This window comes from Lipophrys pholis (genome assembly GCF_963383615.2).
Source record: "Lipophrys pholis genome assembly, chromosome: 16".
Lineage (NCBI taxonomy): Eukaryota > Metazoa > Chordata > Actinopteri > Blenniiformes > Blenniidae > Lipophrys > Lipophrys pholis.
Genome location: NC_137634.1, coordinates 1,851,691 through 1,978,295, shown reverse-complemented (window position 1 = coordinate 1,978,295; position 126,605 = coordinate 1,851,691). Strand labels below are relative to the sequence as shown.

Sequence of the window (126,605 nt, the reverse complement as noted above, 5' to 3'; positions counted from 1 at the left end):
CTTTTTAGCGATACAGGCAAATCCAGAGATTTTCCCTTCATGACATCATACAGGGAAATATCTCCTCCCCCTGGTAGAGGAAACTCACCTTGACCCTTCTACAGGTAGATGAGCTCTGTCCTCTAACGCTCCGGTAAAAGAGAGGTGGAGCAGAAATGATCATTCGCGGCTTTTAATTTCTCTCACATCAACCATCAAGGCACGAAGAGAGAAACGCAGTACAGTGTTGATCAACACGGACGCTGAAAAGGCAAACTGTGTTAATTGGGAATTTCTCTTTCATGTTTCACAAAGATTTGATTTTAATAAAAAAAAAAAATTAAATTCAATGTGTACTACTGGTGGGATTTTAAGAAAAGGGGGCAGATTTTTTTTGTTTTGTTTGTTTTATGTTATCACAATATCTCAGATATATATAATACAATATATCAGAGTGGAGCTCTGAACATCTGCACCAGATGTCATTTATGATGAGTTTATTTCCATGGTAGAAACATACAATTGTATTACAATTATATATATATATATATATATTTCAGATGTTTGGCTTGTAGAGGAATTCAATTCAACTTTATTTATAAGGCACCAAATACAACACAGTCCTTTCTAGGTGCTTTTAACAGAGAAAAGAGAAAAACCCAACAAATCCAAAGGAAGTGTTGAGTCACAACTTGGTTCTCTGGTCGTGGCGATATATTACATTTGCATTACTGTTGTCAATCGATTTAAAAAAAATTAACTAATTAATTGCACAATTTTCTGTAATTAATTGTAATTGATTCCTTTGTTTTTCTACTGAAGACTGAAACTTGTAATGAATATTTATTGAGGGAAAACCACAGAATTAATGTCGACTCAACACACACAGTCTATATTTAAATGACTATTTACAAAGACTATTTTTTATAACGTCCTTTTAGCTTTGCATGAAACCGTTTCGCTCCAAGATCAGCAAAATAATAAAAACGTAAATTAATTAATTAATAAACATCTAACATAAGTCTGGGTTTTGTTGGAGTGCAGGTCCACCGCTAGGAGGATTTTAATATTTCTAGAAACAAAGTTGAAACTTATTACATGAACTAACTGGCAATAATATACTGGAATACACACACACACACACACACACACACACACACACACACACACAGTATACAGGAGAGCTGGGGAAAGAGAGAAAGAGGATAAATTAATATTTGACCAGTCTTTCCTCCAGGTTTAGCAGTTTGGTGGCTCCTGGTCAGCCAACATGGCAACCTGCTGTTTTGCTGAATTCAGCTTTTCAAAGTAAAACTAATGACTTTCACTTTCTCAATCAGCCGTCAGGAAACTTTTTAAAGTGAAAATTTCTGCCTTAATATAATTCCACTCAGTACTAAGCTGCTCTGTAAACAAAATTGTGGTAATTACGTTATTTCTTTTTTTTTTTTTAAAGAATTAAACGTTTCACATCAATTAATTAAATTAACGAGTTATTTTCGACAGCACCAGTTTGCATCTATAAAAACAAAAACGGTTTCTGTCTGAAGCTGCTGGCGAACTGCATTTTATACCATCAACACGCCAAGAGTTTTTACAAACGGATATAAATAAAATGTACATGTGTCATATTCCAGAAATCCTGCAACTAAATTTCACAAACAAACAAACAAAACAACAAATACCCCCATGTATTAGAGACACGTTAGTATGTAATGAGGCCTATTTGGCACTAGGGGGCAGAGTTTATCCACCAGAGAAATACTCGACAAGGTTAATGCGTTTAAGCTCTTTTTTTAAAGAGTCTGTGTCAAAAATGAATCCTGAGTCACGTGATGAGCAAGATTATAATTTCTCCCATAAGGTAAACGGAGGCAGTGAAGATAGATAGATAGATAGATAGATAGATAGATAGATAGATAGATAGATAGATAGATAGATAGATAGATAGATAGATAGATAGATAGATAGACATATTGATCTGTGGAGTAAGAGAAGCTCCACCCCGTCCCAACTTTTTGAGAAGCATCAATATCATGAGATACAGTACAGGATAACATTTATCATAATATGTTAAAAAGACTGTTTCACTTTATTCTTTCTTTCTTTTTATCTCCATTTCACAACCTGTAGGAGTGGTGACTGGCCAATAGAGGGCGATAGGGCGCCAGGTGTGTGTGTGTGTGTGTGTGTGTGTGTGTGTGTGTCCTCTTAACTCTCCTATAACTATGTGGAGATTTCTCAAAGCGATGACGAGAACAGTGTATTTTTTATTTTGTTTTTGTGAACGACTTTATGATCCGACCCGACAGAGAAGAGTTAAATGTCTGCCGGCGAACCGAGACGTTCTTTCATAACAGTGACTCACTGCTGAAGCTCCAGAACAAAACGCAAAGAGAAAAAAAAAAAAAAGTCTAAATTTGACATCTGAGCTTCACACGAGGAAAATCTGCAGCTGAGTGAAAACTTTTAATAGGGTTAGTTGGACCCCCCCCCCCCCCCCCCCCCCCCCCGCCCGTCCTGGAGGGACTGGAGACCCCCCCAGGATTGGACCTCCTCCATCCCGTCAGTGTGTCAGCTCGTCATGTCCTGCTGTGATATTTTCCAAATAGGAAACGTCCTTCTGTCAAGTAGGATTTTCTCCCGTCTGGTTTCTCGTCACGTCGTTCCTCCTGCGAGCTGCAGGGGGCGACGGAGAGTCCAGGTCTCAGTGTCTGTGGAGTTCAGAGAGGAATCACATCGATCAGGGGACTGTTGGTCCTCGACTTCACGTCCTCCAGTTTCCTTCAAGTCCTACATCCCTGCTCTGTGCAGACCTGATTTACCGGCTCCCTTGACGGTGGGTCTGGGTCTGGGTCTGGGTCAGGATCAGGGTCTGAGTCTGAGTCTGGGTCTGGGTCTGGGTCTGGGTCTGGGTCAGGATCAGTGTCTGGGTCTGGGTCTGGGTCTGGGTCTGGGTCTGGGTCAGGGTCAGGGTCTGAGTCTGGGTCAGGATCAGTGTCTGGGTCTGGGTCTGAGTCTGAGTCAGGATCAGTGTCTGGGTCTGGGTCTGGGTCAGGGTCTGGGTCTGGGTCTGGGTCAGGGTCAGGGTCAGGGTCTGGGTCTGGGTCTGGGTCTGGGTCAGGATCAGTGTCTGGGTCTGGGTCTGGGTCTGGGTCAGGATCTGGGTCTGGGTCTTCAGGGTAACGGAGAGTTTTGAGGAGTGTCACAAAGCGTGCAGCTCTGACGGGCGGCGAGAAGAAACGAGATGTTTGATGGTTCCTGTTCTGGTCCCAGAGGGACTGGACTTGTTTTAAATGTGAACTCGTTTGACAAACTGAGTTTCTAAAGTTGGTTTATTAACAGAACCGCTTGATTCTTCAGGTCAGGATCACCGGTCCTGACCGGAGCAGGTCAACTTTCAGTTTTCTGCTGTTCTTGTTGTTTCGACTCCTCGTGGGATTTTTATTAAGAAGTTGCTCATGTATAAAAATATATCAGGACATACCATCACGGGCCACTAGATGTCACTGTATGACATCAGAATGCTGCTACAGTCGAAACAGAAAAACCTCCGTTACGACTGCGTTTGAATATTTACTCATGGACGTAGTTTCCTTCACCAACAGAAGTTGGGTTGAGAAGGTTGTTTTCATGCGTGTATTTATATATTTATTGGTTTGTTTGTATGTATTTTACCAACTTTTTGCAAAAACTACTCACCTGTATTGCATGAAATCTTCAGGGATGATTTGTTATCATCCAAGGACCGATCAGTTAGATTTTGGGGACGTTAGTGTTTCTGGGTAAATCCCCCCCCAAAAACTAACAAAAACAAAAAGTCCCATATAAAGCAGAGAGGCACCTCGTGGAGGAGATCAGCCGCCGTTGCCATGGAGACGTGGCTTTCGCAAAATCTACTCACCTGAGTTGCAAGAAATTTTCAGGAATGTTTCGTCTTAATCCAAGGATGGTTCCATTAAATATTGAGAGCGACTGGGTCAAAGGTCAAAGGTCACGGTCATCATAACGCGGTCAGTTTTAATCCAGTTGATGTCAATTCAACACCAAAATGTTCAGGTTCGATCCTCTGATGTGTCACATGGCGCAGTGACGTCATCACCCCGGGTTAGCGGGTGGGGGTCAGAGGTCAAGGGGAGGAGTCACATGGTCAAACAGTGAAAACATGAATGATGGAAGCAGTGGTGGATCGAATAACCTTGTAATACTTTGGTTTCCATGGTGACAGATGGTTGGTGAAGCTCTGCCCTCTACCGAGTGTAGGTCTAGTTATGTCACAGTCTGGAAGGATAAATGCATCTATATGTTTTGTTTCCTTCTTCAAGACTACTTTTTTGGGAGATACCACTTAGTCTGGAATATATATGACATATATATATATATATATATATATATACACACAGACTTTACAGGTAGGGTGAATTCTTTAGACCTCATCAGCATCTTTTCCTTCTTTTGTTTCAGGAGTCACTTCTACCTGCCGCTTATCTTATTTTATCACTAAACTTAAAGTACGAAACGGTTCATTTCTAAGTGGGCGGAGCTTATTGACCTCCCGCGAGTCGCCAGGAGTTTCCTGGGCAGGCGGAGCCCGATGACGGAGGATGTTCACACCAGCACCTCGACCCTCAGCTCTGCTTCATCTCCACCACCTCCAGAGGAAGGCGGAGCGGCTTTAATGAGTCTGTGGTCCAGTCAGCAGCCGAGCAGCAGCGTTTGAAAAAATGTCCTGCACTTAATAATAATTGAAGATGAAGTCCCGCCCCCTGCTTTCAGCCCTGAAATTAAAAAAAAAACAAGCTGCTTTTTCATGCCAAGCCTGGCAATCCCTTCTTAAATTGATTCCACCGCGAATTAAATAAAAGTGTCCAGGACTCTGCTGCAGACGACAATATATCACCCTGCTGGGCTCTTTACCCAGGAAGCGGCTGCCAGTTGGCTCAGGCACCACAGAAGAAGAAGAAGAAGAAAGCAGTTTGCAGGCTGCAGAGTGGAAATAACTTCACTCACTAATAGATTACGGCTTTGGATGGAGGAGGGTCGGCGGGGGCGAGCCACGGAACGTCGTACTCGGCAGGATTTCGGCTGGTCGGGACAGGAAGTGGGCGGAGAACAGGAAGCACACACACACACACACACACACACACACCTCCAGCGATATTAGAAGTGAGTTTTATTAATCACAAATAGAGTGGTTCTAAAATGAAGAACAGAAACCAGCCCAGCAGCCCCACATGGACACTGTGGGCCTTCGGTTCAGACTCTCGGACACGACGGCGCGAACTCGCTGGAAACCAGCGCTCAGTCTGACCTAAATAAACCGCCACGGTAATCTCGACCACGCCACAGCTTACTCCAAGAGATACCGATACCTGATCCCTCTTTCGATACCAAAGGAAGGACGAAGAATCGCTGTGTCAGCGTTGGTTGAACTGACTCTTCACATCGACTCGTTACAAGTCAGCTCCCACACCGACAGGAAGTGCCACACCGACAGGAAGTGCCACACCGACAGGAAGTGTCACACCGACAGGAAGTGTCACACCGACAGGAAGTGCCACACCAACAGGAAGTGTCACACCGACAGGAAGTGTCCTGATGTCCAGTTGCTACTTCCTGTTCAGACACAAACTCGTCGCTGCTTCTGACTTTGTCTCAAATCAAAAGGACTGAATCACCACGACGACACAGGAAGTGTCTTCTTCTCCCGTCAGGTAACTAAAATCCTTCATGCTACTTTAAGTATTTCTAATCGATTGCTCATCGTCGTTACTCTGGTATGATCAATGCTACTAAATACTGATGGGAGATTAAAAAAAAAAGAAAAAAAAGAAGTCTTCTGAGTATCGAAAGAGCCTCACAGCATCCAGGCTCTTGGTTGGGCGGCAGCCTGCAGACAGAGTTCAGGGCTAAATGTCGCCTGCGTGCAGCTGATCCACATGAATTCCTGCGTGAGAAGGACGCTTGGCGTGAGCTCCGCCCTCTGCTGCAGCGCGGAGTCGAACCGATAGCTCAGACATTGTGATCATTCCTGAGAGCAGACCAGTTGGAAAGCAGAGCTCACACACACTTCCCCCTCTGGGCGGCCATCTTTTTTTTTTTTTTTTCCATTGATTTTGTTTTTATTTTGGCCTGATAGTGTCTTTACCAAAAATAATTCCCACTATATAGAGGCACTAATACTGTTTCATCTCTACTTCAACATGTCTACACCTTCAAAACTATGAAACAAACAAACAAACAAACAAAAACAAATCTATTTACACATTTGCAGATATGTAAAGACGGGAAGCAGAAATTTGCTGAGTCATCATTCCTCTCAAACGCCGCGCTCGTGGTGGAATGAACGGAAAGCCCGAAGCCCCCGGCGGCGTTGCGGAGATACGACGGTGGAGGAACGGGACGACTCTGAAGGCACTTAAGAGGAATGAGCTTTGTACAGGTGAGGAGGAGATTCACGCCACCTGCAGCCGCTGCCGCGTCGCCAAACGGCGGCGGCCAGAGCAGCGCCGGCGCGCAAACGACAGGCAGATCGTCTCGACCACGACCGACTGGCAGGAAGATCTTTCAGAACGGACGCGACGCGTCCGTGTTTCTGTCGCAACTCATTCAAACATGGAGGCCGTCAGGACTCAGAGTGACGATGCTGGAGCCAAACGACGAGGAGCGCGACGCAGAATCTGCTTTGATATGCGACCGGATGCTTGGACTCATGTGAAATACAACGTTTGTGTGCAACACCAGCATGACGGGAAGAATGTACCGTAATTTTCCAGACTATTAGGCACCTGAATATAAACCGCACCCTCCAAATATAAAAAGAAAAAAAAGAAAGGTCGGGTTTACGTGATGCACCTGAACGCATCACCAACATACATTAACATATAAAAATCCATACGTCATGATTTTCTTTTTAAAGCCGCAGGGTTCAAATTGTGTGAAAAAAGTAGCGGCTTATAGTCTGGAAAATACGGGAAAACTTTTGAAACGTTGAAAAAAATTTTTTAATTGTCGACAAAATGTGAAAATGAGCTGAGAATAATGCAAAATAATCTACAATTCAAATGAAGAGAGTAAAAACGGAAATGTTGGGAATGTGTCCAAATTCCAAACGTTGGAATTCTAAAGTCAAAATGTCGAGAATTCTGTTGAAATATTGAACCTTTTTTTTGTTGTTTTTTACCCCAAATGTAGTAAATTATTTCAAAACGTTGACGTGGAAACGTCAAAATTAAATAATTATGTGGAAAACTTAAGGAATAAGTGAAGAACAGCAGCAGTAAAATAGATTTTTCTCCTCGTGGCTCCAGCAGAAACTCTGAGTGACGGGATGTTTGCTCGGTTCAGTCTGACACATGGACAGAGTTTCATTTCGCCTAGAAAAGGATTTTCCTCCACACGTTTCACCATTTAGCATCATCTTGAGAGAGAAAGAGAGAAAAAAAACAAACTATTTACACTTTAGTTTCCCTCCAGACCCGACGCGTCGCCGCACGCGGCCAAATTCATGTCACATAATCCACCGACGTCGCCACAACCTGGACTTTTAAAGATGTTTATAGTTTGAGATTAAGGAACGACGCGGTGGAGACGAAATGTCGAGGACAAAAGTTCAGTTACTGAAAGTTTGGAGTAAAGTGAACTCATAATCTTAAATTTTAAAATGTGACTCTGCTGACTTTCTTAAAATAAACTGGAATAAAAAAACCATGAATGTTTGGAAATAAATGTTCCAACTTCATTGAATTGCTTCAGTTGTTTAAATCTAAATGAGAAAGTTCTTCTAACTAAATCTGATTCATGAACTTAAATTCAACAAACTTAATTATCTTTTTACCAAAAGAAGCAATTTTACTTAAGTTGGTCCGACTATTTCCAACTTCTTTCAAAGCAGGTAGAAAAACGTGAAAGAGTTTTAATTTAGAAAATAAAAAAGTGATGGAAAAAAAACCCTGAATGTATTTCTGTTTAAATTTGTTTAAAACCCGCTGGTTTAAATACACAAAAAAAAATAATAATAATTGGACCAACTTATTTAAATTGTTTAAATCTAAATGAATCAAGTTCTTCCACATTAAGTTCAGGACTTCAGATTAAGTTGGAAGAACTTGATTCATGTACATTTTACCAAGTGAAGCAGTTCAGTTAAGTTGCTCCATCGATTCTCTTCTCCGGTTGTGGAAGGACGAGACGTAGTTCTTTGCTCCAGCCGGTGGGCGTCCCGGGGGGGGGGGGGGTCTGGAGGGTGACGCCCCCCCCACACACCCCGTTTCATTATTCACCCGACTCCCCAAACTCCCGACGGTAAAGTTCAATATGTACAAGATGAAGAGCGAAGCAGAGAAGGACACTTAAAAAGAATAAAACGCAGCACTGATCGTGTTTCACAGCATTTGACTGGCACTCTGTTCAAAAGCCTGGAACTAAGACTATCTACACACACCAACATGGACGTCCCTCAGGATGTCCAACGGAAGACGACCGTCCATCTCGATATGCTTCCTTCTTTTTTTTTGTTTGTTTTGTTTTCTATTCGCCTGATCGCAGAGGTGGTCAAATGCTTCCAGCAAAGTGGTTAAAAGTGTTACACAATTTTATCCACAACCAAATAATAATAATAATAATAATAATTAAAATAATAACAAAAAAAAAGAAAAAAAAAAAAAAAACACATGTTAGTATTTTACAAATATTTAAAAAAGTAAACCTTTATCTATAGGCAATTTTTTAAAATATATTCCATCAAAAATAGTCTGACAAATTTCAACAGTAGAAAAGAAAAAGTAGAAACAACAGAAGGTCTGAAGCGAGGTGTGGACAGTGGGGGGAGGGGGGGGGGGGGGGGGGGGAGGGGGGTGACAGGAGGAGGCCGACGCCCCCGCCGGCGTTTCAAACCATGCGACGGCGCTACGACGACCAGCGGAGGTCGACGCCGCTCCTCGTCCCGCCAGCGCCGCTCGGCTTTGGCAAAACTTTTGAGTGTCGGATGTTGGTGGTGCTGAGAGCCCAGAGCTCCGCGTGGAGGGGGCGGAGCCAGCCGTGGGGGGGCGGGGTTTCACACAGCACGGCGGCAGCCTCAGATCACAAAGGAAGACTTGTGTCGGAAATCCCCCTGCACGCACACACACACACACACACACACACACACACACACACACACACACACACACACACACACACACACACACACACACACACACACACACACACACACACACACACAGAGATAAAGTTTACATCAGTATGATATATTTGATAGTTTTCCCTTCCAACAGCTGTTTAGAATATCAATAAAATACCAATGTGCATGAAACCATATAGTATTAAATACTGCAACATATCATTGTTATATAAAATAGCATCATATATCATTTAATTATCCTACAGTACTGTTTCATACTTTACTAGAGTGGTGTATTGGTTGGTACACTGTTTCTCACTATATAGTAAATAAATTTACTAAAACATAACATGTATTTTATCTTCTCATACTTCATATCAGATTAAATCGTCCATCATTTTATAAGAACAAACCATAATGTGTTATCATATAGTTTAATGACTGTGTTCTACAATAATCATATTATACTCTATAATAACATGTCGCATCATATAATAACAGATGGTATTTTATCATATCATACAGTATTTTGTAGTATCACGTCATATTGTACCATAATCATGTGTCATTTGAGATTGTATCATATCATGCAGTATCTTTTTGTGGTATATTGTATAATTTCTACTGCAGTGGAACATTCTGTATCATATTGTACATTAAAGTATAATATCAGGTAGTCGTAAATAAATAAATAAAAATAAATCTATATTACTGTGTTGTGGTGTTACTGCGTGTTACTGCATGTTACTGCATCCTGGCCTTGCGGTCCAGCAGGTTCCGGTCTACTCACCTCGTCCTCTGTTCTCACGTAGTCCACACCGTCTCCCTTGGCTGGGACTTTGTAGCTGCAGGACAGAGAGGACAGTGAGGACAGTGTGGACAGGTAGGACAGTGATGACATGGAGGACAGGGACCACAGTGAGGACAGATAGGACAGTGAGGACAGGGACCACAGTGAGGACAGATAGGACAGGGAGGACAGTGGTGACATGGAGGACAGTGAGGACAGTGGTGACATGGAGGACAGTGACCACAGTGAGGACAGATATGACAGGGAGGGAGCAGCAGAGCAGAGACAACCTGGAGGAAGCATGGAGTCTTACTTGTTCCCCGTCTGCTTCTGGCTGGAGAAGTATCCCTGCTTGTAGGCGCAGCAGATCCCCACCGTGATGCAGAGCAGCACCGCCGCCACCACCAGGACGCCCAGAGCGATGCCCACCACGTCCAGGTCGTCTGTGGAGACACGGGAAGCCGTCAACACCCCGACGACACACTCCACCAGCAGGTGGCGCCGTCTGCCGCTTCACTCACAGACTTCCATCTGCTGCGGTGCACACTCGGCGTGTCCCGCGTCGTTCTTCGCTCGGCAGAAGTATTCCCCTGCGTCTTCTTTTCTCACCGCGATGAACTTCTGCAGAGACAGAGAGACAGAGAGAGACAGAGAGAGAGACAGACAGAGAGAGAGAGAGACACAGAGACACAGAGAGAGACAGCGAGAGAGAGACACAGAGAGACAGAGAGAGACAGAACCAGAGAGACAGACAGAGAGAGAGACAGAGAGTGAGAGGGAGAGAGACAAAGACAGAGACAGAGAGAGAGAGACACAGAGAGACAGAACCAGAGAGACAGAGAGACATAGAGAGAGACAGCGAGAGAGAGACACAGAGAGACAGAGAGAGAGAGAGAGACAGAGAGAGAGAGGGAGAGAGACAAAGACAGAGACACAGAGAGAGAGACACAAGAGAGAGACAGAGAGAGGGACACAGAGAGAGAGACAGAGAGAACCAGGGCTCAGTGAACGCTGCTGAAACTTCTAGATAAGAACACAAAGTGAATACTACTACTGAGTATTCACTCAGATCGTCTCACAACGTTTGGATGAGAATCTTTCTAATATATAAACTGAGGACGTCTTCATCGATCTGGAGGAGAAGCGGCTCCAGTTCTTCAGTCACACATGAACTCCTGCCAAAGTACGAGAGGAGGTCGAGCGACGTTCCTGCCAGAAGCTCCACTGCTGAGCGAGAGAACCAAGACAGCAGAACACGAGTTCCACCGCCGAACCACAACGAGTCAACGGACGAATCCTCAACCACTCGTTTGGTTCAGCATCATTGATTTGAAGGATTTCAAAGTATATTTGACACAAAAACATGCTTCTTTATTAAGGTCGACCACATGGTGTATTTTAGTGTCTCTGATTTGGCAAACAGAGGATTTGTGGATGAGGAGTGAATGAGGAGTGAGTGAGGAGTGAATGAGGAGTGAGTGAGGAGTGGATGAGGAGTGAATGAGGAGTGAGTGAGGAGTGGATGAGGAGTGGATGAGGAGTGAGTGAGGAGTGGATGAGGAGTGAATGAGGAGTGAGTGAGGAGTGGATGAGGAGTGAATGAGGAGTGGATGAGGAGTGAATGAGGAGTGAATGAGGAGTGAGTGAGGAGTGAATGAGGAGTGAGTGAGGAGTGAATGAGGAGTGAATGAGGAGTGAATGAGGAGTGAGTGAGGAGTGAATGAGGAGTGAATGAGGAGTGAGTGAGGAGTGAATGAGGAGTGAATGAGGAGTGAATGAGGAGTGGATGAGGAGTGAATGAGGAGTGAGTGAGGAGTGGATGAGGAGTGGATGAGGAGTGAATGAGGAGTGAGTGAGGAGTGGATGAGGAGTGAATGAGGAGTGGATGAGGAGTGAATGAGGAGTGAGTGAGGAGTGAATGAGGAGTGAATGAGGAGTGAGTGAGGAGTGAATGAGGAGTGAATGAGGAGTGAATGAGGAGTGAATGAGGAGTGGATGAGGAAGTTCAAACTGTCTCGACCAGAGGTCTCCAACCCGGTCCTGCAGGGCTCCTGTCCTGCATGTTTTAGTTCCTCCCTGCTTCAGCAGACCTGAATCTAATGATGATGTCATCACCAAGGTAGTGAAAAGGCCCAATAACGAGCCCCTCATTGCGATGAGGTGTGTTGGAACTGGGAGGAGCTAAACCTGCAGGACAGGGACCCTGGAGGACAGGGACCCTGGAGGACCAGGGTTGGACACCCCTGGTCTGGAGGCTGTTGGGGTGATAAAGAGAGAAACTGGCGGCGACAAGATGACGTCAGACTGTGTGAATGTGAGGCGATGATGATGATGATGATGATGAAGAGAGGTCCAGCTGAGTATTATTGGAGGAATGTGCAGACCCCCCCCCCCCAAATGTGGTTGCGTGCAGACTGACCAGCGTCCCCGTCTCGGCGCTGAGCGTGTAGGAGGAGTTGTAGAACTTGGGGCTGGTCTTGGGGTCGTCGGGGATCTCCTCCCGGTTCTTGAACCACTGGTACTGCGACTTGGGGAAGCCCTCCTCCTCCACGCAGCTCAGCTCCGCCGACTTCCCGAAAGGCACCGACTTCGGGACGCTGCATTTCGGCACCACCGGTTTCACTGCGGCGACAGAAAACACGACAGTCACACCGAGTCATGGTGCTCTGAAAAGAAGCATGGCGGTGACAAACCAGAGCCCCCCCCCCCCCCCCCCCCCCCAACCCGCGGTGATTGACGGCCGCCGGCTCCCGGGCCTGACAGCACAGGACCCAAAGTGAGTCTGAGGCTGGAGCCAGAAATCTCCGGCTTTCTTTAGCCCTGCGAGCCGGGGCAGATGCAGTTTCAGAGGTTTCCTCTTATAGCCGCTACACGCCTCTGCAGCTGGGCAGGTCCGCTCACAACACATCCTCACATGTACGCCAACGGGCTGGAGCGACCTACAACACGGTCTCATCTTACAGCGGCCAACGTGTGAATCACCACCACAGGACAAATCGCCTTTGAGGGCAGAATAATGGCTGGTGAGCCTCAAACACAGGAATGAACCAGCAAAGGCAGAAAAAACTAACTTCTTCGCTGGAGGTTCACTTCTCAGATTCACGTTTAAATTAATGAAACCTTCTACAAGACACTGGATGGGATCGGTTTGAGTTCCTTCTTTAGTTCCTCCAAATATCTTCAAACATCTACAGCCAAAGAAAAACACCTTTCATCACTATATATGTTGGCTCAATTATTTCATGGCAAATAAAACTCATTGAAGTTAATATTTCAGTGTTTTTCACACAAATTCCTCCTTTTGCTTTTAAGTTTGAGTGAAAAATGAAGTGAAAGGAAGAAAAGCTGCTTCCTGTCGTTGGTCTGCAGCCTGTTGGTCACTCAGGATGTCCAGCAAATCTCAAACACTTGAAGAATTCATCTCAGCTCCATGTTTCAGTTGATCCCAGAGTCGTCGTCTCTGCTTCACTATATTGTTTTTATACGTCTGTAAGCCTGTTTGGTTTCTATGTGTGGGACGACGGAGGGAAATTATTCAAAGAAAGCTGGTGAAAATTCAAGAAATAGTTTTTTAACATTATTATGCATGGTCATGTCCAAATAAATAAATTAGGAAATAAATAAACAAATAAAAATAATTAAATAAAATTAAATAAAACTGAATAAAATAAAACTGAATAAAATAAAACTGAATAAAACAAAATAAAACAAAACAAAACAAAACAAAATAAAGTAAAATAAAATAAAATAAAATAAAATAAAATAAACGACAAAAAGAAGAAACAGCAGCGTATAATTATTCCATCCATCTGTCTTCGACACCCCTTCATCCTGTTCAGGGTCGCGGGGCGCTGGAGCTGATCCCAGTGTACTACAGGTGAGGACAGGATACACCTGGACAGGTCGCCAGTCCGTCACAGGACAAACACACACACTCACATTCACACCCAGAGGCACAATGAGGATCACCAATTAACCTCACGTGGATGTTTTTTGACTGTGGGAGGAAACCAGAGTACCTGGAGGAAACACACACACACACACACACACACACACACACACACACACACACACACACACACACACACACACACACACACACACACACTGGGAGAACATGCAGACTCCACACAAAGGCGCCGGCGTGTATTTATATCTTACTGTATAATAAACTATACGGAGTCTGTCGTCAGTAATAGTAAAGAAATGCTGGTCATGCTAACTGACCAGGTGGTAATCATCTGACCAATCTGTGTCTTACCTCTAACGACCAGATCAATCACGATCTCGTCGAATGACTTCTGGTCGTCGGCAGCGGTGACCTCGCAGCGGTACTTGGCCGTGTCGGACCTCGTGGCGTTGGTTATCAGTAACGTTGCGGGTTCTCTGATGGTTGCTCGGTTCTCCAGGTCGCCTGCGAGGAGAACATGTGATCAGCACGACCTCGAGGACGTGCCTTGTGTGTGTGTGTGTGTGTGTGTGTGTGTGTGTGTGTGTGTGTGTGTGTGTGTGTGTGTGTGTGTGTGTGTGTGTGTGTGTTGCTGGGGTTGGTCCTACCTGAGATCTTCTTGTCAAAGTACACGTAACTCGGGCCCTCGCTCGTTATTTTCTTCCATTCGATCCTGGGGTTGGTCGTGGAAATGGACTCGATCAAACACGATAACTCGATCCCTGCGGGGAGGAAGAGGAAGGCAGCAAATTAATTCAAGCCTGATGACAGTTTGGGTATTTTTTTGTGTGTGTGGGGATTTATTCATGAGCACTTACTGTCAAACTCATCCGTCCACGGTGAGTCATTGCTTGTTCTCAGCACCACGGCGAACACGCCGAAGTAGCCTGCAAAAAAACAACAAACAAAAAAAACCAGCATAAGACTCTGCGGAGCACAAATTATTCCCGATGATCTCACGCTATATGTACAGTACCAGCTGACATCCAGCCACGCCGGGATTGTTTTAACATTCTCCTTGGGCATGTCTGCAATGCCTCCGCTCTCCTTAGATTTCACAAACACAATTCAGACAAACAGGAAATCCAGTTCCACGAGGCGGCGACGCCCCCAACACGCAGACGCTGTTCGGCCTCGTTCTGTTACCGTCCGTCTTCCATTTCTAGTTGGTTAAATGATTGTGTGTGTGTGGGAGTATGTGTGTGTGTGTGGGTGTATGTGTGTGTGGGTGTGTGTGGGAGTATGTGGGATCAGGGTGGGGGAGTTGTTTCTATGCACAGTAGATAATTGTGCAGGGAGGCATGTGCCCTTTTCAGGGCAAGCTCACCATGGCAGTAGTTCAACTGCCTGCCGAGCCCTCTCTCTCCCTCTCTCTCTCTCCCTCCCTCTCTGGCTCTCCCTCTCTCCCTCTCTCTCTCTCTCTCTCTCTCTCTGTCTCTCTCTCTCTCTCTCTCTGGGCCTGATGCTCCCGCCCATGTGGGACTAATGGTGCAAAAGCACCCCAGAACGATCTGAGGGGTAGGGCCTTGGGTGGCGGCGCTGTTGAATCATTGTGACAGCCTGTGGTCGACAAACAAACCCGTGCAAAGTCACTTCCACTTGAATGTTAACGAAGGAGCACGCTCATCAACACTCGCAGAGACATGGAAACAGTCATGGATGCAGCGGTCACACACAATCTATTTTCATGAAATGTATTCTTACACATCGGCAGGATTGTGCTTTCACATGCTGGAATATTCAGTTTACTCGATTTAGACAACGTAGTGTAATGATTTGGCCAGGAGTGCCATTGTGTAGGAGAGGATTATACCATCAGTGTAATCTGAAGCATGATCAAATGTTTCCAGCAGAATTAGAAGGTGAAGGGTTGTTGGCTTAAGATGCCTGGATCAAACTACTGGACGGTATCTGTGTGTCTTTATATCGGGGGCAGCTGTTATCTTTGGGTTCAATCCCACATCTCAACCCGACCAAATGTCCAAATGTCCTTGAGCAAGACACTGAACCTCAAACTGTTTCCCACAGATGCTGATCGCCTCGCATGTGAAGTGCTTCAAGAGTGAAGAAGCAGTAAAAACACAAGTGACATATTTGAGATTAATTTATCACTCATTGCAAATCTGAATTGAGGCCTCAGTAAATATATTTGATCATGTCGCAGAGTCTCTGTTCAGGTTCTTTTCTACTGGTACCAGTACCTTTGGTCTCTAATGGTCCCGCTGAACATGAGATCAACGGTCTTCTTGCCAGGTGAGGCAGATCATGAGGGAACATTCCTATCTGACTCTGGACAGTATGGATCTTGAGGCTACGGCCGAAATATATTTTTCAACAGTTCCAGACGGCCTGGTTTATGAGTTATGACCCAACTGACCGTCTTTAACTAATCAATGGAGGCCCTAATAATGGAATGACCGATTCCCTGGTGTCACTAATTGAGGAACTTTTCTGTCAGTTGATCAACTCAGTGGATATTTACATTTTGGACCGATCCATTTATTGACCATAAAGACATGTTGTTCCCACAATCTCAGGATGACCAACAATATTTAGTTGTTTTGTTCGATGTTGAAGCCCCCTCCCATCCGCCCCCTGCACGTTGCACACAGTCGGTACAGTCCGACACTAATCGTCCGTGGAAGGGGCTTGGGGGCCTCTCTTTCAAACAAAGCAACGCAATCCGGGATAAGCCGACCTCTGCCAACTGTCTTGGTGTCCAGCAGAGGGTAGGGGTCACCTGCTAAAGCAGACGAGGTGAGCTGATTAGCCCACGGTCTCTCTGGAGATCATAACAAGACGACAGCTTGTTTTTAGCCGGCGCTGACAGAGACAACATAGCAGGGACGTCAGGAGAAGGTCACACCCTCGTCTGACAATGACCGCCGGTCACTTTGTTAACCGGAAAGCCTGAGCTCGCTCTTCATATGGCCATTCTAGCACCTGCAGGAGGTTCAATTATTACAGAGACAAACAGTTTTTTTTATGACGTCAGTAATTGTGCTAGAGGGCTGACACTCTGCAGCTGGTAGCAGAGGACGCACCAATAAGGGACGGGGAGTCACTCAAACTCAGGAATGTAAAATAACTACAATACTGAGTAGATTGTGGAGATGTGCACTACGTTTACGCTAAACAGTTAAATGTCGGCCGCCGGTGTTTTCTTCAAGTGTTAAAGTCTTCAGGACGTTTGTGTATCGAGACAAAATGCTCGGGTCTGGAGGGCTGCACGGAGCAAAGCGCTTCTTTATTCCCCAGCATTTAAAATTCAATATTGTTGCTGAAGGCTTCGTTTAAAAGATGTATGTTAGTCTGCACAACATGTCTGGTACAACGTGGGAAATGCTGGTCAGCTATAATAAATTCACATTTAATTCTAATTATGTTCCAGTTAAAAGGAACATCTCCAGTAGAAACACAGTTTAACCCAGAGAATCCTGCTGTTTCCACCGGCGCCGGCTCTGCCGGGCTGCACCAGCTTCAGGTGTGATAAGCCCGATAAGTCTGACTGCAAATCCTCTCTGGGAGTGAGTGTTGGCTTTTAACTTATCCACTTTGGAATATTCACCTTGCCGTCTTTCGTCAGCTCCTCTTGAGCCGAGAAGCTTCAGTCCGATAACCAGAAGACGCTCCTTCCTCCAGCTGACCTTCAAATGGAGCTGAGCTTTCGTCTACATTCGACTGCTGAAGGACTCCGCTATCTGTTGGTTCAGACTTTTTCTTTATTTTAAGGGGAAGCTGCAGTTAAAGCAGCAGCGAGCCGAGCATGAATTTTTAAATAAATAAAATGCTGAATATTTGATTCAGCTCTGCATGCATGTTGAGATTAATCTTATTTGGTGGTGTGCCAAAGCAGCGAACACAACAAAGTTGTGTCCCAGGTGGGACGGAGTTATCTCCAAACACAAAACTTCTTCACAACATAAAAAAAAAGAGGTTTATTTCGAAGTGGGAACTTCAAGACAGAGACGAGGAAAGAGGATGAGGAACGTGACCGTCAGATCCAGCGGAACACCGTCACCTGTTTAGCTTTTCCTTTGCAGAGGCGGAGATCCAGGGAGTGTTTGAATCTGGCAGCATTAAAAAGCCACGGAGAAAGAAATCTCACGTTTCAACCTCCGTGGTTACCGAGCGCCGCTCACGCAGCCGCTTCCCTCTCATACCACAACAAGTCGTGATGTTGTGACTGAGAGTTGAGCTTTCGCGGGCACCGGGAACGACGACTGGGTTTACTCAAAGCCGCAGGTACCTTCAATGGCCTCTTAATTCACGTGCGTACTATGTCTGCTGTTCCTGACAAAAAGCCCGTCGGCGTGAGGCTTGTCGGCGCTAACTGCAGGCTTTGAGTTTCAGATGCACTCCGTGCACCGTGCAACTTAATACCCAATCTAACGGGGCGAGTATGCCGAGAGTCCAAAATATCAGCCGGGGGGGGGGGGGGGGGTGGAAACATCACCCAGAGCCGACGATAAATTACTCCAGGTGACTAACTCAGTCCAATAAAATGCAGCAGTCAGTTTCATGTTGGTGCTGACGGAGCTAATGGATCCCCCCCCCCCCCTCCGCTCCTCCCTAATTCGGACAGTATTAGTGCAGATTAGGTGACTAAGTGAGCTTGACGTAGAGACAAAAAGCTTCAGCGGTCCGCTGCGGAAAAAAACGCTGTCCAGGAAAACATGTTAAACCTTCTCAACTCAAAACCAGCGGCCTCTCATCTCCGCCTCGGCGCGACCGACTCAGCAGTCAGGATTTCTAGCATCTTTCTCTGGTACTTTACTAACACGATCACTGCTTTTTTTACTGCTTGACAATGGTTTCACACGTCTAAGGCGTCTAAACGTGCTTTTAGGACCACACATCGAAAAAAATAGAACTTTTTCTGTATTCCTCACAGATCAGCCATAACATTACAACCACCCCCCCACGTGAAACAATCTGCTGTGTTTTCTGACTTGAGCTGCACGATACGGCTTCAACGTGAAATGTGCAGGTATGTTGTGGAGCGAACGTGACAAACATTATTTAGGCTCTTCCTGCACCAAATGTCAACCAGACGCCATGTTTGTTCGAGGCTCTGCAGCGTGCGGGTGCATGGAAACGTAATCTATCGCAGGTCAGTCAGTGTTTAGCGAGATGTACTCTACGGGTTAGTATCACGATAAGTTATAGTTAAAATCAATCAAGTGTAAATAGATGATGCAGCCTCGATCTCGAGCTTTGACCGTTCTTCTGTCTTTTCAGATCGGACGCCGCCGACCAGCCGTCAGAGCGTGAGCTGCTTTTTATAGATCCTGAGCGCCACAGACTGAGAAACCCCACAAGAGCTGCAGCTCAAACAACACTTTTAACTTTATCTGTGGGTGAGCTCAGCTTTTCTAGAGATAGGAGGAGGAGAAAGGTGACTGACTTCCTGTGCAGCAGCATCAGCGTGTGTGGAAGTCGCCGCCTCATGTCACAAGTAATAAAATCAATCAAGTGTGAAATAAGTAAATTTTTGCACGTGTTAATAACTGGTATCTTCCAAGGGAAGGAAGTGGCACCGATGTTTTAGACCCGGCTCCGCCTCTCCGTCCGTTCAGCACAGGTTGCATCTTTCCCGCGGAGAATCAGGAAGTGCTGAGTGTGTGTTCTGAGAGCGGCGTTCCCCATCGCTCCTCCAGTGTGTCTGACACATCCTTCCCTCATCACAGCAAAAACTCCTCCCGTCTGGTCCTGCTCTCCTCGGATGGCTCCGGTGTGTGTGTGTGTGTGTGTGTGTGTGTGTGTGTGTGTGTGTGTGTGTGTGTGTGTGTGTGTGTGTGTGTGTGTGTGTGTGTGTGTGTGTGTGTGTGTGTGTGTGTGTCAGAGGGCTGTGATGTGCATGATTAGCTCTTAAACCGTGCAGGTGCTCAGTGACCTACATATGCCATCCTTTTTTCCTTTTTTCCTCCTTGGTCGGACGCAGCTGTGTGAGATCCGGCAATCTGCAAATCTGCATCAAAGTTTTTTTTTTTTTTTTTTTTTTTTAATCTTCTTGCTGCCTCCACAACGGGTGCAGGGTTTTCTCTCTAATCTTGGTGTAATGCCCTCGTAAACCCCCCTGGTTTTACATCACTGAATAATACAATAGGCGAAGGGAGCTGGGTATTCCTTTAATGCATGCAACTGCCTAATGAAGCCCTCCTTGTTATGATTGTTTTGTTTTTTCTGCTCTTCCCTCCTGGGAGGCTGCGCTTGTTTCCTGTGAAGGAATCCAGCAAGGTGAGGCCGCGATCATAAATAGAAAAGGTTTAATTAAGCAGCCCGAGAAATTCCCCGTGGACCAGCTCCCCCCCCCCCCCCCCCCGTGGAGAATATTCCCACGCCCCGTTGGAAGCTCAGACATCATAACACACACACACACACACACACACACACGATCAACAGTTGCTATCTGGAAACTCTTGACGTTCTTGAGATGCACGGAGCCTCTCAGTTGTCTGACGGACCACCGGTGAATATTCTCCAACGCCGAGAGCAGAAAAGTTGGGATGGAGAGAGATTATTCAGAACAATATGACCGCCTGCCTGCTGTGAGAAAATTAGATAAGACACCCCAGTGGAGAGGTAGTTTTTCTCACAGTAGCGTTCTCATTACAGAAATTCTGTATATTGAAGAAAAGTGCAATAAGAATTGTTCAGGTTAGTGTTTCGGGAGCACACTAATTCATTATTTTTACATGCAAAAACTTTAAAATTCACTGATCTGGTCGAGTTCAAAACCATGAAATATTGTACAAAGCAAAGAATAACTCATGACCAGGGAATATCTAGAAAATGTTCAGTGAAACAATAAGCAGATATGATTTTAGAGGAAAGCTCAATTTCAACACTCACTACCCTGAAAATAAATCAGGAATGGAGGTAAAAGAAAAATATCAAATATAATTCAGTTTAAAAATGTTCAGGCGATCAGGAGACCAAATCCAGAGTCGCTCCCTACAGCAGCCGATCATGAGACCTCTGAAGGTGTTCTGGTTTACCTGCAACCAACAAGTCCTGGAATTTCTCCACGAGCATCAACGAGCTGCTTCACCTCCGTTCAACAGTTTCCAGATAAAGACCGAAGTGTGATGAATTCACAACGGCAACATTCAAAAACACGAAAAGAAAACAAAACGTGTGTTTAATAGATTTTTTCGATTGACAGAGCGAATCATTCAACGCCTGGTGTCACAGGCAGAAATCAGAAGCAACAAAATCAAAATGAAAAACAACAAACGTTCCTCTTCTTAAAACGCTGCGACAAGACAAGACAATAAAGCGTCCACTTAAGTGGATTTATCACAAATCATAAAGTTATTACAGAGACATCCTGCAGCCTCACGACTGACCACGTCACACCAGGATCGTGTCACTAGAGACTCTGACCAGAGCCTTTACTTCTCATCACGTAGAACGTTTCCATTCATCGGCTTCTAACTCCTCAACTTTGAGCACAAAAACATAAAGACATGATCTTGGCACAACGCCAACAGTGTCCTCCGTACGTTTGCCTCCAAAAGAAGTTTAATTTATCCATAAACATTATTTTACCTGCCTGTTGCACATCAACAACCACAAGCTGTTGTTTTCCATCTTTTTGGCTTCGTACAACTTCTCCAGTGTCTTAAACCTCCTGTGACACAAGCATGAAATAGAAAACAGGCACATGATTATTCCAGAGTCCAGAACCGCCTCACTTTCCTGCATTTCTTCCTGGAACAGTGTGAACGTGCCTCCAGAAGCGGATCAGTTCATTTCCTTCAGGTCATACCAATAAAACCTCCGTGACACATCACCCAGTGACATCTCCAAGGCCGCCCCCCCCCCCCCCCCGTGATAGTTTTTTTTTTTTAAACAGTGGATGAAGATGACAGCGGCGGGGATATACTGGATGTGTCACACGGATCCGGTGCAACATTAAACTCAACCTTTCTATCAGCATGTGAACCCAAACACACGTGTAGAGCTCAGATATGAGGACATAAAGTCCGCGCTACATGGCTAATGTTACATAAATAACACGGCCTCCACCCCCAGCGCCACCCCCCCCCCCCCCCCCCCCCCCCCACCTCCACCTCCCCGACACACACACCCAGCACCTTGTTCCAATTTAAATGGAGGTAAACAAGCAGGCCGAGGAAGCAAACAACAACATGGCAGCTGTAGAGAAAAACAAGAGGGACACACACACACACACACACACACACACACACACACACACACACACACACACACACACACACACACACACACACACACACACACACACACACACACACACACACACACACAGCTCAACAAATGCACCTGGAATTTCATTTCTTCATGTTTCTTCTGAACTACAACACCGAGGCTGATTTACTAAGATCCTCTATAAAACAGGACAGATTACCTTCTCAGGTCGCAGGATGATGATTTACTAATAATAACACCAACAGGAGCATTTAAATAAGGATTTTTGTTCCGTTTACACGAGCTAAGTTGGAAAATGAAAGACCACAGCAGGAAATGCCAACGTAAAACGCCGTTGTAACGTCACCCTCCAGGTGCTTCTCTCTCTCCGAGCCATATCCTCCTCCTCCTCTTTATTTTGGGATTCCTTTCCAAACTCATCACAACGCCGAGGCTCCGTTCGTGTGTTTATTTTGGACGTGTTACTGTTCTGCGACTGCGCATTTCGCAACACGCGATTGCGTAACCCACGCCGGCTGCGAGCCAGCGTGTGTCGGTTCACTCTGCAGAAGTGATCATTTACATTCGTCTGGTGCAGTGCGACACGCTGCGACCACCAAACACCGTTTAGTTTCCTTCCAGTGACTGAATGAGTCCCACCCCAAGATGACGTGTTGATGGAAAAGCAACAAAAGCCCCCCCCCCCCCAAAGAAAATCTATCTATCTAGTCGATGAACAGTCACAAAATCACTAAATCTAAATTTGAGCTACGACACAGAAAAAATCAGCAAATAAAAGTCCTGATGATCCAGTTGGCAAAACGTCTCTCACCATAATAACGTCAACATCTCTGCTGATTTGCACTTTTTGATGAGCAGTAAAAATAGATTCTATAATAACAAACTAAATAGTTTTCAAAGGCAATAAATCACATCAATCAGAAGAAACTTCTCCAAATTCATGAAAAAAAAGGCAATAAATCAAAAGTTTTTTTTAAAGAATCTGTTGGACTCCTCAGCGTGTCCTCATCGGCTTCCATCGTGTTTGCAACATCATGCTTGCTTCTCACAATCACACAAACTCAAAAAGCTTAAAAACTCTCTTATTTTATTCATAACAAAAAAAAAAAAAAAAAGAAGCTAATTTTAACTTTTATTTTTATTTTAATTTTAATTTTAGGACGTCTCTACATCAGTTTTTATTAAACATAAAATAAACTCACAGATTTTTTTCAAAATGAGATTTTTACGAAGCATCAGAGCAGTTAATTAAAAAAAAGAAGTTCATTTACAGGCGTGTGATTCCCTGTGAAAGTGTTGAAAAGCAGCTCTCGCAGGAGGTTTGATGAGCTCAGATTGTTGCCCCTTCGGTGGGGTAAATAAAAGCCCCTCTCGGGGTCACTGCACGGAGACTCGCCCGTCGTCGTCGGGTAAGTGTCCGGTGGGGATTCTCTCTCAGCAGCTTTTAAGGGGTGTAAATGTTCCTGCTCTGCCATAAACTAGGTTACTGTTTCTGGCTCCGCGCACATGACCGCCGAGGTTTGTGGCGGCGGCGCAAGAAAAGTTCAGCCGGAGCCGCGAGCACAAGGCGATCAAAGAGGGAGAGGGGCATTTCCCAAAATGTTTCCCGACTCAAGCGATGACAAGATGCAGAAAATACCCAAACAACAGAGAAGCGCTGAAGACTGGAGTCTGACCGGCGCTAAAATATGAACACTTCAGCAACACGACGTGGAGGAGAGAAAATAATATAAATCAGATGAAGGTCAAGCATCCGGCTGAAAAATCTAAACTATAAACAAATACTGAGAATAGAGAACAAAGAATTAAAGACAACATACAGATAATACTGACAAAATATAAGGACTAGAGGTAAAATATTGAGATTATAGATAAAATATCAACAGAGAAAATAACTTTGATAATGTGGAGAAAACATCAGGAGCATAAACTAAATCTGGAGAACGTGGATGAAATATTGACTGAATAGATGAAACAGGGACTTTATAATTATCCTATCGAAAGGAAAAACTACATTTCAGCCCAAAATAGGAAGAGAAGAAACCAAAGTCAAGAAATTGGAAGAGATAGTGTCGAGATTACAGAGTAAACTTAAGACGTTCAGGATAAAACCCAAGTAACGACATTGAGAATTGGTAATATAATAAAAAGAGATTGAGGAAAAGAAAATGGAATGTTGATTCTGGACCAAATGTTCCTAAATATATAATAATGCAGAGAAAAAGACGAACTGGAAATAAATCAAAATTGAAAGATCATTCAAGAAAAATACTTTAAAAGTCAAGAAAAGTAAAAAAAACCTGAGTGAATCTGAATTGTGACAAATTGTGGGATTGAAGATAATCAGTGGAGAATCAGAGTTTCCAGAGAAACGCCAGTGTGAGTATGTGGATTGTGGGTATTTGAACCTGAGCTCTCAGCGGAGGCTGGAAGTTGAACGTTTGTGAAGCTCTGCTCGCTTTTACCCCGAGGAGATGCTAATTTCCATTTGATAACAGTCTGCCATGTCAGCTGGGACACAAAGCCCGACAAATTAATTCATAAGAGCATCGCATATTACCATAAGCTTCTTTCTGAGAGACGATTACAGCAGATCGCAGACCAAGCGAGCTCCGCTGCTCCCGTTCCCATAGCGATGCTCAAGATATTTCCATAGAAACCACTTCCCCCGTCACCGATGACCAGCGGGCGGCAGGTTTCCACCTGTTTCCAGCCCCCGGGGGGGGGCAAACGGAGCCCCGCAGGCCGCGAGCTGAGAGCAGGGGTCACGGTGACCTGGGTGGTGGTGGTGGTGGTGGTGGTTCAAGGGGACAGACTGACTCACAAACACACTGACTTTCACTGCTGCAGCTCAAACGAGCAGATCCTGCAGGTCACAGCTGCTTCAGGTCCTAGTTTCAGGCAGCGAGCCGTCCAGCCGTCATTTGGACGATCAATTTTCGTAAAAGACGGCCGAAATAATAGTGGACGTTTTGCTCAAAGCTTCTAAAATATGTTTATAATGATCATCAATCCTTGTCACCGTCTAATTTTGTCTGAATTTTATCATCTTTTTTCACTGAAATATAGCGAATTATCGTCTCGTGTACACAACTCGCAACTGACTTCCTGTTTGGTATTACGCCCACTAACAAGCAACGTGATTGGTCAATTGATACCATGTGGTTTATACGTTTTGAAAGGCGGCTTCTGATTGGTTCGTATTTCTGTGAGTCATCCTGGTGCGTTCAAATGCTGAAGCAGAGAAGAGGAATTTCCTTTCCATAATGCTGAATAATTATATATATGAGGAATCCACACAGGTGGTATTAATTATATGGACCTATGATCTATTTCATTATTTACTTCCAAAATGAAATGAGAAAAGGAAATGTATTACTTTGGTATCACTGGTGTCCTGGGTAACTCCATGGATTTTTAAGGGCTAAAATAAGCCTTGGCTTCAGCCTGAATTCATTTCGGCTACAGAAATTGAAATTGTATTTTTCCGCATTATCAAATGTGACTGTAAAACATGAGAGGAAGGATTCTCAATCAGCCCTGTTAGTTAATCCTCTGATCCGCCGGGGAAATCTCTTTCTATAGGCTGCACAAAAAAAGACCCTTTTTTCCAATCTAAACTAAATAAAACGAAGCAATCGAAGTGTATTAACCACGTCTCCTGCGGGATTCTGGGAGCGGCGCCCACGCAGGACACGACAAAAATGTCCACGACTGTCTTCAAAAAAGCCGACGAGGTTAAAACAAAGACAGGTCACACAAAAGTGTCAGATGGTCCTTCAGCTGCTGAGCAAATGTCAGCACGTTTCAAGCACATAAATGGCCGAACCCTGAGCAACACGTCTGGGTAGCCGCAGCTAACGGCCCATGCATGTCAAATATGCAGCTATATTAAACCCACATATAAATGTATTACATGCTGAACATGGGCGGAGTGGGTCCGTCCAATTCAAGGTTGGTCTGTGGTATTTGGGTCACGGTCTGATAGGTACCCCCCCCCCCTCCCTGCTCTGCCCGTTGGCTCTCTGCTGGAGCTGATCAACATGGATTACAGAAGGAAAGTCATGGGATCGATAGTAGAACCGGGCTGTGGCTGAGCTCCGTCTGCTGAACGTGAAGTGAGTTACCAGCATCTGAACCTTCACTAAATAACACGACAATAAGCTGCAGGGGCCAGAAATAGAAATTCAACATTTTCAGAAAGTTAAAAACCTACTGTGAACTTCAAAATCACCAATACTTCCAATTCGAAGTAGCTTATATTTTGATCTTATACTATTTTTGAATTTTATTTCGGCAGACGTCAGAAAACAAAAGAGAACAAACAAAACTCAATCGTCCAACTAATCAGCCCAGAGGTGAAGGTTGAAGCATTAAAGCTTATTCACGCCTCCGTCATCACAAAAAACTAAACAAGGCTCCCCAGATTATGTCACAACTTTCTTAAAAACTAATAGTACTATTTTTACAATACACATTCAATATATACTATAAGCAAGTTTATATATACAGTTTATACATACGAACACATATATACACGCATGAATGTACATGTCATGTACATAATATCATTAATAAAAATAATAATATACTGTTTAAATTTCGTCAATTACATTTTAAAAACAAAATATAAGGTGGAAATATTTAAATTAATAATATTCTCTATCACAATATATACATTATATTATGTTTATTAAGCATTAATACATATTATACATATTATACATAATAATAATAATAATAATAATAATAATAATAATAATAATAATAATAATAATAATAATAATATTGTACTAACAGAACTCATCTTTTTGATAAATAAACGCTCCTGTTACTCATCTTTACGTTACAGACTAGGTGGACTTAAACAACTGGGATCCATCCATCCATCCATCCACCCATTCATCCATCCATCCATCCATCCATCCATCCATCCATCCACCCATCCATCCATCCATCCACCCATCCATCCACCCATCTCTTTTCAGTACGCCCAGGACAGGCCGTGGAGGAAACATCCAATATGTCAGATTTATTCTTGAGAAACACTTCTGGTGAAGCTCAAGCAGCCAAAACATGGAAACATTTGAAATATCAAAATATATAGTAAAGGTGTTTATGGGCATAAAAGATGGTCAAAGGTATTTATGAAAAGTATTCCAGTAGGTTGACCCACCGGAGAACTTTAATAAATAATCTTATTTACAGTCCTGGAAGCTAAAAACGAAAAGTTCAATGTAGTTTTATGGAAAACTCCATGAATACAAAAGTTCCCAGAAAACTACTCTGGATGACATGGGTACACACAAATGATCATTTTAAAAACTTGCTGAGAGTCAAGCCCAGCAAAACATGTACTTAACAAAAAACATTTAAGATTTAGGGAGAAGTTAAACTTCTAATTTAAAAGTGCTAAAAATGCAGACCAACGCATCAAATCATCAAACCAACTTTGACTCTTAAGTCAAAACTACAAAAATGACACAACTACTTAAAATAAAATAAAAAGTTATATAACTCCTGATTAAAAATATTTGTAATTTCCATTGCTTACCTACTATTTTAAACACCATTTATCTTACTCTATTTATCTACTTATTTATCTAAACTAAAAAGCATCCGACTGACCAAAGTTACACATACTTTACAGTTTCTCCAATCAGAAGTAAAAATTTAGAATTCTAAATGGATGGACGACATGAACCACGTACCACTGTGGTACTGTATGTTACACTATTTAAAGTCTCCCGAACGCGACAAAATCACTGGGCACTTGATTGAAAATGAGCAATTAAAGTCCATTCAGAGGTTCACAGAGCTGATGGGAGCTCCGGCAGGTGAAAACTATTTGAAGAAGACGACTTGAGGAAGGCAGGAGTGGAGCCGGAGCTCATTTCTGGGACTGGACTCTTTTCCAGCTCTCGTCTTTCACTATAACTTCATATTCAGCTCCGACCTGGTTCAGCCCAGTCGTGACCAGCAAGCCGAGGAACCGATTGGTCCAGAAATGTGTGAGGATGCAGCAGAATCTCAGAATCGTAATGTTGAGAGATGAAAATGTTCAGAATGATAAAAGCTCAACGAGCAATCAGCTTTAATGGGAGGCAGGAGGAAGACGACACGCGTCGGACACCTCAGCATTCACTTAGGATTTAAATAAACCAAACAAAAGCAGAATGTTTTTGTTGTTTTTAATGCTGCCCTCAAACTAAATGAGGTTCGGTGGACAAACACGATGTTTGTGCAGTGAGAGCAGATAAAGTCATCCTGCCTGACGCGGGGCTGGATCCTGCTTTCAGGACTGATTTTAAATGCAGACGATCTTTTCCAGGTGAACTCAGACACGCTTCACCTTCCCTACAAGGCCTCTTTACGTATTCATTTATTCTGCAGTTCCATGTGAGGGCCGGCGGGCCCCGACGGGGCCGCTGCAGCCCCGGCGTCGGGTCAAAGCTCCGGCCTGAGCCAAGCAGGGCAATGGGGGGGGTGGAGGAGGAGGGGTGGGGGGGTGGTGTCACTGAATGCCTGGGAACCTGTCACTTCGCGTCAGCGTTAGCGTTCGCATCTGGCCGGCTCCGACTTTCACCTCCAGCTAAGTATGACTGGCTCACAGGACTGGACCACAGAGGAAGAGAAGCTACTCTCACCGCCCTCCACCTTGCATGCAGAGCCCCCCCCCCTCCGCCCTCCACGCTTCCCCCCCTTCACCGGGCAGAGAGCCAGCCCCCGTGTCGAGCCACCGCTTCACATCGGGGGGGGGGAACGCCACGCTCGCTAAATGGCTGTTTAGGAAATACTGCATGAACATTTTCTAAAAATACTGGCGACCTGCTCGACTCAGAAACGGTTCTCAGATCTCGTCTTTTCATTTCTGTCAACTTCAAAACAATCCAGCTCTTAAACATTACAAACATCTGTCAACACCACTGCAGGAATGAAGATTCAGCTCAATTAAAACCTCTCAGATGGTCTTAAATACGACGAATGATTGATTGATTGATTCTCCATTACTTTTGATTTATACAAAACTGCTGACTTGATACAAGGAACGACTATTTCTAAATTTTAAAAATAACAATTTGAGCAAAACACCAATAGTTTGTTTTTGGACTAAATTTAAAGATGCTATGCAGAAAAATACAATCTGAAACTACTTGAAATGTTATGGGTGCACCAGTTTAGATTGAGAACTAAATATTTGTACGATATTTATTCATTATACTTATTACATCTGTTGCAGGTGTATGGATTTTATTTATCAGTCATCAAAGAGCTGCTACTTATTGCCTATCAGGGCTCCATGATGTCTCTAATCTGTAGTTATCACAATGCTAATATATCGCAACAGACTGATTGAACTGTAATAAATATTGTTTACATGTATTTTCAATTCATCTACTGCAAATTCAAAATGACTGGATGTTAAATACGAAAGAAAACTGATTAAATCACAAAAAATTTAGGATAGAATTACAATTGTTTAACAACTTTGCTTATTTAATACCTGATGGCCACAGGTCAGAAGTCAGAAGCATAAAAAAGAATTGAGAAAAATAAAACGAGCTGAAACCACAAACTCTACAAACCAGAAGGAGAGGAAATCCAGGGCCAAGAGAAAGAACACTGTTATTCGTAATGAGAAAGAGATATTAACATCTTTTATTGTGGTAATCCAGGAAGTCTGGTGTTTAATCTGAAAGTCTGACTCTGAGATGAACGTGTGATTTTAGAGATGATTCTTCATACCATGTGGCAGCTCTGCTTTAATGCTTTAGTTTTATATTCAACCTTCACACACTTCCAGTTTTACGTTATAGTGAATGCTAACCTAGCTCAGCATTACATTTCTTCACGTTATTTTTTGCGATCTGCTGAAGCTCACGCAGCGCATCCACACCTCGTTCTTGTCATTGAGGCTTTGAGGAGTAATTGGGAGTCATTGAATGATCCTCGTTGCTCATTCAGGAAGTCATGTGAAGCATCTTGGCCGGCAGATAATCAGATGCTTGTTGTGTAAAAATAGTCCAGTTGTTTGGCGTCACGCTGCCTCTTCACATGGTCCCGCGGGCCGAGCATGCCAATGGGGACCTTTGTGTTGTGACACAGTTTCAGGCTCCAGGAGTGAATGAATACTTAATTAAAGAGAACAATGGTCGGTGGGCGCCGAGGACACGATGGCCATCAAACAGCGCCGACGTGGAGACCTCCATCTCACCCAGGAGAGAAACATCCAGTCATGTGATCCTCATGGAAAACATGATCCGCCCTCCAGTTATATTTGAGATGCGATGTAATTCCAGCACCGCGCTCTGTTCTCACTGTGAACCCGCGACACACACCTGATGACACATTTCTATTCACATCAAGCTCTGGAGTTTGTTCTTTCTGTTCTTTGCTTCATGCAGGATTCAAGTTAAATAACGTCAATAGTTCCATATAAAAGAAAGGTCAGTGAAAAAAAAGTAAATATTACGTGAGAGTCTGTTTATAAGGTTCAAAACTAATGGATCCTCCATCAAAAACCTTTAATTATTCTGCATTAGTATTCTCAAGGCGCCTTACACTGTTTGTCACATTTTCCCTTTAATCAAAATATCAAACTACATTTCAAGGTGCTCCATCATTTGTGAGGGGAAATTAAACTTTAATGTCTCACACACAAAAACAAATAAATAAAAAGCTACCATATATTCCGGACTATAAGATGCTACTACTTTTTCCACAAACTTTGAAACCTGCTGCAGAAACAATGACGCGTTAACGAGTCGCCGAAACATTGGGTGATGCGTTCAGGTGCATCACGTAACGCCGAGCTTTCTTTTTTGTTCTTTTTAAATTTGGTGGGTGTGGCTTAAATTCAGGTGCGCTCAATAGTCCAGAGTTTACGATAATCAGTTGACTTAAATTCTTTGCGTTATGGTACCTTATTGGAATTTACAAGAAAAAAAAAAAGCCAAATAGTCAAAAGAGGAATGAAAGTGACAAGTTGAGTTGTAACACCGATGACTCATGATTCAAAAACCTCCAGCGAGAACGAGCCGTGGGGTTTTCATGAAGCTTCGGCCGACGTCGGCGGCGCCGCCTCCGGTCGCAGGTACGATTCCACAATCGTGAGCTGTTCCTTACTAGAGTGAGAACAAGTTAACATTCAAATGCTCACACACTATTTATAGTGGCTTGTCAGCGCTGCCAGCCGGATCCCACGCAGTCGGCTAATTGGGATCCGTCTTTCCCTGGTCAGAGGAGCGAGCAGCAGGTAGCTCCGCCTGCCGCCCAACAAACTCCCGAGGAGACCTTGATCGCACTTCATGATGAAATAATAGGCTGCTCTTTGTCGCCCCTCTTTGCCCCGGCCCAGGTCAGCCTCTTGAGGGAGACAGTGAGAACGCCTTGTCAAAACAGATCGAAGCACAAGGCCGAGAGCAGGCCTCCCCTGGCGCAGCATCTCTGCTATGCGAACAATCTGACATGCCACACATGTTGGGTGTCCGAATGAATTGGGGAGCTCAATGGCGTCGAGCTTAAAGGAGATCTAACAGGGGGAGGAGGAGGGTGGCTAATTCAACTGCCCGCGACAGTTTTTGGGGGCTTCACTGGGAGTCGAATCCCCTGCTTGTATTGGAGCCGCTACCACAAAAATCTGTGTTAAATTGCAGCACACTGGTGCCAGAATTAGCTCCTCGCAAGCGCTCTGCACAGATGGCATCAGCGGCACTCGTTGCAAATGCCTTGCATTCTAGTCCGGGCTGCCTGACCCCTTCCTTAATCCTAATTAGGAATGCAATTTCCACGCGGGCTGTTTTTTCGACCGTGATGAAAATAAACATTTGTGTGACCGCGGCCCGGGCCGATGGGCCGTATTATTTCATGACTCCAGGACTCCGTCGGCTGTGACGACATTTTAAACCGATCACCGGAGCGAGGTCTTATAGACGACCACTGCTACCGTGCACTAACCCATATCCCCTCTACGAGACTCCGATGAACTGGTCCGATAATAATACATGGTGCTAAATCCCTGGATAACATTCTGCTGCCTGTCCCTCCAACCACACACACACGCACAACAAAACCTCCCCCACCCGGTGCAAACACACTCCATCCTCAATAGAAATATTCTTCTTTTCTAAAGCTCCCATCATCACGTCACAAAGGATTAACCAATAATTCCCCTGCAACGTATAAAGGTCTGGAAACACTCACATCTGCAGATATCAGGCTAATCTGGCTACTGGGATATTAGCACAGGACTTTTTTGGGACCAGCCAGCAGTTCCTTTACCTAATAACGCCCTATTTGGCCGGCACACCGGCAGAGGATGAAGGGGAGGCGGGGGGAAGCTGATCCACGACTGCCACAGCCTGCAGAGATAAGCGCTCATTGTGGAGTGTGTGGACGGCGAGCGGAGCCGGCCACCATGAGCTAAGGCTCAACTGACAACCCAACAATAACACAACGGTGCACAGCAGAGACGTGTTGACTTAGCAGGTCCAAAAGGTTTAATCTGCCTCACTTCCTGGGCGCTCCAAGGATGGCCGCTGTGGCCTGAAAAGAGCCGGACTCAAAGGGTGTGTTTTGTCATGCGGCCTTTAGCCACGCCAACAACTTTTCATAACTCTGCTGACTTTTATTTCTGACTCATACTGAGATTGTTGAAATCACCAAACATGTTCATGGTCACTGTAGGAACCAGGAATCTGATTAATCCACCACGTTAAAGAGCCATCCTATTCAGTGTCATTGTAAAAAAAACCTCTTGTTCACATTAGTTTGAGAGCATGAGGGAAAACTGGCTGGTTTGATTATAAGTTGCCTTTATTTTTTTCTTGCAAGCAAAAGTTAGTCATCGGGTTCGAATGCTCGGAGAATAATATTCAAATACCATTACCAAAAAGACAAGTTTAAATTATATTTCTATGCAGACGAAACCCTGGAATCAACAATCAGGTGCCTGTCAACCCAAATCATAATTCCTCAGTGTGTTGTTCAGGGTTTGTTAGCCACTATCGTTATAAAACCATGTTGAACCTCCATGAAGATGACATCCACACCGATACCCATCATTTCTCTCCTCCCTGTCCAATCAACAATCCCCAGACTCACCAAGAGAGATAAGACAGTTAAACAGAACCAGCACACAGAGATGAACACAGTTAAACAGAACCAGCACACAGAGATGAACACAGTTAACTGAAAGAGTCGATCATGAAATCATGAAGACTCATCCATGTACATAATAATTATCCATGGTGTTCCCCATGGTTCTGTATTAGGACCATGTGTAATTGGGTACCATCGATATTAAAAAAGCACTTGATGAATTTACACTACATTTGTTTTAAGGTTTGTTCGGGATAAACTTCGAGGAAACTTGCTTTTTCTAGTGCGCTTCATTCGAGGTCGTATGAACTCCAGCTAACGACTAAACCTTTTCACAGAACAACAGGATTCACTCCTCCAGGGTGAAATTATACACTAAAGGAATCTACGGAGGGCTTCTGGGTGTGGAATGAACGACTGTTAACAAGAATGAAACACTCAGCTTTTATATGGAATAACAAAGATCTTCATGATGGCGTGGTGGTTAGCACACTGAATTTACTAAACTACCTCTGCGCTGAGTTGAATAAAGCCGTATAGAAAATGGATGAATTAATTAAATCTTCAATTCAAGGACAGAAGTAGAAGGGATAAAAAATTATAATTATGATCAGGTTCGTCATAAAAAGGGTTCAGGTCTTATTCCGATGAAGCTTAAAAACCCACAACAATGTGAAGCAGTGACCTGCACAACAATCAACACCAAACAACTAATTCATGAAAGCCTGCAGACAAATGTAAGAGTGCATTAAACACAATGCAACTGAATGCATTCATGTCTCAGGCTGCGTCGCAGCACTTTTATAGCACTCAGTAGCGTAATGCGCGAGACGGGAACAGGAAGCTTATAAAGTCTTTATAACAGGGCTACCCGGGAGAGTTCAGCATGGTCATCAAGATGCTATCGTCCCCCGAACAGCAGGTCCAGGACACAATCGCAGTGTTTCTAAAGTCTGCCGGTACAACAATAGACTCCCACAGGCCAGAACTGTAACCAGCCTTTGTTTGCGCTCCCCAACAAAAGCCATGTTGTGTCGGAGAGGCAGGAAAACAGGAAAAAGCACGACAGTTGGACTGATGGACGTCTGGTTGAAGTCGCACTTTAATAGTGATTTATTTAAAAGCTCATATGCAGTTTTACTGCGTCGCTTCCCCACAAAATCTGAGCCTGTGCTGAGTAACTACAAGACACAGTCGGATTCAAACCAGACTATCAATCCCCATCAGCCGACTGCAGACAGAACAGTGTGCTCAGCGTGTGAGTACTGATTACATTTTGCATTTGTTATGAAGGGAAGGTCCGCTGACAAAAACAGAAAGAGCCAATCAGCATGGAGACAGGGGTCAAACGCACAAAGATTCTCTTTACAGGTGCTGCTCACCACCTACAGACTGCGACAACTGGCCGGCCTGTCGTACGAAGCTGTGGGAAGCAATTCTCAGTTTGATTGTTCCTTCGTAAGCACTAACGTGGAGTAAAGTAAAAGGGCGGGGGGGGGCTGGGGGGTCACGGGTGAAAGCAGCTCTGACAGGCAGGCATGGATGAGGGGGACTGGGGTTGGGGGGGGTCTGGGGCTGACCTTTGCACCCCCCCACCCCCGTTTGTCTTCAGTGGAGAAAGTAAAGGTCCACGGGTGCGATCACAACTTTCTCCTCTCAGATTGTCTCGAGGTCTGATCAGAAACACAGACTGGAAAATAAATGAGAAAATTAGCCTGGAAATACTGAAATCAAAAGAAAATCCACAAGATTAATCTTTGAAGTCGTGGTTCAGTTTAATTCTTAACACTTGAATGTCCTGCTAAACTGAAGCTATGAGGGATTTCAAAATGTATGTGATCAAAACAAACAAACAAATCATCACTTATAAGTTTTTTTAAAGACTTTTTCCACAACATAGTTTTATTTAAACAAACCCAAAAATGATCGTGGGTAATTTACCTCAGCGTAAATATTGCTTTGATTACTCAGTCAATCCACAATTAAAAGTCACTGTACAAAACAATGGGAAAAAAAACGTAAATATATTTCTTGTGCTGGTTTTGAGAGTATCTTTGCTGATTTTAAGTAACATTAGTGAACTTCAAGCACAAATTAGTTCAGTCAAATGTAGTTGTCCACATTTCATTTCATTCAGATTTTATGAGTCTTAAAAAGAAAATTTTAGTTAAATGATATACTATGACCCTTTTCAAACCTTTTTCTCTGTTGTCAGTAACCTTATTTCAATGTTGTTTATTTGCCCCTTTCATCAGTTAAAGACACATTTACCTGTGAGCCGTCATCCAGGGATGACGTTTGTGTTGATTCTGATCAGAATTAAGCTCTGATTAAAATAGTGGGGAAACAGATAAAATCCATCGCCACGTCTCTCGCTCGTTCCAACAAAGTTATGTGAGCAGCATGTTGAGAAGAAATAAAAACAAACTAAATATTAAGACATCAAAGTGTGCAGGCCGAGCAGGAATTTGCCAACAAGCAGCCCAGTCAGACAGCACATGTGCAGAAAGGCATACTCTGGACTTAAATAGTTTGCACAGGCTGGCCGAGCGGTGGGACGGAGGGGGGGGGGGGGGGGGGGGGGGGGGGGGGGGGGGAATGCTGCTTAAACAACAGCTGGGGAGGAGAAACCATCTGAGGCCGCCCCCCCGTCCCCCCTCCCCAGTGGAACCGCACTTCCATCACCTGCTCCCCAGGAATCCTTGATGGGTTTCCGTGGGAAATACCAGAGCCGCAGCATGAACGTGGGCGGGCCGGTGCCCCCCCCCCATCAAACCGAGCCACCTCGCTGCGTCGCAGGAAGGTGTGCGTCTCCACCGCCGGCCCGCCGCGCCGGGTAACGGCGGCTGAGCTCAGCTGGTAAGAATAGAGGACAGCTGGCGACCTCAGTCACCTCCTGCCTTTGCTTGCGTCAAACAGTGCGATGCTCTGCGTGGCACACATGAGGAAAAACTCACATTCATCACAATCAAAACCAGGAATGAAGGTCTGACGGAGCAGGTGAAGGAAAAGTCACTTTTTCTGGGGGTTGAAGGGTTTTCAGGGAGATCGTGACGTTACTAGTGCCCATTTGGTGTGTAACCACACAGCTCAGTCCGAGAGCAACACTTTCTAATGAAATCGGCCTTTTCTCCACGGGGTTGCGATGTCTTTATTTTTGATAATAGTCCTCACAGTCAAACTGTTTGACGTTCCACATGAAGACCCTCACAAACTGATGATGGGCCTGGCTGAACACAACACAGACCTATGAGCTCACTAAGACGTTTAAAAACATTACCAAGCCTGGCAATCAACCAAAAATGACGACTCTGCCCATTGGAGGGGCACAATATGCTACGTAAAGAAGTTCTTTCTCATTCCTACCAAACACCCCCTGAACTTAACATCTACTGTTGGCGATTTGTCTTTATTAGAAAGAAGAGGACTTCTGCTGCCTCTTACAGGAGATAAACAATGGCAGCGCATTTCAGGACGAATGCATAAAGACGTGACGTTAGCAAATGATCAACCGTCTGGTACATAAGAAGGTAATTGGCTGGTTTGTATTCTTGCTTTGTGTGAAACTACTAATAGAAAAGCAACCCTTCGATATGTGAGGGGGAATCCATCAAACATGAGCTGTGGTTGGATTAGAAAGTCCACCAGCTCTGACGGCGTCCATTCAGCTGAGCGGACAAACAGAGCTGGCATCGTAACCAGACCATGTGGCCATATGGTGCGAGGACGATCCCTTCTGGGCTACTTAGTGGTAAATATGTTGGGACTGAAAGGGAACTGATAGCACTGTTAGGCTGCCAAAGTATCTCTGGGTGGACAGTCATCCAAATGGCATCGAACGGGATGCTATCGATCGCTTTCCGCTGGTGCTTTTAGGTCAAACGGTGAAAAAGGTCCAGACGGCACGAGGATGATCGGAGTGGTTTGGCTCTGCGTTCAGTAAAACTACCCCAGGAGCCCGGGGGGGGGGGGGGGGGGGGGGGGGGGGGTTCTTAAGGAGAAGTTAGAACGGTTGATATGTAGGAGCATTAATGGAGTTTCCTGATTCTGTCAGATAAGATCAACGAGTCTTTGCTGTGGATACGTTGGGGCAGCGCCCCCCCCCCCCCCCCCCCCTTCCTGTTTGCCACATGTGTGTGAGGGCATACTTTGGGTAAGTGAGTGCCTCAGATATTTGTCAGGATGCCAGACATAGGCGACGAGTTTGTAACACAGTGGCTGGCCCCTGTCTGAGCTCCGATGGAGGGGGGGCGTCGCTTCACATGTGCTCAGTTTCTGTGTCACAGAAAGAAGCAGGACGAAGGGGGAAACAGACGGGAGCAGTTTGGGAGGATTTGACCGTGACTCAGGGGTCCGTCAGGCATTACTCGGCCTTCTAACAGGTCGCTCACAGCGCCGGGCTTCCAGATGATCGCCGGCCGAAGCGCGGAGAAGGAATCATTCTGTAATTTCAGTCATCGCTGAGCTGGTGACATTAACGAGCCTCAGAGAAAAGACGGAAAACAAGAAAAGTGGGAGAGATTAAAGGCGGAGGATGAGCGCCACGGCCCATCTCAGCTCAGGGATTTCCTGCATCTCTCCACGTTAAAGACAGTCATTACACTAAGTGGTCAGTTTTCCAGCTCGAAACCTCATATCCTGAGAGAGAACCGAATCATTCCCAAATTAACGGGAATTTACAATAATAGTCATTACGGCTGCTGAAATAATTCCTCACAGAGCGGTTGAGCAGTTTCAAAAAGGTTTTAAACAAGTTAAAGTAGAGTTATGTGGAGAGATAAAACTCACAGTAACCTTCAAGTAAATATGGAGCACAACTGCGTTTGACAGAGTCGTCGCCCAGCACCTTCCCTGTTTGGACTAAAGGAAGTACTGTACATTACTATGAGCAGGGCAGTCTTTAAATAAAGTGAGATTCAGAGGTGACGTAAAACTATAACGAGGAAGGAATGAGAAACTTCAGTTTACCAACAAAAACCAGATCTGATCTGTTGCTCTGGATTAATGACCAACATTACATCATTTCCCTCTGGGATTTAGAGTGTATTTCTATTCTATTCATTTTTCATTTTAGAAGAGGTAACACAGACACAGACACAGACACACACACACACACACACACACACACACACACACACACACACACACACACACACACACACACACACACACACACACACACACACACACACACACACACACACACACACACACACACACACACACACACACACACACACACACACACACACAAAGCAGCTGTCTCCAGTCACAGGTGCCACTTTCAGCTTTCCAAACAAATTCTGAAAGGGAAAAATACTTTTAGCTTTCCCCAGGTTTCTTAAATATAAAAACAAAAATCCCCCCCCCCCGCAAAAAACTATGACCATTATCAATTATTCTAAAGTTTGTACCTTAACTAATAAATAGTTGAATTTTCATGTAGATGTGTTTTTCCTTCCTTTTCTTGACTCACGTTATTCAACAGCGGAGTCTCTTTCTACACAATATCAAACATATGAAATACTGTCAAGTATTACAGTAATGATGCAGTTCTTTAAGTTATTGTGTTGAGAAGTTGTTTCAATTTCTTTTTTAATTAATAGTGATTAATTCTGTCATTTTGAATGGACCGAGCATTGAAGCACTTTACCGCGGTTCAGTCAGTCTTCTGTTATCAGTAGATTTCACATATTAAAGTGACCATAAATATACATTTGTGATATATAGCACAACCTAAACACACATCACACATACGTCACATTTGATTCACATGAAGGATTCTGAACTCTGAACACCAGTTATCTCAGGACCATAAAATAAAGCCTCAAGGATCCTATTTTTGTTTCTTTTTTCTTTTTAATCCCAAAGTGTGCGCGTGAAGGATTTACTGAACTGAGGGAAATCAAAGCAGCTTCAGCGCCTCGGTGCAAAGCTTCCTGTTACCTTTGATCACTCTGAGTCAAACCTAAAGTCAGAAAAACAACTGGCCTGATCTCTGTGGAGCCATCTCACCACATGTGCAGTTCTTCCATAGCGCCGAGTTAAAAATCCCTCCTCCTTCATTAGTGTTACGCCCCTCCCTCCCGCCTGCTCACACACACAACAACAAAACACAGCGGAGGCAACTTCGCTGGAACCTGAGAACACAGAGCGCACAGCTGTGTGCTTCCTAAAATATTCAACGTACAAAAGCAAAGAGCCAACAAATTATTTATTAAGAAAATAAAAAAACAACAGCAGAAAACACGAGAACAAAAGCCATTTAGTCGGCGGGGGGGAAAGTTGCCGACGCTGTACGAGGCCTCCGAGAAAATGTGTGTGTGGTGAACAAGAGGGAGAACACACACAACAGACCCCCAACCTGAAGGTCCTGACTGCTGGTATCCAACCTGAAGGTCCTGACTGCTGGTATCCAACCTAAAGGTCCTGACTGCTCGAATCTAACCTAAAGGTCCTGACTGCTGGTATCCAACCTAAAGGTCCTGACTGCTGGTATCCAACCTGAAGGTCCTGACTGCTGGTATCCAACCTAAAGGTCCTGACTGCTGGTATCTAACCTAAAGGTCCTGACTGCTGGTATCCAACCTGAAGGTCCTGACTGCTGGTATCCAACCTAAAGGTCCTGACTGCTGGTATCTAACCTAAAGGTCCTGACTTGATGGTATCCAAACTAAAGGTCCCGACTGCTCGAATCTAACCTAAAGGTCGCGGCCACATCTGGCTCCAGCAGCTCCTCTGGGTGGGACTCCAGCGGTGCTTCCTGCTCTGTGATCTGTCTTGCTGTTCTACCTTCAGTGCTGAGGTGGATACGTTTAAGCAGATTGAGCCTGGCGGTGAGCCAATGGCGGGCTTTATCAGGGCCAGGTCACGCCTGGTGCACATGCACGGATTTAGGTCTGGAGACGTCTCAGTGCGGGCGGACTCGTGATGCTGGTCTCTAATTAACAGTGGATTCTCTCCACTGCAGCTAATGTTCACATGCAATCTGGTGAAGGTTTACAACACTTCTCATGATCTCACACGCCAGCGCCTGACAGACACGACACCGGAGAAAATCACGCTCAGCAGAAAATGGCTGGTGGTAACTCATTGCAGAGAAAATCAATGACTCTGGCTTCACCCCAGGATGACGTTCCTGCCCCCCCCTTTGGATCCAAAGCCATTCACACAGTCACAAGCAAATGGTGAGGGAGACTATACAAGATGCCTGCACATAATTATAGCATCACTTTCTTCAAACCTGAATAAAACATGCTAAGTTGCATGCAAATAAACATCACTGTCAGACTGCAGGCATCTTTTAGGTGATAGGCCTGCATGGACTGATTTGTTGAGTGCTGAGTAAGCACATAATTAACCCGAGACCGAGAAGTTGGAGATGTTGGTGGAGGAAGTTATGAAAGATATTACAGAAAATTAATCAAGATTCTTGAATCATTCAGAGAATATCTTAGAATAAAATTTGCAAATAGAAGCGGCGGAGAGCCAGCTGAGGAAAGGCCTCTCGCTAAAACAACAGCAGCATATCTGCTAAAGACTGATTTATACCATCGACAGCTCCTCCCAGTCTTTTGGTAAACAATCTCCTGTCCTGTTTGATTGGCTTCCACATCATCAGTGTACTCAGAATCCATTTTGCCCTCTTTTTAAACATGCAAACCCTGACGTGACCCAGGCCTGATCTTACTCCGACACCAACAGCAGCGCGGGGTAATGTTGACCGGACGCCTCATGTGTAAGACGCCATGTCGGCGAGGTGAATCCACCTCCATCAGCATCACTGTGGAGAAGAACCCACACACACACACTTCACTTATTGACACTTTACATCTTGTTTATCTCGTCTCTCCCATGTGACATTTTCCCCAGGGTTACGTGCCAAAGCAGTTCCTGGCTGTTGCCAAGCAACAACAGAAAGTCTCCGATCGAAGGAAACTGTTGATTTCACACCTCAGCTAAGTTGTAACAGTAATTCTCAAATCCTTTTTTTTTAAATTACTAGTTTTTAAAAGTGTTCTCAACTTCCATTTCAACTTTTGTTGCTGCCACGTCACAAAAATATGTCATACAATATATACAATATTGTACAAATATAACACATAAGTATGTTGTTAGGCGATGAACTTTCACATAATACAACAAGACAGATGAATAAACTTTGACTTCAGAATCAATTTCCATTTATTTTAGTGTTTTACAATATGTCGTGATGTTAAATCACAATAATCTTCAATAAAGTGATAAATATTAATATATAGTTAGTTTAAATTTTAAAAAAGACGCAAGTCGTCACGTGACCAGATCAGGTGAGCGGGCAAATCGCAGCCGTTGTGACTAACGAGCTCTTTGACTCTCACTCTCCATCAAACTGCTCAAAGCCAGCAGCTGATTGGTCTGGATGTTGAAGCGTCGCTCCAAAGGAAACAGGTTTTCAGTCAACTGGCCACTGATCTGTTCTCCGTGTAAAGAGTCCAAGTGACTCCAGCAGACTGACGCAGCTGCAGCAAACTAATCTCAAGCAAAATCTAATTTGTGATGTATTTTTGCAGTCAGCGTCGTCGTCAAGCATTATTTTAAGATGAACTCGAGACGGTGTTGAGGATGGCAGCGGACGACGGCGCGATCGCCTGAAACGCAACGGTCTGACGGGAGCTACAGAACGAGCCCTCGAATGGAAGAGAAGCCTTTCTCCTGAGAAAGCCTCCATGCACACTCACTCATGGGCTAATCATTGCTAATAGCCCATTTGGATGAGCACCAAGATTTCTGTGTCATGTACCTGGAGTGCTCTGGAAGCTGGTCTCTGCAGATCGTCCTGCCAGGAATGGAGCAACCGAGGCTCCTGGTATGAGATGGATCGTACTCTGACATTGGTTACTGAGCAGGGAGTCATACAGATGCTGAAATCAGTTTTCATTTGTGAGCCACCTTAAGTACACTGCCAGCATCAAGTCAGCTACTTGGCATCGACTGTCCCGCTCCACCTAAACTCTTCCCTCGACCGTCGTCATCGTTGGCTGCGTCTGAGGTCTCGTTCACACTGCAGGGAAGTGAGACCCAATTCTGAGTGACTCATACCCGACCTGTTTTTTGGCCGAGTCAAAGTGCAATTACGACTGTTTCCCACCAGACCCGGGCCTCGTTTGTATGTAGAACCAATTCTGATATTCTTCTACCCGCGACTGCTTCGTCATTGACGTTTGACTGACGTCACGGTGAAGCGCCGGAGGAAGTGGCGCCGCCAGAATAAAAGCTGTGCTCTCTTTATTCCTCATTCTCCTTCTTTCCTTCTAATGTTGTCTAGATTTTGTCGCTTGTGTTTAACAATGACTTGAAAATGAATCTACGTGGACTGACCTGCGTTGCCAGATCTGGCAGGTATCCCCCAATTGGGGAGCCACGCTCTCTTACCTTTTAACTTTCATGCATTTGTGAGTTTATGGCGTGTATATTTAATACACAAATAATAATTTTAGGGTTTTAACATGATTCCTACAGGCTGAGATTTGGGCTGGTTTTTATTGAGGTGTGTGAGTTTTACGTTGTTTGGGCTGAAAACAGTGAGTCACATCTGGCAACCCAGGTGCTGACCGGCGTGCCATGTGTGAATGTGTGCTGCTCGGTGTGACTTCATGTTGTCTTCTGCGCTCTGGGGCCGGAAAGCATCAGGTCCGACCAGGTTCACATGATCACAAATCAGATTCCAGCAAAAAATCTGACTTGAGCATCAAGACCTGCGGCGTGAACGGAGCCTGATTTCCCACCGCCTGCCGCCCCGTGATCTCCTTGTTCTGGTGCCACGTGTCTGACAGGTGCATCCTGAGCGCCACGCCGCCTCCACAGCGGCAGCGAGCGGGCCTGACGGACGTGTGGAGGTGGTGGATGTGGAGGCGTGGAAACCTCCAGGTAATTACAGTCTTCCAGACGGAAGGAAAGGAAACGAGTGTTGATCACGACTGCTGCTGATGAACACGGGGAAGGCCTGCGCTACTGGAGTCTTGTGCTCTACCAGTTTCTTTTAGGGTTCTGCCATCAAACTCTGTTTATCACATGAGTGTGTCGGGAAATAAAACAACTGTTTAGAATGCATGTTGTTATTGTGGGCCCACTGAGGATAGGTAACACTTTCCTGGACGGAGTGGCATAAAGAATGACGAGAGCAGCTTTTACACTTCTGCTACTTGGCCTTATATCGAACCTCGGTCCAAAACTCAGACGAGCACGAATGACTTTTCTTTTTTTTATCATTCAGGGTCAAAGTCTAATTCGAAATGTTTCTTTACCAAGTCAAAAATATTTGGAGGATTTTTCATGAAATATAAATATCAAGTTTAGTGGCTCCAGTCAAATAATGCTGTAACTTCCCCTGAAACATTGGAAAGAGGTTAGTTTTCTCATTTTACTCAGTGATCTCATACATTTTAACAGATTTGTCCTTCATGTTATTAATACCTGCATCTGCCAGTGAGTCATTACAGTTGATATGTTTTCCCAGTTGGGTGGAATAAAATCAGTACATATGTCAGTATTGGTATCGGCAGTGTTCAGAGGTTAAGTGTTGCCGACAGGCCGTCAACAGAAAATCCAATATTCTGCCTCCCTGAGCTGAGGCAGCCTGTTTTGACTTTTGATTAAAGATTTGCCCATTTTCCCCGACCTCTTCGACTGTTCGCTTTCCTCCGTCACATTTATTACTGATCATAACGGAGACTGATTTCCAAAGTTTCTGCTTGTTTCTTTTTCAATATTTCTTAATAATTAATTCATTATTTTCGTTGTCTATCTTTCACCTTGTGGTGACGGTGAAGGCTTAACTAGTTCCGTATGCATCATGGAAAAGTCTAGATTTAATGCAACATCTTTTAAAACTCTTGCTTTAGTTTGGACCCTGGTGCAGAGACACAAAGGATAAGACCAATGTGTTACCTTCCTTTACTTTAAAGCAAAATACGAGACTTATTTAACTTTAGGCATTGAAATAAACTCAACTGGAGCTGAAACTACTTTACAGCCTCTTTCTACTTCTACCATCACAAATGAATCCCGGTTGATTCTGATTACTAGTTGAACAAAAGCACAACAAACTGGTGCAGAGTAACTCCAGAGATACGTACAGATCAGGGGTCGTGACCTTCAACACTCTAAGAGACATTTGGTTTCGTTTCCCACTGAACAGAAACTCTGGGAGCCACAAAACCCTCATGACAACACGACATAAATGGATTTTAACCTCTGCGCTCCGTGAAAATACTGAGGAATGGCAGATCAAAAATAAAAAGAATCAACAAAACCGTGTCTTTGAAATGAACTAAACATATCTAAATAAATGAAACCCTGGTTTCCCAGCAAGGCGGGTAAGAGTCAGAACCACTGGACTCCAGGTGAAGCCGCTTCCTACAAAGAGTTTATCGCTCACTTCAATCTTTTTCAATAAAGTTTTGGCTCCAATTAAATTTTTCCTTTAAAAGAAGCATAACATAAGTGAGGAGAGAGAGAAGCGGCGGCTCTCTGAAATAAAAACACTGCTTCTCTCTGAGGCTGTTGAACGCAGACTGAGAATCACAGCCAGAAGGTTGCTCAGTAACGCCAGAGCCTTTTGATATTTCCAGTGAGTTACAGTGAGTTAGTCCGGTTTGTATATGTGGTTCTCTTGTTTTTGTCGGGTTTAAAAAAAAAAGAAGAAAAAAGGTTTTGTCCAGAGAATGTATGTGATACAACTGGTTTGTCTCAATAAAAATATATATTATAAAAAACAAACAAACAATGAGTTAGTCAGTAAAGAATAAAATAAACCGCACCCCCCACACAGGTTGGAGAATAAGGGCCTCGTGCTACTGGCTTGAAATGTACAGTAACGATGGCATATTAAGACCTAACGAGGCTTTCCTCGTTTTCTATTTGAGCTCAGCTCTTTTGTGTTGAGGTTTAGCATCTTGTCTCCACGGTAACACACACACACACACACACACACACACACACACACACACACACACACACACACACACACACACAAACAGCTTATGATCACCACAGAGCTGCCAGGATATCTCCTTATTATCGAGGCCATGCGTCATCAGCCGAATTCCATTTTACTGACTCTTTAATGAAATCCAGAAAATGAGATTTGATTCCAGATTTGATTCCTGATGCACAGAGATCATACTTCCTCTGCCAAGTAATCTTAATAATTCTAAAGCTGCTTTTCCTTTATCCTCGAGTCTCTCCACTTTATTCTTTTCATTATCAAAAATGCTGCTGAGTAAAAGGAAACTTAAAAGCACATCTCCCGTCCCCATTCCCCTCAAAAAGCCAGTGCAGAGCTTTCAGACGGGCTGCTGCTACCTTTCCAGCTGATTTTAATATTTTAGTTTGATATTGAGGTTCACGGGGTCTTGCTGGCAACATCAGCCGTCCTTAAAGTCCTCATGTGACCCGACATCATCAGCGATGAAAGCTGTATTCAAATATTCCGTACCGCGACGGATACAGCTCGCCGGAGTTCTGTCCACCATTATCACCCCGGTCCATGTTTCTAATGACGAGGCCACTGGTTTGGAATGATCAAACACCTGAGGTAGTCAGATGACTCTGCCTAGTGGCTATTTTTAGACGGTAATTGCCCTTTTGTTTCAGCCCGGTAAACAAAAGATGAATCCGGAGCGATTATCTGGTTATGACTCCCAGCAGGAGCAGCAGCCCTCCGGCTTCCTCGTCTGGGAGCGACGGCGACTCCACCGCACGAGTTCACTGCCTCCGTCATGTCATTAATGAAGCCCCTAATTATTTCACTAAGCTGACAGCAACAAGATGTTTGATCGATGGCGCTCTCTTTTGACCTATTGATGCGCTCCATCAGTATCCAGTGGACTCACAAGCCAGGGAGCGCCCCCCCCCCCCCCCCCCCCCCACCCCCCACCCCCCCCCCCCCCCCCCCACCCCCCACCCCCCCGAACCCCCCCGGGGACCATGTGACCACAGATAAAGATCATCAAACAGGAAGCAGCTCTGGTGCTGCCCTGAGCTCCGGCAGCCAGCGAGGAGGCATCTTGGAGATTATCCTGTAGATCTAAAGTGGCCTGGACGGGGAATAATCACGCCTTGTCCAAACAAACGAGACAATTTGGGCGACGATTGAGGAAAAGTCATCATTTCCAAACGCTCACCTCCCACACAATTGGCTTCTTCCTCCCGTGAGTCTCCCACCACGCCGATCAACAAGCGCCGCTCCCCGTCCACACCTTCAGGCCTTCTCACAACGTTTTCATTGTGGAGGTTTTTGGCCGGCGTGCGCCGCCCCGCAGGCCGCCTCCAGTTTATGACCGCCGCTTCTTTCACATGCGGCTCTTATTGACATTTGAAGCACGCACATGCCGTCGCCATTTCTGGAACGTGAGCTCGTCAGTGTTTGCCTTTCGACCTCAGCAAAGGGAGAGGGAGCGAGCGAGCGAGCGAGGGGAAAAACATGACAAAAGCAGAAGGGCGTGCAATGGATTTCACTCTCAGGAGATGTACTGACACACCCGCGCTGGTGTATTAGTCCGAGTTCTGCTCAAAGTATCTCGTCACTCTCAGTGAAATGTTGAGAGGAGCAAAATGTCCCGTGACTTTCAGTCGTAAAGTACAAGAAGTGGTTTGGAAGCTGCAGCACTGTTGATAGAGAGCGAGTCATCTTCTTCCAACAGGCTGGATTTATATTCTTTATGTGATTTTATTTGAGCAGCATAATCAATAAAACATAGGTTGCAAAAGAAAAGAAAAGGAATGCAAAGTAGATACTCAAAAGGAGCAAGTAGAAGTTCACTGAACTTATGAAACTGTCATATATCTATATATAAAATAGTATTCTAATAGTACTAACTACTAAGCTTATTATAATCTATGGACCTTCGTACAAACAAGATTTAGAACCGCCATCATACAAGCTGGAGTCAATCAGGTTGATTATCAAAGCTTCTCCAAGTAACACAACCGATTGTCTGCAACTCAAAAACACAACATGAGGTGTGTTTGTTTCTACATTAGGAAACGTATTTCCAGGAAAAAAAACATACTTTAAGATGAAGAGAGAGAGAGAGAGGCGTGACGCGATAGAGAAAGAAGAGATAGATGGAGAAAGAAAGGTGGAGACAGGAGAAGAGAAGAAAACAGACTGAGATCGATCCTTCTTGTTGAACTTGTGCATTAGCGTTTTAGATAAGCTTTAAACTCAGACGTGAAGCTAAGAGCTCAGATACAAAGTTCAGCTCGACCTTTATCAAACCTTTTATCAAACTGAAATCCACGACGGGAAATAGACGTGAGACTCTCCAGAGCTCTGAGACAGAGATGAAGAAACTTTCCCCATCAGCTCTGTCGGGATCTATCGCTGCGATGTGGAGTCGACCGAGTGAACATGATCGCAAAGTCTCTGGTCACCTGAGGATACACACTCAGTCTGAGGTGAACAGCTTGAAATAAATAAGAAATATATCATTGTCAAAACTGATTTAATCTATCATCGTGATAAATCTGATTTCAAAGTTTTTTAACGCATCTGTTTGCTCACTTGAACTGTTAATCTCTATGGTTTGTAAAGTGAAACGTGATTAATATAGATTATAAATAAATATTTAATTGCGAATAATCAAAAACAATCCACAGCAAACCAGTGATTTAAAAGATTTAAAAGATTTAGTTTGAGAGCATTATAAGACATAATCAGGAATACATACATAGGATAAGGAATCATCAAATATAGCACACATGCAGGGCTTTATAGAGTATCTCAGTACTCGTGCAGTGACAGTGTGAGTGTCAGAGCAGAGGTGAAACAACAGACTGATGTTTAAACTACATCCTGTTTACACTTTTGGCAGGTAGTAAACAGAGTTCCAGTAAAGTCGTCCTGATCCTGCTTTCAGCTCAAAGTTAGAAAATAAATGACCAGATCATCTTCAAGACTTCTCAGTGGAAAACTACTTTGGAATCAAGTAAATGAAGCCGATGACTCAGGATATATTTTAGAAGGTGGTCTCGGTTTCTCTTTCTGCCCACAGGATGACACAGTGATGACTCAGTTTTTTGTACCAAGGGGAAATAAATAAGAGAAATGACTGCATGGCCAATCAGCCACAAATGTTAGAAATTCCCTCAACAACTGTGTTTCCAGCTCTCACAGGAAATTCAGATGATAATTAATATAATTAAGATAATTCTGATGTGATTCTTCAAGCAGGGGATGGTTTGAGTGAAGAGTTCGGGAGTTTACAGAAATCTCCTCATTAAAGCAATGTAATTCTACTGTCCAGACTAGACGCAACATTTACAAAAACTTAAACATAATGAAGTTTTCCTGGTGGATTTAAAGACTGTGGAGGTTCCACAGAGCAACTCGTCCACCCAGCCTCCACCCAGCTTTCCAACTTTAATTCGGGGCCGTTGGAGCCGATCCGGTTAGAAATTCATCAAATAAAGTTGTTTTTGGAATAAAATCCAAACTATGTGATGATACAGAGTTCTGTTGGGATCTCTCTTCACCTTTCACAATCGAAAAGCTCCTCCTCTTCACTATTTCTGACTCATGCTGGAAGGGGGCGTTCAGTTTTCTGCAGCTTGTTTTCCCAGCTTTCGACAGCCAGCACTCTTTCCCCTGACGACTCCCTCTCCCCCACCCTGACCTCTGCCAGCTCATCAGCAGGAGGTCGCGTTTTTTTATCTCTCAGGAAAACAGGTGGTTGTGATTGTTGGGTCGGTGCTCACATGACGTGAAGCTCCCACCAGGCCGCATGTGTTTTCTGCTTGGAATGCTGCATTTGCCAACTCAGGTTTGGGAGGGACTGGGTGGATATTTCTGGTTGGGACGCCGGCTGAAAAACACTGTCCGCCCGCCCGCCCTCTCCCGCTCAGCTGTTTCAGGTCATTCCACAGCCGCAGACATGTGGCACTTTCCCCTCCGTCCCCGCGGAGGGACCGCCGTTGGCTGACGGCGGCAGTTCGGGGACGATTGCTAAATTGTGCGTTTTGGTGAAAAGTTATGACACCGCGAGCGCTCAGAACAACGTAATCCCTCCTGCAGCTGTGATAAATTACAGCAGTGACGCCTCTCCTCTCTTGACTGTGAAGAAGCGAACGCTGAGCAGCGAGGGACTGTTTCTAACTGTCTGACCTGCTTTGTTTTGGTTTTTTTTTATAACTTTGCCATTTAGTGTCTCTGCAGTAAAATGTCAGACCGTATGTGACTTGCCCGCGGGGGGGCACATGCCATTCAGAGAGTGCTCTAAACATTTGCTTGCAAGCTTTGGTTGGGTTGGGAAGCATCTGACAACAAGCACCTCCTCGGGGAGCCGCTATCAGCAGTTATTATGGGAAGAGGAGGGGATGGGGTGGGGGGGGGGGCTGCCACGCCAAACAGCGACACCACACATGCCAAAACACCGGGAAGAGCGCAGACACTTGGCTCCGGTTTAGACAAATGTTTGAAGAGCGTCATCCGACGAGCAGCCCAGTTATGCGGCCAGCGGAGGTTGAAAGCCGCCCGGGTGATGCAATGACTTATCGGCGGAGAAAACTCAACAACAATCTGGCGGAGGCTCTCCGCCTTATCTTATCCATTCAGATAACGAGGGGGCTCAAATTGGATCAGGCTGACAGCCGTGAGCCAAAACACAGATAATGGCCAGTCATAAAAATGTCAGCTGTCCAGGAAGAGAAATTGATTTCAATACTTGAAGTGTGAAATGCGATTAAGTCGGCCTGAAGCCACATTTGTTTTCAGTCCAATCGCCATTTTTCAGGTGTTAACTATGAGTGACAAGGCACATTCTACAGAAAACTAAAGATCCAGGCCAACAACAAATAACTCAGACAACGTTTTCACCACAATTCTTCAGTGTGGGTAATACCGTAATTTCTGGACTATAAGCCTCTTCTTTTTTCACACACTGAACTTTGCGGCGTTAAACAATGACGTAGCTAATTTATAGATTTTTACGGGTTAACAAGCTTCATTGCTCTAATAGTTCAGCTGCATCGTCTGTCTGCTGCCCCACATCAGAAACTCCTTTTTTCCTTTAAAAAAAAAAAACCCAAAGAAAAACGCAATCCCCACAATCCCTGCAGTGAAATCCGTGTCCTGTCACAACGTGGACACCTGCGGCTTATAGACAAGTGCTGCCTGTATATCTACACATTTTCTTTTCTTTTTAAACGTGGTGGGTGTGGCTTATATTCAGGTGCGCTCCATAGTTCAGACGTTACGGTAGGTCATCCGTGGTTTCCCTCGGGGTTTGACGAGTGGACCTGGCCTGGCCACCGGAGCGTCCAAATGTGATTTACCGAGACCACAGACAGAATATATGAAGGTCCGGGTCATTCGCTGAGTACATCACTTTATCTCTAGTCTATTGAAGTTTAAATTAGACCTGATAAATGCTGTGGGCCATTTGAAAAGGTTTGATGAGCTGCAGCTGGAAACCACACAGGCTTAACATCAATCTGCACCGGCTGATACTGTTAGGATTAGATGGACTAATTAAGATGACAGACTTAATTAAGCCTTTTTTATTTTTACCATAACTGCCTTCATTTCTCCAAAACATCTCATAATGTTTTAATTGTGATGAACAACAGTTTGTCGTGACACAAACCTTCAGTCGAATGTTTCTTCGATGCGTTCTACAAACACTACCACAACTTTCCCTACAATAACCTAAATTATTCTGTAGACCTCCGTTGAGAATGATTCAATAACGTGACCTAGAAGTCAATTTAGAAGATATCCTGAGGAACTGAAAGGCCTTTTCTGAGTCTCCTTCAGGATGTGTGGATCATGACGACATTTATCTAGCGAGGTACTTAATTATGTTAATGCTAAATAGATTCTTCTTCTTCTTGTCAATAATATTACCTCATTGAACTCGTCTCGTGAACTGAACTATTCACGTCATCAGGCTCAGCTGCAGAATATTAAAGATGCAAAACGTGATAATATTTCTGAGAATCACAATCACACACTGACTTGTGAAGATCAAACAAACGTTATATGATGGCGATGTCTTTGTGCTTTGGGATTTGTACTTCCAGATAACAAAATAACAGTGCTCTTTCTCTTCTGGGACCCAATTTTACCCAGAAACAACAATATCACTTTTTTCGCCATCTGATTATCCAAAAACACAAACGTAGTTTATCGGATGTCAGTCGGTCTTTTGCAATACCTTTTTCAGTCATAATGATCGATCATTTCAGTTCCATCTATTTAGTGTGCTGTTGATCCGTTCGGTTCTAAGAGACGCAGCAGTTTTGAGTGAAACATGTCAAACTCCACAGGTGTTCCTCCTAAAAGCAAACGCAGCGATCCGGAGGTTTATATTTGCTCGGTACTAATCCACTTTCAGCATCCTCCAGCTTCCACACGTTTCTTGGCCGAGCTGCTGGCAGGAGCGGTTCTGGCAGACGTCCTCTCCGAGAGCGCACCACTGTTCTGTGGCATATTTGAAGCCAACAATGGAAAATGTCAATGCATTCCATTAGATCAGATTGGAAAGTCCACTGTGAGCATGTGTACTTAAAATAACAAAGGCCCTCATCTCCCGCTCCGCTGACAGATGACTGCACTGATATTTGCAGCTATGCCCAGTCGTGCTGGATTTAGCTGTTTGGCCATTAGGATGATAGCTACCCATGGAACGCCGTGAATTGAAAATAACAAGCACGTCTCACGTCTCACTGAGTGTGACCTACAGAAGAAGAAGAAGCAAAGCTTATGACACACTCTTTGAGATTCCCCCCATTCGCCTTAGTGAAACATCAAAACTAAAAAAAGAAAGGAGCCCAGCTTCTTCAATGATATGAGAAGAATTCTAATTACAGTCAGTAACTGTTAGGAATCGTCGCCTATCAGCAGCGATTAGTAATTCATAACACTGGTTTGAGGCCAGCTCCATGTCTGGCCAGATCTGTCTGTCTCGAAAGACCAGTCCACCACATGGCTAATCCCTGTCCGGCCAAGACAAAAGAAATTCTTAAATCTTTACCAGCTCATTGACCCACCCCCCAGCACCAACTCCCTGCCCCCCAGCCTCGCCCCAACATGTCAATTGTGCTGATGCCACGTCCTGTCACAGGCGTACACCAGGGAATATCATTAGGCACACTGACTTTGGAATGTGTCGCTCCCAGACAAAAATAAATGATGAAAAAATAAAAATGAGCGCAGAGCCGGGAGGTATGTCAAGGGACACCGAGACGAGAGCGCAGCAACAGATTTCAAACACGCTCGCTGCTACTCCTAATTAAAGCAAAGAGAATAAGCCCATTCACACACGTGAGAGATCACAGTAGATGTTCTTATGTCTGTAGCTCCCTTTGAACTGTGTCTGTCCTCACACACCTCGCTTCATCCACCCGGGGGGGAAAAAAAAAGAACATTTTATGTCAACAGTGTTGTGGAGATTTGTTTTTTAACCATCACACGGCTACTCATGCATTTCCACATGGACGGGACAAACTGAATTAGCTCCCAGTCCACATAACATGAACCATTTCTGAAGGGTTTTCAAGAGATTCCATGATTGCAACAAGAATTCTGCCTTATCTGAACACTCTCTTACCTCCTGATCCATTTCACATGTAACGTTATCTTATTTCATACTGAAATATATTAAAAAAAAAAAAAAGAAAGTCCTGACAGTTCAGATATTATCAGGTCTGTGACAGGCTGCTTTCACTTTCACAAAGTGACACTGAATGTAGAGTTTGTCTCGCAATCAGAAACTGTAAAGGACATGCCCATGTTGGTGTGCTGGGCTGGAGTGTGTCGCACATCCGTATAAATATATATCTTTTTAAATGTCAAATGGTAATGCTAATGTCAACTGGTGTAGGAGGAAAGAAAATAGAAGTGTCAATAGTTTGTTCGTCAAATAACTTCATACGAAGTGATATATAAAACGTACATGCACACACACGCACGTACAGACACGCACTGAAAAAAAATCTTCTTCACATACCAAATAAATTAGAAAGGCACAAGCACTTTTCAAATCTATATGTGATAATGTTGGCCTTTAATTAAAAACAAATTAAAGAAGTGTCATTTTAATACTTCATGACTTTCACTAAACTTTTATCCATGAAAAGCTTTGAGTATTAAAATTTAACGTTAACAAAAATCCACAATATACGTAAATATTAAAGTTTAAATTAAATGAGGGGAAAAATTTTTGGGGGGGTTGTTTTCTACTACTCATGCACACACACACACACACACACACTAAAATATATAGTAAATATGAATGCATAAACACATGTAAAGATATGCAAAAAACAGACACACTTTTTGTAAAACTATCAGTAGATTTTGGGGGGTAATAATTGCAAACACGCCACTTCAAGTTATATATAACCAACATATACAAACAAATTAAAAAATTATATACTAGGTTTTCTAAACTTGCCAACCTTACTATTTATTGATCGCAGTAAAAATAAATAAATAAACAAACAGAAATTCGTGAGGCTACAGAGCAACAAGTGATATATACACGATATATCGATATGTATCGTGACATGGCGCGCGACATACAGGACAGACAACCCGACAGAGAACCAGAGGAGCTCAAACCCATCGGTTTATCCCTGTTTGTGTTCCGAGGAGGAGGAGGAGGAGGAGGAGGACGGGGGTCCACCGGGGTCCACCAACCTCCACCAGCCTCTGCGGAGGGTGGCCTGCCTGCCTGCCCGGGCGGCCGCAGGGCTCCTCCCGCAGGCAGCCCGCTCCTCACTCCCCCCTCCGCGGGACGGAGAGAACCGTTATCCCGCTTCACGGCTCGCGACATCCACCGCGATGAATAGTTTAACACGGAGCTCCAGACCGCACGAGGTCTGGGAGAAAACTTTTTACTGACACACACACACACACACACACACACACACACACACACACACACACACACACACACACACACACACACACACACACACACACACACACAGGTACTCTCTTCGGGTGTCTCGCGCGCCGCGGCGGGGAACGCGATGGGTCGGAGTAACAATAGCGGCTGAAAAACGTCGCTCCGGCTTCACGTTTTCCTCTGACGGCAGAAAAAAAGTTATTTCTTTGAGGGAAAATGGATAAAAAAGTAAATGTCCGCCGGTTCGCTCCTGAATCCCGCTCCCAGCCTGCCGGGAGTTTACCGTTAGTTGCGTCCTCGGCTCGGTGCGGGTCTCCTCCTCCCCGGGCACCAGCGAGCCAAAAGCGGACAAACACACGAGCAAGTGGCCGGCACGAGGCGGCCGAATTCCCCGGAGAGAGCCGGGCCGGAGCGGAGGGGCTCCCGGGAGATTTCTGGGTACTTACAGTGAGTTGAGAGGAGAGTCAGGAGACAAGCCAGACGTGTTTTCGCCATCTTGGAGTCGATGAGAGGCTCAGTGTGACTGACTGGCCGTACATGCGCAAAGTAGCCTAAAGAGCTTTGGTGGAGAGAGAGAGAGGGAGGGAGGGGAGAGGGGGAGAGAGAGGGAGAGAGAGGGAGGGAGGGGGAGAGAGAGGGGGGGGGGTAGAGAGAGGGGGGGGGGGGGGTAGAGAGAGAGAGGGAGGGAGGGGGAGAGAGAAAGACAGAGAGGTAGGGAAGGAGAGAGAGAGGGAGGGGGAGAACGAGAGAGAGGGAGGAAAGGGAGGGGAGAGGGGGAGAGAGAGGGGGAGGGAGGGGGAGAGAGAGGGGGGGGGTAGAGAGAGAGAGCGGGGGGGGGGGGTAGAGAGAGAGGGGGAGAGAGAGGGGGGGAGGGGAGAGGGGGAGAGAGAGGGGGAGGGAGGGGGAGAGAGAGGGGGGGGGGGTAGAGAGAGAGAGCGGGGGGGGGGGGGTAGAGAGAGAGGGGGAGAGAGAGGGGGGGAGGGGAGAGGGGGAGAGAGAGGGGGAGGGAGGGGGAGAGAGAGAGCGGGGGGGGGGGTAGGGAGAGGGGGAGAGAGAGAGGGGGGGGAGAGAGAGAGAGGGGGGGGGTAGAGAGGGGGAGAGAGGGAGGGAGGGGGAGAGAGAGCGGGGAGAGAAAGACAGAGAGAGGTAGGGAAGGAGAGAGAGAGGGAGAGGGGGAGAACGAGAGAGAGGGAGGAAAGGGAGAGAGGAGAGGGAGTAAGAGAGAGGAAGGAGGGGGGGCTATTAGGTTTCCATGGCTACCAGAAGCATCACTCAGACAGAGAAGAATTTATAGTTGACACTATGTGGAGGCTTTTTACTACCGTGGCCTTATTCTGGAGATGAGCAGCAGCTGGGAGCTCCGATAGGAAACCACCAACCTCCATCAACTTCCACCACCAACCTCCATCACCAGCCTCCATCAACCTCCACCACCAACCTCCATCACCAGCCTACATCAACCTCCACCACCAACCTCCATCACCAGCCTCCACCACCAACCTCCATCAGCCTCCATCAACCTCCATCAACCTCCATCACCAGCATCCATCAACCTCCACCACCAACCTCCACCACCAACCTCCACTACTGGCCTCCATCAACTTCTACCAACCTCCACCACCAGCCTCCACCAACCTCCACCACCAGCCTCCACCAACCTCCACCACCAGCCTCCATCAACCTCCACCAGCCTCCGTCTCTTCCCAGGCCCAGTCCACATCAGTCAAAGCTACTTCTTTCCTCCCCGTCGTTCTTGAGAAGTTTCCCGTCCTCACAGCACCATGACTCAAAACGATGTAGTACATATGCCAGGCTTATAGGTGGCGCTGTAACTCTGCCACAGAAATACACAAAAATAGAAAAATCAACAAATCCAACATCTCACCGTATTAAAGCGACTAGCATCAGCTCAAATTATAAATTAGAGAGTATATATTTTTAGATATTTATTGATAATATATTGCAAAATGCAGATTGTTATGATCGTGAATTTATTGTAAAGATGTGCTTAACTGTCCAGTGTTTCGGTTTAACTGGTGCCCCTGTTAACTGGTGACTTCTGCCACCAGCTGATGTTGACATAAGACAAAGAAACGATAGAATACTTTAAACTTTAATGGAAATGTGTTTAAACAGCGTTCTGCAGGACAGCCACAGGTTTTGGTCGGGTGAGTTGAGTCGGGCCGGAACTGGTGGAAAAGCGCCTTTTGTGTGATTTTACAAACCACATAGCAACAGCAAACAGTCCAGGGTTCTTTTGGCTCAAACATTTTCCAACAAAACAAACATAAAAGTCTTTGTGAATTTAACTCTGTTTATGTGACATTGAGTTCGGAGTTTCTCAGTAAAACTTCCTGGAAAGTCCAGTTATTCCCCATTAATGTCATTTCAACCAATTCAGCAGTGTTTTATGAGAAGGCCTGACCACTTTAAAAACAAACTCTTCATTCCTACATAACTGTGATATTAATCAGAATAAAACACGGCTGCTAATTTGTTTTGGTGTTTAGAAGGGAGGAGAAAACGTTTCTTTTAAATTGAATCAGCGACTTTTTATTCCAAAACCATATAAGAAGTTTCCATCATGCTCAAATCTACTTTAGAAATAATTTTTTTAAAAGTAGATTTTTTGATATTGAGTAAATCTGCGTCTAATAATTGAATGCAAGTATTGTGTGTGGAGCTCAGTAAGATTTAATTCCTGAAGGATTGTGATTGGCTATCATGGCTTCATGCTTCTCGTTACACCGCCCCCTACAGGTTTGGCTGCTCATAGCAGCTCTGAACCAGGTGGATATGCTGGTTCATATCAATGAAGATTTCTTTTGTAAACGTAGAAAGGGAAATATCCATTTTTGTAAAAAAACGTGAACAAAAAAAACCATGTAAACGTGGCCTAAATAAAACATTTGAAATGCTTTTCTAAATGTAAACCGTCCCCTTTGTTTGTCTTGTGTCTGAAACAGTCTCACCAGTTTGTGTATTTGGACTGTTCCCTCTTGTATTCTCACTTCAAGAAAACCCAAATGCTTGTAATTTGACTCCAGCTTCACCACCCTGCGGTGCGTCCCTGCATCAGATGACCATTTAGAAACACTTCTAACAAGCTGAGTGAAGCCTGGACTCTGACCACACAGACCTGTTACGGCACCTTTAACAGCAACACTCCGGCTGTCGGTGTCTTTTTCTGAATGGATGTGAATGAAAACTACAGGGCAGCATTAGAAATTGAAGCATGGCACCCTGCTACCTCTGTGTCCACCAGTGCGGAGCCAGCGCCAATAAAATATTCACTCAACCCGTGTTCCAGGCAGTAAATCAGGAGGGCCTGACGGCGACCGAAGGCGCTCGCCCGGCGTTTGATGACAGTGGCAGCCGCTGCATTCCTGTCAGCTCGGAGCTCTTAGCCCATTCACGGGGAGGCAACGAGCTCGGCCCGGTAAGGTCCTGCTGCTGCGTTTGCTCCGCCGGGCCTCCAGGTGTGGGGACTTGCTTTCTGCTTGTACATCAAGCACTTTAGTCACACTGAGCCCAGTTCTGACTCTGACAGCTGGCGCCGCTCCCAACCAGGCCCGTGACACACCGGCCAACCTCCTCAAACTGCTGCACGGCGAGCAGAAATAAGCCTGTGTACCTGCAGCCATGTGGCACACACACACACACACACACACACACACACACACACACACACACACACACACACACACACACACACACGCACACACACGCACAGACTCGACTCCCTCTCCGTGTGACGCCATGAGCCGCTGTGTGTGTGTGTCGGTGCCAGATCAATCCAGCTTTCAAAAGAAGTCAAATCTGACGATTGCGCCGCTCGCTGCACGCTTCATCACCGCAGCAATTACGTCTAAATATAGAAGTACGTCTAATTATGCTAGGATGAGTACGAATTGTATTATATAACACGTGTAATTCTGTAATTCAGGCCATATTTTAATATGAATCAGGTGTTGCCTTCAGGCTTTGCTCTCTAGGTTCATGAAATGAGTCTGTTGTGTTACTATATGAAGACTATCTAGGGATTTGGGATAAATATGCACCTTTTCTTTTTTGCCACATAAGAACATCTCAGGTTTCCGTGAGCAGATTAGACGGAGTGACGCAATCATGAAGCAACGTGTACAAAAAATTTAATTATTCAAACATCTTGATTGCAAAGAAAACGTTAAAATGCTAATCTGCATCCATGATTACTGCCCCCAATTTAAAGATTAGAAGGAAGAATCAAATGTGAAGAAAAACGGGATGTAAAGATCTGAAAATCTCATGAATCTACTTGTTAATCCCGTTAATCCACACAGAGCCACACAGTGGAAATAACCCTGGCTCAATTACAATTAGTCTATAATAGGAACTGCTATTCCCGATGTGTCCACTGGGAGGACAAATCAAAACAAAGATACCTGAACTGAACACCAGGGGGCAGCAGTGTCGGTTATCATAATTCATAGCTCACTAAAAGAAATCCATGGTGCTTTTAAATTCTGATTGTTTCATATCAGTTTTTCAAGACAGATGAAGTCAATTAATGTGAACAAGGGATGCTCGAGGATATCGGTACGTCATCGGTATCTGCTGATAAACACTGAAAAATTAAGCATGTGATGAAATGCTGATGTCATTTACGTTTTCTTTTTCTTTCGGCGCAAGAAAAAGAGAAAAAAATAAAGAGAGACCCGATCACGTGATGAGCGTCTGGTGTTTCGCCACAGGAGCATTTTTGTTTCTTGCATAGAATCTGGTGTGTTAGCTCCAAATCTCTTTAGCATGTAGCATGTAGCATCACTGGTGTGTTAGCCTTGAAACTCTTTAGCATGTGGCATGTAGCATTATAGGTGTGTTAGCCTTGAAACTCTTTAGCATGTAGCATGTAGCATCGTAGGTGTGTTAGCCTTGAAACTCTTTAGCATGTAGCATGTAGCATAATAGGTGTGTTAGCCTTGAAACTATTTAGCATGTAGCATGTAGCATCGTAGGTGTGTTAGCCTTGAAACTCTTTAGCATGTAGCATGTAGCATCGTAGGTGTGTTAGCCTTGAAACTCTTTAGCATGTAGCATGTAGCATCGTAGGTGTGTTAGCTTTGAAACTCTTCAGCATGTAGCATGTAGCATTATAGGTGTGTTAGCATTGAAACTCTTTAGCATGTAGCATTATAGGTGTGTTAGCCTTGAAACTCTTTAGCATGCAGTACGGCTCGGATCGGAGTTCCTGCATCTGATTGGTCCAACGTGTCACCTCGCCGTCCGTCTGCTCCTGGAGTTCAAATCAAACCAACATGGCGGCTCGGACACCAACTTTCTCTTTAATTACTAAAACAGTTCAGCGAAAACTATTTCTGAAAACATTTGAGGTGAGAAATGAGTCGTTCTGGTACAACTACAACTAGTTTAGATGTTTTACGAAAGTTTTGAGACGTGTTGGTCGTCCACTACACAACTAACTTGTACAAAGGCTCTAAACACACCAAACTGTACCCAGCATGCACTGCAGTGCGTCTCACATAGACAATGGATGGGAGGTATGAAATTGAAAGTGATTTTGCAGACCAACACATCCGTCACCTCCGCATTATATCGGTATCAGCAATGGTAATTGTCAATGTTTTGTTTTAAAATATCGGCCTATGGAATATCGGCCCACATCCAATATCGTGCATCGCCGATATAAACATTTACAGAATGGACCTTTACTTAATGTGAAGCACTGATCTGATCCAGAGTTTAGAAGTTCAACTTTTGTCAGCTGATATTTTCAACAGAAGGTAAAAGGAGGTTCTGCTGACAGAACATGTGTTCATTGGTGCCTTCTATTTATTTCACTTTATGTTTTTATGTGTGTCTGATCATTTAGGCATTGATTGTCTCTATGGATCCATAGAGCAGAATGGAAGGATGGATGAATAAAACATGTCAGATGTTAAAAGACACTCTCCTGTTCCGATGTGTGTCGTTGTAAATTCTCTTTCAGCTCTTTCTTTTTTTTTTAAAACTGTTGCGACCATGAAGGTGCAGAAGGTTTGGGGATAAAAGATCAACGTGAACCACGTTGTTATTCCTCAAACGAGACCTGTGAAACCTGATATTTTCCTTTATTGATGGTGTTGATTAAAAGCGCTGTGTTTCCTGTGATGAGCTTTCCAAGAAGCTGCCGCCGTGTCACAGACGACGAGGAGCTTTGAGTCTGTTGTTTCCTGTCAGGATGAGTTTCCCCTCTTTTCTTCTGACATGTTCACTTTGAAACGTTCCGCTAATGAGGACGAGACGTGTTGACTTCAACATCAGTTACAGTATGTTGACATGGAGACAGGTGATCCATCTATCTATCTATCTATCTATCTATCTATCTATCTATCTATCTATCTATCTATCTATCTATCTATCTATCTATCTATCTATCTATCTATCCGTCCGTCCGTCCGTCCGTCCGTCCGTCCGTCCGTCCGTCCGTCCGTCCGTCCGTCCGTCCGTCCGTCCGTCCGTCCGTCCGTCTGTCCGTCTGTCTGTCTGTCTGTCTATCTATCTATCTATCTATCTATCTATCTATCTATCTACCTATCCATCTATCCATCCATCCATCCATCCATCCATCCATCTATCATCTATCTATCTATCCATCCATCCATCCATCCATCCATCCATCCATCCATCCATCCATCCATCCATCTATCATCTATCTATCTATCCATCCATCCATCCATCCATCCATCCATCCATCCATCCATCTATCATCTATCTATCTATCTATCCATCCATCCATCCATCCATCCATCCATCCATCTATCCATCTGTCTATCATCTATCTATCTATCTATCTATCCATCTATCCATCTATCCATCTATCCATCCATCCATCCATCCATCCATCCATCCATCCATCTATCATCTATCTATCTATCACATTTAGTTTAATAACTTTTACACGTCTGCACACACACACACACACACACACACACACACACACACACACACACACACACACACACACACACACACACACACACACACACACACAGTGTCTTCTTCTGGTGTTTATCTAAGAACTTCCCACACTAAGTGAAGCGTGAGCGGAGCAGGTGATGTCTGGATGTGAGGCGGCTGCAGGTGCAGTGACATGAGAGAGACCTCAGCCCCTGCTGCTCATTAAACCTCCCGCACTCAAACACTTCCTGCCACGTCGGCGCCGGATCACTAGTGACACTGAACACCTCTCAGTCGCTCCCAGGAAACTTCCTCTGGAGCAACTCGCTCCGTCTGATGAACCTGGAAAATAGCTGCTGTGATGACAAAGGGAGGTTTACTTTTTATTTCTCCTTTTGCAAACAGAATTAGACCAAAGGCCTCGGCGCGCCGCCAGCCCACAGGGAGGCGGCGCAGAGCTGCTTCCTGTTAAAAGAGTTTAAAGTGATTACGGCGGAGGTCGAGGCGGATCTGCCGAGGAACCCATTCTCTTTGTTTAGCCCCCGTGTCACACCCTTAATCCTGATGTGCTGTTGCCCTTTGAACGACTTGTGTTTTTTTTTTAACATTTTATTTTACCTGCGTTTGACCTGAATCCTTCCTTCCTTTCCCTTCAGCGGTCGTCCAGCTTGTCGCCGCGCTTCGTCCTCAAACTCACTGGGATGTGGAAACAGAATCACACAAATTAGAATCTACCCGCTCGGTAACAATTCCTGCTTCGGAGGCTTTTTCTTGGACTCCGATTTCATCTGTTCAGCTGTAAGACGAGCTTTCGTTTTTCAAAGCGTCCGTCCGATTGCTGCGCCCCTGCTAGCACGCAGCCTTCCACGGATCAAGCAGATGGTAATATCTAACGGCATCCCGATGGACCTGAAATTCCACCCTTAGTCTTTTATTGCTGTCATGCCAAGTTAATCCTGCGCCGCAAACAAGGCATGGCAGCGTCTTCGCTGTACTTCAGCGCACGTTTCCCTCTGCAGTGGAAAAGATGCGCCCCGTGTCGAGACGTCAATTGTTCCCGTTTTTGAATGAGGATCTATTAATCTTATCGGTTGAAAGCACGAACTCCCCGCGGTGATTGTGTTGCGCTAAATGAGCGACGGCTAGAAGTCAAGCGACTGCGTGCCGTCCTGCTATCGCCGCTGCCAGATGCAGACGTCTCTGCCATCGGGCCGGCCTGTCGCACGGCGCAGCTCGCCTCCAACAATGTGGTCCTTTCACCGGAGGGGAAAAAAGAAAGCTTTTCATGGGGCGCCGACAGATTAAAACACAAGCCTCACGAGTGGAAGCAGCGACGAGGTGAGGATGACACCGACCCATTCAAAACTTTAAGAAACGAGCTCGACGTGCCGAGTTTCCGTGAATTAAAAGAAACCTTCCTCATGTCGGTTCACGTTACCGTCTGTAAGTTGTCTTGAGGAGCTTGTCGCTCCTTCCTCCTGCAGTCCTAATTGGATTGTTGGAGTCCGAGCTCCTGCAGCTGTGAAGGAAATGTCAGGCCACGTATGTCTGGAACACAAACTGGAAGTGAAGTACAGAAGTACGCCCTGCGGCAGTTTGTCTTCACCGACTCCAGTCCCAGGAACCCTATAGTCGCATTGGAAGAACCTGCCAAGAACCAAGAAACTCACACATTTATCTCAAGGAGGAAGAGCTCCTCCTCCTCATCATCATCATCATCATCATCATCATCATCATCATCATCATCATCATCATCATCATCACAAAGAACTCCTGCATATCAACTGTGTGGTTTTTAATTATTTTCATCAGAACACCGACTTAAAGAATCATGGAAACCCTCTTTAATCTGAATATTGCATCACGTGGATTGATCCTCCAGGATATTGATCAGGTCAGTGAAGCAGCACGGCGTCACAAATCAGTTTCAGCTGCTCTGTTGTGAATGAATTTAACTGAAGCTGCTCTGAACAGGCAGCAATGTCATACGATATCAGAAACTGGAATGGTATTACAGTGATACCTTTTCTTTTTTTATATTAAGTACCGGTTTAGAGATTTGGCTGGTGGCTTGGAGCAGAACATTCTGAGTCATTCTGGTTTCCGGAGAGTCTTTGAATTCATCCATCTGCAGGTTGATGGTTTTCACTTTCATCCACACAAGGAAAAATATCCACCATGATTTCTTTTTTCACCCAGTCCAAACTGATTTCATTTCAAAGTTAATTCAACGTCTTTTAATTACAGAATAGTTTAACCAGTTATTCACACATTTACTGTCTTTTCAAACCAAACCATGAACAAATACAGTTTTATGGGGGCATTATTTTGTCAACGCGTATAGCGAGTGTCTGTCTGTATTTCAATCCGTCCAAAGTCAGAGTTGTCAATGTGTAAAAGAATTTATCCACGTGAACCTGAATCTGCAAAAGTCCTCTTATATTTTGTCTGTCTGTAATTACCGGTAGGTATTTAAATGTGTAAAAAAAATCCTCTCATCTGTTTTAGAATATGTACATATAATAAGGCAGGTGCCTGTGAGCCTGAGCTCAGGGCATCAAAACCCAGGCTGTAAAACTTCCAATCCTCCAGGTGGCAAAAAAAAACAGCCAATTGTGAAACTGCTCAACTCCTAACCGGTGACTTGTCTGTATTTTCAGGATTGAAAGCTGAAAACAAACTTTTCAATTACAAATATCTTTGTGCGCATTGAGAAATAGTTTTTCTACCATAACACCCCCAATCAGACGTTCCTCACGATGACGTGTACCAAGGTTCTTATTGAACCAGAGAACTGTGAAGCTGTGAAACCACCCAGCCCTCGGCCTGACCGCCGTAGTTCAGCCTCTCGGTCTCAGTGTGAAACGCAGCACTGAGATCCAACAGGACAGAAACAGGTGGTTGTTATTAAAGCGTGCAGAAGATCCATGTTAACTTTGATCAGTGCAGAAATCTAGATTGAAAGCCTTCAGACCAGAACCGTGAGATCAAAGCTCCTCCCACACGCCAATTATACGTCCTTTCATTGTACTGCTGAAACCAGGGGGCGCTGCACTGACTACAAACACCACCAGCTCTGGAAGGAGAAAGAATTACACCGTATGTGAACTCCAGCCAAAGCAACAGTGGAATAAAGGTGCTTAGTTATACAGAGAGTACGACAGTAAGCTGCTTCAGACCGTATTGACTGGATGCTGGATCTGCTGCGCTCAGCCACAATTTAAATTCAGGTCTCTCACAATCAAGGTGAATATTTTAGCCACCAAGTAAAGTGACTCCTTCACTTTATTTTAATAATTTAATCGGTACCAGGAATGACCAATTAGATCTATTTTGCAAAGGAGAATAATAAATCAAACTTCAATATCGTATTTTCTGGACTATAATTTACACTTTTTTTTGTTATTTTATTTAAAAAAAATTGTTATTTGGTATATATATATATACCATGTGTACCATGTGTATGTATATATATATCTATATATATCTATATATATATATATATATACCATGTGTACCATGTGTATGTATATATATATCTATATATATCTATATATATATATATATATATACCATGTGTACCATGTGTATGTATATATATATATATATATATATATATATATATATACCATGTGTATGTATATATATATATATATATATATATATATATATACCATGTGTATGTATATATATATATATATATATATACAGTATATATATATATATATATATATATATATATATATATATATATATATATATATATATATGTATATATATATATATATATATATACAGTATATATATATATATATATATATATATATATATATATATATATATATATGTTCAGCCAATGAGGCTTTTTTCAACCGTTTTTACACGTTTTGACATCACGATATGAAGACGAGTGTCGTCCAGAAAATACGGTACTTTGTGGTTGCAGTAAGTAGAACCTGAATAAGAGAGATGATGCAGATCAAAATAAAGCACAACCTTCAGCCTGATTGTGTGTTTCCAGTTCAATAAACCTGATCGATTGATCAGAACTCCCAAGATGGCGTCAGTCAGGAAACATCAGCAGTTTGATGGATTCAGATTCTGGTTTGTTTGTAAACATGTAGAGTTTGGTGGGATGGATTCAGGAAACTCAGAGTTTAAAATGAGCGGTGATGGTTTTGTTTTGGTGAGTTCTGGTTTTCATTTATTTTACTGTTTGATTTCCATCTTTATGAGCATTTCCCTTGATAAAGTCTGTTTCACCGAGGAAACATGGATTCTTTTCATATGAGAGTAACTAGTGCTTCCTTCTTGCCAACTCCAGGTCCTCCATCATGGAGGATTGTTGTTACCCGCTGTTGGTCCAGGCTGCTCCGGTGGAGGTTCAGCACCGTGAACGGCAGCCGTCGCTGTGTGTGAGTGTGAACGGGTGAATGTGACAGGCACAGTGGAAGTCTGGTTAGTTTCTAATCACCGGCTCACGCTGATTTAACATAACGACGACAAAAAATAAAAAACCAAAAAAGTCCTCCGGGATTTAAGAGGACGACACCAGTACTGCGTTGTCATGGGAACCGGTGGACCGTGAAGCATCGGCCATGCGAGTGTACATCGGCGCTCATGTTCTCCTCACACTTCACTTGTTTCCATAGAAGAACTCCACCTCCGTCAGAGTGGAGACACACACACACACACACACACACACACACACACACACACACACACACACACACACACACACACACACACACACTACATTACCTCTTTTGTTTTCGTTGTGTTGCTCGTGTCTTGTGAATAATAGAAGTGGCTGGAGACTTATTGAAGTCTCAGATTTACTTCCAGCACTTAGAACAATGCTCTCTCCGTCTCTCTCTCTCCCTCTCTCTCTCTCCCTCTCTCTCCCTCTCTCTCTCCCTCTCCCTCTCTCTCTCTCCCTCTCTCTCCCTCTCTCTCTCCCTCTCCCTCTCTCTCCAGCCCACATTGTTCTCACTCCTCTCCCTCTGTTCACTCAGCTCTCACTGTGTCGGTCCAGACGAGTCGGAGCAGGAGATGTGAGGCGGTGCATTAACCCGGAGTGAAGAGAAAAAAGTGATCCAGGTATTCCAGAGTCGTCTGTTGCATCTTTTACACAATGACCCCGTCATGTTATGTTCCCTTATTAATATTTTACATGAAGCACACATCTCTCATGTCTCCACCGAACAGTTCAGATGTTTTCTGGAAGCTTTGTTCATTAGGAACTTCAGATTCCTCCTGACTGTCGGCGGCTCATGGAGGAGCTCTTTACCTTTTACTGCCCAGGAATCGATCGTGACCTTTTAAGTAATCAGTACTGTAACTATCACACAGGAAGTACAGCCTCTAATGTAGCCGTCAGCAGACATGGTGACCAGGAAGCAGCGTCTGATCGCTCAGATTAACGACAGCAGGAAGCAGAAGTAGATGGACGTTCTCCCGTTACCAAACTAAAGTTCCACCTTCATGACGAAGAGTCCTCAGCTGACTTCCTGCTCCGCGACCTTGATGAGGAGCATCTGCAGAAGCTTTCATTTGGTCAAATCATGGTGACGGTGAGTGAAGCTCCTGGAGTCTGGATGAGCCGATGAGCAGGGAGTCGCTCTTTAACCTCTGACCTTGGAACTCCAACGTCTCACAACCGTCTGGACCAGAAGGCTGCAGCTACCGACACCTTCAGTCACCGTCCAGGAAGTACAATTTTATACATGACAATACAAACAAATAAAATAAATAAATAAATAATAATAAAATTATATATATAATAAAATCTAGAAAAACTTTTTTAATTATAGATAACACAGTAAAAAAAAGTTGTTTTAGTTCTTTTTTGTTTTTTTGTAATACTTTTTTTTTTATAACAGACAAAAACTGTTAGTTTGTATTTATCAAGTTTGTACAGAAGAGTTTTAGGGCCACTGAAGAAAATAAAAAATTCGGAGGCTAAAAAAAAAAAAAAAAACCTTTGTGGCCCCAGAAAAAGTCGAAAATCAAATTCGAGATTTTTTTTTTCGCGGTGGAAAAAAAATTCCGTCCATCCACACTCCAGCGGTGTGACTGCTTCCTCAAAATACACATCAGGCGGTTTAATAAAGTGATGAAAAGATGCTTCAGGACAGAATGGAGCTCATAAACACGGTGCAGTTATCATCAGTATATCAGGACCAGAAGAGACAGAGCAGCTGCTGCCTTGTTCCGTCGCGAAAGTTCGTCGAGTACGAAGGACCAAGACACGGATCCCGGCTGCTTATTTAAATGTTCTTATGAATCAAGGAAATCCTGTGTAAAATCACACGTCCGTAAGCAGTAAGCAACCCGATATAGTCAGAATTAACTGATTTAATGTGAATTCACTTCTACGGGCAAATGATGAGGGACGGATAGACGATGAGGGACGGACAGACGATGAGGGACGGACAGACGATGAGGGACGGACAGACGATGAGGGACGGACAGACGATGAGGGACGGACAGACGATGAGGGATGGACAGACGTCTCTCCGTGAAAAAAAATAAAAATCTTGACTTTGATTTTGGACTTTTTCTTTTAGCCTCCGAATCTTTTTTTTCCTTCAGTGGCCCTAAAACTCTTCCGTAAGTTTGATGACTGAATTAGAAGAGGAGATTTTAAAAAAAAGAAGGTTTTTTTAGCTGTTTTATCTTAGAGTGGCGGTTGGTAGAGCGGTCGTCTCCAAATCAGAAGGTTGCTGGTTCAATTCCCATCTCCACATTCCAAAGTGTCCTTGAGCAAGACACTGAACCCCAAACTGCTCCCAACGGAGTGACAGCGCCTCCATTAGTGTGTGAATGTGTGTGTGAATGTGATGAACCATGTAAAGCGTTCAGTGCCTGATCGTCTCCTGTTGGATTTCAGCCACTTCTGGCTGCAGTGTGAGCAAAACAATGAAACGACCTCTGAAGCCAGAACTCCTTCTACTTTCTTCGTTAGTCTTCACAACATCATCTGATCAGTGGCGTCACACTGACTCCATCACCTGCCCTACGCAGCATTTAAAGTGTGAAGAATCGCACCACAGCCATGTTTGTCACATGCTGTAAACAGCCTGGAAGACGGAGAAGACGGAGACCATGAGCCACTTAACATGTTGCTGTTGTCACTGTGCGTTAGATCCCAGAAGTTAACGTTTAGCTCGGAGCTCGTCTGCTGGACTGGAGCCCAGCCGCTCTCGTACAGCCCACAGGAGATACAGCAGCCACACATTCTCCTTCGCTCCTCTGCCTCTCATTTAAAGGCCAAGATCAGCAGCTCAGTGACTGTTTGTCCAGCTTCCCACAACCCGAGCTCCATTTATTGTCTGTAATTAACAGCAACACTCAGCCATCCTCTGGGAAACCTCAAGTGTTGACGAGAGAATACATCAGGAAAATCTGCTGAACTGCTCCTTTTATTTCACTCACAGTAACTTTAAACCTGAGGAGCCTGATTTACTAAAGGTTTACACATATATACACTTAGGAAAAGTTTTCTAGTAATGGGAGGCATGCAAAACACACATGAATAATAATAATAATAATAATAATAATAATAATAATAATAATAATAATAATAATAATAATAATAATAATAATAATGCACCAATACACTGAATATAAATCAGAAAAACAACATTAATATGGTGAAAATACAGGATTTATCTGTACTCCAAAATAATCTGAATGTAAATAAATATATGTATAATATATTCCATGGTGCATTAGAGCAGACATGATATCAGTTAATTCCAGTTAAACCAGAGAAGAGAAGGTTAATAAGACACACAGATTCTAACGGATGTGTTTAGGTGTTGAGCTCCAACGTTTTCGAGCGCAGCAGATGAAAACAAATCCCTGATTTGTGGCGACATTGTGGTAAACTTGTGACCTCTGTAAGCGGCGCCAACTGGTGGTTGGTTTCCAGATATGTCCCCCCCCCCCCCCGTTACCCCCCGCCGGGCCAGTGGCTCCCCTGTGCTCCCACGCTGGCAGCGCCACTCGTCTCTGCCTGGAAGTTCCCACAGTGATCAAACACACCGTTGCAATATTGTGACTGGATCCGCAGCTCGGCTGCTCAGCTTTTCAAACACCAGATGGAGGAGCTGAAGGAGCAGATATCCCCTCGGCTTGTTTGGCTTCGAGGAGAGTCAACACTCAGCAGCAAACATTTATGTTTCCACGTGTTTGCTGGGTTTGGACTTATTCACCACACATTCAAACTCATATTACAGTTTGTGGTTTTTCATACGAAGATAAGCATCAATTATCCCCGAAATTCCTCTTTTACTGCTCAAATCTCAGTTTCTGCTCTAATTCTGAGCAGGTTTCCTCCTCTGTGGACCAGAACCCTCCGTCCTGTGTCCTGTGGACTCCATGGGGCTGCAGATATACTAGAAGTACAATAGATCTCGACTCAGTACGACTCTGCTCCCACAGGAGCCAAATACTTTAATACCGGTGGGATTCCTTGTCTTCGTGCCAGCAGCTTCTGGCTGCAGTGCTCAGCAGCATCTGGTCAAGATGTGGGGAGAAGTTTCTCCTCCGTCCGCGACAGTAAATCTTCCTTAAAGCTGCTTTTCATCTCAAACACGTTTGGCACCCACAATGCATTTCCATCTTCCCTCTCAATGCTCATTTCAAAGACTTCCGCTTCTAAACTGTCTGAAGCTCATTTTGCTTTAGGTTAACTCCAGGGTGTGCAGAATGTGATCACGACCAGATTCTCAGGGGGGAGTTTTCGTATCGGGAAGCCGCCGCTCTCAGATCAACGCGTACATGAGAGACTCCCACACAACTTGAAAATAACCTTTAAATGAATAAATGTATGTTTTAGTACAACAAGGCTTAGATGGGCTACATCTACTTAAATCTGAGTCCATTTAAACGTGTGATCTGATCCCAAAAGGCATTTTGATGGCAGGTGTAAACGGACCGATGGTCTCAACACACAAGAAAAGCCCATAAAGCCACCAGGTGACGACAATCACACACTCGGGTGAAAGACATCAGGGTGGGAGCAAAGGAGCCTGAAAGCAGAGCCAGAGGCCACGTTTACACATTCCTGGGTTTTTACATAAATTGATATTTCCCCTTCTGCATTTATAAAAGAATCTTCATTGACAGGAATGAAACCCTCCTGGTTCAGAGCTGCTCACGGCGCTCAGTGTGGCGTGACGTAACCTCGCTGGAGGATTGGATTTTTCATCCCGTGCAGGCTGTTTGACCCGACCGCCTTGAAGCGGAGCTCGTATTGATCGTCTGCCCTGCGGACGCTGCTGATCCAGCCCCCCGCGATGATTGATTGAGTGACTCGGTCGTACGTTAACCGGGGCCGACACGCTCCTTCCCATCATGCAGTGCGGCTCCGCGCCTCCTCACCTCTGCTGCATCCGACGTGTTCGCTCGCCTTCGCTCGCCCGTTCATCCTCCCAACGTCTGAGAGCTGTCACTTCTCTCTCTCTCTCTCTCCGTGAATTAATACTTAAACCCTTTTTATTTTGCTCTCCGCCGGCAGATTTGAGTGAAAACGAAGCTTTGCCTGCAGGTTAGTGCCTGAGGGAGCGACGCCGTCAGCGATCCAGACATGGCGTCTGCCACGTCTCCATTTCACTCCGTTTATTGCTCCTCTGGCGGTTCGTCAGGCGCCGTGTAGCGGCGCCCGTTGAAAAATTGATAGTTTTACATATTGTGATGCTTCTCTGGCTCCTGCTGGTGTCGTGCCGCCGTGTTTTGATGTAATCCGACTCAGGACTGAGGCGGCGTTGAACAAAGAGAGCCTCTTAAGTGGTTCCTCCTCGCGGAGCTCGGTTCTGTGGCTGCGTTCCGCCCGCCCTGTGGAGAACTTCACTACATGTCAGCAGCCAGTCTCAAACACTGCAGAGAGTCTGTGGCGGGCCGCTTCACTCCACGACAAAAACTCATGTTCACGTCTGTCACGTCATAAACTAGAACAGACTCTCGGTTTGTCACATTCGTCACCATGGAAACCAACAGCAGGTTATTCGATCCACCACACCACTGCTTCTCACTCTCTGACACTGATGGGCACATTTTATCATTTCTGTAGGACCCTCCTGACCTTTGACCCCCGACTGTGAACCAGGTTAATGATGTCACTGCATCATGTGAGGAAAATGTGTTTTTGACCTTTTCTTGACCTTGACCTTTGACCTTTGACCCAATGGCTCTCAACTTGGATTAAATGACAGGATCCTTTCAATATGTAATAACTGCTCCAGTCACATCACAAGAGATCTGATTGACCTTCATACTGACTTTAAAGTATAATAAAATAGTTTGTTAACTAATTTGTGAAATTGCTGCTCTTTAATCTAAATCCAGACTCTTTAAACTGATTTTAATGATCTTTAGAACCGTCATGACGTCGTTCTGCTGTGGATCAGTATTGATGTGTGAAAACGGTCTGAGCAAGTTTGTTGTATTGTTGTTGTGTTTTTGATTTTTTTTTAAATTTTAAATATATTTCCCCCGTGTACATAAAGTGCAAGTGGGATTACTTTAGGTGAAACAGTATGTTCCTGGAAAGTGTTGTTTGTGTTTAACAGTTGGAGCACTGAGACCACTGGCTGGGGTAACGACAGATCTTTAGTCTTTTAATGCACCAACATCTTTAACTTAAAGAGAGAAATATATCCACGTTATCTTCACCTGGATTGAGCAGGAGGGTGACGGACGCTTCAGTCAGTGTTTGTTCCGAACACAGAGACGTTCCCTTGTGGTGTGGGGGGCTGCGACCCCAGCAGTGGCGTTATTCCCTCAGATTAAGGTTCTGGGATGTGAGATGTTCTCCTGTGTTTTCCTCGATCTGTTTGTGCGTGTCTCCGTCTCTGGCCTCAGGTTCGACTGGGTTCACTGCTCCGGTCGGTCAGTCCTGCCAGCAGAGGTGAAGTGAAGCGCTCAGAGCCTCGGCGAGGCCTCGTTCCCTCCCCAGAGGTGGGACTTGTAGAATGGATGAGATTGAAGGCAGCCGGCCAGTTTCTCTGTTCTCCGCCTTCCTTCATGTGGTCGCGACTAAACAGCTGGCTGGGTGCGATCTGCGCTGGGTACATTATGTCGCTGTGGCTGGCTTCGGCTATTTCCAGGTCCTTATCACAGTCCGTGGAGGGCGCGTCCCGCCCGACCCCCCTCTGGGCGAAGGGCGGGGGGGGGGGGGGGATCAGAGGGGCCACGTGAGGAACACAGAGCTCCAGCCAAGGATGGAGACAAGGGTATCTGAGCTGTGTATTTATATCCCTCATGTCTCACATCTTACTATGTGATAGACAGGAAAACTGAAAGCTTCTGTCACACAAAATCCTCCATGGCAGCACCCCCCCCACCCCCCCCCACCCCCCACGAGCCCTCCAAAGTGAAAAACAGAAACATAATCTGCTGCATGGACGGGACTCGTGGATTTCTGTGGGTTAAGAATAGTTTCTCCTCTGGTCTTGGTTAAAGCCGTTTAGGCCCGTAATGTTGGTCTCGGGGGTGTTTGGGGGGGAGGTGGAGAGAGGGGGGGGGTGGGGGGGGGGGGGGGGTAGAAAAATAAATAGCATAGAATTCATTCAGATCAAAGAAATAGGACAGCTTTTCTCAGGGGGTCTCGGAGTGTCTCAAGAAATCATTTTCCATGCTTAGCACATCTGTCACAGCCTGGTGGAGCTGCAGCTTCTCCTACAGTAGCTCCATCACTGTATTTAGCACTATGGAGCCACCGTAACCCCCTAGGCCAAACCTTCGTCCTCTGGGGGGGGGGGGGGCTAAAATTAGACCTGCAGACTGAGTGTGAAGTCAACACGACAAACATCAAGGCTTTGTGGAAGCCGCTATTCACAAAGGGTCAATTATTCTTATTTGCTTTTGTTTGTTTTCCATCTTTTACCGTCGGATTCACACAAACATGATTTCTACAGTTTTAATGCAAAGAAAATCACGAGGAGATCAACACACAGACACCGATCACGTTCCTGATAATCTGATAATCACTCTTCAGCAGTATAACAATGTTGACTGACAGGGTGAGAAACATCAGACAGCCAGCAAACACGTTTTTAATTTAAATACATTATAACCCAAAGTACTATACTGTATTTTATTTGTTCATTGACAGACTCACGTCACCTCACATTTACACGTGTTGAAATAAAATGAAATTCTTCACAGCTGCTTTAATACATTTTATAATTAATTCTATTGTCTGATAAATAAGATTTAACAAGACTTATAGTTTTTTGTTTCCACGTCAGGATCTGAGAGAGAAACTGGTTGAATAATCTCACCAGGAAACGAGTTCAGCTAAAGATCCAGATTTTGATTAAAGAAATTCTGTTTTTATCATCTGGAAGATTTTCCTCCAGGAATTCTTCAGTTTTCATCATGAGATGACGAGAAAAAAACCACAAGTACAGAAACTAAACAAAAGTAAAAGCTTTGCTTTTCATTTATGTCTTTTTATATGAAAATGTGATTTAATATTCCTCTTAAGTGATTTCTTTGTCCTTTTTACTCTTAACACTTTGATTTGGGAATTGTATTATTTTTCTCATACTGTATTTGTATCTTTTATTTAATTAGATTTTATTTTCATTACACTTTTTTAAATATCACTGTTACCTTTTCCTTTTCCTTTTTTATCTCGGTATTCTGAAGTTTGAAGTGTTGTGATTTATACAATGCCGTATAAATCTGCATTTGGAGTTTTGAATAAACGGTTTTGCTCAGAAACCTTTAGGGCTGAGAAAAACCACAGACCCGGGTCATTGATCCGTTTCTCATCAGGGAATAAACTGCACATGATCTTTGCTGGTATTTTACTGGTCCGTGAATAATGAAAATCAAAGCTTGTGTGTGTGTGTGTGTGTGTGTGTGTGTGTGTGTGTGTGTGTGTGTGTGTGTGTGTGTGTGTGTGTGTGTGTGTGTGTGTGAGCGTGGAGGTCCCCCCCCCCCCCCCCCCCCCCCCCCCCAGGGTTTGTTTACCTGTCAGAGTAAATCAGCGGATGAATAAATAGAAGAGAAACATGCAGGGTGGAGAGTCGAGCGGATCAGAGGTGAGATCAATAAATCACCACAGAGTCGTGTTTACATGGATAATAGTGCAGAGCTGCTCCTCACTTCAGCGCACACACACACACACACACACACACACACACACACACACACACACACACACACACACACACACACACACACACACACACAGTCATCCAAACAGGGTGGCAGATGGCCCTGTGGGAGGTGGTCAGTGAGGATGAGGAGGGTGACCCCCCCCCCACCCCCAGGCTCAGAAGACAGTTCATTACCGGAGAAGAGCCAGCGAGGATCAGCGGGACGCTCACGGGACGCAAGGTGTTTTAATTCAGAGCACTTAGGCAGGTTTTAGTTTTTCTCTGAAGACGACTGGGGGAGGCCGGGAGGGACGGGAGGGACGGGAGGGAGGGACAGGAGGGACAGGAGGGACGGGAGGGACAGGTGGGCTGGGAGGGCCGGGAGGGACGGGAGGGACAGGTGGGCCGGGAGGGACGGGGGGGACAGGTGGGCTGGGAGGGACGGTAGGGACAAATGCTGCAGATTATCAGAGTTCAGTATCAACGGGTTTTAGCACTCGCTTCCATTCACCCTCTCATCCTCACCTCCAGATTCCCCTTCGACTCTTAACTTAAAGACAAAATGTGGACTGATGGAGGTTTAGACTGATGGAGGGTTGGACTGATGGAGGTTTAGACTGATGGAGGTTTAGACTGATGGAGGTTTAGATTGATGGAGGTTTAGACTGATGGAGGTTTAGACTGATGGAGGTTTAGATTGATGGAGGTTTAGACTGATGGAGGTTTAGATTGATGGAGGTTTAGATTGATGGAGGTTTAGACTGATGGAGGTTTAGACTGATGGAGGTTTAGATTGATGGAGGTTTAGATTGATGGAGGTTTAGACTGATGGAGGTTTAGACTGATGGAGGTTTAGACTGATGGAGGTTTAGATTGATGGAGGTTTAGACTGATGGAGGTTTAGACTGATGGAGGTTTAGATTGATGGAGGTTTAGATTGATGGAGGTTTAGATTGATGGAGGTTTAGACTGATGGAGGTTTAGACTGATGGAGGACCTACTGAGCTTCTTTCCTTTCCTACTCACTATGCTTCACGATGACATGTCACTAACATTCGTCTCTGTTAGTCTGTGTTTCTCCGGTCCACCAACCAACACCATATGAAACCTCCTGGTGAACGTTAAAAACAACGAAGTACAAAGTTTGTAATTGTTAGTATTTAATGCTCCGATCCAGTAAAAAGAAAATAAATAAAAAAAATAAAAATAAACCTTATAGAAGAAAGTGAATCTGGCACCTGTAACAGTCTGCAGATTGAAAGTACTGAAATATTTACTCGCTGTGTTAGAGAGCGTGTTTGCAGTATTGCTTAGCAAGCTGTGAAAGAGAGAGAGAGAGAGAGAGAGAGAGAGAGAGAGAGAGAGAGAGAGAGAGAGACAGAGAGAGAGAGAGAGAGAGAGAGAGAGTCTGAACCACCATTTTCCCTGAAGCTTCTCAAAAAGTCAAAGCTGGTGAAGAAACTCAGGAGATGTTCGGAGCTCGATGCAATAGAATTTATCTTCAAACAGAAAATAGAACCCGAGTCTGATCTAGATGTAGATTCCCAAACAACCAGGCATCGGACATCCACCTGAACTCCGCCCACTTTGTGAGGTGGAGCGAACACTTGTGACCCTCCTTTCCTGGAAAAGACAGATTTCTTGCTGTGTCATTGTTTTGGGTAAAACTCCTCTCAACTGCCCTAAACTTATTTTCTATTTGTGTCACATCAATCTTCCGTAACCCCGTTTGAGTCTCACCTGTTACTTCTGTGGTGCCGACATGCTAATATAGCTGTTTTTCAAAGGCTGACTCAGCATTTTTTTTAAACCAGCCAATCAGGAATCAAACCCTATATAGTGTCATCGGGGGTTTAGCCAATCCCAATCAAGGTAGGCCCTCCCTTTGACTCCTCCCACAATTAGGCAGCTCTGCTCTGGCACATGGCACCACGAGAGGAAGTACTTCCTCCTCTTCCCAAGATGGGCATGTGTGGGCGGAGCCAGTCCAGCTCACACAGACACAGCAGATTCTGAATGCAGCTCCTATGATCCAATATTCAAATGAGGAAAATCAAGGAGGAGCTAGAAACTTAGAATACTGAAGGTTTCTGGACCAACCAGACAAGGAGGAGGAGGACAGGAGAACTTTAGAGAAGACGTCTCACCATCCAATCTGGTTCAAGCTCAATCTTCTAGTTACACAGTAAAAAAATACAATACAACATGTGAATGTTATTTCAGCATTCTTAATTCCGTCAAATCCTCAAATGCAGTCTCATCACCGACAGAACAAAACCAGCCACAGCTCTTCCCTCAACAACAGACACCCAGTCTCAGACAGTCTCAGACAGTCTCCAGGAGACCACGTGTAGCTCCGCCTCCTCATGGACTCCAGTCGTCCACATCACAGTGAGAACCGGTGGGAAAATGGAAACTTCGGCCCGTCCTCAGCATAAATGGATTACTCTGACAGAAAGCAGAGGTGGAGAGAGAACTAAAAATAACCCGACCGGCTTCAGATGTGGACCTGACTGTCGCCACTACAACCGTGACACGGTGACGAGACGAGAGGCGAGAGACGAGGACCAGGACGGAGACAAGAATCTGGACGAGGAGGAATCATCCAAGACAAGAAGCAAGAATTAGGACTGGAAGCTGGAATCAGGATGGGGGGAAAGAATCCAGTGATTTTATGAGCAAATATTTGTTTATATCACGCATTCTGTAGCATTGAAGCTTTTTAAACTCAAAGAACATTTAAATCCCACTTTCAAATTTAAGGTTCTGAAATTTGAGAAGAATTTTCTTTCCATTCCCGATGGTTTGATTGTGTTAAAGGGGAACTGGCAACTCCACATATTCCTGTTTATTAAGAAAATAAAATGCAAGCACAATTTAATTTGGTATCAATTTTATTTAATTTTATTTTGTTCCTCCCTCGTCCTGTTTTTCTATTCCAAAATTTTATCAAAATATTATTGTAATTTACACCTAAAAAAGAAAATCCTAAAATGTATTTTTTTTTAAAAGGCAAACTAAAATCTTTTTGCCCAAGTAATTCTCATCTGATTTACTTATTAAATTACTTTATTAAAAAAATTTTAAGTTTTGAAAAATATATTGAAAAAATGAATTTAAATTAGAAACATACGGTGGAATAAAAAGAAATCAAATCATTTAAAACATACTTTAAAAATTAATGTGACGAATCCTGAAAACCTATAAGAGACAGAAACAATAGTGATAACTGTCAATCACAAGTGTGCTAATCTTATGAAAACAATACAACCCCTAGTGGACGATTCAGGAACAGCAGCTACTTAAAAAAAAAAAAAAAACGATTGTTTTTTTTACTTTTAAAGCTCCAGGGAGGCTCATTTTAAGTCTTTAGTTTGTCTCCACTTCATGTCTTATGGGGTCAAGGCTTGACCGCGGGTTTAGGACGCTGGTTTGAATCCCGGTTGAGGCAGGGAGGTCACCGCTGCACCTCTGCTGCACCGCCGCTGTAACTCCACATCCAAGCAAAAGGTTTTATTCCTTTAGTGTATTTAGTTTGTTCACAGCTCATCACAACATCGGTGTAATTTCTGTAATAAACCACATAGAAAAGTAATAAACCAGATAGAAAAGTAATTACATTATTTTCTTCCATTTAATTAATTATTAAAAACAAGATGTTCTGCTTCTTCTACTACAAAAAGTTTATTTGGAAAAATGCTGAGTTTAGAGTTTCAGACCCGTTTACTTTCAGTTTTTATGGCTTCCGGCACCTTAATCTCACTTTATTATCTCAGAATTCAGACTTTTGCCCAGTAATCTTGACGAAAGAGTAAATAAATACACTTGTAGTTGTTTTTCTGTTTTGGGGCGGGTGAAGTGGTTTGTTGAACCAGCGGGAGGTGGAGGGTGGAGGTGGAGTTTGCATGTTCTACGTTTGGTTTCCTTCACGTCCTCGGCTTTGCTGGGTGCCCACGTATCGTCACACTCAGCTTTATCCAGATGTTTTCCTTAATTGCTCCTCCAAGGTTCATTTCTCTCACCATCAGGAGGAAATCTGTTCTCAATCCGCCGTGGGCTTTTTACACACCATTAGTGAGGAAACATTTGTGAGCCAAGCGACTTGACGGACTAAAACAGCTCTTTCTCTCTCTCTCTCTCTCTTTCTCTTTCTCTCTCTCTCTTTCCCTGGGACCTGCTGGGCACCGTGAGGCTCTGCTGTCTTGACACTGGCTTTAATGTTGGTCGTCTGCACGGATTAGTGTGGAGCTTCCCCCGCTGCCTGTGTGAAGTGTGAAGCTTTTCAGAGGCGCCTCTCAGCCCGTTGTGTCAGATAAATTACGTGGTTCTTTCAGTCTTGTCACAGAGGAGCCGCACATTTTGTTCTGCGTGAAAATCCGAGTCCGATATGTTGCTATCCGTCTCCGCCCCTCCAGCGGACCGCTGCCAGGACCGAGGACGCTCCGACGGCCGAGCCGAGGCCGTAAATCTCACCGGAGCGGTCCGTCATTACGCCTCCTCATCGCCGGAGTGTTTCAGGCTCGGGGCCGTTTGGAGAGAGAGCAGTGGAACCACGACGCCGTGAATCTAGATTCTGATGGCTTTTCTCGGGTCTTGTTAGTACGAGTTAATAGGAGCAGTGGATTTATTAGAGACTTTGTCTGCATCCAGACCCAACATCTCGAAATGGGCTGAATACAGCTGATTACTGAGGTTCTCTTTTCCTCTGCATGCGTTGATCTATTTATTGGTTTGTATGTACTCATACTTGTGCGTATTTTACCAGCTTTTTGCAAAAACTACTCTCCCAAATTACATGAAATCTTCAGGGATGATTTGTCATCATCCAAGCACCACTCCATTAGATTCTGGGATGTTAACGGCGAACTGTCTCTGAATAAATCCTCCAAAAACTGAAGAAATGTTCCCATACAAAGCGGATGAGAGAGGCACCTCATGGAGGAGATCAGCATCTGTTGCCATGGAGACGCTCTCCGCTCACACAGTGATGTCGCTACTTGACAGGCTAGTTAGCATTGATATGAGCTAACGTGCTAGCGATGCTAAATCAGTTCAAACAAATGTGGCGTTGGCGAAAGTCCGCGCTCTACCGAGTGTAGCTCTACTATCTAAAATGTGAATTATTCCAAGAAAATCAATAAAGATGAGAAGTTTAAAGAATATCCGGCTGAAAGTTTTTGCTTCTCAACAAATTGAACTGATTGGACAGTGAAGAGAAGCTCGAACACGACGGGACGATTTTCTGGCTCCTGCAAAGCAAACGTGATAAGTTCTACTGAAAGTCTTCTACCTTCTGCAAGTTTCATCACGGAGCCTTCAAACCCACCAGACACCCTGGAGAGAGAGAGAGAGAGAGCGAGAGAGAGAGAGAGAGAGAGAGAGAGAGCGAGAGAGAGAGAGAGAGAGAGAGAGAGAGAGAGAGAGAGAGAGAGAGAGAGAGCGAGAGAGTGGAACAAAGTTATCGCTCACAATTAACACTTCCTTTTGTTCCGGAGCTCGACTCGCCGTTCTGAAGCTCGTCCTCAAACATTTCCACATTCGGGTCGTTTGCTTGTCCTTTCTCTGCTCAGTTAATGGATATTAATGAGCCGTAATCCATTTGATGCCACGTCCCGCTGATACCTCCTCCCATGGCAGGGCGGATCATTCTGCTCGGGGCCGCAGTGGCGGGAAGGAATAAAAAAAAGAAAAAAAGGAAAAGAGCGAAAAGAATCACTATCAATAACCTGATTCCAGCTTTCTCACGCCTGGACGCCGAGGCGTCGCCGCACATCTCCGACCTGGAGATACGAGGTCACTGAGCCTGACGGAGAGAAGAGGCAGCTGTGATATTCTCTCTCTCTCTCTCTCTCTCTTTCTTTTTTCTTTTCTTTTCCACTCCAGCGGTGAAGCTGAAGCCACCGTAGCGTGACAGATCTCATGAATTAAACAGCTCTTATTAACTGCAGAGAGACGACTTCCTGCCATCGGCTCGCCGCCATCGCCCGTTTCTTTTGGCTGCAGAACATGACCGTTTGACCAGCACACGTCAGGGGAGAGGAGGGAACGCAGCGTGGACACAAACAAATAAATAGATAAATAAATGAAGGCCAGATGCATCTCAGTTCCAATTAGGTAATGGGAGCCGACAGCAGGCGTGAGTCCAGCGAGCCGGCCACACATGGACTTACAGGACGCCAGGATCTTTACGGAACGCCCGGCTCCTTGACCCCCGGCTCTGAGGGAGACGGAGGCAGGTGGGAAGGCGGCGATGGAACGTTAAAAGCAGAGAATAAAGTCTGCGGGAGTGAAGGGAACCAAGAGAAGCTGCTGCAGTTATGACAGGAAGAGATCAGATCCTGGAGGATGTGGCGTCGTGTGAAACCTGGAAAGGGGAGGAGCTAAAGCGTCACTGATCCTCACATCTGTTCTGCTGCAGAGGAAAACAAATCCAAACAAAATATAATCAAGAACTACTGTATTTTCCAGACTAGAAGTTTATAAGTTTGTTTGTTTTTCTTAGGAAGCAGCTTACAGATCAAACTAGAGCTACACTCGGTAGAGCGCGACATTAGCCAACGCTACGTTTGTTTGTGGAACCGAGTTAGCATCGCTAATGATAGCTGTTAGCACATATCGACGCTAACTAGGTAGGCGAGGAAGCTACATCACCGTGTGAAATCTACTCTGATTACAAAGTAATACAATTTATAAATAAATTAAAATCAAAGAAAAAGAAAATGAGAGGCAGCATGTTCTTCATTTCTTTTCCCTCAGTCCTCCTCGTCTTCCTCGTGGGCTCGGCCATATTTTGCTGAAATTCTTTACATTCAGCGTCTCTGAAACTGTATTGGAGCAACAGAAGAACCTCCAGTGACTCAGCAGTGACTCAGCAGTGACTCAGCAGTGACTCAGCAGGTTCCTCTCCTTCGTCCACTGAGAGAGAAAACCTTCTCAACATTTGCCTCATGAGGGAAGCGTGAAGACAGACGTCAGTCTTCAGTAGCTCTGAACAACGTCCTCTGCTTCTGGCCTCAAAGTCTCTGCTGTGTTTTGAGTTTTGATCTGAGAGAGGGGGCGTGGCCTAACTCTTCCACGTCACGACGCCGTGCCGCTGCACAGCGCTCATGCTCAACATGTTGACAGAAACATACATCGGAATAATTCCAGTGTCCCAGTGCAGCTTCATTATAAATATTAATGTTCTGTAAGACAAGCTGAGCAAAACCCAGATATTTTGGGGAATTTGATTAAAAATCCCTCCCGGACATAATTTTACGACCAAAGAGGACGAGTGGCGACCCGAGCTGAACCGTCGAGACTCAGAGAGTAAAGATTTCAGGAAGAGACAGAAACACAGCCCGATAACAGGGAGAAGCACAAACATGATCATGTGACGACAAAACAGACAGAAACAGTTCATTTAAAATGAAGCCAAGTCACCAGGTCCTCTTTGAGTCCAAATGCTTCGCAGCATTTGTTTCACTGCCGCCAAGATATTCTGCAGAAACTCCGGGGGAATCCCAAGTTTTCTCTTTTTGCTTTAAAGTGGCTTCAAATGTGGCTCTTCAAAACGTTTTCAATCCACAAAGCAAAATAAAAGCCCAGATCCTTCGAAGAGCCAATCTAGTGCATCGCTGAGTCGTCACTTATCTGATGAAAGAGTTTAGAGACAAATCAGGGAGGAAAAGACGAAATAACAGCAAATGTCATGTGAATGTGTTTGTTCAGGTTGAAGTCTGAACATCTATCGTCCATCCATTTCAAGCATATTTAAAGAATATTTAAAATGCTTAGATAGTATGAAAAAAAACCCGATGAAGGTTTGGAAGGACCAAACAGGAGAATGTGAAGACGACCTCTGTGTTTGTCCACTGATGGACGTCTGCTCCGTCCAGGGTGGAACCAGCGCCGTCAGCTGGGATCAGACTAGGTGGACCGAGAGGTTTAATAAAGCATCGACGCTGTGCTGCAGATTCATTCAGAGCGTTTTCTCCTCCACTCTGGAAGTTCAGAACAAACTGGAGGACGACAGGAGAGAAGCAGCAGGAGCATTTCTGACTCGGCTGCCGTGAAGAGAGACGGACAATTGATTTCCAGAGTGACGACGTTTCTTCATCTTGAATTCAATAAAGTAAAAAGAGGCCATGGACACACACACACACACACACACACACACACACACACACACACACACACACACACACACACACACACACACACACACACACACACACACACACACACACACACACACACACACACACACACACAAAGTTCCTTTAAGGTCTAACAGAGGGTGAACGTGGCCACAGTCCAGAGGCTTCAATTTATAAAAGGTGTCACAACAACAGCAGTGAACAAATGTAGTGTCACAGATAAAAAAAATCAGCATCACACACACACACACACACACACACACACACACACACACACACACACACACACACACACACACACACACACACACACACACACACACACACACACACACACACACACACACACACACACACACACACACAACCCTGAACTGACAGACTGAATCAACCGTTACCCTCATAATTTAAGTCATCCAGGTTCCTTCAATTTTACACATCTGTCATGCCTCCATCTCGTGTGTGTGTGTGTGTGTGTGTGTGTGTGTGTGTGTGTGTGTGTGTGTGTGTGTGTGTGTGTGTGTGTGTGTGTGTGTTATCAGTCTCTGTGGCCATGATGGCTTCTGTCAGCTGAACATACTGACTCTCGTTAAAGCTTGTCCTCCTACAGAGCCCCCTCAAGGGTTTACAAAAAAAAAAATTATATATAAATATTTGTATATATAGAAAGAGTCATGTGTATTTCTGTCTCCCCAGTTTGCAAATAACACGTTCAGATTTCTAATCCGTGCCCACTGCTTTGCCATCTATACCCATGGATTTAAAAATCCTGCCCACAGGCACTGCGGTCAGAGAAAGTCTGTAAAACCTCGGGAATTTCCAAGTTTCTGTATTAATCTGGTCATGAAATGTGATCTGATCCTCTTCTATGTCACAAGTACAAAGAAACATCCTAATTTAATACCACGTGAAGAGATATTTCATGTCTTTACTGAACATACACTTAAAAACAGTAACAGCGACGGCTGACAACCTCTGAAGAACAATGGAAAATATTGGTAATTTGGCTGCATAAAGATGAAAGAGGTTAAAAAGACATTTTAACCTCTAATACAACTGCAGATCAGACGTGACGACACCAAAGGCTCAACACCGGATGTTCAATAACTGTAGAATGGAACTTAAAGATTCAGTTGAATATCTTTGTTCATGAGTCCAACAAACACACAACATGCAGACACACCAGGAGTCCTGCTGTGTCCCCTGATGCAGGACCAGCTGATGCTCCACAACAGGGTTGCCAGATATGACCGGCAGTTTCCAGCACAAGCAAGATCAAAGCCACACAATTCTATAAAAAAAACAGGCCAAATCACAAAAGCTCAGAACTTCGCCAACAACACATTTAGTCAGGTGGCGTGGACTCCCGGCGCAGACTCAGAGCTCCACAAAAACCAGAGTTTATTTTAGAAAATGTCCAAGGAACACAAAATAAAAAATAAAAAAAAGGGGACTCGGGAACGACAAGATGACAAGAGGAGTGACACGTTGACCGAGGGAGAGGGTTTAAATACTCAGGGAACGGGAGAACACAGGTGGAACTCATAACGAAGGAAGAACACAGACGGAGAAGATCATTGGTTAATAGGAAACGTGAGGGACAGGGACAGGGACAGACACAGAGACCTGAGTGAGTAGAGGGAGTAGTTTTAGCCAAAAGTTGATAAAATACATACATACATACATACACACATACACACATACATACCAATAAATAAACGTAGATGCCCATTAGATATTCTAGTACATACAGATTAACACAAGAAGGTAAACATTCTTATTTATGTAATTATCACAGTGACTGATAAGGTCTCAGATATACGTGACAGAAGATAATGTGAGTAGAGCATTTAAAAATAAATGAATTAATCATGAGAAAGAGAACACAAGAGCTTACTCATACAATTAATTCATTTATTTATACATATTCAATGTTTTCTCTTGTATGTTTTCTAAAAAGCTGCATAATGTTGTGAAAAGCAGACCACATTATTATCAGCCCACGTTATGTATGTATGTATGTATGTATGTATGTATGTATGTATGTATGTCTGTCTGTCTGTCTGTCTGTCTGTCTGTCTGTCTGTCTGTCTGTCTGTCTGTATGTATGTATGTATGTATGTATGTATGTATGTATGTATGTATGTGCGTGCGTATGTATGTATGTGCGTGCGTATGTATGTATCTGGTTCAATATGTCTAAAACCTGAACTATCTGGCAACATTTCAAAACAGCTCTGCTCGAAAAATGTTTTGTTACTAAAACCAAAATCAGGATTATTTTGGGGGGGAAACATGTCGTGGCTCCAAAAACACTGTCCAAACAGTGAAGCACGGCGGCGGGAGCATCATGGTTTCAGGCTCTGGACAAATCCCCAGGTCGACCCGGGCGGCCTGCAGGATGACGTGAGGGTCGGTGAAGCTCGGGAGAAATCATGTGACGCAACATAGAAGTAGAGAATTCCAGAGTGACCCAGTTAGAGCCCAGTTCTGAATCCTGTGGCCGTGGAACCACTTCAGCAGCTTTACAATGTGAAGAGCTGAGAGTCTTCCTCAGTGTCTGAGCAGAAACTTCTGGAAGTGTCTGATTGTGAAGGAGTTATTATTAATTACTAATTTCACCGGCACAGTGAACGCTGAATGGATTTGTCCTTGAATGGACACGGATTATAGTCATGATTTCTGTGGTATTTTGGATTATGTAAGTATTTTAAACCGAGTCTCTGATGTAGATCACATCACAACTGCAGCACAACTTGAGAACTGTCAAGGTTTCTTGTGGATTATTGATCAGGGAGACTCACATCTGAGGGTCGCATGTAAAAATCCACCGCGACACGTTAATTATAAAATCCTATCTCTTGCAAAGCGACGTGAAACTAAGCAAAGTCACACATACTCAATTATTTATAGCTTCATAAATCAGCGTCAGTCCTCCTGAAAGATTACAGTCACATTAATGAGTAATATTGTCCTACGATGGAATGATACGTCATGTTGACTTGGGTGTACGCTGAACCAGTTTGTCATATTTTTAAGAATATTTAAAAGTTTTTATTAAGTGTTCTGACTGTGAATAGGAGACGTGATGCTAAAGCCAAATGACAAGTAGTATTTATACTGTTCTATAGAAATACAACAGAATTCATCCTAAATTCAAGCTGTACCACAGGCAGAACATGCAAACTGTCTTTTCTTTGTTGGTTCTCAATTAGTTAAATTCTCAGATAGAATAATAGCAACAGGTAATCTGTGGGAAAGAGTCGATAATTTACGTTCATAGTTCCGGTAAAACAATATAACAGCTAAAAGTGCCTTAAAATTCTTTAAATTAATATAAGAAAATTCTCATTTCTGAGTTTTTAGTCCAAATGTCCTTGTAACTGCATTATTTCATGTGGTAATCAGAACTTATTTTACCACCTTGGTTTATCATTATAGTAAAGAATTAAAATTTATTGAGAATTACAACATTTTAATTATATATAATATATTTTCCCACCATGCAGTTGAGACGAATCCTAAGCTCTCCAGTAAATATATATAATCATTAATACTCATCTTCCTCCTCTTGGTAAATAACAGAATGATTCCGCAGTTTTTCTCTGTTTGAGTGGAGAACGTTAATTAAAGAGGAAGCAGGAGCGACTAATTGTTTCTTAACCTTTGCGATGATGAAGGCCGGTACCTGGGGAGTTCGGGGGAATGGAAATGGATTCATTAGATACTTGTTGAAGCTCAAGGTCAGAAATAATGAAAGATGTTTGTAATGATCAGCTGGTTTAAACACAAATTTGTTCTGATGAGCGATTTACAGAATTCAATCCTCCAGTTTAAACAATGATGTGTCTTTTAGGAAAAGTCCAGCTCCTGTTTCTGTTTCTGTCCGATTAGTGAGAACATGGACGTTATTACACCTCCTGCTGTGATACCTGACGTGGTTCCACCGTGTGGTTCCACCTTGTGGTTCCACCGTGTGGTTCCACCTTGTGGTTCCACCATGTGGTTCCTTCACCTTTTACCTTGTGACACTTTGCAGAGTTACATGGAAACGATTGAATCTACTCCGCCCGCTGAGCGGCGGGGTCGGTCCGTGTTTCTATCTTTTTGCAGGGATGACATGCTGACAGGGGTCATGTGCTGGATTTCTGCATTATGATGATAATATGAGGCTTCGCCCGACTCAACCCCCCCTCATGCACGCAAGACTCAATCGGATGAGCTCGGCTCCACCTGTTCCCCCGATCCAGTTGCCAAGACCGACCGAATGTCTCCGCCCACAGCCGCCACCAACCGGTGGTGCGGTGGACGACTGGGCCCACGCCGCCTGGGCCCACGGCGCCCGGGTCAACGCCGCCCGGGTCAACGGCGCCCGGGTCAACGCCGCCCGGGTCACCAGGTCTGGCGAAGGGCGTCTCAGCAGTGGCGATCTCACGTCGACCCCGTTAACCGTTAACCTCACTAACCTGCTGGTGATCCGCCGACAGGAGAGTGGTTCTCTGGTGCTGGCACCGTGCCAGGCCTCCAGATGTGACGCCACATCAGGCCCGGCTCAGTGTCGGAGCTCAACCCCCCCGCCGACCCCCCCCCGTTCGGCCCCGATGAGGCGAGGCGCTCGCTGAGCCGAGGCTAATTAACACGGATTGGGACTCGATTGCATCTGGCCGCTGATCTTGATGTCATCCAGCTCTCGCTCGCTCTCCACCAAGGTGAACCGTCCTGATAACGCCGGGACGTTCCTCCGAGGCCCCGCCTCCGAGGCCCCGCCACCGCCACCGCCACCGCCACCGCCACCGCCACCGAGCTCATAGCGGAGACCTGACATCGTTCAAAAAGACCTTGAAATGAAATGTGATCATCAAATAATTCCACGTTTAAAAAGAAGCATTAATAATTACAGAATGCAGCTCCAATATCAATTTAGGTGAAACATCTAAAAGTTGCTTGAGCGATAGGAACTACAAACTGTTTTTAAGATAAAGGGAAATGTTGTTGTTCTCTATTAGTAATGTTTTTAGTCCATTTAATATTATTCAAGTCCATCATTGGGATGATAAACAAAACATTAAAGAGGATGTTCCTTTTCTTTAAGAAGCAGATTTCAGATCGATCTTTTTCTGGGTGTTTGATTATTTCTTTGTTCCTGCGGCTGTGATGAACGGAGGCGGACACAGTCACAGTCAGAGTTTCTATTAACGTGGTTTTGTCTGGCTGATGAGGCGACGCTCTGAGGAAAAGGATTAAAACTGTCTGAGACGTTCCTGTCAGCTTCCTGTAGTCTAATGCTAAGTGACGTTAGCAGTGAGGATAATGAGAGGATCACAGAACCACAGCCTACGTTACTTTTATTCTATTAAGTCTAGAAGTTTGAATATTGAATCTTTTTAAACGATGCCAGTGGTTTTGAAATTATGTTTTGAAGGAGTCATATTCTGCTAAATCGACGTTCTAAAGGTTCTCCAGCAGTACTACTTGTCCCCATACCTGGACTGACGTCCCAGAAGTGAAGACAGTCTGTCCTCTCTGTCCCTGGCTGGTTTCAGGTTTTAAAAAGTGTGTTGCTCCAAGCAGCCAATCAGAATCAAACCCTATATAGTGTCATCGGGGGTTCAGCCAATCCCAATCAAGGTAGGCCCTCCCTTTGACTCCTCCCACAATTGGGCAGCTCTGCTCTGGCACATGGCACCATGAGAGGAAGTACTTCCTCCTCCATAGAGCCACATGCGGATCCAGAGCTGCACCAGGCTGCAGTTTAATTATGAATGCTGGAAGACTGATTAAAGAAATTAAAAGTGCTGAACAGGCAGATAATTCATATTGAAATGTTGATGAGAGAAACATCGAGACGCAGTTAGAATTAGAGCGACGGTCTGGTGAGATAAGCTGATTTATCAGGACGAGGTCAGTGTTTGAAACAACAGCTGGTTTCTCCACCAGCTCTATAGTGTTTCCTGTGGTAATAAAACATGTGTAAATAAATAAATAAATAAATAATCCCATTCAGATTGAAAAACGTCAGATTTTATTCTGACGGTGAGTCTGAGAGTTCATATTGCTTCGTTATGTAAAAGTGGACGTCTTGTTCTGATGATTGAAGTTGTTTGAGTCGTTTCATTCGACGCTGCATCTGTTTTCTGTTTTCGTCAACTTAATGACACGATTGTCTTTTCAGAGCCCGATCCCGAGTTCATCATGACGACATTATAACTACGAGCAGTAAATCAAAATGTTCATGATCTTCTGCGAACGCAAACATAAACTGGGTTCAACCTCGTCCAGAGGATCTCGTGACTGAGTCCAAATAGAAAACAACAATACGTGATGTGTTCCACAGTGGCTTCCTCTCAGATGTGGACGTCCCTGAAGGCTTTTCGCCTCCAAGCCCCCGACCTGCCCCGCCCCCGCACTGCTTTCTATTTCTGTCCACTGATCTGAACCCCCTCCGCCGTGACGGCGACGAAAAAACACAGAGGAGCTTTGCTCGGTTTGGAGTCCATCACATCCTATAACGTCTGGAGCAGCAGAAGCAGAGGGGACGGAGGCTCGGACATGAATGATGAGAGGATGAGGGACGGACGCCTGAACACATGGTGGAGGGCGTGAGCCGGCTGAGATTCTGGAGGAATGCTGGTGGTCGGGGGCTGGACTCCACGGAGGATCCTGGGAGGAGTTTCAGCTCCAGGCGTGTTGAGCCAAACACATTTTCCTCAATTCAAAGTCCAACTGGCGTCAGAAAGTGTGAAACTAGAACTACAGTCGGTAGAGCGCAAACTCTCACCAACTGCTGACCTCTCCGCCCAGCAGGCAGAGCTTCTGCTCGGACTGAGGTTGCTGAGCAGCTTCCTCATTGGCTGCCTGCTGCAGCGTAGTGACCAACACGTTCTCCAGGTCGGCCTTGGAACTCTGCAGGTGGGTCATGATGGTTGTTGCCTCTTCACAGACTTCCTGGAGTTCCATCTTGAGACCTGCACTCTCGGCCTCCTTAAGGTCCAGAGCGTTGGTGAGGTCCCTCACATGAACATCGAGGAGGCTGCAGTCGGCCTCTCGCTCTTCGACCTCCTCAGAACGTCTTCTCCAGACCTGCTGCAGCTCGCTGGCTTGGTTGGTCTTTGTTCCTGGAGACGAGGTTCCAGTGCCGGGACCTCGTCCTCCTGGTCCCTCAGCCGCTGGTCCTTCTGTCGGAGGTTTTTCTCCGTGGAGCTCCAGAGCTCTGACCCGGCTCATTAAATCCTCCCTCTCCTTCATCAGTTTCTTGTTTTCCTCCTCCATACTGCGGTGGCGCAGACGGACCGCTGACATTTTCACAAGCTGCCCTTCACCGATGTCACGACAACGATTGTGAGTCTCCTCACTCTGGTGAGCTCCGAGTGGGTTTGTTGTTTTGTGCTTGTGGTCATTCAGATGGTCGGTTCATTGAACTCCTGTTCAGACTGTGGGACAATCTGGAGAGACTCTAACTGATGGAGCTCCTTCAGGCTCTGATAGGCAGACTCTGCTTTGTGACATAAAACATATACAACAATGAAAACAACAATTTATACACATATGTTGGTTTGTCAAAACCCTTCAGGGACACGATAATGACTCACAGTTATTTCATGCTGACTTAGTCTGACGTCAACCATAACCTGCCGGCCCAACTCCAGCCTGGATCACACGCCGGCCTGACTTCCCCAAAACTCCACCAACAATAACTACGACTTGTTAATCCCTCATGTTAATCTGACCTTAAAAAAAGGCAGATTTTACATTGTTTATCATGCGTCTGCACAACGGCCTAAAATATATAACCTCACACACGTCTTTTATAAAGAATCCTGCTGCTGAGAAACATGAACCTGAATCACCCAAAAAATTAATAGATGACTTTTCTCCTCAAACACACACACACGCACGCACACACACACACACACACACACACAAGTTGTCCTCACAAGAGCGTCAGCTCTCACTTCCTGAGTGTGCAAACAGATTATGTTCCACAGTAGTAATAAATACATGCACATGTGTGCGCCTGGCACAGTTCAACAGGAGACATTTCATTTTCTGCCCTAATTTTTCTGACGTCCTCTAGATTGTGTTACACTCTAATCCATTTGTTTGTAATGTTATTTGTAATCTTGATTTGGTAATGCCCGGACAAAGCCTTTAGGCTGCGGGCCGAGCGACGCCGGAACTCACCAGGAAGCCTCCGCTGCGTCACGAGGGCGACTCTCCCCTCCTTTTAGCCGGATTCAATGTGGAGCTCTCTCCTCCGTTAATAAAGCATTCGTGATGCCGACTATTATTTATATATTTGAAAGGGAAACGCAGCTTCCAGCCACGGCTGTGTTTTCAAAAAAAAAAATCCCGTCAGCAAGGCCGTGACCCTTCCCTTAATCCACTGTTTTCAGCCACTCGCTGCCTGAACGCCGGAGAGCAAATCATGCTGCTGCCCCCCCACCCCCACTCCCCCCACCCACCTCTAAGCAAAACACACACACACTGTATAGTTTTCTATTTTTTTCCCCCCTTATCTTTTCAAAATGTTCAAATGACAGAGCTCGCCGGCGGCCGTGTGCCGGCAGACCTCGACAAACTGATTTAATTGCTCTGTCAGGCCGGCAGAGGCTCCCAGGGTACCTGTTAGTGCAAATACACCTGCCCACAACCACGTCACCCACACTCGCTGAAGCTGACGTGAAACAAGGTGAGGTGGAGGAGGAGGTGGAGGTGGAGGAGGAGGTGGAGGAGGGACACGCAGTGGTTCCAGTTAAATCGGTCCCGACCGCAGGAGGAATCACTGAAGAAAAGAGGCGGGCTGCAGCGTTCTACTCGGCGTAATGCACCTGAAGAGTGGAACATTATTCTGTTTACGTCTGCACACCGGGAGGTCAAAGGTCACTCCGGTCATTAACGTCATTCTCAGGGACCTTTACCGCTGATGTGTGACGACGGGGCACAGAGGAGCAACTTTCATACGTCCAGCTGCACGAGGTTCAAGTAATCTGCGGGGAAGTGCTGCCCTCTAGTGGTCACTGAAACATTGCATTATGACTGCAGCTGTGGACAGCTGAAGAAAAACTCTCAACGTATTAATATACCAAGGTCACGTTTTAATTATTCTGGAAAACCAGGCAACAGTGTGCCAAAGCCTTAGTCAAACTATTGCTAACAGAAGTATGTGATTCAGCTGTTAGCCAAGTAAATATTATAGTAGTATTAACAGTAATATAGCGGTTTATCTGATTGTTGTGAAGTCTAGAGTAAACATGTCCTGACCAGCTTCTACATTCTGTTTAACTTAGTTTGCAAAGTACTTGGTGGAACTATTAACTGTGATTTTTATTTATTTATTTATTTATATTATTCTCTAGTTTGAATGTTTCAGGTTAAAGCATATTATATGTTTTTTTGGAGAACATTGTTTGAGGTTTTTCAAATTTCATTGTTGACAGTTATATTGCGTTTTGTTCACCTTTGTTTTTGGTGGATTAAACGAAAAACTATTTGAAATGTTAATCGTCAGTGGCAGCACTAAGTAGGATGGCGCCATGACCTCCACTTGTATTGATCATTTCTCACCTGAGTTATGTTGGAATGTATTAGCTGTTCTGATTGGCTGCAACACATAACAAGTTTACTGTCATAAATCCCAGAACAGCAGAGTCGGATCACAAGAAACAAAGACGTCATTAAAAACAAACCATCAGAACTGGATTGAAACATGACTGGCAGGTTTATCGTGAACTTAGAAACGCCGTCACAAAATGAAATAGAGATAAAAGGATATTGTGAAACTCGGATTAATAATATTACAAATGATAGTAAACAAATTCTGGAATAGACTAAAGGTATGGTAATAATCTTAAACCACTAGGAAGTGAATTTGAATTCTTTAAATCGGAAACTGAACGGTTTCCTTTTATCGGAGGTATATTTCAAAGATTCTTTTCTGGTCGAGTAGCTTTATATTTAAAGAATGAAAAACAAGAAATTTACTTTTTCACCACGCAGTAGTCATCTTATTAGTATATTACCTGGGCTAAGTACTGAAAGTGTGCTAAGTACTGTGCTAAGTACACTGAAAGAATTTGGGCTGGTTATGTTCTTAATTCCTGGATCCGTTTTCTCTGCACTTCACCACAAACTATCATCTCCAGCAGCAGCAGCTCATCCAACTTTCTCACTTCAACCAGTCGGATAAAGTTCTTTTTTCCCTCTGTCGTTCGCATTAGTGATAAAACCATTATCAATCTTTCTGAGGCCTTTTTAGAGCCCGATATCTCACAACAATATTTTTCTAATATTATAATATTTTTATTGAATTATAGAGTGAGTGAATGATTTAATAAAGGCTTTATTACTTTAATGTACAGTGTAGTATTTATACACAAATGCCAACCAACCAAGATGTTATGAAAATACTCAGAATCAAGTTTCTATTAAATGAACTGGCCACTAGATGTCAGTATATACCTCTTTAAGGCCCCATGAACGGCGGGAAGTCCGTGAAGATTGCCTGTCAAAAAAACAAAACATTTAACCTCATATTTCTGTTCATATTAAGTTTTGAAATTCCACATAGTTCACATCATGTGCAACAATATTAAACCCATTTGGGCCTTAAAACTGTAAACATTTTAAATATTACTGCTGCTATGTGTTTTTCCCCCCATCTGGTATTTTCAGTATGGGTGGAAATCCATTTATTTAAAGGAATATATATATTTTTTAATTATTAAACATAAACAAATGACACAAAATACCAGAATTTATCGAGCATGATTTCCTTTTGGAAACACAGCACACGTAACACATTGTTCATAAAATCTGGAGAGAAATGGTCACATGAAAACACTTTTAAAAACTAATAACTATGGTTACCAGAATGATTGATGATTTAAAATACTTTTAATTGTTAAAACAATTATTTATATGACTTAACAATGATCGATAAAAACGATTTACAATCGCATTTATTTAGAACATATATATATATTCTAAGGCTTTTTTCTAAATCTGCCGGTCAAAAAACCTTTCAACCTCATAATTCCACATCATATTAAAGGATTCATGTAGTCTCATGTGTGACGACAATTTTAAACCCTTTAATTTGGGCTTTAAAACAAAATATATATATTACTGCTACTATGTGTATTTTCCCCCCATCTGGGACTCCTGTACTTCCAAGTGTATTATATATATATATATATATATATATCTATCAAAGCCTTCAGATGCTAACACTCGAAGACGCAGAGAATTTAATTAAATTTTCATTTAATTTATTCTGTTCTATTCATGAAAGTAAAAATTGTGCAACAGTGCTCCCTAAATTATAATATAAACATGTCCATGATTCACCAATAATTATTGAAGATTTCAGAATTGGTGTTGAATTATTTACCTCTCAATGACATCGAGCAAATGCGTCTCTGTAGTTCCACAATCAACACACTATTAAGTCACATTAATAAGTCTCACAAATCATGTTCACGTATACAACATGTATATTTTTACTCAACAAAATAATGAAATTCTCAAATAAAATCCATCACCCACTAGACAATGAGACTAAGTCCACAGTTTCCATCCGTCAGTCTGTTTCCCAAACGGAGCAGGTTAATGTTCCATTGCATGCTGGGAAATCAGGAATAAAACAGCTTAAAAACAGTGAATCTTTTTTATTTTTTTTCTCATTTTAATGATCACAGAGGGATTATGGGTAAAGCAGTTTTAGTATGACTGTCCCAGTTTACGTCTGTTAGCATTGCTCGTGTCATTAGCATCTGTTAGCATCCGCTAGCATGTTCAACCTGAAGGGGATTGGCGACGTCGGCCACTTTTAGATTTGTATTTTATTTTGAAGTCCAACTCTAGTAGAGTCTATAATCCAGGTAAACTCCTTTAACCACAGTGAGTGATGTTTTCACAGCGTTGCATTGTGGGAGTCCCCCCCCCCCCCCCCCTCCCCCCTCCCCCTCCCTGTGCAGTTACACGGTAACCATAGCAACCAGCATGCCCCTACGATTCTGGGATGTGTGAGCCCTGTTGCCGTGGTGACGGGAGGCCTCCGACGGCCCCCCGACTCCTCTCTGGTTTTCCTCTGCAGGAGGAAGCAGCTGCTGTTAGAAACGGAGGAGAAACCTGTTAAATCGCTTCCATTTCTTTCAGCGTTTTTCTGACGTCACGTATTTATCTCTTCCTCCTTTTTTTTTTTCTTCTTCTGACTGCTGCCATTTTCTATATTTATCTCTCTATTTCGGGTTGTCGCTCTCGGCCTGATGGTCATCCCTGCGCTCTATAAAACCAATAACTTCTAACAACACCAAACATTCACCACACCGCCACAGTTTTGTGGTTTAGAGGAAAACACCAACACATCATCTGACTTGCTTATTTTCACAATTCTGTCCAACCCATCAGGCTTAATCTGCCCAAATCTGAGAGCCGAGATTTTCCCGAAACGGCAATATGAGAATATCAGTCCGTTTGGGAGCGAGGCACAAAGTGTGATAATGACATGTGAGCGGTTACGTGACGACCTGTGTTTATACTGAAGAGGCCCCCCGACTGAAAGCGGGGATTAAGCAGATTTTAAAAGCACGGGCGGTGGCGATTTACGGTGTTATTAGTTATGTTAATCTACAATTTATATCTCTACCCGTTTATCTTATTTACAGAGATGTTTCCCCTGGCTCTGACACCGACAGAGGCCCAGAAGAATCACCAGACTGTAGAAACCACAAACACAAACACAACAAAGACCATTAATAAATACAAGACACAAAAAAAACACAATGTAAAAGCCACATCAAAAATAAAAAATTAATATTACATTACTAGTGCCTCCAGAGGTTTTTTGCACAATTGTTGAATTTTATCCTACTTAATCACCTTTTACCTTCGCCAGCTCAAGATTGGGCGATGCTTCTGTTTCTGTTTCTGTATTTATTGGTTTGTATGTATATATGTTTTACATTTTTACCAACTGAGGGCTGAAGCTGCCGTTAGCCGTCTTCCAGCACACTGCTAACTCCGCCCCCCTGCTCCACTCTCAGCCAATCACAGGACAACTCAACTGAAGCGACACAAACGAATGGGGACCAACAGAACAGCGGTGAATCTGAACATGAACCAAACTAGTGGAGTGGATCAAGTAATCTTGTAAACTTTTGGTTTCCACCTTTTTAATTTGCACAAATGCAAAGAAACGTTATTTAATATAGGTCACTGCTTTGTGATGTTTTGTACATTTTGACGATAAAGTTGTGATATATTGTGCAGGCTGAGCTGCATTGTGACTAACAGATGGACAAACCAGTAAACAAACAAACAAACTAACTTAGGCTGAAGCTAGCTGGTTAGCGTGCTAACATTAGCACCCATTCCGACAGCACAACATATACATGTTATTTAAGTGATTGTTTTCTTTTATAATCTTAGTTCCAAGTTAATTCAACTTTATTGACGCTACAGTTCAAGTGCTGAAACACACCACGGTCATTTCAAGGCTTTTTTTTTTTTTTACAGAGAAAACTAAACCAACATTCTCAGACTGATGAAATCATACGACCTACTTTTAAACACGAATCAGGACTTTTTTTCAAAATAATGGCTGGAGCCAAAGTTTTATTTAGTTTTAAATGAATTTAATATCATGATTCGCTGGCGTCTTGCTGCTTCCACGTCCGTGACGAAGTGATTAGAGCAGACAACAAAAGGAGAGCTGGTCTCTCCGTCAGGCGGGCCTCACATACAATGTGCTGCACCTTCCTACACAAACATCCTCCTCCTCCTCCTCCTCATGAATATATTCAGGAATTGGTGTGAGCAGAGGGGTAGAGAGGGGGGCAGGGACAAAGAGAGGAGGAGATGATAGTGAGGGAAGAAAGCGTGAAGGGAGGAGGAGAGGCGAGAGGAGGAGGGGAGGGGCGGCGGATGTCGTCAGGCCTGCAGTGCGCAGCCTCAGAGTGATCTGAGCCGATTGATCGGAAAACAAGAGGCTGTGGGAGGACAGAGCAGGGAGGCTGTGGGCTAACGGGCGACGGGAAGCCATCCGGACCGTCTCCGTCTGATTATTTCCTCCTTCTCTCTCTCTCTCTCTCTATTCTCTCCATCCTGGGATGAATGTGAGTGCTGCTCCTCGCTCTGCTCTGCTTCGACGGGATCCAAACATCGTCCTGGTGTGAGAACATCCTGCCTTGCTCCCGGGACTCAACCAGCAGCCTCTGACTGCAGGTAAACCTGCCTCCTCTCTGCTCCCGTCATCCATTCCTCCAGCCTCCGCGCATCATCTTCGCTCCATCCTTCCCCAGTAACCATGGCTTCCTCCACCTCTCCGCTCCCTCCCCCACCCCCTCCCCCTGATGAGCTGATGACATGCACTCTGAGCGCTGATTTGAAGGGGAATCCATTTTCACTTTGTCTTTACATGTTTATTTGTTGGACGTGTCCCGACAGAGAGACACTTCCAACTCACACCTATTTACACTAATTAATCTGCACATTTACTGGATGTTCTTGACGGGAAGCGACTGAGACGTTGTGTGAAACACGACATAGCGATCGCCTGTGAGAGACGGCTTGAGCGGTTTAGAGCTGCGTTACATGAAATGACCTCTGATGGATGAGCTGGTGTGATTGGCTGCGTTCATACCTGCATGTGTGTACAACGGGAAGCTTCCACACACACACACACACACACACACACACACACACACACACACACACACACACACACACACACACACACACACACACACACACACACACACACACACACACACACACACACACACACACACACACACACACACACACACACACACACACACACACACACACCCCTCCTGTTGACGTAATAACGCCGCGGTCCCTCGCTCTTTAACCTCTGACCACAGTTTAACAATCTGGGTCACACCCCACAAGTGCAGTAGTTCACATATGATCAGAAAGCTTCATAACCACAGGTTAGACTTGTTTGTCATGAAGAGGCTAAAAGTAATAACATCTTCTTTAGACAAAGCAGTCAAAATGGTCTTTTTTTTATTTTTTTAAAAAAGCTGTACATATCAAGCATTTAAGGACTGTGTGGAAGAAATGGTTTCCAAAGTGAATCAAAGTTATTTCAGTCTGTGGTGATTATAACATGACTGATGAATTCATCAATACGATCTACATTATGACCTTAAATCCTAAAATGAGCAGACTCAGCCGAATCACCTCCCACATTAACTGACACAGAAAACAACAGTGAGGAAACTATTAATCAGCAACATCAGCGATCAGTGTTTACAGTGTACGACAGCAACTCCAGAAAAAAAAAACCACCCCGAAGGAAAACAGTCACAGCCGAGTGACGACGGAGGAAACCATTAAAGCATTAAAGAACCACTTAATGGCTCTAAACTGGGAAACTGTTTACAAAGAAAAAGATATAAACAACACATATAATACCTTCTTAGGAATAGTCACATCATTATATGACTAACAAAATAGTCCAATTAAACTATATATATATATATATATCATATGCAATTGATCAAACAAAGAACTAAAGAAGCAGCAGATAAATATAAAAACAATAAAATAGCCGAGATGAAACTAAAAGGGTATGTAGAACGGAATATCATTGTAAAATATGAATTAATGATAAATATAACATGAAAGGAATACGCGACTTATCAAAAATTATTCTTGACAACAAAGTTATCCTCAATACTTCATTGATACTGAGTTTAAAAAAAGGACAAGATGGAAGAAGTTAATAGTTTGAAGTATTTGACCAGAACTGGAACATTGAGCTGGGATTCCTGTCTGTGGTCTCACCTCTCAGGGATTTCTTCTGCCTCACAGCAGAGGAGGGAAAATACTACATGAAGCCGAACCCTGATCAGATTAGTTCTCTTTGCGAATGACACAGATATTGTGTGATCGTTGGTTCGGGGATTTACAGACGCTAGTGGGTGTTATCAGTTGTGAAATGTTCAAACTAAAAATGTGGATCAAACTCAAGTAAAACTGAATTCATGATATTTGGCAGCGGTAAAAGATATATATATATATATATATATATATATATATATGCAGAAGTAAAAGGTGGATGTGTAGAGACCGCGAGCGTGCATGAAAGGAAGTTTCTCTGTTCTATAATTGATGATAAAATAATCTGGAAATCTCACATAAAACACATTCAAATCAAAATATCTAAAAGTATTTCAGTACTCAACAAAGTAAAACACATTCTGGACCGAAAATCACTCAAACCTTTTATCCTGTTTGCTGGCGTTACCAGATCTAAAATACCGTGCAGAGGTTTGGGGAACAGATATAAAGGTTCACTACAGCCACTATCGATTCTATAAAAAGAAATCATATAAATTCTTAGAGTCAAAAACATGAAAATCCACTGACCTGGTCCTCCAGGGTCGGCAGAACTCAGTGGGAGGTGTGTCGGTGTGTCGTCTGCAGAAAAATACAAGGATGCATCATGTTGTTCATTTAAAGGACGGAGAGGCAGTAAAGCAATAGAAACTAGAATTGGACCTAAAATAGATCCTTGCGGTACACCTCAGGTAACGGAGGCTGGAGCTACGGCGACCGAGGAAGTTCTAAGAGACGAGAGTAAAACCAACCAAGTGTCTCTGGTCACAGCCCAGGTTCAGCACTAGAGTTTGATCTGACGTCGAAAGTCGCTCTTAAATCTAAAAGAATTCAAATTCCACTCTCGCCTCACGAATTCCAGAGATCACTTGTAACCTTAAGGAGGGAAGTTTCTCTAAAACCAGACTGGAATACCTCAACGATGTTATACTGGCACATAAAAGCTAAAAGCAGAGTTCAAACCACTTTGTTTTTTTTTTAAATAAAACTTTGGAAATGGTTCTAAAGTCGTTAAGATTAGAGGGTTCCAGGTTGGGTTTCTCTAAAAGGGTTTGGACCACAGTGTGTTTGAAAGCAGAGGGAAAGTGAAGTTTTGATAATCAGTAAGAAAACTGGGCCCGACCGAGTTTAAAGCATCTTTAGTGGGACTAGCATCAAGCCTGCATGTGGTTGATTTTATATTCATTATTTAGTCAAGGGGATGGAACAGTGAGAGGATTAAAATAGCTCCAATGGTTCAGAGCAGGCTGGGTGGAGTGTCTAACAACTTTGAATAAAATCTGGGATTAGAATTTTTGGTTAAAATTAAACGTGAGAAGGAGGCAGCTCTTGTTTCTTTAACTGCATATTGATAATTAATCCATGCATCTGACTAGATCTGATAAAACACAAGTAAACTTGATTTCTTCTATTTTCTTTACTTTCTACTCGAGTCTTGTTTCAGTTGCTGAGTGTTTTCATGAAGTCAGGTCAGTGGGTCGCTGATCTGAATCGGGCCTCAAGGTGTAGGGTGGAGAAGCAGTGATGATTAGAAAGGGAGAGCAGCTCGTCCGTGTTAAGATTAGGATTAGGATTAGAAGCAGTTCAACAAGCTCAGAAAATGTTTAAAACAAGTTTCTGATCAGACACACAGACCTCCTTGGTATGGACTGTAGGGCTGAGACGGTATTCAGAGTGAGCTGTCGCATGTAAAGCTGGAAGAGGTTAGAAGAGTCGATTGTTTCCATGAAGTCTGGAAACAAAGATTAAGAAGGGCAGAAGACATGAATGTTAAAATCACTGAGAATAAGAATATTGTCACATTTAGACATAAAAAAATGCTAAAAACTCAGAGAATTCCTGAATAAAAACACAGTTAGACTAAAGTGCTCTGTTAGTAATCGAAATCTATTGTACAACCAAGGTACTGGAAGGAGGTAACACTGCTGTGTGAGATGGGAATGAATTAAAATATGTTTTTTGTAGGTAACAGCAAACAAAACAAATAAAACTAGATTGTGGGTTCCACAGGAAGTCTGAAATGTGTTCAGGCTCAAGATTCAAGAGTGTAGGAACGGGACTGGAGATTAAAACAGACTTTCCACGTTTTTTCACTTCCAATCTGATCCTGATACCCTGATACCAGAACTCTGTTTGCTTTAATATTATTATCATTATTGTTGATTTTATATGAGGCTGTAATAAACTGAAATGTACTAATGTATACATGTATTCTCTCAAAAGACAACTTGAAGTTAGTATCAGGACAGAAAAGGAAGCAGTACAAAGTGTTTTAGTTCCATGTGGACAATGTGGGGGTCTGCGTGACGTCATCATCTCATAATAAACTAGTTCTATCTTTAAAAGCTCAGAATGACTTTATTAATCCCTGGGGAAACTCTTGAGCAAGGCAGCAGCAACACAATGTTTCCAGCTCTAACGCAGCTCCAACCATTGGGACTATTTTCAGGGAGTTTAGCGCGGAGTAGGACACAGCATCACGGAGGTGTGAATCGCCTGCTGACAGCCTGGAGGAGCTGCTGGTCATTGTTCTGATGTCAGTGCTGTTCTCCTCCCAGAGCTGGAGTTTGAAAACGCTGACGTCTGGCTGCAGAGCGCCGCCCTGCTGGACTACCGCTTTGCTAACATCCACGTTGCTGCGTTGCTTTGCTAACATCCACATTGCTGCGTTGCTTTGCTAACATCCACGTTGCTGTGTTGCTAACATCCACATTACTACGTTGCTTTGCTAACATCCACGTTGCTGTGTTGCTTTGCTAACATCCACGTTGCTGTGTTGCTGTGTGGTGTTTTGAGTGTAAAATCCATCCAAACAGCAACATGTTGTCATGAAAAGTTGGATAGCACAGTGCTACTTCCCTAGCCTGCTCGCTGGCTGCAAACTGTGGACTGGATTTCCTGACTCATTCCTCCTGGTCTCATTGAGACCCGCCTCCCTTCAGGAAATCCAGTCCACAGTTTGCAGCCAGCGAGCAGAGCAGCAGCAGGGAAACACTGTGGATCATTTCAGCACCATGAAGCAGACCAGGACCATGGATCAGAAATCTCTGCAGGTTGGATCGGAAATTTCTGATCCGTGAATTATGTTGGTATCAGAACCCGGTACTGACACTGGATCTGATCGGCCTCGTCCCTACTTTGGAATGTCGACGTCATTCTTCATCACTAAAACCAACAGGCACAGTAACTCGGTAAACGGAGGGTGGCAGTGAGCATAATCATTACGCTCCGGTTATTCTTATGAAATGAAATAAAACTGCAATAAAAAGGAAGAAAATACTTTTTACTTTAAAGATCACAAGCGCCTCACTTGAAGAATCAAAGATTTCCCAGAAGGAGGAAGGACATTGTCCGATGTTGTTGTTGGGATCTGGTTAAAGTGGAAGTCGGTTCTATCTTCCATCTTCTGTCTGTTAATTAACATTAACGGACCTGAAACGATGAAGACTCTTGTATTTGACGAGGTACTATAAAAAGTAAATCATACTTTTCAGTTTCAACCCTGAACCATCACTCTGCTCTGCAGGAGCAGGTTGGTAGTTCGATCCCTCATCGGTCAAACTGTGTTTCACCTCGTCCCTCCTCGTCCTCGTTAACAGAAGCAACTTGTCAGTCGGTGTCACAGAAACGACCCGATTCGTTTCTCTGCCGCGAGTCTTTAATCTGCACAGACTCCTTTCCTCTGTTCACTCGTCACAAATAAGCATGGCGGCGGCGATGAGGCCGACGGCAGAGCGAGGGAGAGCCGGGGAGAGACGATACGTGGCTGCAGGCGGAGCTGCACTTTGCTGAGAGCTGTGTGATGAGGAGGAAGAGGCTGCTGCTCTTCCTCCTCTGGACTCGCCCACTAACGCCGTCCAGCTCAGCACTCAGGATGAGACTCAGGCCTGGCGCCTGTAGCCACGCTGCGTCGCAACGCCATAAACTCTACGCTCTGCTCCCTACACTCCCTACACCCCCTACACTCCCCAGCAGGCCTCCAGGTATTCTTCATCTTGATGGAGCGATAGAATCCTTTCTCTCCTGTCCATCATCTGCAGTGACCAAAGTGGGAGGAGCCATCACCGTCATTTCTGAACTATAAGCCACGACTGTATTCTCACACTTTAAACACATTTATGGATTTTTATGGGTTAACGAGCTTCATGCGTTAGAGTGGATTACCACTAAATTCTCTCTCTCTCTCTCTCTGTGTAATTTCTGCCTGTTTTCTCTTATTTAGGTTAAAAATATGTAAAATATTTCCACTGCGTTCTGGTGGAAGATTCCCAAATTTGTATCATCTTCATTCGTGGAGTTTGAAATAAAGCTTTGACAGTGAAGCAGCGAGAAATAAAATGACATGTACAGTTGGATGATCAGGTAAAACTGATTTTGTGGAGCTTTTTGAAAGGATCCAGCTTTTTCCCCTAAATATCATTTGTTCAGTCGTTCACTTGGAGGCGTCGTGAATATATCAGCTGTGCATGTTTATTCATTTAGATCCTCGTGTTCATCACACCTGAAGCGTTTCTACAAAACCCTCCTGATATTTATCATAAATAATGTGTGACTCAATATTTAGTTAATATATTGGTTTAACCTGAACTACATACATGCTGTGATGACTGATGGTCTGAACCCTCTGACAGCCCAGCAGTGTTTAATTAACTGTTAATTACCAGTGGAGCCGACTGGTTCGGGTCCCGGTGGGACCTGGTCCCCTTCTGGCCCATCTTCCTCCACCACCTCTTTGTCTCCACACAATGGCGCCGTTCCACATGAGGTGAGGCGCCGGCCATTAAAGAGGCGCCGCCTGAACCCTTCTGGGAAAATGAACAAACAGCAGATGGGGACAGATAAAAACCAGGAAACATTTTTTATTCCTTTGTGGGACTTGGTTTGGTCTGGGCTCCGTCCCGTAACGCTGCTGAAGCTCCGATGTTCTTTCCTTCCATGAGCAGGAATCAGTGACTCTGTTGTTCCCCCTCGTCTCTCTGCAGGAACCTGACCGGGGACAGCATGGAAGCCCCCCTTGTGTGCTTGGACGAGGAGTTCGAGGACCTCCGGCCGTGTCGGATGGACGAGCCGGACCACTCCCACTACTCCACCTCGGCCACCGCCGCCGTCCCGCCGCCGTCCATCACCCGCGAGGACTTCTCCGAGCTGGAGAACTTCTCCGAGATGATGAGCTTCAAGTCCATGGAGGACCTGGTCAACGAGTTTGACGAGAAGCTCAACGTCTGCTTCCACAACTACAACACCAAGACGGAGGGCCTGGCGCCCATCCGCAGCCAGTCGCACAACCAGGAGGATGAGGAGCGGCTGCAGGATGAAGAGTGAGTATCTCCTAAGAGGATCAAACTACTGTTTATATTTGAAAAGGCCTCCTCCTCCTCCTCCTCCTCCTCCTCCTCCTCCTCCTCCTCCCCCCCCCCCCCCCCCCCCCCAGGCAGAAACACAGGCGTCTTGTAAAGATGTGAAAGCTGTTCCGTTAATCAGCCTGTGGGAGTCACAGGAGGATGAGTTGAAATGATTATGTGATTTTAAAACGTTAATTTTCTGGTAGAAAATAAAACGAATCCTGTGAAGACGAGTTGGAGCCCAGAGCGAAGACGAAGCATCCAAGATGCTGCTGATGGTTTGAGTTGGAAACCAGCACAAACACATTCCATTCAGCCTCTCTGAACAACGCCCTATTGTCTCACGCTGCCGAGCCAAATCAACAAAAGCTCAATGGTTTGATATGTTTTCACCTCAGCTCCACTCTCACTCAAAGTACCAGCAGCTATTTATAGAAGCTGAGACGCCGGCGATGCTCATCACCCTGGAAGGCTTTTGTTGTGTTACGTCATCAGATTAAATGTTGCTCTCCGTGCGATCTGGACCGGATCCAAGAGTGTAGAGGTTCCAGTGAGAGGAGGCGAGACGTCAGGAACAGAGTCTGCAGAACATGGTCCACTCTTAGTGGAACCCCTCACCTCCCGTAAGACACCCTAAAGACCAAAGAGACGTTTTCCTCACTTCCCACCAAATCAAAAGCAACTGGCAAAACACGTCTCACCCTGAAGACGTTTCATAGATTTAGTTTTTAAACTATATTTGATTCAAGAACTGTATCTTATGCTGCTTTTATGAACTTTCAATTAGAAGTTGGGATGGTAAACATTTCACTACATGTTCAGCTGATTTGTTCTGATTTTATCACTTCCACTCTAATTTTTCTGCATTTTTGAGAAAATTATTACATTTGAGCTTTTTCAACAATTTAGTTTTTTTATAAAAAAGCTTTGCCTGTTTTTTTTTTTTGTTTTTTTTCCATTTCTAAGCTTTTTTTTGGTTCTTGTGCGTTTGTTATTCCCTTTCAGCCTTGAGTTATGAGTCCTTTTAAAAATGACTGTAAATAGAATAAAAATGAGATCAAATGTTTATTGACGTGTAATTTTGTGAGAGTTTCACGGATGCGCTGCTGTAAGGTGGAGGTGTGAGGCCCCACCAGTCCCCTCGTCAAAGGGAAACAACACACATTGCTCAAGGGCTCGAGTCAGGCCCTAACAGATGAGGCAGCAAGGGTCCGCCTCCAACATCTCCCCACCTGACCACAGTCAGACCACACACTCATCTCCAGTAACTCTTTATCAGCCTCAGCGAAACGCCTCAAACATTTTCATCCAAATCCGTCTGAAAGCTGCTTCCACAGCCTGAGTCACTCAGATTGTCCCTGGGAGGTGCGGTGGAGGAGCTGCAGTGGAGGAGGTGCAGTGGAGGCCGGGCCGGTGAGCTCAGCCTCTGGCTCAATGGGCACCAGTGTCTGAGCTGGGGCATCCGGCGGGGGGGGGGCAGTGCCACCGGGGGCAGGACAGCAGCTTCCAGCCAACCTCTTGAGTGAGGGAGGAAAAAAACAAAGCGAGACAAAGGAGACTTCTCCTCCGGGTGTGTGTCTCTCGTCCTGAGGCTGCAGTGTGGAGGGTGTGAGGAGCTCCTCTGTCTCGCTGCTCAGGAACCAGTAGTGAGCAGCACTTTTCCCACTTTTTGTCTGTTTGTGTTCATCGCCCCTCTGCAGCCTCCGACTCTGCACACTGAGCATTATTATGACTGTGGAATATTGACCGAGCTCTTAAAGCAACACAATCAGCTTCTTGTCAGACTGCTGCCTCACTCCAGGAGACGGGCAGACACACAGTGTTGATGGCTGTTCAGGGATTTAGTGTTTTGATGTGTGTTTGCTGTGTTGTTTTCCAGTGTTTGGGACGCTCTAACTGACAACTACATCTCCACCTGGGACGGCCAGGACTCCGAGGGACTCAACGGAAACCTCTCTGACCAGGAGGTACGTCACACCCAACATCTTCTCCGTCTTGTGTCCATCAGGGACACTTTTCTTATACGAGTGGGAACAATCCAAGCACATGTTACTTGTGTGTAGAGCGACGGTGGTGGTTTGTTGGTTTATTGTAAAAAAAACTAAAATAACTTCTTCATTTCTCTGATGACATTCTCTTATTTTAGCGTAATGAATATTTCTCACCGCGGGGCAGTTCTGGACCTAAATATCCTGGTCTGTCCTCTAGTGGACAAATTAAGAAAAGCAGTTTGTCAATAAAATGCAGTTAAAGTGTAACTTTCATCCGTCGGCTCGGGACAATCAGGGTCAGAGAGCGAAGACTTTATCAGATGGTTAAATAGCCGACATGTTCATATCCGGAGGAATTATCAGTCTTTTCATCCGCCTGCATCTGTTCATACAAAGAAACGTGACGACCATTGGAAAAGGTTCCAGCGGCGGCTTTATTCTTTATCTGCAAAAACAAGCACGTCCTCAGGCTTCAGCTCCTTCTGACACATGGAAGACATGTTTGACCGACCTTGACTGGCCGGCCGCTCGGTGCCGCTCAGCCTCCTCCTCGCTCCCTGTGATTGGCTGTCAGAGTTCTGTCAGCTCAGACTGGGCGGTCGGAGTTTGGATCCTGAGACGAGAGGAAATGGAACATCGTTCTCATCCGGAGCCGTTTTCTACCTTCAGCATGACTTCATGACTTTAATGAGCCAAACTGAAACAGACCAAACGGTTTCTGTCACAGAAACACTGTCAAACAGGATAATGTCTGAAAATACTCGTATTACTGATTTATAATTCTAGACTTCTATAAGTCTATTATCCTAATCCAAGGAGTTGTTTTTGTTTGACAAAAGAAGATTTCACTTACTTAGAATTCATCTTTGTACAAATTTCTGCTTCACTTATCAGTTGTGAATTGATGAAATACTAAAGAATAATTAATGAAAGCTAACTTTTGTATCAGGATATTTATATTTGTGTTTTTCTTTAGGATCTCTATTGTATATGAAGCCTCCACTTTCATCTGAGTATTTTAAACTTATTGTAATTTTCCCCTGAAGTGTTTTGCTTGCTGGTAGTACCCACCGTATGGTAGTAAAAGAAATAAGGTGAACTAAAAGCATCAAACAAGCTTTCATAGGAGGATTAGAAGCTTTGAGGCAGAAACTATCTCATGATTTATTTCACCATGTTTATTATCGGATATATTTTATTTCAATGACCTGCAAGCCACATGTCTCCAATATTAAAATAGTAAAAACCATGTCTATAAATACTTTACAGGGGTGTTCAGGAGGTGTTGGTTGATTTGACTGAAGCAGTTAAACTATTATAAATGTTCAATAAACTGTTATAGATGTGAAGTTCAGTACTACGGGGCAGTATTTTATACATGTGGTGGTTAGGGTTGGTCGCTGTCCACATGTTGTCATGGAAACAGGATCTAAGTTGTCTGGAGACATTTACATTCAAGTTTCCACCGGTGTAATGGTGTGATCAGTCACCGAGATAAATGGTGTCTTGTTGACTGTGACCGCCACATTTCAGCTGTGAGGAAATAACTTTTCTATCTTTATGATTTAAATCTGGAAATTCTGTTGTGGAAAAGTGTTTTTCCTTTTAGGCCCTACTGATAGTTTTAATAGAATTAAATTGAAAACTCAACCACACTCAGCATTTAGGCATTAAAGTAATTATATTTACCAACATATTCGGCCCCTATGCACAACATATTTTTATTTTCTTTTAATGAAGGTAATGAAACTGATACGGTTTCTATTTTTAGATACTGTGGGACACTTTATCATCAGCCAACACTAGTGCTGATGGATTATTTAAATATATTTCAATGATTTCATTAAGGCAGGACTCTTTCATGTGGGACTGACGTCACATTCTGAGGTTATTAGTGAAGCTGTGGCGCCAAGATGGCGGCTTCAGTCCGACTGTGTGAAGGTTGATTCTTCATTCCTGCAGATCCATGAAAAAGAGGAGGAGGAGATGAACGAGAAGAACGACAACGCCAACTGTGTGAATGAAGAACCGCTCATCACAGCAGATCAGGTGTGTGTGTGTGTGTGTGTGTGTGTGTGTGTGTGTGTGTTATATAACATTCATTTGTTTTCTGCAGTATTCAGGGGTTTTGTCCAGTTTTATGATTAAAGCTTGTTTTTATTTATTTTGTTCCTTAATGAATTGAAAGTAATGAGTATTGATTGAAAGTTTCTCATTTGTTGCTGAAGGAGATTTCAGATCAACCTTTTTTTTTTTTTAAAAAAGAAAACATTTAAAAAACACACAAAGATTTTTTTCCACTTTGTAAGAACAGTTGCTGGAAGTGAACCAGAGACCAGACTGACAGTGGGGGTTTTGGTTTGTGTTGTTCCACTTCTGCCAACGTTTCTGAATCCCTGCTGATTTTGTGACAAATGCTGTTTTTTTCTTTTTCAGTTTTACAGATTTAATTTACTGTAATGCTCCCATATCCTCCTGAACATGTAATGTTGCTCCTGGTGTTATTCTTAGATGATGACTTTATAGCTGAAAGCTTATTCTCGTCTCATTGGCTGGCAGTTAAGCTTGCTATTCACCAGATCATAATGATTCATCTCCATGTCTGCTGTGGCAGAGATCCTGCTTCATGAACAAAAGAAAAACAGCCCCTCTTGGCTGATTGTGATGTTTTTCACCACAACAGAGAAGCTAAAGGCCTGAAATCGAACCTAAACTTGTAATGAATGCTGACTGAGGGCCTTCCAGAGTTGCTGACGCTTTCCTCACCATCTCATTCACTCTCCGTCCTCCAGGTCATTGAGGAGATAGTGGAGATGATGGAGAACTCCCCGGATCCTGTTGAAACGGAGGAGGAGGAGGACGAGGAGGAGAGCAGCCACTGCTCCTCCGGGACCAACCCGTCGCTGCTGGAGGAGATCAGGCAGCTTTCACAGGCCTCCAACAACAACTGCTCCTATGAAGGTGGAGCATGGGGAGGGGGGAGGGGGCTGATGACAGGGGCGGGGTGGTGGTGACCCATCATCCATCCATTCATTATCCATCCATCCTTGTTGTTTTGAGGTAACAGTTTTAATTCGCCAGCACAGCTCAAACATTTTCCTCGACACGGAAATAAAACATCGAGTCCACGAAGAAGAAAACTGACGATCTGTCTGTTAATAGAAGCTTCATCCTGAAGCTCTGATAAACTGAAGACATGAATGTCACATGGTCAAAGACGATCAGGCCCAGACTGCAGTAGTCATCCATCTTGCATAACAAGCTGTTTCCGTTCTGGAGGGACTGGGTTTAGAAGCGACTCTGTCCACTCTGGTAGGTTAGTCATCTCACTCCAGCAGCTCGTGTTCCAGGGTTCAAGAGGACGCGGCGTTCTCGGCCATAAGCTGAACATATTGGGCGCCTGTGTGACTCCTCTGTGGGAGTCGGCCATTTGTCCTGAGTACTGAGTACTGGGTGTTATCACACTGTCAGTGGGTCAGGGACTCCACAGAACCTTTTATCATATTTACATGGTGTTGTACAGAACAGCCTCGGGGCAAACATCCTTCTACATGGAAAGACTCTTTGAAGGACAATTCATGAGCGAAACTTTACTGAACAAATCTCCAAGTCACAGAAGTAACTAATTAATATAATTAGAATTAATGGAGAAAAAGTGATCAATTGACCAAGACTGCACATGTTTCTCTCAGTCCATCATGGTGTGTTTGAGCGTCTCTGCTTGCTCCTGCAGGCCTGAGCCTGATGCCGAGCTCCGCCCTCGTGGAGCTGCTGCAGCGGGTGGAGGCGGCCATCCGGGAGTACTCAGAGGAGCTGGTCGCTCAGCTGGCCCGCCGCGACGAGTTGGAGTTCGAGAAGGAGGTGAAGAACACGTTCATCACGGCACTGATGGAGGTGCAGAACAGGCAGAAGGAGCAGCGGGACAGCAGCAAGCGCCGGCGCCGGGACAAGGCCCTGAGCCTGCAGGGGGGCGGGGTCACGCCCACCACCGGGGGGAACGCCGGCTCCACGGGGCGCACGGAGAAGACCGGCACCATGCCCGTGAAGGTCGGTCTGCCGGCCGGTCATGCTTTCAACACGTTTTGATTTTTATTTTTTTCATTTATTTATTTTTTTTTTTTAAATCGCCGCGCCCTCGTTAATGACGGTGCCTCGAAAACCAACTCCTGACGTCTCCGCCCTCCTCCGACTCTCTAATGGCTCTCAGGTCCATTAGCTGCTAAAACAGCTTCCAGGAAAGATGCTGAAGCGACGTTCAGTAACTGCAGTCCGGTCTGCTCCCGTCCAGCCTAATGGGTTTTCCCTGCATGCATTGCAGCAGCAGTGCTTTTATCAGAGGGCTGCTGCTACCTGAGGCTGCATTACTGACCTGATGTGAAGCTTTAATAAAACCAACTGCATCTCACCGCCATCGCAGGATGAAAACTGCTGAAGGATCTGAAATGACCGGAAGTCAGTTCTATGTGATGGTGATGTGTGTGTGTGTGTGTGTGTGTGTGTGTGTGTGTGTGTGTGTGTGTGTGTGTGTGTGTGTGTGTGTGTGTGTGTGTGTGTGTGTGTGTGTGTGTGTGTGTGTGTGTGTGTGTGTGTGTGTGTGTGTGTGTGTGTGTGTGTGTGTGTGTGTTGTGGTCTGCAGCGTTTCAGCATGGAGGGTCTCTCCAACATCCTGCAGACGGGCATCAGACAGACGTTTGGAAGCACAGGAAGTGACAAGCAGGTAAGAGAACCTTTAAAGTTCTCCTATTCTCCTGTTCTCCTCCTCCTCCTGGTCTGGTCGGTCCAGAAACCTTCAGTATTCTAAGTTTCTAGCTCCTCCTTAATTTTCCTCATTTGAATATTGGATCATAGGAGCTGCATTCAGAATCTGCTGTGTCTGTGTGAGCTGGACTGGCTCCGGCCACACATGCCCATCTTGGGAAGAGGAGGAAGTACTTCCTCTCGTGGTGCCATGTGCCAGAGCAGAGCTGCCTAATTGTGGGAGGAGTCAAAGGGAGGGCCTACCTTGGTTGGGATTGGCTAAACCCCCGATGACACTATATAGGGTTTGATTTCTGATTGGCTGCTTGGAGCAACACACTTTTTAAAACCTGAAACAAGCCAGGGACAGAGAGGACAGACTGTCTTCACTTCTGGGACGTCAGTCCAGGTATGGGGACAAGTACTACTGCTGGAGAACCTCTAGGAAGTGGATTTTGCATAATATGGGTCATTTAATATTTGAAGTTGAGCCCAAATATTTCTGCATGTAACTTTTAATTATCAAACATTGAACTTAGACACTAAAAGAAAGCCTCCATCATTTACAGGGTGACTGCTCCACCCCCCAGGCGGAGCGGTGTTGAAAAAACAATAATTTGACAGTTGTTTCTGATTTTTTGCGCCCACTGCAAAATGTGTTATCAAGTAGGGGGATTTTTTTTGTGCTCCACATCTTTGAAAAAAGGGGGCGGTGCTCTTCTATTCAGAACTATACCGTATTTTTTATTGTTTTATTGGATCCATTCGTGGGTCATTTTGACACAGAAATTAAACAACCAGCTGCAACAAAACTGATTGTGATGAACTTTCACTCCATTATTCCTGTTTCAGTACCTGAACACGGTCATTCCATACGAGAAGAAAGGCACCGCTCCAACTATCGAGGACCTGCAGATGCTCACAAAGAGTAAGTTCACCTCTAAAACCTTCGTCCAAGAGATTCATATCCTCTTCGTTAAGTTTTGCTGAGCGTCTTTCTGCGTTTCCTGTGTGTGGTTGTAATAGATACCCAGCTTACCCTCCTGAGGTGAATCCTGTTGTAGCATGTACTTTAGATAGTATAGTAAAGTTGTTATTATTGAGCTAATCAGAAGTCTAGGTTACGACTCTTGGAGAGATAGGACGGACACCGAACATTACCTATAAATGGTACCAGTGTTATTGATTATTTACAGTGGACACAAAACAATTAAACATGAGAATAAACATGGACAGGAATGGCCATTCAAATAAACAGAAATACATGAATACCAACAACAACAATGCGGGTTGAGGTCATCACTGGGATAGTTCAATTCATTGAGTTCAGTTCACGGATCCCGCAATGGTTCAAAAGTTCATACGTGACAGTTCATACGGCCACACGGGTTGGGGATTTGTATAACAGTTCGTAGTGGGAATAATTTGGGTTATGGAGATGATGTGTATGGCATAGTGCAAAGGGGCCGCAGAGTAATGAGGTGCGAGGAAAGGGGGTTTGACCAAAGCCGCCTACCGGCCCGACCAGAGCAGGTGGAGTTCAGGAGTCGAGAGGCGGAGATCCTCGGGCTCAGGCTCGAGGCCTATCTACAGCTCGCCATCCGGGACTTAGGGACCTGGTCTGCGTAACACACAGGAGCTTCAGTTTAATCATTGTGCGCATATCAAAGTAATCTATCTATATATCAAATCTTAATAAACTTAACACTGCTTGTAATAACAATACCAACTACAATCAATAATGCAATAATGTCATACGTGTACGATACATACTAATAATGGTACACACGTACAAGAAACCAAAAGAAACCGTACACAGTGTTGTCACTATGACCAGTGTAACTGCGCACCAGCGTTCATTCATTGTCTTTACCATAGCATAAAACGTTCAGACGGCCTTAAAACGCCACAACACTTAGTCACCATATATACATACATACAATGAGGACTCGACATAAATATGACTTGAATTCATTCAGAGACATGGAGGAAAACGGGGTTAAAACCCAATGCTAACCGCCCATAAGGAATACATGGATCCGGCTAGTAGCTACCGTTAGCAACCAGATTGATTTACCAACTCCGCTTTATATCTCAGCACCGACACACTCGCCCCGTAACAACTCGGCCCTGATGGTCGGCACCTATAAGTTAACAATTAGTTGCCAGCTGTTGGACGGTTGTTTTCGTGATAGGAAGGTAAATCAGAACTTTACACATACCAGCTTCGATCTTCCCGCCGACGCTTCTCCACCGCACCTGGCGGCCATTTTGGAACGCTGGATAATATAGAGCGCGATAGGCTGCAGCGGGTCACGTGGGTGGGTGACGTTACTCTCGCGAGATTAAACGCGGGCACGCCGCAGGTAAAGCAAGGTAATGCAAAGGGGATGACACAAGAGGAAATTAATTCCCACCCGTGTTACACTGTGTTTATGTTTTCTTCCTTGTAGTTCTCTATGCCATGAAGGAGGACAGTGAGAAGGTGCCCACACTGTTGACTGACTACATATTAAAAGGTAAACACAAGAAAATATATATGAGTGAGTTTGAAGCGTCACCTCCAAGCCCCAGAGTTTATCTCAGTGATTCTTTAGTTAGAATATAAATATCGTCAAGAACATAATGATCAAACTATTTACTAATGATCAAAATCCATTTAGAAAACATTTTAGACGCCAGCGTTCCGACACTTTATGGGAAAAACACAAAACATGAGAAAAAAGTTTTATTCTTTAAACAGAAACCAATAAAGTCTTATTTCCTGACGTTTTTCACAATAAAAGAACTGCTCTTTCTGTGTTCCATAGTTTAAATCGAGTTTAATTGAGTTTAATTGAGTTTAATTGAGAATTTTTTTAACTGTCACGCTGATGCTTTTTCTCTCAGGTCTCCATTACGCTAATAACTAGAGCTACACTCGGTAGAGCGCAGACATTCGCCAACGCCACATTCATTTGCGGAACTGAGTTAGCATCGCTAGCATGATAGCCGTTAGCTGATATCGATGCTAACTAGCCTGTCAGGTAGCTACATCACTGTGAAAGGTGACTTGTCGCCATGGAAACGGCTCAGCTACCAGGTTATGGAGAGGCTGCAAGGCATTCTGGGAGATTTATTAGTACTGATCTCACTAGAACGGCTCAGAGGAAATTCAGTGTGACGAGATGAGAGGAGATGAAGGTGAAACAGTTTAATGTTGACGTCCCACAATCTAACTGATTGGTCTTTGGATGATGACAAATCATCCCTGAAAATGTCCTGCAACTTGGGTTTGTTGCCGAAGGTGATGAATAAATAAATCAAGAAATTCATGTGGATAAACCCACAACCTTCCTAAAGTGATAAATCTCTTAGTGAAAATCTGCTTCAGTTAAATAATTCATGGTTTTACACTTAAAATCAGGATTTCTTCTCAAAGAAAGAAAATGTTGTGTTTATTATTAATCCTCACACTGAAGCTTCGGGATTAACTAGACGGTTTCTGTCACTAATGGGATAATTAACTAATGTTTTCCTCTGCAGTCTTGTGTCCCACCTAAAGCAGCACCAGGCTGGGAGGGGGCGGGGCCACAGAGAGACCGGGGGCTCTTCCCCCCCCCCCCCCCACCGAGGGCCGTTCCTCGCCTCTGGCCCCGGGCTGCATGACCTCCTCCCCTCGTTAACCATTTACCTGCCATGGATCCTCACCATCCACATTATTGTATTCACTTCAACATCTACTGCCTTTCGCTGAGCTCCCCCCCCCCCCCCCCCCCCCCCTCCTCCAAGCTCCGCCCCCTCCATCTACGCCCTCCGGTCCCCCGCCTTGCTGCTCCTCCACTGTTGGAAGGGCTTGGCAGGTGGAGCAGTTAACACTCACCTGGACACTCTGGTACGGGGAAACAACCCCCCCCCCCAGTGCTTCCCTCCATAAACGCCATGAGCACACGGTCAACAACGTCTCACCGCCGCCACCGATCCTCACCTCCCTGTACGCTTCCCGACGAGGAGACGGGTTCGTCCGAATACAAAAGCCATGCACCTTTTTCTGCCAACTTAGTACTGTAGCTCCACGCCACTGAGAAGAAACACTCAGAACTAATACGGGTGCAGGCCGGCGCATCGCAGCTTCTTCTCTCTTTATTCCCTCCGTCTCGACACCCGCCGCTCTTCTCACTTGTTCTGTAATTATTTTTTTTATTTCTATCTGAATATTTGATATGGACTATGTTGCCGATTTTCTACTTTGATTTACTGTGTGGTCGGAGCGCCCTGTTCGGCCACGAGGAGGCGCTCTCACTCCCATGGTCCTATTCATCCCCCCCCGGTCAGATGAGCTCGTTAAAAAAAAACTAAAAGGCGTGCGTATTTGCATATTTATGACCTTCTTTGCGCCATGTAGGTGAATGTTACATCGCTGATCGAAAATTCTAATAAACATTAAACCCGAACTCTGTGTGTGTGTGTGTGTGTGTGTGTGTGTGTGTGTGTGTGTGTGTGTGTGTGTGTGTGTGTGTGTGTGTGTGTGTGTGTGTGTGCGTGTGTGTTTTCATATATTTGGCTCGTGAGCCGTTCAGGCTTCAGGTAAACTTTATTTTTTCACAGGATTTCTTTCTGAGTCGTACCTCAAACATTAAAGATTTATTCAAATGCAGGCAAACCTTCTGTTTAAAAACTTCTGGGTCGTTTGTGCCGAACAAAACTAGAAGTACAATAAAACCAGGCCTCCGTGTCTCTTACCTAAAAAATAAAAAACTTAAACAAAAGTCTGACTCACTTACCTACAAACAAAAGTGTAAACCTAAAGTAAAGTGTTTACTGCACCAACCCAATAACCTAGTTATTTAGTTAAAGGAAAACATGAATGAAAGGATGTACACGGTACCAAACTCACCAGAGACTCACTTCACACCACAAACCTCCAAACACCCGTGTATTGTAGTGATGCTGCTTTAAGCATCATGCTGTTTGTTCTGCATCAGGAGGCAGTTTTATAATAAATGGGAGAAATGGACAAATTACAGAAGACAGGAAGAAGACGACGCTGTCATCACTTCTACAGGACAACAGGGGGCTTGACTCTTCGCAAAGCTGAACACTTAAATATGTGTGTGTTACACTAACTCCCAAACAATAAAAAAAAACTTTACATTTTTTATAAATCATACATCACTTCATAAGCACGGTATTGACACTTGATTCGTTGAGCCAGTCATGTGATCAGTGACGTCTGACATGTGATTCCTTACGTCGCTGCTTCTGTGCCTCATCCGATGGTTTATAAGGAACAGAGGCCGCGTTTCCACGTTTTTACAAAGAAATCTTCGTTTTCATCTACACCTGGTTCAGAGTTGCTATGAGCAGCCGGACCTGTAGGGGGCAGTGTAACCGGAAGCATGAAGCCACACAACAGCTTTCTGTTTTGTGTGTGCGGACTTTATCTGAATATATACATATATATATATATATATATATATATATATATATATATATATATATATATATATATATATATATATATATATATATATATATATATACTACTACATTACATTTCTAAAGTCAAATTTAAAAAAAAATTAATAACAATTAGTCATCAAATGTTTTTAAAACCTGTACATCAACTTGATTTATTGATGGTTTTTAGGTGAGGCTCTGTGGCTCTGCTGGTCAGCCTCATAGTGAGGAGGTACGACTCATCCTTTCATTACCCGGACAGAAGATCCTCCACTTCTGGGAAACACTTCAGACACACTCGTACAAACTTTCAGCTGAGTTTCTGTCTTCAGTGCCGTGTGAGAGGAGATTGTCGAAGGCAGGAGAAATGATAGTTTTGGCCACCAGATGCCGCCAAAGACGACGGTTGACGAGCTGCGAGTCTTGGCCTCCAACCAACAAGCTGCTTTGCTTCAGAAACAAGGTTTTAGGCAGAAATCTGTGTTGTGTGTCCATCCCAAAGATCTCAGTGTCCAAATTTATTCTAGACTCCTAGATACTACATGGTGACATGTAGATTTTGTATCTTAACAGTAAAGTATTTCCTTTTCTCATTGACATTTTTCCTTATGCATCATATATACTTTCTTGCTTTGTTCAAAAGTATTTTTTCTTCTAAGGTAATGCCTTCTTTTCATTGGCAATGATGATGATTGTCAAAACTTCTATCAAAATCAGCATTTTCACAGCAACGAATATTTTATTCTTCAATGAAAAGCATTAATGATATAAAGTTATACAAACATGTGTCAACATGTTGGAAATTAAAAATAAGATCTAACACAGGTTCAAAGATTTAGTCCCACCTGATTGGATTCTACAGATATAATTCCTCAACATCTTGGAAAGAAAATTCCTCCCAATTCCTCCAGATTCCTCCAGATTCTTCCAGATTCCTCCAGATTCCTCCAGATTCCTCCAGATTCCTCCTCTCTGCTTCAGCACATGAACTCACCAGGATGAGTCACAGTATTACGCACCAATCACAGAGCGCCTTTCAAAACCTGTTGAATGGTATTGGATTGACCAATCACATTGCTCTACTGGGCGTAATACAACCCAGAAGTTAGTTGCACGTTGTGGACTCCAGACGATAATCCGTTATATTTTTGCAAAAAAAAGATGAATTTGGGCAAAATTAGACGGTGACAAGTAGTGATGGTCATTATCCACATTTTATTGGCTTTCAGCAACACGTCCGCTATTTTTCAGCCGTCTTTTACAAAAAATTACCGTCCAAATGACGGCTGGACAACTTGATGCTTAAAACTATGTTCAGAAAGCAAAAACAGAAATCAAATGAAGAAGAAGCTCCTGATCTTTGCAGGAGGAGGTTTTATTAAGAGGACTGTTGGTCCTGATTGGCTCTTAGTAAGGGGAGAAAAGAGTTCTTCAATTTCAACCAATTTGAACTTCTTTTAAATCCAGTGCGTTTATAAACCACATTACAACATATTTTAGACAGAGAGCCCCCTGGTGGTGAAAACTTTTTATACAGCTCGTGAAAAGAACACTTGAGACTATTTTACTAATAAACTTGTAAACAAATCCAAGCAGAAGCTTGAAAATTAAAGTGTTTTGGAGCTGGTTTCCTGGAAGTGACACTCGGTGATCACACACACACACACACACACACACACACACACACACACACACACACACACACACACACACACACACACACACACACACACACACACACACACACACACACACACACACACACACGAGGAGATAATAAAACACGCTCACACAGAACTGACCATTTGTATTTTATTTGAAAATTTCATACAAGGCATTTCCATGAACATAAATACGGAGGACCTGAGATCCTCCTGCACATTAATGGCCGCCTGTATAAATAAGCAGGTTTCAGGCCGATCAGGATCTCAGCCGAGCGCCGAAATAATCAACTGGTGGTAAAGTCTGCTCTGCGCTGTCATACATGGCCGTAGAAAAATAAAGGCTTGGATTTATCTGAATGTACATTTTTATAAACCATCCATTTATACAAATGAACTGAAATTGATCCATTAAAACGACGCCAGCTTCGCTATTCCTGACTCAATCACCAGAAACTCAGTGTGCGTGACTGGAGCGTCGGCGAGGCGTTGACACGTTTCCTCTTCGTCGGCCGTCAACATCAGAATGAGTCAAACAGAAAAAAGCTCCAGTGTCATGACGATAAAGCAAATACAGCAGGAAGAGCTTCTTTTCTCTGCAGAATCCAAATCATTTTCCGTCCGAAGAGCAAACGGAAGCATGGAAACTATCAGTGTGTTAAAAACTCCCCAGTGTTTGTCCTCCACAAAGTGTCTCCTGATGCCAGGATTTAGAGATGAAAACCTGCTATTCCGTTCATCTTAATGCATTTTAGCCATTTGAATGCACTTTAGATTATTTTTTAAATAGATTAAAGTGAAAGTCTTTTTTTTTTTTTTAAATAGTGCTAACATGTATTAGTAGATATAAACGTCTTCTATATATTCTATAATCCTTGTAGGCAAATATATTAAACTGCTTTCTAAAGGACTTGCTATATTTCCTGGCGTGTAGTATCACCATGTTCACACTGTTTGTGTGAAATCATGAATTTCGCAGTTTATTCATATCTTCACTCGGAGGATAAAGCTAATTAGTTCTCTCAGGTTCTTAGATTCCAACTTTGAGCGGATCTCATTAGTTGTGTTTTACGTTACTTCGTATTGTTGTTGATGAGTGAGACTGGTGTCAAATTACACGCACAAGATGCTACATGAAGCCCAACCGTTCCTGGAAGTGACCAATCAAATCAAAAGTGGATTTCTTTTTGGTTCGGGGGCTTCGGGGCCACAAATCAGCTCACTTATGAGGCCGTGTAGGAAAAATACAGTCATTTTTTCAAAATTGTGCATAAAAAAAAAAAAAAATTCCCTTTTTAGTTCAATTCAATTTCATTGACATTTATTTTCCCTCTTAAATCACTTGTGAGGCACCTTTAGGCTTTTAAACACCCTCATACTAACATTGCTGATGGGGTGAAGAAACAACACTCGCTGTATATCTTTGGTTCCAGTGTTCCAAATGGAGGCGAACAGCGTGGCCTGTTCCACAGTCTGATCCACGCAGGCTGACAATACACTCCGCTGTCCGTCTGCACAATAAATACCATATTTACAACTCCGACGCTGCAGCTGCTGGAATTGAGTCAGCGGCGTCCCGTCGCCGCCGCCGCCCGGCGCTCCATGTCACCGGAGCTCGTCTGTTTAAAGGTACAATACGCAAAAATCTTCAGATCAAAACTTTCAACACGAAGATGAAATATTCTAATCTGTACGTTTTGCCTCGGTACTGGAACCGCGGTACTTACTACCATATGTTCTGGACTATAACTTGCATATAAGATTCACCTGGTTGTGTGACTTATATATGAAAATATAAAGGAATCTGTGGCCACTAGGTGTCACTGTATGCCAACAGAAAGCTGCAACGTGCTTCAGTGACCTGCTGCCACCTCACAGTACTCAAGTGGCATTACTTAAACATATTGTACCTTTAAAAAGTAGAAAGGAGTCTGAATGCATTTTAAAAGATGATAACCCATCAGAGGCAAAGCCCAAAGAAGACGTCAGGATACTTGAAGTATCGTCTTCTCACACATGAGAAATGTACTCAGTAATACATGAACCGCTCCTTCTGAATAAAACAGAGACAACCTGCCGACTCCTCCGTCAGGTCGTTTTTTTTGATGGATGGATGGACGAGGACGAGCAGAGAAAAAAAAAAAGGACAATAAAACATTTAAAAACTACATATGAAAAACAAAAGTGTTAAAAATGTTTAAAGTAGAAAAGAGGATATGAAAATCATACGTATACATAGTTTGCCGTGGTCGCGGTGCCTTCGGAGTATAAAAGACTGAAGCAGGTAAACAGTGAACCCCCCCACCCCCCCCAAACTTAGACCAGAGAGCCCGCCTGGTTCTGGGCGGGCACCATGATGGGCACCCCTCCCATGCGGGTGATGTTGGAGGCGGTGATGGCGGAGGTGGGCAGCGGCGGGGGGGACGGCGCCTGCAGCTGCAGGCCGTAATCCTGCAGCGGCGCCTGCGCCTGAGGGAGCTGGGTGTAGCGCTCTGGCCCCGGCGGCCCCGAGCTCCCGTTGGCGCTGGTCTCTGGGTGGGGGGGGTGCCCGTGGGGGAGGGTGCTGCTGTGGTTGTAGCTGTAGTGGGTGGGGGTGGAGGCCCCGTGGCCGCGGTGGGACGGTCGGTAGCCCGCCGTGCTGCCAGTGGCCGTGATGATGGAGGCGGTGTCGGAGGGCGGGCGCTGCGGGTACTGCTGCAGGTGGTGCAGGTGGTGGTTGTTGTGGAGGTGGGTGGGGTCTTTGTGGCGGGGGCTGGAGGCGCTGGAGGACAGCGTGCCGTTCTTGGAGATGATGTCAGAGCCCATGCCGCTCTTCGCCCACGACACGCGCTTTGGAGCCTGAGCGTCCTCCCTGCAGCACAGGAAGACACACACTGTCAAACTATACCGCCACCCGCCTGAGGGGGCGCCACAGAGCACGCGAGGGGGGGGGGGGTTCTCACTTGATCTCGTTGGCCATGTCGTCCTCGCTGTCCGTTCGTCTCTTCAGGAAGAAGAAGAAGCCGAGGAGGAAGAGGAGGAAGAGGAAGCCGAGCACCGAGCCGACGACGGCGCCGACGATCATCCCGACGTTGGTGGCTGGAACCATGAGACACACGGTGATTATACACACACACACACACACACACACACACACACACACACACACACTACGTACAGGTGACGATGTCCAGGTTGATGAAGCAGCTCTCGGAGCCGGCGGCGTTGCTCGCCGTGCAGACGTACTTTCCCGACATGTTGCCGCTCAGGTTGCTGAGCCTCAGAGAACCCGTCTTCTCATCTGGAACAACAGCAACAGTTCTGTCTCTGAGCCTGGTTCTGCAGGTTTCTTCCTATTAAAACAGTTCTTCCTTTCCAGAGGCGCTTCTGCTTGGATCTGTTTCCTCTGTACAACTGCCCTGAAATGACTTCTCTGGTGTTGATCAATAAAGTTGAATTGAACAAAGTGAAGTTTACTCTGCGTCCATCATCAACTCTCAGTTACACCGTTATAGAAAAGACTTCTTCATTTAGACACTTTCATGATTCTTCCTCCCAGAATTCTCTGGTCCAGTCAGTGTTCGCTTAACACAACTGCAGGGACCGGATGATGCCTGGTTTAGCCTGGTTAAACTCTGGTTAAACTCTGGTTCACCCTGGTTAAACTCTGGTTAGACTCTGGTTAAACTCTGGTTAGACTCTGGTTAGACTCTGGTTAGGGTTTGTTTCTTTTCCAGAAACTGGGAATGAAGTGTGAGTCCACAGATCTCTGGAGGATCTCTGGAGGATCTCTGGAGGATCCCTGGAGGATCTCTGGAGGATCCCTGGAGGATCCCTGGAGGATCCCTGGAGGATCTCTGTACGATGGGGAACCAGGCTGAACCAGCAGCTCAGTCACTAGAGTCCACCTCCAGTCCTCCTCTCATTCAGAGAAGTCCTGGGTTGTTGTTCAACTATGCTGCCCTCTGCTGGTCACTGGGAGTGGTGTTGGTGATTTTTCTCATTTCAAATGTAATTAAATGAGTTTGTTTGTGTTTCTTTTTTAGCTTCCTTATCATAGATTTAAGACTGAAATGGGTTTAAATTATATATTGAAGTGTTCTTTCTTTCTTTTAATGGATGTTGTTTTCTTTCCTGTTTTTGCAGTGAAGATGTTCCAGATGTGAACGTTAACCAGTAGCTAGTAATGTTTCCACCATATCTTCAACCGGTTCATAGAAACTGTTTAATTAAAATCTATTCAGAAGATATAATTGTTAATATTAACACACTGACAACAAACAATAGTTTGTTATGGAACATTAGTGACAGTGATCTGATCACGGTCACTGTGATGTGTGTGTGTGCGTGTGTGTGTGTGTGTGTGTGTGTGTGTGTGTGTGTGTGTGTGTGTGTGTGTGTGTGTGTGTGTGTGTGTGTGTGTGTGTGTGTGTGTGTGTGTGTGTGCGTGTGTGTGTGTGTGTGTGTGTGTGTGTGTGTGTGTGTGTGTGCGTGTGTGTGTGTGTGCGCTGCACTCACTGAGCATGGGTGAGAAGAAGACCTCGGATGTGGGGCTGGTTTTCCTCCACTTGTACACTGGGACCGGCTTCCCGGAGCCGGACCTGCAGCTCAGAGTCACGTTTCCCTTCAGAACCGGCTTCCCAGAGAGAGAACACCTGGGAACTGCAGGAGGGACTGAGAGGGGAGAGCAAGAGTCAGACCAGACCAGCAGTCAGACCGGCAGTCAGACCAGCAGTCAGCAGGAGGTCAGACCAGCAGTCAGACCGGCAGTCAGACCACCAGTCAGCAGGAGGTCAGACCACCAGTCAGACCGGCAGTCAGACCACCAGTCAGCAGGAGGTGAGCCGGTTCCCCTCACCCTTCACGTCCAGGCTGAGCTCAGCCGTGAGGCCGGGGTTGTCGGGGATGATGACCTGGCAGAGGTACCGCCCCGAGTCGGACTCCTCCGTGTTGTTGATGTACAGCGACACGTCGCGTGACGGCATGTTGGCGGCGAACCCCACGCGACCTCTGAACTGCGAGCTGCCCACGCTCATGGAGCCTTTGGTGTAGGAGATGATCTGGAGGAGGACGAGCAGAAACAAACAGCTTCAGCTGTGACGGTAACTAACTTGGACAGTTACCAGTTGGGAATGTAACTTTTCCCAACTGTCGGCACTCACATGACAAAAACATCCAAAGCAGCTGCTTTACATGTCCAGAGAAACAATCGTCACGAACAAGAATGAAGAGAAGGACGAAACAATCTAGATTATTTTACTTCACATGCTGTTACTGACAGTCGAATACACAGACCTATGTATAAATACTGTATATATATATTTGGGCATTTAATAATGTCTCATCCTCATTGTGCTTGTACCTAAAGCCAGGCCTTTTAACCCAATAGAACCATAATGAGAAACAAAGTTTCCCCAATACAGAACCCTGTGGAACACCAAGAATCCGGTCCTTTCAGGTCAAAATAGTTTGTGGCTTTAAGATATGTAGAAAACCTTTTAGCCATAATCAAACAGACCTCAGAGGTTCAAAGAAACCAGGTGATCCGTGTCGAGAGACTAAAAGTTTTAAAAACTTACATTGCAAAACTGACTTCATGAAGTCAGTTTTTCATTTTAGTAGACATACAGTATATCCAGATAGAGTAACTTCAGGTGTATTTAATCAATGATCATTTAGACAAAACAAAAATTACAGCCTGTAGAAAAAGACTTTAAAGAAAAGTTTATTGCCAAGTTTAAACAGATTTCAGATCCGTGTCGGTAGAACTCGGCTCTCCTGTGCATCACAACACCAAAGCGTCTCCAGAGACTGTCTCACCAGAGAGTTTAGCTCTGAGTCACACTTTGTTCTTTTAATTCATCTTTCTGGCTGCAAAATACAGTAAAAGACACAGTGGATGTCGTTCCAGATTTAAAAAAACAACTTTTCATCCACGCTGCCTTTTCCAGCTCTCCTGAGTTCTTTTCCTCCCCTGATGTTTTCTTTTTGATTGTCCTCCTCTTTTTGGGTCATCCATCTGCACAGCCCGGTAATCTGACCATGTAATCCGGGACACGGCCAGGTCTCTAGATGATGTGTAAAAAACAAACAAACCAAAGGGCCGCGGAGGACGACGTTCAGCTTCGTTTGTCACGAGAAAAATAGACAAACTCTTCCGCTCCGTGAACCACGGCAGCGATTTCATCCAAACTGGACCTGGACAAACCGACTGTGGAGCTTCAGAGGCAAAATAAAGTCTCTGCAGCCACAGGAAGTGAACGCACGGGATGGAATTCACACTTTCTGCAGGCTTCAAGCCGTTTTCCATCTTGGATTCGTTTCCAAGGGTTTGACAAAGGAAGAGCTTTGTCAGATTAACAGCATTAAAAACAGGCCTTCTGGGTGTAATCCCTGATACTGGAGCCGCAGATGGCTGCTGGGCAGATGTAAACTTGGCGACTTATTGATGACATATTTTCTATAAATAGCCCTCGGTCCTCACCAGCTGGGTGTTGTTGGAGACGTAGTTCCACAGGACGGTGTTGGTGCTGAGGTCGGCGCTGCTGCCCGAGTCGTACGAAGCCCTCAGCACCACCATCCGACCCTTGATGACGTCCAGGCTGGTCTGGGGCATCTGGAGCTGAGCCAAAACGCCTGGACGGAGAGAGGAGAGGAAGAAGAAGCTGTGAAACTGCAGCCGCAAGCAGCAAGACGAGCTTCACCAGGGTTTAGAGACTTTTCAGCTTCAAACTTCTCACATGCTGACAGAAACACCGAGGTTGGTTGTGCCTTTTAAAATCCTCGTTAGCGCCACGAAAATCTAATTAAGAATGAAAAAATATTCATAAAACAAGTGATGAAAGACAGATTAGGTGTAAACAACATATTATACATCACATTACTACTCTATCAAACTTTACAACCTTTTATAGGCCGAGAATCAGAATTTAGAGAAACATTGAAGCCGTAAATCATCAAATATGAGCAATTCTTTAGTCAAATTCACACTTTTCCTATAGATGTTATGAGACGTACACGACACTTTTGTGATTTTTGCTCCTTTAGCAAGTGTTTAGTAAAAATATACATTTTGTATTGTTTGAATTTTACTTAAAAAAGCTGCAAATGTTCAAATTGGTGAATTAGGTTTGGAATAAAGACTGAAAACACTCGCTCAGATAAACTTACTGGATTTACGTCGTTACAGCGGTAAGATAGAAACTTCAAATCTAGATTTTTCTGCTCTCATTGGAATCGGCTTTGTTCTGTGTCGGATGTTCACACTCTTCCTCTCACAGACTAGTCTTCCTCTTTGTCTCACCACGGACTGTTTGGAGTCTTCATCGTTCACCTTCAAGCGTTTTAGTTTGAAAATGTTCAATGATTCAGTCAACGCTTCTGATTCTACGCACGACATCAGGGTCAACCTTCAGTTAAATTCACACAATTATTATTCCTAATCTCTGTTTCGTACAGAAGAAAAAACAAAAGCACTCATCAGATCTCGCCGTCACAATTCAACCCGAGCTGCTCCGACCAACCAGAGTTTGAAGAGGTTCCATGCAACATGTGAGTGAAGAAGGTCTTCATGGATCTACCGCTATATCTCTGGAGACGAGGAACGACATCAAGCTGCCGACCGAAGTCGACAAAGAGCCGGACTGAGACTGAAGCTGCAGCCGGGGCTGATGGGATTAGGCAGAGTGACGCTGGGCTGTGATGCTGACATGCAGCAGATTGTGGCTCTTAAAGACGGATTGGAGGTAAAAAACAGGCGAAGCCCTCCTGGTGTTGCAGGTTTGGCTGCTCCTGCACTGACCAGACTCCCGCTGAGCTTCTGATCGTCCATCCATTAGATTCTGAGGTGCTCGAAAGTGACAACCTCATCATCAATGGTTCCCAGTCTGTTTAAAGTTACTCCCCCACAAATAATCTTTAAAATATACTTAAGATTAACGACAGACCTTCTGCATAGAGAATCAACCAAAGCAGAACATCTCCTCTCATTTCAACCTGCAGGTTCCTAAATCCTTCACACCAAAGTCCAGAAGTTTCCAGACAAACCATCAAACTGCTGATGTTTCCTGACTGACGCCATCTTGGGAAACCTGCCCCAAGGGATTGTGGGATATCAAAGATGGCGGCAGCTCCAGCCAGAACATCAACATCTGACCGATTCAGGGAGAAACAAATTAGATTTTCTTAAAGAGAAGAGTCTTGAAGCCTGGAGAAAAGTCTGAAGGCACAACCTCCTCTTCCCAAGATGGGCATGTGTGGGCGGAGCCAGTCCAGCTCACACAGACACAGCAGATTCTGAATGCAGCTCCTATGATCCAATATTCAAATGGAGGGAAAATCAAGGAGGAGCTAGAAACTTAGAATACTGAAGGTTTCTGGATCAACCAGACCAGGAGGAGGAGGAGAACAGGAGGAGGAGGTGAACAGGAGGAGGAGGTGAACAGGAGGAGGAGGAGAACAGGAGGAGGAGGAGAACAGGAGGAACAGGAGGAACAGGAGGAGGACAGGAGAACTTTAAGAAAGGCTGCAGACTCCTGAACATTACGGTGAAGACAAACACTGATGGACTTCATCACCAACAAGAAGAAGCTTCAGAATAAAAGCACGGGGCAGGTTCTCTGGTTTCTGGAGCCTCTCCAGTTACAGTCGGTTTGACCTGTTCGAGCCTCTCCAGTCCGAACTGTAGTGTTCACATGTGACCAGCGGGGGGCAGCCAAGAGCCAGAAACACACCAGCCCCGCTCACGTGCTGAAGAAAAGCCTCTTCACAGCCACGTCGTTCTGCTGGATCTCTCCTTAATAGTTGTTGAACATGCTGAGGAGATAATTTGCAGTCGGCGGACTGTGTGACAGTCCACAAGCAGCCAGAACACGGCTGAGTCTGCATAATTGATGTTTACAGTAATTAAAGGTTTTCTCACAGGAAGGTAGGCCTGAGAACAGCAGGTGAGAGAGAGAGAGAGGGGAGAGAGAGAGAGAGAGAGAGAGAGAGAGAGAGAGAGAGAGAGAGAGAGAGAGAGAGAGAGAGAGAGAGAACATCTGCCCTCTTTTCTCCACGGGCATGAGAGTGCAGCAGGTAACACACTCTTCCTGTTATTCGTCTCCATCCCTCACCTTTACCTCTCCACCAGTTCTCTCTCTTATCTCAGCTCTCACCTCGTCTCCAGGATGAATTACTAACGTTTCTCAGAGTCGAGCCCAGAATTCATTTTCCTTTCAGCACAGCCAACAGTGTGTGACGGGTCCTGTTTGATCATCCACACGGTGTGTGTGTGTGTGTGTGTGTGTGTGTGTGTGTGTGTGTGTGTGTGTGTGTGTGTGTGTGTGTGTTCATCACTAATTCTGGCACGTGGGAAAGAAGTGGCAGGT

The 126,605-nt window shown here is 44.4% G+C and overlaps 4 protein-coding genes across 5 annotated transcripts in view; 2 read left to right on the top strand and 2 right to left on the bottom strand.

Moving 5' to 3' along the window:
* Positions 1-8,824: 8,824 nt before the first annotated feature.
* On the bottom strand, positions 8,825-54,566 carry LOC308121700 (junctional adhesion molecule 3B-like). The gene is made up of 9 exons (XM_080483106.1): positions 54,476-54,566; positions 14,658-14,726; positions 14,448-14,561; positions 14,152-14,304; positions 12,310-12,512; positions 10,412-10,511; positions 10,204-10,333; positions 9,891-9,945; positions 8,825-9,091 (listed from the first exon to the last, which is right to left on the bottom strand). The coding sequence occupies exons 1-9, from the start codon at positions 54,522-54,524 to the stop codon at positions 9,056-9,058; spliced, it is 909 nt and encodes a 302-aa protein (XP_080339232.1). The 5' UTR covers positions 54,525-54,566; the 3' UTR covers positions 8,825-9,055.
* Positions 54,567-103,089: 48,523 nt separating this feature from the next.
* On the top strand, positions 103,090-103,410 carry LOC308121794 (fasciculation and elongation protein zeta-1-like; the record flags this gene model as incomplete). Its single annotated transcript, XM_080483274.1, has 1 exon — positions 103,090-103,410. One exon carries the CDS (start codon positions 103,090-103,092, stop codon positions 103,408-103,410), a length of 321 nt encoding a protein of 106 aa, XP_080339400.1.
* Positions 103,411-104,975: 1,565 nt separating this feature from the next.
* Positions 104,976-114,589, top strand: LOC308121793 (fasciculation and elongation protein zeta-1-like). 2 transcript variants are annotated; one of them, XM_080483272.1, is made up of 9 exons: positions 104,976-105,076; positions 105,310-105,397; positions 107,384-107,470; positions 108,214-108,382; positions 109,155-109,468; positions 110,058-110,138; positions 111,011-111,086; positions 112,612-112,677; positions 113,930-114,589. In XM_080483272.1, the coding sequence occupies exons 3-9, from the start codon at positions 107,408-107,410 to the stop codon at positions 114,220-114,222; spliced, it is 1,062 nt and encodes a 353-aa protein (XP_080339398.1). In that variant the 5' UTR covers positions 104,976-105,076; positions 105,310-105,397; positions 107,384-107,407; the 3' UTR covers positions 114,223-114,589. The 2 variants fall into 2 exon arrangements, with proteins under 2 accessions (XP_080339398.1, XP_080339399.1); XM_080483273.1 differs by having other exon boundaries at positions 105,005-105,076; positions 113,684-114,589.
* Positions 114,590-117,396: 2,807 nt separating this feature from the next.
* Positions 117,397-126,605, bottom strand: part of esama (endothelial cell adhesion molecule a) — a 46,025-nt gene continuing 36,816 nt past the window's right edge. Inside the window, exons 2-7 of the mRNA XM_080483028.1 lie at positions 123,722-123,873; positions 122,096-122,297; positions 121,756-121,911; positions 120,416-120,538; positions 120,201-120,336; positions 117,397-120,109 (exon numbers count right to left, since the gene is read on the bottom strand). Of these exons, the coding sequence (XP_080339154.1) occupies positions 119,575-120,109; positions 120,201-120,336; positions 120,416-120,538; positions 121,756-121,911; positions 122,096-122,297; positions 123,722-123,873 (1,304 nt within the window). The 3' untranslated portion in view covers positions 117,397-119,574. The remainder of the gene's footprint in view (positions 120,110-120,200; positions 120,337-120,415; positions 120,539-121,755; positions 121,912-122,095; positions 122,298-123,721; positions 123,874-126,605) is intronic.

Coding starts and splice junctions, on each gene's coding strand:
- LOC308121793 (XM_080483272.1), top strand. CDS start 107,408: ATGAACGAGAAGAACGACAACGCCAACTGTGTGAATGAAGAACCGCTC. Junction 109,469..110,057: donor CCGGCACCATGCCCGTGAAG/GTCGGTCTGCCG, acceptor TGTGGTCTGCAG/CGTTTCAGCATGGAGGGTCT. Junction 110,139..111,010: donor GCACAGGAAGTGACAAGCAG/GTAAGAGAACCT, acceptor TTCCTGTTTCAG/TACCTGAACACGGTCATTCC.
- LOC308121700 (XM_080483106.1), bottom strand. CDS start 54,524: ATGGCGAAAACACGTCTGGCTTGTCTCCTGACTCTCCTCTCAACTCAC. Junction 14,305..14,447: donor CTTTGACAAGAAGATCTCAG/GTAGGACCAACC, acceptor TTCTCCTCGCAG/GCGACCTGGAGAACCGAGCA. Junction 12,513..14,151: donor GATTGATCTGGTCGTTAGAG/GTAAGACACAGA, acceptor CTGTCGCCGCAG/TGAAACCGGTGGTGCCGAAA.